At 39.8% G+C, this 144179-nt stretch overlaps 6 protein-coding genes across 6 annotated transcripts; 3 read left to right on the top strand and 3 right to left on the bottom strand.

Annotated features, from left to right (window-relative positions):
• Positions 1-2285: 2285 nt before the first annotated feature.
• LOC148840970 (phospholipid-transporting ATPase ABCA1-like) lies at positions 2286-57742 on the top strand. Its single transcript, XM_088936504.1, has 50 exons — positions 2286-2420; positions 5905-6010; positions 8768-8861; positions 13979-14120; positions 14764-14882; positions 19101-19222; positions 19849-20037; positions 21896-21985; positions 26288-26522; positions 27100-27239; positions 29228-29344; positions 31453-31647; positions 33117-33322; positions 33446-33622; positions 33981-34203; positions 35199-35420; positions 36252-36456; positions 36762-36875; positions 38003-38174; positions 38581-38712; positions 38936-39075; positions 39629-39766; positions 39880-40100; positions 40856-40928; positions 41126-41328; positions 41436-41484; positions 41915-42031; positions 42347-42495; positions 42720-42844; positions 43394-43492; positions 43827-44016; positions 44263-44357; positions 44632-44664; positions 45075-45180; positions 45289-45363; positions 46368-46537; positions 46765-46942; positions 47105-47220; positions 48039-48183; positions 48570-48693; positions 48966-49095; positions 49456-49576; positions 49773-49835; positions 49949-50055; positions 51417-51558; positions 52076-52210; positions 52855-52958; positions 53633-53725; positions 54298-54541; positions 55556-57742. The coding sequence occupies exons 2-50, from the start codon at positions 5945-5947 to the stop codon at positions 55694-55696; spliced, it is 6786 nt and encodes a 2261-aa protein (XP_088792630.1). The 5' UTR covers positions 2286-2420; positions 5905-5944; the 3' UTR covers positions 55697-57742.
• Positions 57743-58325: 583 nt separating this feature from the next.
• nipsnap3a (nipsnap homolog 3A (C. elegans)) lies at positions 58326-65211 on the bottom strand. Its single transcript, XM_088911389.1, has 6 exons — positions 65015-65211; positions 62372-62579; positions 62119-62277; positions 60467-60616; positions 59834-59920; positions 58326-58795 (listed from the first exon to the last, which is right to left on the bottom strand). The coding sequence occupies exons 1-6, from the start codon at positions 65087-65089 to the stop codon at positions 58719-58721; spliced, it is 756 nt and encodes a 251-aa protein (XP_088767515.1). The 5' UTR covers positions 65090-65211; the 3' UTR covers positions 58326-58718.
• Positions 65212-68224: 3013 nt separating this feature from the next.
• Positions 68225-70558, top strand: LOC148840972 (putative pancreatic secretory proteinase inhibitor). The gene is made up of 4 exons (XM_088922912.1): positions 68225-68359; positions 68650-68681; positions 68772-68884; positions 70426-70558. Exons 1-4 carry the CDS (start codon positions 68311-68313, stop codon positions 70469-70471), a joined length of 240 nt encoding a protein of 79 aa, XP_088779038.1. The 5' UTR covers positions 68225-68310; the 3' UTR covers positions 70472-70558.
• A 4574-nt stretch (positions 70559-75132) lies between these two features.
• Positions 75133-105201, bottom strand: LOC148840973 (uncharacterized). Its single transcript, XM_088920741.1, has 16 exons — positions 104992-105201; positions 101056-101144; positions 99310-99421; positions 96863-96964; positions 95741-95929; positions 94551-94780; positions 94131-94308; positions 93501-93580; positions 91874-91970; positions 90865-90929; positions 89967-90018; positions 87008-87094; positions 86033-86155; positions 85279-85434; positions 82371-82431; positions 75133-75233 (listed from the first exon to the last, which is right to left on the bottom strand). The coding sequence occupies exons 1-16, from the start codon at positions 105199-105201 to the stop codon at positions 75133-75135; spliced, it is 1932 nt and encodes a 643-aa protein (XP_088776867.1).
• exosc3 (exosome component 3) lies at positions 75214-83266 on the top strand. The gene is made up of 4 exons (XM_088921867.1): positions 75214-75473; positions 76580-76729; positions 78739-78890; positions 80831-83266. The coding sequence occupies exons 1-4, from the start codon at positions 75261-75263 to the stop codon at positions 81036-81038; spliced, it is 723 nt and encodes a 240-aa protein (XP_088777993.1). The 5' UTR covers positions 75214-75260; the 3' UTR covers positions 81039-83266.
• Positions 105202-108325: 3124 nt separating the features above from the next.
• On the bottom strand, positions 108326-142930 carry b4galt1l (DP-Gal:betaGlcNAc beta 1,4- galactosyltransferase, polypeptide 1, like). Its single transcript, XM_088908592.1, has 6 exons — positions 142027-142930; positions 138639-138874; positions 127945-128132; positions 116203-116325; positions 113808-113912; positions 108326-110718 (listed from the first exon to the last, which is right to left on the bottom strand). Exons 1-6 carry the CDS (start codon positions 142322-142324, stop codon positions 110583-110585), a joined length of 1086 nt encoding a protein of 361 aa, XP_088764718.1. The 5' UTR covers positions 142325-142930; the 3' UTR covers positions 108326-110582.
• Between the last annotated feature and the right edge of the window lie 1249 nt (positions 142931-144179).

Genomic DNA, 144179 nt, shown 5'->3' on the forward strand with positions numbered 1-144179 from the left:
AAAATGGACAAAGCAATTGTCAGCCAACCTGTCATTTTTGAAAACAAAGATGGAGTTTTGTTTTGTGTTAACAGTGCAGGTCAACAGGTTTTCAAAAAGGAGGTGTCTTGTTTGTTTATTAGACTTCTTCCAAGATCCAGCCACAACAGGGCATAAGAACAGATTTTCTTTTGACAAATCTAACACAACCCCACAACAGGGCAGATCAAGGCTTGGTCAATCGGCAGTACTTCTGAGTTTGAGAAGCAGTCAGTGGAGGATCTTACAGAGTAGTATAGGACAGCCAGACAATTTTTCTTGCTCTATCATAACCAGAACTGGCGCATTTGGCAAATACTTCAGATTTCTGTGTTAAGCTGGACTCTGTGTCCCAGCTGAAGCTCATATAGAGTGACCTGACTTTCCTGGTGAGTATTAATTATAATTTCTTACACTTACATAGAGCTTTTTTGAACACTCCACTAAGCTGATGGAGACTCTCCTCCACCACCATGTGCAGCCCCCACCTGGATGATGCAGCGGTAACCGAAGTGTACCAGTATGCTCACCACATACCAGCTATCAGTGGGGAGGAGAACAGAGTGATGAAGCCAGTTCAGAGATGGGGATTATTAGGAAGCCATGATTGGTAGGTCAGGGGGAAATTTGGTCAGGATGTCAGGGCAACACCCTTACTCTTTTTGAGAATTTTAATTTTAATGACCACCGAGATTCAGGACCTCAGTTTTATTCATCTGTCTCAGGACGGCATCTTTTTACAGTATAGTGTCCTCTTCGCTGTACTGGGGCATTAGGAAGATAAGATAAGATCACTGTTTTAGCCATATACAATTTCTTGCATTAGGAATTTGTCTTTTCGCATATCTCAGCTTGCTCTCCATGAGACATACAGGCACACAGACAGGGAGAGAGAAGCCTGAGGTCAGTGCACAGGGTCAGCCATTTATATGGCGCCCCTGGAGCAGCTGGGGTTAAGGGCCTTGCTCAGGGGCCCGACAGAGTAGGATTCCTCTGCCAGCCGTGGGATTTGAACCGGCAGATCCTTAGGTGCAGATCCTTAGCCATAGTGCCACCACTCCGCCCAACAGACAGGACTCACACAGATTGCTGGGTGAGTGCCCCCTACTGGTCTCACTAACACCTCTTCCAGCAGGACCCTTTCCCAGTAGGTCTCCCATCCAGGCACTGAACAAGCCCACCCCTGCTGTGGTTTAGTGGGCTGCCAGCTGTGAGTTTCTGGGTGATCTAGCTGCTGACCGATCAGTAGATGGAAGGAAACAAATTCTGCTTCCCAGTACAAGATCAATGGCGCCAGTAACAGTAACAATGGCATGACCTAGCGAGAGTGCTGCACGGCCAGAAACCAAGGCGTGACTCAGAGAGAGATGATCAAGCCAGACCGGGAGAACATGACAGGCTGTGGGAAAGCCCAGTGTGACAGAGGTGTGGAGATGAAGGGTAAGAAGTCAGGACGATGCTTGCCCACAGTGACATGAGGAGGTCCAGTGTCAGAGTCAGGACAAGCAAGCCAGCTTCCCCCAAAAGCAGATGACAGAAGGAGACCAGCTAAGAGAAAGGTTCCTTTTTAGTTCAACACGTCCAGGAAAGGCACCTGCTTTTATCAGTCCAGGTGATTACCACATCTGCTGTGTGGGTGTGGAAGATGGACAGCTCTTGTCTGTGCTGGCACAGGTGAAGTGAGCACAGCTGCTGTCCCTCTTGCGAATTTGAGACTTATGGTGCAGGCAGGGGTTGAAAGGCCAGGGACTGTACAGAGTCTACAAATTGTCCCTCATGTAAGCAGACCAAGGACAGAACAGTCAAAATCTAGACTCGAAGCCTGCACTTCCCTCACAGACTTCGTTTTTGCGTGGCCTCTTACCTTAATAAAATCGGTTTTAAATGCTCATAGATCCTCACATATGCTTTGGTAAATTTGTTTCCAACTCTAGGAGTTAGATCTTGTTTTCAACGCTGGTATTCTTCATTTTCATTTGGGACCTCTTTGATTGTAAGGAATAAAACTCACATTTGAGCGTTCACAGCTTAATTTTCTCTTGCGAAACGAATCGTTTTTCTTTATTTGTCGCGTTGGAGGGCGGTAGGACAAAACACAATGGCAGGGTAGCCCTTTTAAGAGCTGTTTTGACTCTACACGTGCTTCGCTTGCAATGACTGAGCCACACAAACACAGCGGAGACTCGGATCTACTCGACCGAGAGTAACCCTGCCTCCTCAGCGCAGTGTACAGAGAGCGCTATAAAAACAGCTAAAGGTTAAAAACGGCAGTTTCACAGACCGAGACCGCACGGTTCACAGCGCAGAGAGAAGATACAACAAAAAGGAATCTTTTGCTTCGTTTACTTTAAAGGATTTAGCATTTATGCATAAAGACACATAAAGACTGCGCGAGATAATAGGTAAGTGTCGATTTTTTTAAAAAAAATCGTTATGTCATTTGTGGCTTTGGCATGTTATGGCATGTACTGTATCAAAAGTTTAGCTCTAACTTTTATTTTTATGACGGCATATTTGTAATCCCACGTTTGTATCGGTGTTTCAGTACAATCCACATTCTTGTCTTTTGAAAATGTGAATGCAAAATTACATTATATTCAGAAGAAACGATGAGCTGTCTTTTCTTTGTTTTAGATACAAAGGTTTTTCTTTTTGCTAATAATTTTATCCATTGGTGATCGTCAATTAACAATCTTTACGTGTTAAATTTCTCTGTCTTTGCGAAAGTAGCCCTGTTTTGTTATATTGCTAAAAGTGGTCGCCTTTGTTAGGAAGTGTTTTTGACGGGACACTTTGTAGTGTTCTTTTTTCATAGCCACGCATCTGCCGCTATCGGAGACTAGCAGCACTGTAGAGAAATGACCGACAGTAACCTCTCTGCTGTGAAACACAGCTGATGCGAGTTCTTAAGCAAGACTTTTTTTTCCGCGATGTTAATTTAGAAACACGAAAAAGTACGATAAATACCGATCTCCACTAGCCTTGTGATGTTTATTTCCTTTTGTTTTTATTGTTTTACCGAAAATGAAGAAAACAAATATACAAGTGCCTGAGGGAAATCTTGTGTGGAAATCTGGTTTTAGGGATTTGAAATTTTAGCACTAGGGATAATAAGTGCAAAATGGTGAGGTAATTTTTTTTTTGGAAAAACGATTGTTTGCACCACGGATACGGTACTGAACGCATGAAAGATTAACTGAATTTTATTGATTTCATGTAAAAGCAAATCGATTTATTATAATTCGATGAAAAGCAATATACGATTAAAAACAAACAAACCACGATTAAGCAAAAACATATATAAAATAACGGAGCCAAAGCTGTCATTCTAATTGAGATAAACAAGAAATACCTCTAAATATGAAAGAGTAAAATAGTTGTTTTTTGCGACGCTAGGGGCGCTATAGACATACTCATTTTCACAAAACGTGGTTGCAGATTATGCAGCGATGTTCCGTGATCGCGTTACCCTCAACAGTACCAACGGACGATAAAATGGATGGATATACAACTGAAATCTCAGAACAGTACACAGTAGTTTTCCGATATGTATCAATATTCTTTTAATTAATACAACAGCGCAAAAAGTATTTTAACAGGTAATTCGATTAACTTCAATTTGGGAGGGGGGGGGGTAAATTAAAATTAAAATTAAAGTTAATTGTATCTTAGTGCTGTTTGAACAAAAATAAAACATGATATTAACTGAAGTTAAGCAAATTCTGTTTCTCTTTTGATCAATTTCATATTATTTCTGGTTCTCATCAATGGGCCATTTTCAATAAAGGAGCACAATTAAGGGATGGCAACAGTGGTGCAGTGATTAGCATTGTGGCCTTACAGTACTGGGGCCCTGGGTTCGATTATGAACTTGGGCAGCTATCTGCACAGAGTTTGTATGTTCCTTCTGGGTACTCCTGTTTCCTCCCACGGTCCAAAGACATACTGGTAGGTTGATTAACTTCTGGGAAACTGGGAAGCGTGTCCGTTTACCCTGCAGTGGATTGGTCTCCTGTCCAGGGGGTACCCTGCCTTGCACCTGTTGCTTGCTGGTGTAGGCTCTGGCTCCGGCTCCTCTGCAGCCCTGAATTGGATGAGGCAGTTAGACAATGGATGGGTCTGTGGAAGAACAATTAATAGTATTTCTTTTTGTATGTATTTCTGTTTATGTAAGAACTTAGGGCTATAGTTAATCAACTGTGCTCAGTGTTTACTGGTTATCCGAGGACTTGCAGAATGTCCATATTTCAAAATGAAGAAAGGTTTTGAGGTTTAACTTCTGTAGCACAATAAGTAGAGATCTTTTGATGGAACAGTAAGTAGGCAACTTTTAGATTAAGAATACTGTAGTGCATCTCTTTCTCTTTGGTAGTGAAGTAAACCTTGAATATACTGTATAAAGTTTGAATATGTGCTTAAATATAAGCTACACGCAAAGTTTCCTAATTTATTGAACATTTCCACTACTTTTCTTCATAAAAACTGTAGCAGATTGCCCTGACTTTTATAAACCCTCTATTTGTACAAGTTAGGTGGTCAGGAATCAGATGTACACTTAATAAAAGACTGAAAATATTTTTTTAATTAAAATCCTGATTGTTCCAGTCTATGTTTGCAATTTTAAATTGTCACTTTCTTAATCAAGTGAAACATTGAGTTAATTTACTGTACAGAATGGCCTTAGAGAGATATTGAGAATAATAGTGTGGCACCAATCCATAAAAGGGTGACAGAACTAAGCAAAGTAGCCTAATTATAGGCCAAAAAGTCTCACCTCTGTTACTGTACACATAATGTAATGGAAACTATAATTAGCAGATGAACAGAGGATTGTTAGTATATCAGTACAGTCCTACTGGAAGTCAATGTGGATTTAGAAAATGAAGGCCTTGCTTAATAAACATGTTAAGAGTTGTTGTAGCGAGCAACAACACTATTTTGTATAGAGTATACAATACTAGTGAATGGTATATTTAGGTTTTCAGAAGGCTTCTGATAAAGTTCCTCACAGAAGACTAATAGTTTAGCAGAGATCGCAAATAAGGGATGAATACTCAAATTGGGGTGCAGTCATTAGTGCAGTACAGCTGGGGTCTGTACAAGGACCTCTGTTATTGTTCATTTATATAAACGATTTAGACTTTTGTATTGTTAGTAAAAAAGCTCAAGTTCATGTCCATCCTTCCAATTTGTGCTTTATCCAATTCAGGATCACTTGGAGACTATCCCAGCAAGCAATGGGTGCAAGGCAGGATCAAGTTCACTTATGAAACCAAAATAGAGGGATTAGCAATAACAGTAGAAGTTGTAAATGAAATTCTTTTTATGAAGACCCCCCTTCACCTTTATTGCAAACTCTCTATAGTAAATATGTCTGAAATGCATAGAGGTACTTAAAGACTTTCGTGTATAGTGTTCGAAATCTATTCCAAAACTCATAATAGCTAAATTCTGATGACATTAAGATATCAAAATGCTGCTCGTGAACAAAGCGAAGAAAACCCTTCTTATTCCATGTTTGTTCTGTGAATTATGTACCTTAGTAAGTTTGCTTATTAAGTTTTAATAGGTTCGCCGACTGTAAGAGAAATCCCCAATTTTTATTCTGAGACACAATTCTTGAATTTGTATATGTATGTTTTACTTACAGTAAGGCTGTGGCTATTCATTTGATAAAGAAGAGATCGCCTCGGTTTCGGAATGCCAAATTCACTTTTAGAACTTTTTCAGCTCCCCTCAATTCCTTCTCTTTTGGTAGCAGGTCCTTCATAATTGGTGCAGTTGCGGCAATATCAGATAACTGAGAGCACTTTGATCAGAACCTTTGAACTATGTGTTGGCCGGATTTCATTCTCTATAGCTTCGTTCCCCTGTGCTTGCTTTCAGTCGAGCGCCGGAGTCTGTGAGCTGGAACTCCTGAGGAAAGATGTCCGTCTTTACTCAGCTGGGTTTGCTCCTGTGGAAGAACTTCACCTACAGAAGAAGGCAAACAGTAAGACTGTCTTATCTGGCCCTGTAATCATTTTCCTTGCTTGTGTGTGCTTGGAACCTACTGCTCATAGCTATTACCGTGTATGATGATGAGATCATGTCATGCCATCACAATTCCTGGTCTTCCTGCAGGAGTGAGTATTCTGTTTTGACACGAGAGAAAAGCAAAGAAGAAGCAGATGGAGAGAAAAGGCGGCACATTTACAAGTGCAGCAGGGTTAAGAAAATTGAAAATCAAGCACACCGAGAGGAATAGCCCACATACTGTAGCATACTGTAGGAGTGAATAAAATATATTTCATGCTACGCTGGCAGGGCACACAATCATCTTTTCTTGCACAGCCTTCTGCAGTCTGTAATGCAAAAAAGGCCCATTTGAACCCAGTTGTGTGCTTTAACTGTAATTAGTGGGCCTATGATTTGCATATTTAGAGTTTTAGATATTTGATCACATTCAGTGTACATTGAAACAACTGTTTTCTGAAGGAAGAATTTTAAGCTTCAGACAATAATAAAAGGCTTGGTTATGAGTTTATTTAACATGGAGGAAGATAAAAACGTATTTTTTATGAAAAACAAGTATCAGTTCTTTTAAATGGAAAACAGACTCAATTGTGTAACTTAGTTTTGAATATTCTTTGAAAAAGAGGACATTCTGAAAGTTGAATGATTACAGTTTTTAAAATTGGGCAACTTTAGGCTGTCTTCCAAATTGTATTGTGAAAGTACTGCTTTTAAAAAAGGGATTCTTAAAATTTGTATTGATCTCGCCAGTGCTGATTTAAAGTTCAGGCATTGGGTTGAAATGCTTGAATTTGAAGTGCCTCTTTGAGACGTTAATTCTGTGGCTTGGGACAATAAGGACTGTGTTTCGCTGTGAGGAGAGCCAGTTTTTCAGCTACTGTCTTCTGGCAGAGATGACACACAAAAGGCAAGATCTTTGCAATGTCTGTTTCTCAAGCTTGAGCAGCAGTGCAATGTAGAAGCTGTAAGAAAATGAGTTCTGCATGAACAAATAGCTGTGAATTGTGTTAGATAACACAGCTACGCGTGCTACAGTATAGCTCAGATGGCACATCCCTGGCTAAATCAAGTACTCACAGTTTACAGTTAGGTTAGCCAGGAAAGGTGAAATGGGATAAAATCTTGTTTCAATAGATCCAAAGTTTTTCTTTGTGTCTGACCATTTGTTTTCACTATGCACTTCAGAGAACATGCAAATGAAAAAAGGCAGCTCGGGGCAAAGGAAGATAGAGAAAACATGGAGTGATATTACCAGTATTTCACCCGCACGGTTCTCTTTCCTGTTTTTAGGAAATGTCTGTTGAAAGCAAACATTATTCTGGGAAGTAGTTTAAATGTTAGAGTCTTCATTTATTCAAGTAGCCCTGATAATTGCAGATAATACTGAAGAAATAAATCAGATAATACTGAAAAAATATTTTTAACATAAAATGTATTGAGCATTGATTTGCCAGCATCTATAACAGTAAAACAAAATTTTCAGTTTCCTAAACTCTCGCATTAGCTGAATTGCAATTTCATTGTGTGATACTGATTACATACCATCGCACAAGTGAACCAGCTCTGACTGGAGCTGAAACGCCCAGTTACAGAGCTGCAGCCATTATAAGCAATTACGGTCTGGACAGCCTTAATCACCTGTAAATATTTAAATTTTTAACCAGATTTTCTATTTTCTGGAGTGAGGTTACGGAACCACTTGTATCATTCCCTCAAGCTACAGAACGTTTTATTTTAATGATGTTTCATTAAAAACTACAGTTTGTTTGCTTTTTAGAATAAGAGCCTCGCACTAGGAAGTACTTTGTACTACACCCAGGAAATTCAAGATGTTATTCTTGATAGTGTCTCAAAATTATATAGAAGTGCAAGAAATGGAAAGCTACTTGACACTATATGAAATAAAGTACCGTACACATATATAATCCTGAAAGTGAATATGATTAAAATGAAGTTTAATTTTAAAACCATAGTTTCTCAGATTTTCTGTATGTAATCAACTCATTTCCGTGCTTTATAATATTGGGCATCTTTTACAAAATAATATGAAAAATTTTCAGGCAACATTTCTTGTTATGATTAAGTAATGAAAGTTCGATTAACATTGTAGAAGCAGTTTGTGGCTAAAAAATCCTTTTGAGAACATCAAATGATTGGCCTTTTCACAAAACCGGTGAAGCTGGCCTTGCTTTCTTTCTGCTTGCTTGTGGTGGACCGATGTTATTGCCTGACAAGGAGATGCAGCTAATGAACAAATTCAAACCATTTTCACATTTCTAAATGCATAAGGGCCTGCGGACTTTCCCATGGTCGTGAAGTGAGGTGATTCACATCAGAGCTCACATCTTTTGAAACCAGCCTCTCACCAGTGATGTGCTAGTAGCTGGCCATATTTGACCAAATTAAACTATTGCTTAATTTGTGTGCTTTAGATTTGTTTTAAGACATGGATCATGATTATTTGTTGTTAAAGACTCTGGCATGCATTGTTAACAAATGCCTCTGATAAAAAAGAGCAAATTGAGTCATTGGTAATTTTCTTCTTAAATGTGTGACATTGGAAAACTGTGCCGTAGCTGACCAATGATTGACATCATCAGCTCTTGAAAGCTTTTTAATTGTTCAAACAAAGCCTACGACTGAAACTCAGACTTTTTTCACTGAGGCTTGTGAAAAAAAGCCAGTATTATGCTCTGCAGCTTTACAGTGTTGATCTCTCTTGTTTTGTTCTCAGCTCCAGCTTCTGATCGAGATAGCCTGGCCGCTCTTCATCTTTTTCATCTTGATATCTGTGAGGCTGTCGTACCCTCCGTATGAGCAACATGAATGTAAGTACAGAAGATCCTTTATGGACAACGCTAGCGACACTAGCAAGGTCATGGCAAACACCATTGGACTGATACTCTCATAACTGCAGTTCCCAAGCCACACTAGTCTCAGCTGCACTTCAGTTTGACCTTTTTTAGATCACCATAACGCCTATGACCGTGCGAGACAAAAATAAATTAAGAAGGGTAAAAAACTTAAGATGTTTCTGTGTTTTTTGGTATGAGAGTAATAACTGTGTTGGACGGGCATGTGCCCTCTTGTTCACTTCACACAACAGAAACCAGGATAAGAGCTGGTCTTGTGAGATGGTGTAGCTCTTAGAGCAGGAGGTTCCCACCTGCCTTAAGTTTAATAAGAAAATACAAGTATTTTGTCTTCACTCCCCGATGGTTGGCTACACTCTATATGATCCCGTAAATAAAAGTTAGCGTATGTATTCTCACTGTAAAATGGTGCATGCATTCATAAAAATGTTCTAGACTCATATGTTTTTTTCTTTTAAAATTTTGTTTAAATGCTGGGAATGATGTATTTCAGATGGCCAGCGTATTTCTTTAGTTTTTTCTGCTGTAGATACTATATGTAGAGCTCTAGTGAACTATTTCACTAGTAATGTCTGGGTCTTAGATTCCAGAGCAAAAATATTACAAATGGGTCTTTTCTGTTTAAAAGTTTTCACTGTGTTATTATCTGCCTGTGGTATGAATAAAATCTTTAAGCAATGCAAGAATACGTTTTTTTTATACTTTATTGAGGAAGGTTCTATTATTTTTCGAAGGCAACAGGCCAAAATCCGGAAAACCTGCCCAGAGGAAAGAGAATGATAGGAACGTTTTCTAAGATTTTAGTCTGGCTCACTGTTTTTTCCATTTATTCTGCCCCCATAATCCAACACATTCCAAATCTTTTGTAAAGTAAAAGAAAAACATGGATTCATGGTCTCTTTTTCGACACCTATGTTATCTCCTGTTAGATTTGCACCTTATGAGCACCTTGTGCAAAATGGTAAAAATCTCGAGCCATTGCCAGAATACACAATCAGCATTTATGTAAAATTTGACTGCGAGCAGGAATCCCCGATTAAGTCTCACTTGCCTTTTCCAGGAGTGTTATTTGTAATGATTTTATGATTTTAATTGCCTTCCTTATCTGTTAGTTCAAGTTGGCTGGAAGTAATTGCAATCTGTGGTGTTGGAGAGGCTGATGCTGTTCATAAACGTCTATCAGGTGGACTTTTGTAACAGGTCAGGATGCCCCAGTTACAGCTGCTGTTATCAAGACACGCATTTGGGATGACATTCTCAGAAAGCACCAACCTTTACCACCCAGAAGCTAAAATCGTGACGACAGACCAGTGTTCCATTTTCTGTATAAAACAAACAATCCTGCTAGGGTTAGAGAAAAGTCCAGTTACCACAGTTTTTTTCTCATTCATTATAATACAAGGCCACAGCACTTACAGCCAAGGGATCACGTAACGGGTCTGCCTGGATGTGTGCCGAAATAAATACAGTAAATGCAGTAGTCTTACCACCACAGGTTCACAGTTTTGGTAACAAGGTTTTAATCACTGATTATACGTAAGCACCCTTAAATTTTAATCACCGGTTATATGTAATTATCCTGTATCCTTGTAATAATCTCTAAGTTGAAAAATATACCTGTCTTCCACAGTGGTTTTCACTGTGACTGGTAATGTGAGCTCCTTCCTTTGGCATTACAGACACAAGAGTTGGGAAAAACAGTCATTCACACAAAGTGGTGAATATTATTCACTTGAAAAGTTTTATGAAGGCTATTTAATTGGAATGTAGAAAATGAATTGACAATGGTAGTAAAACTTTAAAATGTGCTTAGGGGGCAACAAAAGCAACAGTACTTTGTGAGAGTGCAGTCATACTGTGATCAGTTCTGTGTCCTCTTAATGAAATACAAAGTTGTGCAGTAAAATATCAATACTGATATTGATACTGAACATGTTTAGAAGGGATGCGAATAGTCTATTTTATAAAAGGATGGGAGCTAACTAAAAGCATTCAGAAGCAAATTGTTTTATGAAATCATAAAAAATACAAAAAATGTAGGAGATTTAGATCTAAGTTCTGAGACGTTTGTTCAAAGAAAGGTCTTGTAGTAGCAGGTTGTAGCTTACTGTGCGTGTGGAACCGATGCTGGCTTTAGTGCCTGTGGCCCATTGAAGAGAACATATTCTTTGAAATGAAGGATTATCTTCAGTTAAAGACTGAATTTACAAGTCCGACAGGTGAATCATCTTGTCACAAAGCCAGTTTAATACTGACCCTGTGTAGCGGAGCTAGTGTGGTGATGTCAGCGCCCTCACTGCGCGTAGCAGGGACCTCAGCTGCCTGGGCTGAGGGAGGTCTCCTTTAGCTCACGCGGTTGGTGCCCTGTTGCGTTACGCCGGAGACCCGGGTTCTGGCCCTAGGTGTGGGGGACGGAACGGGCGGCGGGGGGGCACGACCCTGCGTGGAACCATGACTATCACACCTGCAGGTAGCATGTGTGTTCTTCCTCTTTGTCCATGTCTGATGTACAATATTTACCTTCCATTATCATGAAGAACATTGGGTGATGAAAGGCATCCCAAATTCAGATTCATTCAAGCCATTCACCATTCCTCATGCAAAGGGAAAGTGATACACAAACTAGTACATTGTTCAGTGGTTCTGCTTAAAATCCTAGTTTAGAAGTAAGACAGGATTTATGTAATCTGTTGTGAAGCTGACATGTGAATATGGACATGTTGCAACTTGTTTGTCTCTCAGACAAACAGGTCTCGTGAGCTGGGATGAGGTTGTTCTTTGTGCAAAATACCTACTCTGTTCTCTTCATGCGTGTATCCTTGAACTGATTTCAGTGTTTTCAAATCTTCTTTATGCCATAAATTGACGCACACAGACCTTTTAATTTTTTTCAATCGTCTGGGACAAAGAAGATGACTTTCTTCACTGCCTGGTGTGTCTTGGATATGTTGATTCTTTGGCTGCATGAAAGAAACATCTGTTTATCATGGTGTGGTTTTTTATGGCTTTTGGCCAAAATATTTGGCATTAGCATGTTAACTGAATGTACGTCCATCTATAATGAGAAAGCTCCTTATTCTTAACCTCATCTTTTTTAGAGCCTTTATATACACATACTGTTTATACACACATGGACAATTTAGACACACCAGTTGACCGAGCAAGCGCTTATTTAGAAGGTGGGAAGAAACAGGAGCATCAGAAGAAAGCACTCAGTTGTGGGGATATCATGCAAGCTTCATATACTGTAGAAGGTGCCTTAGACCAGAGAACGCCCCGACACACGTTTATATTTTATGAAGCTTTAGTAATGAGCTGCAGATTACATGTTTATCTTTCTTAGCCAAAGACAGATATCTTTGTCTTTTATGAGGTAAAATCTGCAAACTCCTGGCTAAATGATTTATCTTATCAGTCTTATTGAGCACAGCATAACTGGCAGTCTAAAGTTAACTGATAATAGTGCTGCTTTTTGACTTGTCATACAAATGATTGCAGGGTTTGAGAAGGAAAGCAGCCTAGTGCAAGGGTCATGTTCTATGCTGAGACAACCATTTTGGAGTGATTTTATTAAAACATATTATTTTGGACGATATTTGTTCTGCCAAGTTATATCCACTTCAGTAGAAATTCAACTTTTTTTTTACGTCAGTCTATTTAGCTGCATACCCATGGATAATCAATGGAATTTGTCAACTTGATAAAGTTGACAAATTTTACAGAGTGTTTTCAAAGAAGAAAAAATCAAAGGACATTTCTGTGATATTAATCTTGAAAAAAACATTCTGATCTTTTATGAATCTGTATGTCCAAAAGCCTTAAGAGAGGTTTATAGCTCCCTTTTCACAGCTTTTTAGTGAAAGCCCAACAATAAAGTGTTATTGACAATTAACTATAGTCTTGAGTAAGATATCTCACAGAAATCTATTAATTTAATCTCTGTCTAAATTAAAAAAAAACAAGCACAACTGAGTGACTAATGGTATATTATGCCTCTATCCTATTTAATTTCAAGCTGTCATGTGACATGAGTTGTTCGGAGTTCACTTCTGCTTTCTGTGCAGAAATTGTATCTTTCTGGTTTGAAACTGACGCTGTAGAAAAGACAGCTGGTTGAGAAAGTTTTTGAAGCCGATTCCCAGACACTGTGTCGGAAAAGCACATCGGAACGTAGCAGCAGGAGAAGTTGTCCTGCGCTTCCTCTCATTCTGCTTCAGGCAGACCTTGCAAACAGCCCTTCAGTTTTGGACTGGCTTTTCAGCTCAGAAAATAACAAGCAGCTTAAGCCGGAAGAGCAATGGGGAATTGAAGACAATGTATAAGATGTAGGATAAGCAATGAGTCAGAGCTGAATAACAGGAGAAGTGCAAAAGATGGAAACGAATCTTTGTAATAAGTGTGATGGTTTGTAACTGCACGTGCATTAGCAAGCTAATTCTTGCTGTGTGAAGATCACATTTTGTTACAATGTATGCAATTTTCAGCATGCTTATTTATTTATTACTCTCTAATTAGGTTATATATTTTCATTCACTTTCTTGAGAGTTTGTAATTAAGGACCACTGCGATTTCTGAATAATTTCTAAATACCTATAGAATATTACCTAAATATCTAATAACTAACTCTATAGAGATTTATACAGATAGAATAATATTCAACCCTAAGGCTTCCTCCCTCTATTGTCCATAAAAAATATTTTGGGACCAACAAAAACCTGCACATTTCTAGCATTATTATCACAAAACGACAAAATATGTGTTTTTCTGACTAGAGCGATAAAATGATGCAGACAGGTCCTGGATCTTTGAAATAAAGAGAATTACAATTGACAAATCTCTTTTTGATTTATAAAGCCTGGAACAGTAACCTAGAGGCCTTGCAGTCATAACACTGATATGTACAGTATTGGTAGTTCCTAATGCTTTTCTTACTTGTAGGTAAAAGAGAAAACCATTGTGGTAAGAAGCTCTGTCAATATTGTACTATGTATAAGTGCAGTCTTGAGTATCGCGGGGTTCTGTATTCATGTAGACAGGTTGTTCAGGTTTGTGCTCTGCTTCGTTTTTTGTAGGTCACTTTCCAAACAAAGCTATGCCCTCTGCTGGGACGCTGCCATGGGTTCAAGGGATCATCTGCAATGCCAACAATCCCTGTTTCCGCTACCCTACGCCAGGAGAATCCCCTGGAGTTGTGGGCAATTTCAACAAGTCCATGTGAGTTCGTCTGCCAACTTTCAACTGTGCTTGGCGAAATTCGGGGGGCCACGTGGCAATTTTTCATTTAAAGCTTGTCAGAGCATGGAAGGAGATCAGGGCAATCCATGTGCATGTCATCAGATTGTCCAAAAAGTGTCCTTTGAAATGGGAAAAGACAAATGTCTGATTAATTTGTTTGTAGAACTTGAAAATATCTATCTGAAAATTGACTTCCAAAGGGAGCTTTTTGGCAGAAATTCAGGAGGAAGGTCAGATCCTGATCTCATCCACTTCTGCTTTCCTGTGTATACATATCTTCCTCCTAAACTTCCCTTTGCGCATTTTTCTGGCATCTCTCTCGTCACCTGATATACACCCTTTCAGCAGCTCCCTCGCTCATTCCCTCAGCCAGGCCAGTTACACCAAACGACCTCCAATACATTCTGTCTCTGGATCACACGTATTCAAATCTGACCAAACTACTGAATGAGTATTTGTGTTCCAGAGGCTTGAGGACATTTAAGAAGTACAGTTACAATGTAGAAGTATTTTTTAAATAGATATTGTTTTTGTAATTACAACGGGGTATCCTGACACCCAGAGTTAAGTTTGCAGTTCATTTACTGTTCTCACTGTGTTGCCTTTTTTGTGTTTTCCATAGTATCTCTCGCCTGTTTTTGGATGCCAAGAAAATCCTCTTGTACAGTCAGAATGACAAAAGCCTGAGTGGATTCAAGGACCTCATTCAAGCCCTGAAGAACATGCAGAAGTCTAACTCAGGTACATGGAGGCTGTTTACCTCAATTAGGAGATACTTTGAGAGAAGAGTGCAAGTACTGATCCGAGTCTGGTATGTTTTAGGAACTAGTTCTGTATGCACTATTCATCTACAACTACATGGGATTGTAAGAAAGGTAACATGTATTTACAGTGTCCAGAGTGCTTCAGCAAAATTGTAGTCTTGGCAGTATGTGTTCATTTTGCTCACCTTAATAGTTGACCGCAGTCAACAGGTTTTTTATAGAGAAGATCACATATCATTTTGAGCGACGTTAAGATTACACTGTAGTTCTTGGAGCCACACATTTAGAAACAAAGCTTTAAGAACACATTGAAATAGAAATAAATGATTTCACATCTGCCAAAATAAACAGTTCAATGTGGAACAATGCTTCTCTGAAGCATTGATTTCTCTGCACTTTGTGTCTGAGCTTAAATGGCATATAGACAGAAGCAGTTCAGTGAGGCTGTGTGCTCATCCTCAGGTGAATTCAGATGACTGGGGAAATTAGGATACACAGTATAAATTGTGGATTTTCATAATCAGCTCTCTAGTAGTCCTGCATCTGCTAGCAGGGCAGCAAGCTGGTCTAGCAGCTCCAGACAGGCTAGGGAGGTGACTAGAATATTTAGTGCAAAGATAAATTACAGGAAGGCATTCCAGCACACCCTTCATAACAGGATACAGATCTTAACTGAACTAAGAGTGCTGCAGAAGTTCTCTTTAGTTTGCATTCTGAAGAGACTAACTCTTTTTTCTCAACTTTCACAATTTTCTGATTGCTGCTTTATAGGTGATACTGTATATAGGTGCTTCATAAGTGCAAAATTTCCACAATTTATTTTGAAATCCTTACATTGAAAGGAGGTTGTGCCTATATTTACTCCTAATTTCGTTGTCTTTCAAAATCCATTTTATGCTGATGAATCTACAGTAACTGGAAATATGGTTATGAGCTATTGTGCTCCAATATATAATATAATCTCACCTGCCTTCTAGTCATGAATACTTGGATTATGGTAATTTACTACAGTATATCATGATTTAAATACTGTATCTATGCAGTATGTTCATTTAATATTTTATGGAGAAAATTACTTTTTAAAAGCTGATAATTCAGTAAAGAATTTTTAGAGTCCTTGATTGTATCAGAATTAAGGTACACAATATTAGTAGGTTCTGAACAGTGCTAACATCCCTATGTTTAAGTAGAAATCTAAAATATTTTTTAAATTAATATATTCTTTTAAGTATTTTTTTCTCTAATAGGGGACAAAATAGGTCTTGTAGATCAGGTTTTTTTAAAACTAAGTGGCTGATTTTGTCATTCCAAATACCCACTGCAAATGTTGTAACTTTTCCTTGAACACAGTGTACAGAGATTGATTATTTGAGCAAATACCTGAGGAGTAAAGGGTAATTTCTCCAAAAGCACAAGTAACGGAGTTACTTAGTAACTAAGGTGCTGTACCAGTTATGAGCCACATGTAGATTTTTTACATGATAGATAGGAAGCTTCTGAATATGTTAGCATTTACTGTGGATTTTGGCCAAGTTATGTAACAAGCTTAATTTACATAATTTTCAAAGTGCAAGTATATATAAATATTTTAATTTGTAGTAAATAAATTGAGGCAATTGGCCATTGTACAGCATTTCCCAGGACAGACTGATTTTTAAAACTTAAAAAAACATTATTATTATTATTACCCAGTTTCGAGTTGTGTATGAGTACTGTATATACAGTATAACATACTGTATACTTTGCTAAGGTAACATATTTATCACACTCTGTAAAGGCACTGTGGAATAATCAGATTAATAATTCTGTGTATCTAATATCTAATAACTAATGTAATTGTAAAATAGGGTAAAAGCACTGGGAAAATAATAGTAGTAACAGTTCTGTGCATCAGCATATATAATATCTATTTAATGGAATATCACATTAGGTAGAGGCACTGAAACAATAACAGTTTCAAGAGTTATGTAAGATGTGCATAGATATATACTGTATATGGCTTTTTGAAAGAAAGCCCTGATTCAGCAGTATCCAGTCCGTCTGTGTTCATGTGTTCATCTGTAGCGCTATCACTGGCTGACTCTTTAAATATTGAATTTACTGCACAGGTTATCGGAGGGCATCAGTGGTGCGATTTGCTTTATCAGTTTGCAGGTCCCTAAGGTTTTGCCTTCTGATTGCCCTTGTACAGGACCCAGCAAAATATCATTCTAACCTTCCAACCGCTAGATGCATTGCCCTCTGTTACAGCAGGAGTTTATTTATTTTTATTTTAGTGGGAAGGTGGTGCATTGTTTATAGCTTTCCAATATTTCTTAGGAGTCTATAGGTTCCTGTGTCAGTTACCAACAAGAGAGCGGTAGAGTTACAGGTATCTGTTAACCTTCAAAGTCAATTACTGATGTGAAGTGCGCAGTAGGAAAACTGTAAATTAGGCTTAGCACACTGAAAGATTTCTTAAATCATACAATTTAGATGCAATTATTCTGGTTATAGACATACTAGGTGTAGTACCTGGCAGTGCCTGGGTGTCTGAATAAATGGTTTGAAAAAAAATAGGTTCTCAACAACGCTACATTTCAGCAGTTGCTGCTGTGGGAATAAGGGAGATGATGCTGTTGATTGTAGAGCAGCTTAAATGAGAATTGTGCTGAAGCAACACACCTCCTTTACAGCAGTTCCTGACAGTGTCATTACCTGTTTCAGACATGTGAAGAGAGTTCCACATTAAAACTTACATTTGTTTCTGTTTAAAAGAAACCTCTTGTAAATATTTCATTTTAACTTCATGAGTGTTAATTTCTAGAGTAAAAACAGGAAACATCCACAAATTCATGTGCACTGTATTCATGAAGTCAGCATGTTTCTTCAGATCAACAAGGACAAGGCGGACAAGGACCACCTTGGTCCTTTTTTAAGAAAGTCTAGTGGATGGAATTTGGGTCAAATTTGGAAGTGGCTTAAGCTCAGTTTGATGAGATGTGCGTGAGGGATTATTAAATGATGAGTAAGACACCAAACCTGAGTGCAATAGTGGAAACTCCACAGAAGCAAAAACACGAGGCATATCTTTATCCATAGAGTTGTGGGAGTATGAAACAGGCTGTCTAGCCATTTTTCGAAGTTGAAACACTAGATTCTTTCAAAAAACTGCCAGTGATCCTTGGATCAAGTAGTTACTAACTACCAAGAGGGCCAGATTTAGAAAGGAAATTTACATCTGTGCTTATGGTATGGTAACTTAAATGTCCAGACAGCCACAGCTTCACATACTGGTGAAAGAATTTAAGTATGGGATTAGCAGCAGTGGTCAGTCTGAAATGCAGCCGTTCTAAGGTAGGCTAAAGAGCAATGACCTGTAGTAACCTTGTAAAAAAATGCAGCCTTCGGTTTAGCCAGGGCTGAGGCTGTTCTGGAATGTTCTGCCAAAGTGAGTACAAAAGCCTTGCAGTGAATCTCGCAGGCAGCTTAGCATTCATATTGCTTGGAGCCTAGTGGAACATATCTCCTTACTGTTCATATGTTGTACCTTTGGTGTCACTGGGAAGTTGCCCAGGAGCCAATAATGTACAACCTTTCACATTTGTAATATGTACATACCCCTTCAGCAACATGGACTTTTATATTTATCATTCTTTACATACCTTGCAAAAATCGGTGGAATGTTTTTTTTTTTTAACGTGACAAAGAATATCTTGCTATTTCATTTTTTCCCCAAATGTAAAAAGTAGTCAATTTTCTTTTCCAGGATTGCAGTGTTTTGCTATTTTGTACCCTGCATGCTGTTGAATTACCTGAAGTTTCTCCCTTCCATCTGCCCATTTTTTTAACCTGATTCTTAAATTAATTGTCTGCTGCCTTTTCATTTTAATGGAACGAGGATACACATTAGTTACTTTATATTCTAAATAAAAGCTGAGGCGAACTACGGAGAGCGGGGTGTGAAGATCCTATTGGAAAGGTTTATGCAGGCACATAAATGGGGTCGTGTTGTTCACAATTTCCTGGGCATTTTGTAGTTCTACCTGACAACATGTGACAATTCATAGTGTCTGCAGTTTTTCACTTGGAACTGCAGTGAATTATTTTTTTCACTATGTCAGCAGGGAGTGTGAATGTGTTTAGGAGATTTCCTTTCTGTGCAAAGATCTTATTTCATTGGGGCTTCACATTCTAACATCATTTTTTGTTGCAGGTTTCAAGCTGAAAGACTTCCTCGTTGATAATGAGACCTTGTCAACATTCCTTGAGAGAAATGCCTCACTCCCTGAATATGCAGTCCGAGAGATAGTGGAAGCTGGCGTGAACTTGGAGCAAGTACGTTTGCAATCTGATATAGAATACAAAGTGGAAAGATTGTAACACATAGGACTGAAGATGAAGGAGTCTGAGAAGATTAGTTTTATTTTGTACTGAAGGAGAGTTTGGGCACAAGTCATGTTTGTGGGGAGCGAGGGGTTAACAGAAGTATTCCAATGTTATCAAGGTTTTTGAAAATGTTAACCCAGTTGACTACAATCACAATCAACAATGAAATCCAGGGGGAGGAGGCAAAAAGAGAAATTAAAATTCTACCTTTTTTTCCAAACTTGACTTTTTGTCTCCAAAGAGACAAACTTCATTCATCCATTGTCAAGATAAGTGAGTGGTGGTTATGACCATTTCTGAAGAATTTGTTTTCTGATTCCAATTCTGTAGCTGCTTGTGCACTTTCCTGTGTTTTAGGCTAAAAGTCCAGTGGTTCCTCGAACAGTAATTAAACAAGTTCAAGTTTTAAAACTTCAAATATTCCATAGTAAAGCCCAGTCCAGCCTCTCAGTGTGGCGAAACTAGTGTCTTTCTTCAGAACCAGAATTTAAGGTTTTTGCTCAAGCTCTTTAAATGGCCGTGTCTTACTGTCTGTTCTTGCATCCTCACTTCATTTTTTTCTGTTGCCTTTTCAGGTGCTGATGAGAGGTTTTGGTGTTCACTTAAGAGACCTTTGCAACTCCACCAAGCTGGGAGACTTCGTCAACATGTCTGATACAGCGTTATCACTCTCTCAACACATCATCTGTACCTCCTCTAAAGAATGGCTCAACCAGGCTGAAGAGCACTTCCTGTCTAACCTGGATTTTCTAAAACCAATACAGGTGAGAGTTCCGGCACTTGACATAAATCTGTCCTGCTCTATGTCTTTGTGTAAATTCCAGTGCTCTGTTCTTTCCTGTTTGTGTTACACTATCAATTACATATCAATGGTCTTGTATGACTTTTTATGACTTCACCCTTATTTTTCCCGACTAAAAGACGCTTCTCTGATGTTTTCATTGATGGTAAAGCATTTACTAAAACATAAATATACTTGGGAACTTGTGTAACCAGGCAAGTTATTTCCTGCTCCATTAGGTTCTAGTTGTTTAATGGTCTGTGAAAGTGTCACTCTAGGCTAAGAATGGAAAATTAAAAAGTTAGGCCAAACTGTGAAATGTAGCGAGTCTGAAGCTAACAAGGAAGTATTAGCAGTCTATGAGGTTCTTAGTAAAGGTGAAGAGTCTTTAATAATGTTTAGTGTGGTTGTCATTTCGAAACAAAAGTGTGTGAAGAAAAGCCTTCAGGCTTGTAACAGAAGTGCTTTCAGTTTTAGATGATGACAGTTGTCCATGATGTAAATTAACCGTGTAAAGACTCTTAATGTAGGAACAACGTACAACTCTGCAAAATGTCAGAAAAATGGGAATTATTAATATAATTAATATAATATATTAATTAATACTATTAATATAAATAGTGGCAAGTTTCTTTTTCATCTCACATATTTAAAAGCCCATCATTGTGCCAGGTGGTTATGTAGTGAACATTGAGTCCTCTCTTTCTGGTGGGTTTCATGGAGGTGTGAACAAGCATGAATGTACCTTGTCACACAAAATGTGGAAAAATGAAACTGGATACAGTATTATCTTAAAAGTACAAAAAGGTTAAAAGTTTGAGTAGAGAAATAGAAAAGGGAAACTATGAATAATAAAGACAAATGTAGTGAAGTACTGTTGGTACAATATGTGGGTAATATAACATAATGAAGAAATTAAAAGTGGCTGTATTATAATTGGGATGTTATGTTAATTGTTTAATCCTCAGCTCTTTTGTTAATTGCAAATCAAATGTCTTGAAAAGAAGAGTGGCTTAAAAAATACAGAAGCCTTAACTATATAGTTTATGGCAATGTGTATTTATCCTTGTCAGACAATTCATACCAAAAACTTCCACAAAGATTTATGGGAAAAAAACCTGAAGTGTACACAATGGAGTGTAATAAACTCTGTGATAAGGTTAGAAATTAGTTCCAGGGAATGCAGAGAATGTCAATGCGTGTATTTAAAGGTCTGTAAAAATCAGAACAGCTGTAAACCAGTTTTTTTCCTGTTATTATTTTCCTTTAGAGACATGCACACACTGTACATTTTGATGTATAAAATCATGAAAACGTTAACAGCACTAGTGATGCATTGATGTTTTACGTCATAGAAGCTAGACTTTTCTTAATGTATGCATACTGATATTTGGTTTGTCACAACAAAATTAAAATACCTACAAACTTAGCAGCGCTTTAAAAGAAACTCGGACCATTAAGAATTTTTATTAAGTGAAGTGTTTAAATGCAACTTAATTACCCTTTAAAGACACAACAGTTGCACTTCGAGAGCTTGTCCATGTCTGTCAGAATTCAGATAGTCCTACAACAGTTGTGTTCTGATGCAGATACAAATACTGTATCTGTATATGCAGCGGAATGAGGGAAGGAAGCAGACCCAGTCTTACAAAAAATTGGAGAAAATGCTCCCCATTTAACTGGGTGCAGCTGGTTTGAATGCAACCTCAATATAATCAAAATACAGCTCTACTGTACTTTGTAAATGCTGTGGTGTGAAAGAAAGTCTGGAACATCAGCCATGAGCTAATCAAGAATCACTCCCTGCTGTTCTGATGTTTTCCTCTTTTCACCTTTTGTAGAAAACGGTGAAGACGGACCCTCAAAATGTTCAGGAGGTTTCAGAGGCTACAGATAACCTCCTTCACAGTCTGGCAGCATTGGCTGCAGAGGTAAGTTAGAAACATTTCCTATGAAGCATATCAGGCAACCCAGTAACACATTTCTACCAGTTTTAATGTCAGAAAGCGTTGTGACAGCTGAGGACATTGGTTTGTTACTATGGACCAGGAGGAGTTTGCTCCCAGTCATCAGCATCATGTCCAGCAACAACCTGATTTTTTCCTAGTTGTCTCCCGTTCGGTACTGTACAATATCCAATCTTGTTTAGCTTCTGAAATCTGATTAGATGGATCTTCAGACTTCAACTTCGTCTTTGCGGTGTTCTCATGACATATTGTCAATATCTGAACTCCCGAGAAAAGTGATTCACTGATGCCAACCAATTATAGTCAGATAGTCTTTAGTGTACTGATGTTAGCTGCAAATGAATGTTGCTTGCCCTTTTAATTTTGATATATGTTTTAGAGAACGTTGCTCTTGTGATTAGTAAATAATTTTGCAACTCAGAATAACTAGTTTTATTATTATCAATTCATTTTAATTAATTACATTTCTATAGTGTTTTTCTTCCTAAAGAATCTTTACATAAAGTTGGACCCATTGCATCTCACCATAAAGTGCAGCACATTATAGCCACACTGCACAGTTGATTGGGAAGAGAAATGGCAAATTAGGGAAGATTGTTCACGAGCAGAATTTAGCCAGGACCCTGGCCTTAACCCCCCTACTTTTTCAAACAGTGCCAGGGAATCTTAAACGACTAGGCAATCAGCATTTTGGTTTAACATTTGATGTGAAGACAGACACTTACTACAGCTCAGTGACCCAAGTTGCCATAGTGGGGCTTTGGTTTGGATTGTCTGGTTCAGTGGTTCTCAAACTGTGGTACGCGTACCGGCAGTGGTACGCGGAGTGCCACCAGGTGGTACGCCAAATGACCCTGGAACTGTCGTGTGCGCTGAAAAATCTGGACGGGTTTTCATATTTTGTATTTTAAACGTGTCGAATACGCAGCCTACGTACTGCGATACAGTGCGTGCTAATGCTTCAGTGGACACAAGAGATACTCTGTAATTCTATACCACTCTATAGGAATGCGTGCTACGGATGCAAGTGACCAATTGTATTTTAAAAAAGCTACTGTATCTCCAGCAAATAGGGAGGAAGGAGAATGTGCGTGATTTTGGAACAATGCCAAGTTGTAAACACAGGAATGCATAGAAATACGTGCTACGAACGCTGGTAATCTTGTGAGCACAGGAAAGCGTGATGGATAACAGAAAAATATTTAAGAACTGTTCTAAGTTAATTTGAGAAAAATACACCGAGCATCTCTGTGTTTCGCTCCCATGCGCATGAAATAAAAACTTTAAATAAATACGGAAATAAAAACGGAAACGCGGAAAAATGCAAGCTTGCGGATTGCTAAAGCAGGTAAGCCACACTATTTTTGAAGAACCGTATTTACCGTTGGCAAAAGAGCTGACACGTATTATGTGTGGAGAAAAAGCTGCTAAACAGCTCGACCTGCTGCCCCCCTCCCCCTGAAAGACACAGTCACTCATAGAATTATTGAAATGAAGGATTAAATCAAAAGTACACTGATAGAGCGCGTTAAGATGAGCAGATGTTTTTCACTGCAATTAGATGAGTCTGTAGTTGATTTGGCCAATTTGCTCGTTTACGTTAGATACGAGTTTGAGGGTACGTCCCATGAGGACTTTCTGTTTTGTAAGCCGCTACCAACAGGAACTACAGGAGAGCACATATTTCAGCTTCTGAATGAATTTATCGAAGAGAATGGCATCAACTGGATAAAATGTGTCGGAGTTTGTACAGACGGTGCTAGAGCAATGACAAGCCGACATAACGGTGTAGTTGCACGAATTAGAGAGGTTGCTCCAGAAATTAATGGACGGATTGCAACATCCACCGCGAGACCTTTGCCATCAAGAAAATGCCTGACGATTTAAAATCTGTTAGACTCTATTGTGAATTGTATCAAGGCTCGAAAAATTAATTCACATCTGCTTTGCTCGACTAAACAGGCTCACCCCTCTCACTGAAATGGTGCTTTTTTATTAGTTGTTGTTACTGTTTTTTTTCTGTAAAACACTTTGAAAAGCCACCTTTAAAGGCGCTATATGAAATAAAGTTTATTATTATAATATTTATTATATGTATGTGTGAGTGTGTGTGCACGCGCGCTCATGTTGGTCATTGAGAATTTCTGGGGTTCCTATGAGATGATGACTTGTAGGTGGTACTTGGATGCTTTGGTTGGATTAGGGGTGGTACTTGGTCCAAAAAGTTTGAGAACCACTGGTCTGGTTCATAACACAGAGCGCCACCTGCTGGTTTGACCTCACCTCTTGCAGAAGCAACCTGGTATCCCATCCCAGCCTTGCGCTGCTTCCGAGCACTAGAACACAGGAAAGTGGATGTGAATTTTGTCATATTTTTGTACAGAATTTCCAAAGTGTGAATGCAAAGTAGGCATCGCCTCTTTTTTTAAAAAAAATGTTGTTTAATTGTGAGAACTTCATTGTGGAGGAAGAAGAAACCTGAGCCTTTGATTTTTTGAAGGATTAGCTTTTAGCTTAAAGCTCTAATAATTTAATAGCTGCAGAGTGAACAAAAGCTCTTTGAAACTGTGAGGCTGAAGTGTGAAAAAATGAGCCTAAAAACCAAAGTGAGGTGCATGTTTAGTCTTTATTGTCTATCTGCTGTCACAGCTTTGGATGGCTGACAAGTGTTAGGAACCCTTTGGCATTTGTTTGTGCCAAAGGTAGACAAAGGCCAGTAAGTTATTTAGCAGGCCTGACCAGAGAAACATTACGGTCTGAACTCAGTCACGAGACTTTGAGTTACCAGGGTTTCTGACTGGGACGTGAATGCACAGCCAAGAAACAGCTGAATAAGCAGAAAAATAAACATGAGGTTAGAAAACAGTCAGTCCTCACTAAAAAAAAACACAGATTGCCAACAATTGATATCTCAAAATGTACTCGTATTGAGAGTACAAAAAAGAGTTTCAACTTTGTCAAGGAATCGTAGAAGAAGCACGTCCGTCTTAAAGAGAGTTCTTTTATTTAAAAACTGCAACTAACACCTCCCCCACTCACTCTTAAGCTGCCTTTGTTCCTCATTTGAAAACTCAGACTTGCAGTGTGGTTCAGTGGTGAACTATAGTAACCTTTTCTGTTACTGTGGAAGGGGAGGCACTTGAGTATATTCTTCTTCTCAGATTACTGCACCAGTCCAGATTCTTCACGGTTTCCATTCTGAAAGTTCTTGTAAGGGGCTTTATGATGCTGTCAAAATAGTGAAGAAAAGTGTGCTTTTCTTTACACAAGGCCTCAATTTTGGGGCTTTTTTTATTTGTCTATGTATGGTTCGCACGAGAAGCAGTGGCTGCTTCCCTTTACCTCACCCTGGCTCGTCTCTCTGTAGTGTAAAAGATAATTGATACCATGTGACAGCCCGTGTGCTGATGTGGCTGACTAATTCCTGTGCTGAAGCAGCTAGCAATTTTGGACAACAGTTTAAGACATATCTCCTGGAGACTCACCAGTTTCTGTACCCTCCCTCTTATTTGTAACATGACCGATAGTAACTTTAGCTCTTGCAGATGTTTTTTTTCGTTGTTCTTCCTACTCAGAACATCTTGAAGTAAAAAATCCCAGCTTGGTTCACTATGGGGCAAGTGCCACACAAAGAGCCTATGTTTTGCAAAATTATGCTCACACAATGCATCTAACAAGATTATACAGCGAGTGTAATACCTTTTATCACCATTCCCATTTCCCAAATTCCACATTCACTGGGTTTCACACATTATGGAGATAAACTTTCCAGCTGGTATATTGAAATGAAGTCCCTTTGCTTACATTCTTTCCCCTTCTGCTATTTATAATGTTGGTGTGTTATTTAATGCTGTATATAAAATCTAAATCTTTATTAAGTAATGACTTTAGTCACATAACAGTGTTTAAGTAAGAAAAAAAACAAAGAGTGAAAACCACACATTTCATCCAGGATAATTCTTTAAAAATTGACCTAACTGGCTTGTCCTAATGAAACATAGTTATGGAATTAATGTAAATTACTACAGTTTTTTATTTTTTCCGTGTATTTTATGTTATTTTAATTTCCAGCTTGTGGTATAAGGATCAAGCACAGTGTAGCATCAAAGCTAAACATTGCTCTTGTCTCACACCTGGGAAAACAGCAAGCGCAGTCACATGAAGCATACCAGAAGGAACCATTCAACTTTAAGAAGCTGGACTTCATAGGAAGAGAAGGAGACCTGTTGTAACACGCGCTTGTCTTTTCTGTTTCACGTTCTGCAGCTTGCCAGCATGAAAAGCTGGAGTGACCTGAGGAATGAAATTTTATTCCTGACCGAGAACGCCACTGGCTCCCCCAGTCACATATACCAGGCGGTGTCCAGGATTGTGTGTGGACACCCTGAGGGTGGAGGCCTCAAGATCAAGTCCCTCAACTGGTACGAAGACAATAACTACAAGGCCCTGTTTGGCCACAACAGCACTGAGGACGACACTGTCGTCTACGACAACTCCTCCAGTAAGTGGGCCTAGACTCTGGACTTGCTTCTAAAGGGAGCACCTGAGTTATAAAAACCTACCACATGCATGTTTTGTCATGATTTCCTTTGTCGTTTTGATTTCTTGGGATTTTTTTTTATCTTGGTTGTACAAATTGCGGAAGGAAGAGAAAGCAGTTGCCTAGAAACAAGAGAGCGGTGATAATTTATGAGTCTGGCACTAGGGGACAGAAGAGATGTTGGGGATGGGGGCTGGGGTGGGCAAAGAAAGTGTAGTCCTGCAGTTGTGTCAGAAATAGTTTTTGTGTATGTTGGTAGAAAATATTAGTGACTAAACTATCCCTTTTGACATCTTTTTGCACCTTATAAATGCATTGCCAGTAACTGAGTGCCTGTTTGTAACAGCTGAAGTAGGCATTAAGCTGTCTGTTGTAATATTCGATGCAGAACCCAGGACAGTCTCCTCAGAGTGCGTGCCAGATGTTTTGGTCTTTTAAAAGAGAACTTTTGTAAAGGTTGTTTAAGTAGCGTGGGAGAGAGGACTTTGAAAATAAGGTCCCATTGCTCTGCACATAATGAACAATGTGTTCTCTCTAGCTCCATACTGCAATGAGCTGATGAAGAATTTGGAGTCCAGCCCCATTTCTAGAATGATCTGGAGAGCACTGAAGCCACTGCTCATGGGCAAGATCCTGTATACTCCAGACACCCCAGCCACACAGAGGATTATTAAAGAGGTAACTGCATCCCGAAGAGGCTTCACAGCTAGATGTGGGAGCTGAAGGGTGTCCACCTCTGAAAACGGGAACAGCCTTTTCTGTTATTCTTGTTGAATTCATCTTGCTTTGCTGTATATAATTTTAATTTAACGAATAGGATCCATTTTAATTGGAGTGATGTGCGGTTAAAGCACAATTTGTACCACTTTAGCCAAGGAAGAGCACCCAGTGGAAATTACAGATCTCATGAACTTGGAATATATTGATTATACAGCAGTATAATATGCAAAAGTCAGGTTTTTCAAATGTTTTATACACACCCCCCAAAAATGTAGACTCGTCATAAAATGTGTGACAGGGCATACATTTTTTAAAGATTTCTTTGTAAAGAATTGGTAAATGCATTTCTAATGTCTAGTTCTGTTACAGATTAAATGAACAATTCACTGTAAAATTTCTAACTGAGGTTTCTATTAGAATGCATAATTGAGAAATGTTATTTATTGCTTTTCTCTATAGGGGATTTTAAAATTTAGGCCTAAATGTACAAATACTTAAAGGAGCCACTAGATTTATACTCCAAGCCACAGTACTACCAGAATTAAATTTCTCAGTTGTTTTCTGTCCACATAATTTGTAGTTTTTTAGGGTTTCTCTAAGCTCTGTAACGTCTCTCATTTAGGCCAGTGTAAATCGGGTAGCAAAAATGAAGGGTTTCCATAAAAAGCAATCTAAAGTCTTGTTGAAATTAGTAGCCTTGTGTTTTAAGATGCAAAATCCGATCAAAAACATGGGAGAAATCTTCATTTAGTCATGGTTTTAGACACATAACAGTGTAAGAAAAAAGTAAAGAGAGCAAATCACACCAGGGTTTCATCCAGGATAATTCTTAAATGAGAATGAGAAAAATGGCTTGCCATTATGAAACACAGGAGAAGTAGCTACATTAGCTTAAAGCAGACCATAAACAGTTGTCAAAGTAAAGGCAGTATTTTTTCTATTCATACAGGACCTCAAAATGACAGTTTTGTGGATGTTAGATAGATACTTTATTGATCCCGTGAGGGAAATTGCAGTGCAACCGCAGCTTAACACAGACAACACAGCCACAGTGTAACGAATGATACGATAATAATAATACAATACATACAATACAATCAGTACAGTGAGAAGTGCACTAAGAAGAGTTACTCACAGTCCAGAACACACAAAGAACAAACCAGAACAGAACAGTACACAAAAAAGTCATATTGCACAATATGAATATAAATATAAATGTATTGCACAGGTCCCTGGCATATATTGCACAAAAACGGTTGTAAACGGGAAAAGAAAAAGAACGGATGTATCAGTTTACTGTTCAGTCCAGAAACAGTTGTTTACTGTTTTGTAAAGAGGAAAGTATGATTTCTGCCTAGCTTTGAAGAAGCCTGAACACGAAACCATGGGCCGGGCAATGCATATAAATGGGAGAACAGGAAAGAGACAGGAACGAAAAAGAAAGGAGCAGATCGAAGAGGCCTGAGGGAGGCTCTTCAGATAGAAAAGAAAGGGCTGCCAGATCGCACTAGATCAGTGCTCGTTAACTATATCCAACTCCATTCAGGTTGGAGGGATAACGTGAGCTCCTTGACCCATTATCTGTGAGACGGTGGGGCTGCATGGGTCTGATAGCAGAATCTTCGGGCCATAGTCTCTAACAAAGAAGCACAGGCCAGTTCATTCAATTGACATTGATGTTAATAGTGTCATCAGGGACTACCGTATGTCAGATAGGCCCCTGGCAGGGTTTGATTCAATATGTTTACCACAAATGTGAAAGCGTCTTTCGTGTGTAACCATAATAGCTGTTTTTTTTTTGTGAAACACACATGAGAGGTTTCTTTCTACCCTGCAATTTCTGGGATGATGATGAGAAGGAAGCTGAAATGAGATGTTTCTATTTGAAGTGAACTCCAGTCATCACGTCTTTGCCACCGGTAACAAAGCCTCTTCGGTTCTTTCAGGTTAACAAGACGTTTCAGGAGCTGGGCATATTTCGAGATTTGGGAGGCATGTGGGATGAACTGAAACCCAAGATCTGGAATTTCATGGAGAACAGTGAGGAAATGGATTTAGTTCGGGTAGGTGAAATGGCTCAGTAAATTACTTATTCCAAAAAAACTTTATTTTGGTTCAATTAAAAAATGTATATTATTGTTACCAAACATCCATAAATATTTATTTGCATTTCCCTTTTACAGTAAATATAATATTGTTCTATTTAATATGGTATCAAGCATATGAGATCAGTAACAGCAATAATTAATCCATTTGGCCTGAGCACTACCAAAAAGTGAAAAGGGTTAATCTTTTTTCGTTCGAACCTTAAACCCTTTTTTCTGTGTTTTTGACCGGGTTTAATACCAATTAGGCATGGTGGTGTAGTGGGCATGACAGCCGCATCACAGCTCTTGGGCCAGTGTTTGATTCTGGAGAGGTCTGGTTTACATGGTCTCCCCAAAGCCATTCTGCATATATTAACTGCTATCTCAAATGCTTGTGTGTGTGTGTGTCCAGTGATGGACTTGCTTCTTGTCCAGTTCCTTGAACCTTGTGAATAAGCGCTAGCCTTACCAGGTATAAGTGGTTTTTTGATAATGTTGGCATTATGAAACTATATTTAGGAAGTGGGGCGAGAGCTGTGGCCAAACTCTAGATTAATGTGGTACATGTTAGTTACTCTTTTAGTATCTAAAAGGTTTTCCTTAAGAGCTAAATATTTGTGGATTCCCAAACCCCAGATTGCATCAATCCTCCAGTACATAAACATGGAGAAAGGCAGTGTGACAGTACTCTGCAAAAGTGTCCATTGTCAGGATCCCGAAAGGAGGCCAAACAGTCAGGGGTCTTGTTAGATAATCCCTCGTGTGGAAGTGAATTTACGATGCTTGAGAGTCCTCATTTTCTGGCTATTGAATTAGTGCTGGGAGGTTGGGTTGTTCCACATAATATTATACCAAGAAAGCCTAACGACAAAGAGTCTGTTGTTAGTCTCTTCCACATTATTGTTGTCCACATAGTGGGTGCTTGCCCTACTGACTTATTTATGTTCCTTAAGTTGTTTTCTTAAAGCTGACTAAAATAGTTCTCTTTTCAAGTACATGTAATCATATTAAAGGCAGCTGAAACATATTGCAAGCTGATTTATTTGTGAAACATTAATTTTTTTTTCCTTTTCTTTAATGCACAAAGTAAAGGAGAGCTGTAACACTTTAACTTCCTGCTCTCTAAATTGTATTATAATTTAATTCTGTTTTGATCAATATTATATAGGCTCTAAAAACTCTTTAAATATTCCAGATGATTAAAACCTGTTAGATTTTCAAAGGACTAAAGTATGGAAAAAATGCATTTTTCATTTATTCTGAGAAATTAGCTTCAAAAACAGTTGATGATTATTAAAAGTGTATTGGATAATGCATCGTCTAGTTCCTTCTTTTAAAGTGCGAAATATGTATTCAAGGTGAACTTTTTGAGTTTCAATATTACATTTCCTGTTTGGTTAGCCACAGAGTGGTACACTGCCACCTTGAGGAATGCTTACGTATAGCTCCCGTATATATTCTACCGTACTTGGCTAGATCACTTGACAAACGATTATCAGGTGATTTGAATGGCTTTGTTTGACGTGAAATATGTATTACCACACGTTAACAGCCCCTGTATGGTTCAATCAAAGCTTACTTCCGGAATAAAATTGTGGCTTATATCTTCTGAATCTGTGCTGTTTAAAACCTTGCTTTTAGACTATTTCCCTTCTGTCATCGGCTACGTTTCTGCTCTTCGGTTTTTCACATTTGTGAAGAATGAATTTCATTTTGTAATAAATAATGTTAAAAAATGTAATCCCTAGGAAATGAATGGCTCTGAATTAATTTTCAAAACACAGCTGCTTGATCTTAATTTGGAATAACTTTCTAAAGCCTGCATAAGAACCACTTTTTCATAGTATGGTACACCTCGGGGCTTAAATTCTTCATTCTCAACTGGGAAATGATTAGCGATTTGTCAGAAATATTACAACTAGAATTGCCAAGGGTCTTTGTTATGGAATTGTGGAAACAAAAGTGAAATGGGGAAAGTTTTTTTTTAATGAAACAGACTTCTTAACCTTCATCTACTCAGCTCTGCGGTTTTCAAATGGAACAAACAGCCTTGTAATGCTGGTGGATTTCTTTGTTCCATGCAGACTCTCCTTCAGAACAACGCGAGCGTCAGCTTCTTTCATGCCCAGTTAAATGGCACAGACTTGAGAGTTGAAGACGTGTCGAGTTTCTTATCCAAACAGTCGGAGGACACTCGTCCTCGGGGAACAGCGTACACATGGAGAGACGTCTTCAATGAGACAGACCAGGCAGTGCAGAGCATCTCTCGATTCATGGAGGTCAGTGTCTCTATTCAGCAATGGATTTAGAAGTCGAATTTTCTAAATTCAGCACCCTTCTCCTTTATTACTCCTCCCTTCAAGGCCTTAATTCTGCTGTGCGTCCCAAATGTGCCCAAAAAGATCAACACTGAGCCTCAAAACCTCTGCGTTAGGACACAATGGCAGTGATTCTGTACAGCATGTAAAGAGAAAATACCTGCATATGGAATTAGAGTTTGGATGTGTCTGTCTTATCTTGTTTTGTGACCATGAAGAAACAGCATCTTGCATGGATCTTGAAAACAGAGAAACGACTCCTTTCAGTAAGACAGCACGTCTTGTGATATGAGGATGTGTGAAGGTCATGTACAGAGAATTTAATCTTGAAAAGTCAAAGATGGGTTTCCACATCAAATAAAGACAGAATTAAATCTGCGTGATTGACATTGCATTTTAAATGACTGGTTATTCTGATATAGTGTATAGCAGTGGCAAAACAATTGCACTTAACGATTCTTACTAGCGTACTGCTGTAATGTCCTCGGGTGGACTGCTTTGAACACATAACTCTCAGCGGGGTTCAGAGAGGTATCTCTGCTTTGCAACAGTGGAAATAATGGCCTTTTCTATTGGCACCTGCGGAAAGTTACATTGATAACACTGCTGCTGCTGACTAATGTTTCTGAACCTTGCATATTTGGGATTAAAGAGTTACAAGCATTTCATATTACTATAAAAACTGTCCATACAAACAGTACAAACAGCTCAGAGACTTTTTATTTTGCCCTTGTTTTTATTTTCTTCTTGGAATTTGTATTAAATTAGACACTTGTTCCTGTAAATCGAATTTGCCACGTCTGAACAAAACCTGAACTGTTAATGCTGGTTTCATAATAAGACAATTTAATTGAACTCTAGCTAGCTGTACAGTAGGTCATAGAACTACAGTACGTACCCTTCCAGACCTGGGATCAGATGTTTTACAGTGCAACAGTTTGGTAGCTAGTTCTAATAAACACACACAAATACGCAATAAGATCTTTTTCACCTTATGTAACCTTTTATTTTATTGAACTGAATTATTTTATTCACCAGCTTACACAGAATTTAACTCTATTGAAGGATTTAAAGACAAACAAACTAAACAGTACTTCATCCTTTATGTTATGCCTAATGGTAAAACTTTACTGTTGCCACTCAAACAATATGATTTACCCTAGAGGTAAGAAAGATACATATTTTTATCATTTATATTTTTGTTTATATTGCTTAGTTTGAATTGATGTTTGATGTCTAGAGTTTTCTTGGTGAATTAAGATCACTACAAATCTCACAAAAGACATTAGAAAATCTGAAAAACAGGAATGTCTGAATGTTGGTAACTATTCTGTTCCATAAATTCCATAAAAATACTCCTGTAAGATGTTGTCTTCTAGTGAGACATCTCTTTGTTGAAAGGGGTGACTTATTTGGATTTTTTTTAAAAGTGTGTCAACTTAGACAAGCTGGAGCCGGTAGCGACTGAGGAACGACTCATTAACAAATCCATGAAGCTACTGGATGACCGGAAGTTCTGGGCTGGAATCGTGTTTCCGGGAATTGAGACCAATAGCTCAGATTTGCCAACAAAAGTTGACTACAAGATCCGCATGGACATTGACAACGTGGAAAGGACCAACAAGATCAAAGACGGGTACGTAGTTTTATTTGTTTCTGGGGTTTTTCCAGAAACAGACACCAAATGAGTAATGAAAACCACTCACAGAGGCCTTACTGCCAGTCCCTTTTTCAACGGTCAGGTTTGTGTTTTGGAAAGGTACTGGGATCCTGGTCCTAGAGCCGACCCGTTTGAAGACTTGCGCTACATCTGGGGCGGATTCTCCTACCTCCAGGACGTAATCGAGCACAGCATCATCCGAGCTGTCACGGGCACCAAGGAGAGGATAGGGGTCTATATCCAGCAGATGCCTTACCCCTGCTACGTGGATGACATGTGAGATAAAGCAAAACTCCTTACACTGACAAATGATAAGAGTGCTTTCCTCTAAGCAGTTTGGCATTCACAGTTCCAGTTTGGCAGTGCCAGAGCCTGTGGCCTACTTGAATGTTCCCTGCCACTGTCTGGATGTAAACGTTTGGTGAAAGCTGGAGTTAAAGCATGATATCAGTGAATTGGTTTTCCCCAAGTATGGATTTTTAATATTAGTTTGCCTTGACGGCATTATGCATTTTCTTGTGGTTCAGAAAACTTTAATTAAAGTACAGGAAAGTTCTTGGGGGTTTGGGTTTTGGGGCTCACAGGGAAATTTCCGGATTGTTGACGCCGCGCACTTTTGTCTCGCCCACTGCAGCTTTTTACGTGTGATGAGCCGCTCACTGCCGCTGTTCATGACGCTGGCCTGGATCTACTCGGTGGCCATCATCATCAAGGGCATCGTGTATGAGAAGGAGGCCCGCCTCAAGGAGACCATGAGGATCATGGGGCTGGACAACGGTATCCTGTGGTTCAGCTGGTTCATCAGCAGCCTCATCCCACTCCTCATGAGCGCCGCGTTGCTCGTACTGATTCTGAAGGTACACCTCCCTTTCCTTGATACAGGGGCCTGGAAACCGTGCCTGTCAGTGAAGGGCAGGCCGAATCACAGGGTGGCTAGGTAGCAGTTACAGCCCTTTGTCCTGAAGTTAAAAGCTTCTACTGACCAAATCATCAAAGAGTTACAGCATTACGACCTAAAATCCAAGAGAAGACAAGACAAAAGAGAAGGATTCTTCTTGTACTGAAATAAAGACGTCCCACTGAATGAAAACAGTAGAAAAAAATGACTTGCATTCACATCAAGTTAAGATGCAAAGGCTGCAGATAAACAGTAACATAAAACAACAATAAACTGCAGAAACCAGTAAGCACAGTATTAATTAAATGCTATGATGCTGCATAAAGCTAAGGAGTTTCAGTGCTGTTTGACAGACAGGATGTAGTAGCATAATCCGAGCCTTGTAATGTTTCATGCAGACACAAGCACACTTAAGCTGAGACTTGACATGCTTTGGACCACGCTTTGAAAAATAAACAGTTTATAACTCCGTGCAAGTGGAGCAAATATTCTTCTGGAACTTTCCCCCATTAGGAGTTATCATCTTTTCAGACACGCCAACACTTTGGCACCACTACAGTTTAGAGACAGCACATTTGAGACCCGGAGTCCCTAGCCCTGGTTCTGGAACGGCTGCGGCCCAGTTATTCTTATAGGTCACCCTGAAATCGCCTCTTTTTTAAAGATTTGAGCAATTAAGCAAATAATATTTCACTGAAGGGAACATCAGGGGTGAAGGATGTTCTGATTTTTGTTCTAAACGATCTCTAAATTGCTTAATTGAACTCTCCACCTGTTTAATTAATCACAGTGAAATTGTTTTGGTCTTTTCTTTGACATTTTTTTTTAAATGCTGATTTAAGGACTGCCTATAAACCCTGCCGGACTGGAGCTTCAGCTGTCTGTGGTGGTGGGTGGTGGGGTGCGAAGCTCTGGCTCTGGTGACACCTGCCGTTTCTCCCCTTGACCCTGCAGAAGGGAAACCTGCTGCCCTACAGTGACCCCGGGGTGGTTTTCCTGTTCCTGGCCTCCTTTGCCGTGGTGACCATCCTGCAGTGTTTCCTCATCAGCACCCTGTTCTCCCGCGCCAACCTGGCTGCCGCCTGCGGGGGCATCATCTACTTCACCCTCTACCTCCCCTACGTCCTGTGCGTCGCCTGGCAGGACTACGTGGGCTTCGGAGTGAAGGTCTTCGCTGTGAGTAAACCCGGGTCACCCGTTTTTGTAGGAGCCTGTAACTCAAGATGCTGGAAACACTGCGTTTTCTTGGAACATTATAAATAACAGTCATTATGTTTAATTTGGTGTCTCCTTCAAAGCAGTCACAGGAGGATTAGTACTGCCATCATAAGATGTCATTAAATGTTCTTTTTGCCTTAGTGTCGGGCTGAGTATTTGGCTGAAGAAAATGCTTGTCAAATTGCTGCCAGTGTACTTAGAAAATCATATGTTTAGTATGTTGAATCCCAGAGAAACATATATTGAAGAAGTAAATAAATACAATTGCTTGACTCGTTAAGGAATATTAGAGAAAGTTCAAACTGTACTGAAATGCTTCATCCCAACTGCACACAAGTGACCAGTAAGAATGTAAGAAAGGTTACAGACGAGAGAGGCCATTCGACCCACTTCAGCTCCTAGTGTTTATTTTTACTGGTCTGAGGGTCTTATCCAGCTGTTTAGTGTGAATTGCTGACACGGCATCTCATTTTAAAAAGGATTGCGAAGCACCTTTGTCATAGTAAATGAACACACCAGTTCTCATGTTCTCGTGTGTTTTGACAACCTCTTTATTTCAAACTTCATTATGCACTGACTAAATCAAGCAGTAGAGGTCTGAAGAATTTAAATAAGACCAAAGAGACACCACATGTGCTGTTGAGAATTGTATGAATCGCCACAGCTCCTTTGAACAAGAGAAACCCAATGGCCTGTATCCTCAGTAATGTGGCCTGTTTCTTCACGTTGGCTTCCTCAGAAATTCCTGACGCTTGTGTGTTCTTGTCCCGTTGTGTTTTTTTGTGATAGAGCTTGCTGTCCCCAGTAGCATTTGGGTTTGGATGTGAGTATTTTGCACTGTTTGAAGAGCAGGGGGTTGGCATTCAGTGGAACAACCTTGTTTCCAGTCCCCTAGAGGAAGACAACTATAATCTCACCACTTCCATCATCATCATGTATTTCGATGCCTTCCTTTATGGAGTGATGACCTGGTACATCGAAACTGTCTTCCCAGGTAGGTGAAGCAGAGGGTTGTTTATAAGGACGGCAGACTTTTCTGAACAGAATGTCTGGGCAGGTTATGTTGCAATTGTTTTGACTTGGTCCTAGTGTTGTTTAGAAATTAAACAGAAACAGTGGCTTTGGAAGTTTGGAAACATGGAAGAAAAAAAAACATTCTTTTTTTTTTCATTTAAAAATAGATACACATGCATCATTGTGTTTTGTTTTTTAGAATATTTGGAGGTAAACCCATTATAAAAAGGCCTTTGTGAATCTCTCCTCTCTCTTTGTGTTCAGTAACACCCTTGTCTTCCACAGGGCAGTACGGCATACCCAGACCCTGGTATTTCCCCTTTACTAAGTCCTACTGGTTTGGTGAAGCTGAGGACAAGAAACATAACACAACATCAAACAAGAAAGGCAATGTGGGAGGTAGGAGCTTTATTTTAACCTGTGTATTTAACAGTCGTTTTAAAGAGACATTTGGCCAGTTCACAGTTTTGGCAGAATAAAGTATGCTAACTTAATATTGATTTTAATGTTTGCATGACCTGACACTCATTTGAATCTGGAAAAAAATATATTGTTGGGCTGTAATATAAGAATGAAACCACAGCCAAACATATTAATTCTTGGTAAATTCAGTGATAGTTATTCTTTGGCAGAGTAAAGAGCTGTAAGTTACTCTGTTACTAATGTGACATTATTATCTGAGCTACTGTAGTCTCCAAAGACAGAGACTTATTCGGCAAAAGCAAATAGCAAACGATGGCCACACAACAAGATGAACACAGAACTTGTAAATCTTTCTTGCTTTCTGACACTGTGGCGTCAGTTGAGTTGTTGTTTGAAAGGCTTTGGTGTGTGGCTGCCATTCATCTCACTTCAATTACGCAGTAGATGTTCCTTCAGTAATTATAGGGAACTGGGATACTAATTGCATTAAGCACCACAACCACAAGAATGTGATTGATCTTCTCAAACATAGCTCTGAGTGTCTTCAATCTGCAGCATTTGCATAAACTCTTGGGTTGCAGGGCTTGGTGTTGTAGTTAAAAAATACACACGTTGTGAACATTGAAATGTGAGCAAGAGGACACAAGTGGAAACTGTACAGAGGGGCATAAAACAGAAAAGGAGGCAATCTTTTACTCAAAGGGTTGTAGGAGTATCAGGCTGCCCATACTTTTTGTTAAAACTGATACCCTGGCTTCTTTCAAACAACAACTAAATGAGCCAAATGACTGCCTGTGGTCTGTGAACACTCTTATATCAGTAAATGAAAGACTGTAGGTCTTCAAAGTCCTTGTGTCACACAGTAACTTCCCATATACTGGAGCAGTTAGGCTGCCCTTGTCCCGACCTGTTTTGGGCTTAAATAAAATTACGTTTTCATTGCTGTTACTTGGTTCAAGATCTGGTGTCTGAGAGAGCTTAAGAGCCTAAGAAAACCAGCAAATGGCTGAAAATCTCTGGCACTTGTAAGCTACAGAGGAGATGAGGATTTGGAAATGTGTCTGTCTTATCCTCCGAGTTTCATTTTGATTTGCTTTTTTCAGTGTGTGTCGAGGAAGAGCCAGCACATCTCAAACCAGGAGTGTACATCCAAAACCTGGTGAAGGTGTACCCTGATGGAAACAAGGTGGCGGTGGACGGGCTGAATCTGGGTTTTTATGAGGGGCAGATCACCTCCTTCCTGGGACACAATGGAGCTGGGAAGACAACCACCATGTAAGAGCTTTGTTGAGTCGGATTTGATTTTTGCTCTGTAATGGGTATGATTGACATGGGTATGAATGACTTATCTCCAGCCTTTGTTCCAAGACTGCTTCATTCGTGACTCAAGCAAGCTAAATTTAGTTCATGGAAAAAAGTTCCAAAAACTTGCTTGAAGGTTTGAAGGTTGGGGAATTTCTGATTGGTAAAATTGAAAATCATTTTGTGTATCTGAATATTTTTTTGTATTATTGTTGAAGGAAGTGTACTCAAAAGTAGGGTTTGTATTGTGGAGTTATTTTTCATAACACACAAGTATTTAAGAAAATTATTTGTATGCATAGTATGTTTGATATTTTAAAAAATGGCAGCTTTTGTGAAATGTATTGACCTGCTTTTTTCATGTCGTATGTGAGTGTAGGTCAATCCTTACTGGGCTGTTTCCTCCCACCTCTGGTACTGCTTACATCCTGGGGAAAGACATCCGTTCTGAACTCAGCAGCATCCGGAAAAACCTCGGAGTGTGTCCACAACACAACGTTCTGTTTGATCAGTATGTTCCCTTCCTGGAAATCTCTCCTTTCTTTTGCTGCATTGCTCTTAATTCTCTCTAGATGTTGCAGGTGTCAATTTAAATAGGAAGCTAACGTGTCCCAATGAGTAGCATGAGTAACAGTCCAAATCTGGCTTATGTTAGTTCCTAGATTTAAATGAAAGCCCTGGTTACTGTTTTTATCCGTATCATTTGGCATTCAATACTGCTTTGTGTTGAAAAGGCTGACAGTGGAAGAGCACATCTGGTTCTACGCCCGTCTGAAAGGCCTGTCGGAGAAGGAAGTGAAAGCAGAAATGGAGCAGATTGTCGGAGACGTTGGCCTACCTCAGAAACGCAAGGCGAAAACAAGTCAGCTGTCCGGTGAGAGACTACTTCTCGGTTGAAGTGCTCAATGTTCTTGACCAAAAACCTCTAATTTCTTTAAAACATTTGCAGCTCTTTTGTTCAACACAACTGAAATGAATACATTGGCATTCCTGGTGGCTCCACCATTTTAGAAGCCCCTTCTATGAGTATCATTATGTCATTCGCTTGATAACCATTTCCCAAGTGGAGCTTGGCTGCCTGTGCTGTTGGATTGGGTGGGTTTACAGTATATTAATTAGGACTAACTAATTAAATCAGCTCACAACACAAAGTTGACCACAGAGATTGGTCTGCTTCTGATGAACTTGCCGTTGAAAGTGGTGACTGACTTGCAAGGAACTATTGGGCTAACAGTGTCAAATGGTGATTTGTGATTTAATTTAAACACAAAAGCAACTGGCAATTCCAAACTTAAAATTATTTTTTTATGCTTTCCGAGGAAAAAACCTGTGACACAAAAACACCGGATACATTTTTTGTGAATTTGTAACTTATACTTTTAAAGGAGGTTCAGCAGCATTATGATACATTGTTTTATCCATTTTAGGAGGTATGCAAAGAAAGCTGTCAGTGGCTTTGGCATTTGTTGGAGGGTCAAAGGTCGTTATTCTGGATGAGCCTACTGCTGGTGTGGACCCTTATGCCCGCAGAGGCATCTGGGATCTTCTGCTGAAGTATCGCCAAGGTAACTGTTGTCTCCTAGTTCTGCTATTTTCTTGGCTTTAGTTCCAAGGAAAGGAAAAAAAGTAAAAGACTAGACTTTGTCCTTATGTCCTCACGTTTTTTTGTTTGCTGTAGGCCGCACCATCATTCTCTCAACGCATCATATGGATGAAGCTGACATTCTTGGGGACAGAATTGCCATCATCTCTCATGGCAAGCTGTGCTGTGTTGGATCATCGCTGTTCTTGAAGAATCAGCTGGGCACGGGCTACTACTTGACCCTGGTGAAGAAAGACCTGGATTCCTCCCTGAGCTCCTGCAGGAACAGCAGCAGCACGGTGTCTTACATCAAAAAGGTGAGCTTGGGTTCAAGCAAAACCCTAGAAAAAGCACAATGACAAAACAAAGTCCAATTTGTATCTTGGCTTTTAATTATCTGCATATCTCCTGTTCTCTTACCTGATTGGAACAGTAAATTATACTTTTCCTTTCATAAAGTAGTCAATTGAATTAAACCGTCAATAGATGCATGAGCAGAACAGTATTTTTTTTTTCGATCTTCTCCGTTCCTCAGCATAGTCACAAAAATCTAAACATTTTGCTGAGCACTGTCCCTCTCCTAACAGACATTGGACACCCTCAAGCACATTATTATTATTTATATAAACAAAACTTTTTAAAATGCACAGTCATTCTGGCAGGAACTGATGACAGGTTAGTCTTTCTTAGTCTCTTTAGTCTCATAGTTTCAGTGTGTGGCCTCTGTCTGTACAACAAACGTACAACATAAGACATAACATATAACAAAACATATATAAGCAATATTTATTTTATTTTTCTCATATGTGGAACACTGTGTGAGAAATACTGACGTTGAGCCACAGCAAGAAAAAAATAAGTAGACTGTTCTTCCTAAAGGAGTGTGGTTGGAATGCTTTTTTAGCATCTTAGATCAACGCTGAAATTATTGCTGAATTCAGATGCAAAAGTGTTCTAGACATGAATTGTAAGCATCACATGATAGTGTGTACATTGTAAGTAAAATAGTGTGGAAAACAAAGAACTGTAAATGGAAGACAGGAAGCAGTAAAGGCCTGTGTTCCTGTTTTAGGAGGACAGTGTTTCCCAGAGCAGCTCCGATGCCGGACTCGGAAGTGACCAGGAAAGTGACACAACCGTTATCGGTAAGTGAGTGGAAACGTGTGGACCGAGGGGACGCAGAGGCCTTTACGCAGCCTTGCCTGAACTCCGTGTTGTGCTCAGTGTTCCCAAATTTGAAGTGCAGCCTATGACGCATACAGAGTTAACAGCTTGTGAAAGACCAGCCGTGGTGCAAAGTGACGGCGACAAGTCATAACTGTTCGCGTCTTTCCCTTCCTAGACGTGGCGCTCATCTCCGGCGTGATTCTGAAGCACGTCCCCAAGGCCCGGCTGGTGGAAGACTTCGGTCACGAGCTGAGCTATGTGCTGCCTTACGAGGCGGCCAAGGACGGGGCCTTTGTGGAGCTGTTCCACGAGATCGACGATCGACTCTCAGACTTGGGCATCTCCAGCTACGGCATATCAGACACCACACTGGAGGAGGTAATGCTGCTGTGGCCTGCGGGAACGGGGGTGGGTGTCTCTGTGACCTGCAGAATTGATCCATTCAGTATGACAGTACCATTTAACACTGTTTCCCTTGTTTTTAGATATTCCTTAAAGTGGCCGAAGACAGCGGAGTCGATGCAGAGGTTTCAGGTAAAATACATGCCTCGTTCATTAGAACTTGGAAAAAAAAATAGTTCTTCACACGAAACTATGTTCTTGTGAACTGATGGAAACAGATGTCTTTGTCAGGTATCAATGTAGAAGCTTGAAGTGTGTTTTCCAAAATTCATTGTGCCTTAATCGGTCTGAATTCAAGAAACCATCCTAAAGACCGTGCAAAACACATTACTAGTTCAAGATGCTAATAAAATCAGAATTTACTTGTTTATTACCCGTTTTCATTTTGTTTCAGAAAAAGAGGGAAAAATGATATTTTTTGTAGACTTACAAAGACAAGTACAAGATTGCTCTTAGGACTTCTACAAAGGTTCTCAAAGTTTGAGGGTGGATACTGTCACAAGCTTTATTAAATCCACTTTTTGAGTGTCCTGTGGCTTTATTAATTAATGCATTCATTCAGATGGGACCATCCCAGCTCGGAGGAACCGCAGACATGCCTTTGGAGACAGACAGAGCTGCTTGAGGCCTTTTACTGAGGATGACGCCTTCGATTGTAATGACTCTGAAGGTGATCCAGGTAATGGAACTGCACAGCCCCAGAACAGACCTTCCTGCCAGCAGTTACATCAACAGTAGTGCTGTTCGATTTGTCTTGTCTGCTTGTCTCTGGCAGTATCCCTCATTTGAAAGGGCTGAAGTGCCGTTTCAAATACCAGGGAATGAGAGCAGCCCACCTTTATCTTCTCTGCCCTGCTCCCACACTACGACACTGCTCTTAGCATTTGCTCTGTTGGCTTTCTGCGATGTGCAGTAATGTTATGCTCAGTGCAAGCACTTTGTCGTGCTGTAAAGCTCAGTGTGCAATGCCCTGTTCTGTGTTTGACTGTTTCAGAATCCAGAGAGACGGACTGGCTCAGTGGAATGGATGGGAAGGGCTCGTATCAGGTGAAAGGCTGGAGCCTTAAGAGACAGCAGTTCGTGGCCTTGCTGTGGAAAAGATTTCTGTATGCACGTCGATCCAGGAAGGGCTTCTTCGCACAGGTAAACTCGTTGTGGTAGTTTCAGAGATATGTGCAAGGAAACACTTAATGATTTGTATTTTATTAGTATAGGGGAATGTGTTTTATTGTTGAAAGCATATATTAAATATAACAAATGGAAGCATTTGACTTTGAGCAAGAAAAAGAAAATCTGTAAAAATGCTGAGAATTTGATCCTGTCTGCTTTGTATCCTGTGCATGCGTTAAATGAGACTTTCATTTCAGATTGTGCTACCGGCTGTGTTTGTGTGCATTGCCCTCGTCTTCAGCCTAATTGTTCCTCCTTTTGGAAAATATCCAAGCCTGGAACTACAGCCCTGGATGTATGATGAGCAGTTCACCTTTATAAGGTAAAGAGTATGTGCACATTTGAACTAAAAACCAATAATAAAAGAATACTACAGAGATGAATTGTCCTGTTTTTTTCCTACTTGTTTTTGTTTACTGTTAATTTGTATACTAAAATTAACTGGCCTGTTGCTGTCAAGTCATGGCTGTAAACTATTTCAAATAAAATAGGTATTGAAAATCCTGTGAGGCTGATTGCTGGTAAATATAAGGGGAGGAAATCAGTATTTCTGTGTTGCACAATGGTGGTTTGCTTGTCAGTTTAGGTTACACTGTGCAATACTGGCATGCCACATGTACTTATCTTTTAATGTGTGAAAACATGAACTCTAAAAAGACTCTAAAAAAAGTATTCTTTAATTTGAATGTTTATAAAGTTATCTTTGTGGTAGTTCCTACAGGGTTCTTTTGGTATTTTTCTGCATCTCCTCTTCCCAACACTAATTTCATGAAGGGAAATTGTACATGGGAATTCCAGGTAGATGAGAAAGACAAAAGATGAGTAATGTAATGCGTTAGCGCTCTGAAGGTTGATTGCTGGTTTGTTACAGCAACGATGCCCCTGAAGATGCCAACACACAGAAGTTACTGGGTTCTCTGACCAGCAGTCCAGGATTCGGCACCAGGTGCATGAAAGGAAATCCTATTCCGTAAGTATTCCTTCCTGAAGAGCAGCCATATCAGACACACATGGGAGCACTGACACATTGCCCTCACTTGTGTACAACTCCAAGTAAGAACATCAAGGAGGAATTAAGGAGCTTATATAAAAGTTAATTTCATGTATATTAAAATCTATCATTAGCACTACCTACAGTAGTTTGATGATGCCGCCTGTTTTTTCAGTTGTATGGCACTGTCAAATTCCAAGAGTGGGTATAAAAAATTCCCTCACAAAGAATGAAAAATGTTAGTGTGTTCATGGTTGTGAAAGTGAAAGTGGTAACTCCAGAAACAGCAGGGCTGATAAATACTCCTTTCCAGAGATACCCCGTGCTTGGTGGGGGACAACGAGTGGGTGACACCAGAAGTGCCGGCCAGCGTGACGGATCTCTTCCTGAAAGCGAACTGGACAATGGAGAAGCCGTCTCCCTGCTGTGAGTGCAGCAGTGAAGGCCGGAAGAAAATGCTCCCTGACTGCCCAGCGGGAGCCGGCGGACTGCCCCCGCCTCAGGTAACAAGGCCCAAACCACCAAAGCTACGCCAGGCTTCAACCTCAGGACCTAACCCGACACTGTTATCAAGGATCCAGGCTAACTCTGAACACTTACTGTAGCTGTTTCAGTATTAAAGGGCTGTAATCGGACCATGAATTTGCTAAGGTTTAGCTCACCAGCTTTTTCATTCTTTCCAAACTCATCATTACCTTTACAAAGTCTGGGGAGATTGGAGTTTTAAGTGTCTATTTTTTTTCTCATAGATGAAATTAAGTACAGGAGACACCCTGCAAAACCTCACTGGCAGAAATATATCTGACTACCTGGTGAAAACATACGCACAGATCATCGGCAAAAGGTGAAGTTCTGCCATCAAACAGCCTGAATTTGAACAACTCAGTAATTAACAAAGTTAATTCAAGTTCCAAGTTTTTTCTTTTGGATTTCATTGAAAACCAGTGGAATTGTATAAACAGGCCAACAGCACATGTAAAAATCCATGATTGAAAATGGTTTAAGCTGATGTTAATATTGAATTACTCATAATTTATGCTTGACACTCCTTGTAAGACTTAATTAACTTAAAATAAGGCATAGTACATTTATTCAAGCAAGACGTTTATTTTTTACAGCCTGAGGAACAAGATTTGGGTCAACGAATTCAGGTATTCAAATTTTTATTTTTTTATTTTTAATAAACTGACAAATGTAGTGCAGTGCAGTTCAATGCTGTCAATACTTTTAAATATATTACAAAATTTCATTGCCTACAAATTGCAATATAGTGACTTTGCTTTTTAATGACAAATGTTTTCTTATGACATGCATGGAAAACAAGTGTGGTACTTTGAACTAGCGGCACCCTATATTACATATCATTGTTGTTAAGTGAAGTTAAGAAGAATGTTATGTTACAGAGTTTTAAGTGATAATAATCCAGGGTAGCATTGGATATTTTGTAATGTTTGAAAAGTTAAAATGCAGATAACATTGTAATGTACAAAAGTACTTTCTAATTTCCCTAAAGAAAGTATAGTTTGCCGTTATGCCCTAAGAGACTGGTAATTGTTTTCAGGTATGGTGGATTCTCTCTGGGGGCAAGAAGTTCTGAGGTCCTCCCACCTGGCGATGAAATTAACGATGCCATATTTCGAATCAGAAGGCTTTTCGACTTAGAAAAGGTAAATTCTCAATCTGTTAAATTACAGTTCAGTTCTCAATCTCTTAGGTTACAGTGTAAAGTCAGAGGACTTGACCTTGTTTCTAACATGTCTGGATTTTTTCATCAGGGAGCAGCAGCTGATCGATTCTTGGGAAGTTTATCTGGATTCATGAAGGGACTGGATGCAAAAGATAATGTGAAGGTTAGTTCTTATTGTCCCGAAAGACCCACAAACCCATTGGTGATGCTGCTCAGTTTTGTATGGGTGTTACCTGTCTCTACACTCACACAGGAAAGTCATTCATCACTGATTCATACACGTTTCCGTTACATCTTTTGAATAACCAAGAACATGATCAAGCACTCTCACAGCCTTCTTTCAGTTTTACAAGGCACCCTGCTTGTTTAAGTGTATTTTAAGAGTATTAAGTATTCTTTCGGCTCTGATGGGCAGGGGAGTGACTCTGGTGACCATACTGGATTTTTTCCATTGCTGACCTTGGCAGTAATCACATTTTTGTTTCCAAGCTTCATAGTAATCTCCTGCTAGGATTCCGTCTGTTTTCTGTGCCAGGGTAGATAGCACAGTGTCAGAAGGAGAATTCCTTACCAGGGACTCATGTCTGATAGTCTGTAAGTCGGCTGGTTTCTCACACAAAATACCTCGCTTTTAAGCATTTTTGGCACATAATGTCCAGTACTAAGGAGGCTTTGTCCTTGGGGGAAAAATGAAAACATAGAAATGGATATTTTGTCTGTATTGACCTTCTTAATGATTCAAAATGATGCAGATTCAATGAGCAAGAGAGAGACACTTTTTGACAACTTCATAGCAAGCAGAATTGCCCTTATGATTAGTTTTTGCACTTTCTGTTGGCCCCAGTTTCTTGTCGGGTGGAGGTTCAGTAGTTAAAAAACTACTGGACTAGTAGGTGGAATTTTCTTTTTACACTTAGTTTCCCATGTCCTCTTAACTGATTTGTATTAAATTGATATTTTATGTCATCCAGCAAGAATGAACAAAAATAATAGGGAGGGTGTGATCTTGACTTCATTGACAGAAGGAAAAGGATTGACTCTTGTATTGAAGAAAGGGGGTCTGACTCCTGTTTCGTTGTTCCCACCTTACTTTGGAACATTTCATTTGAATTTAAATGTTAACATGTTAGCAGAATTCGAGTGAGACCTTCCCCACTTCTCTTTCAGATCTGGTTTAATAATAAAGGCTGGCACAGCATTGGTACATTCCTGAATGTGATGAACAATGGGATCCTTCGCGCCAATCTACCCGAAGGGGAAGATCCCAGTGTGTACGGGATCAGCGCCTTTAACCACCCTCTGAATCTCACAAAGGAGCAGCTCTCACAGGTGGCCCTGTAAGTTCAGACAGAGAACGTCTGAGGAAACCTTTGAAACTAAGACAATAACATAAAACGGCAATTTTATATTCAGGGCACATTTAAACCTGATCTATGAAGTGGAAAAGAACCTTGAGGTCGATTCCGTTGGATTTTTTTCAAAGCTAAATGTAGCAGACAAGTAGCAGAGCTTTCGGAAATCTAATGTGTATAAATAGTATTTGAAATGCCGTGTTTCTCCCTAGGATGACCACCTCAGTGGATGTTCTGGTGTCTATCTGCGTGATCTTCGCCATGTCCTTTGTGCCGGCCAGTTTCGTAGTGTTCTTGATCCAGGAGAGAGTGAGCAAGTCAAAGCACATGCAGTTCATCAGCGGAGTCCAGCCCGGACTCTACTGGTTGGCCAACTTTGTCTGGGATATGGTGAGTCATGTGCCCTTCACTCCTCAAATATTTAATGATGCTGGTTACAACTTACGCAAGACTGTCATAAGCCTGATGATGTAACTGCAGCTGTTTTAGGAATGTGTTTGTGTATGTGTGTGTTCAGTAACTCAGTGGAAGATTTTTTTAAATGTATTCCAGTGCAACTACATTGTGCCTGCGACACTTGTCATCATCATTTTCGTCTGCTTTCAACAAAAGTCCTATGTCTCCTCTGCCAACCTGCCTGTCCTGGCTCTTCTGCTGCTCCTCTATGGGTAGGTTTTACAAACGTGATCTTTAGGAAGGGCTGCAGGGAAGCTTAGTGTACCTCTAGCTGTGGCCTGGTTCATTGCATGCTAGATGGTTTCTCACAATGTATTTTTTCTGGAGCGTTCTAATCAGATTGTTAGGAGGGAAAATAGCTGTTGGTTAATTAAAGCTTAGTTGATAATGAAAAGTTGAAATGCAGATTGTTTCATTTGGTGTAGCGTTCAGCAAAGACATTTTACTGTGTCACAGGTTTAATATTCAAGGCAGGGGTAAGGGCTCGTGTGGCAGGAGCTACAGTACCAGTGAATTGATTTTTGACAAAAGATGACAAAAGAAGCCATGTTTGCGTTTCATTATTTTCCCCAAAGAACGGCAAAAAAACACAGAAATGCGTCAGACGCCCCCGCCACTCCTGCGAGAAGCAGAAAAGTTGCAAAGGAGACATCACAAACCCAACCCCAGCAGCAAGATGTTTTATCTCTGGCAAAGTTGCTTTGACTGAAAAAAAATCCTCTCCTTCATAATGACTCTATACTGATGTGTGCGGAACTGTTGCCTTGGTAACATACTGTAGCTACATAATAAAGCACTCCTCAGTGAAATAGAAAAAAAGGAATATGAGAAGAGTATAGGGTACAATTGCTCAAGGAAGCACATTGTAGCTTACTGAATCCTCAAAAGCCACACTGATGAACAGTGATTAGTATCTGTGACAAGTGTACTATCCTTTGTTATCTTTTGTGAGACCTACCGGTTAATCAGTATTCCCTACTGTAAAAACCACCATTATCTCACTTTTCTAATGTCTGTGTTTTCGTTTAAGGTGGTCAATCACCCCCTTGATGTATCCTGCCTCCTTCTTCTTCAAAATCCCCAGCACGGCATACGTGGTTCTCACCAGTGTTAATCTGTTCATTGGGATCAACGGGAGTGTTTCCACTTTTGTACTTGAACTGTTTACCAACCATGTAAGTCGTGTTCCTTTTGTGTAAGTCTCTGTAGTGAAAATGGGTTTTTATAGGGCAGGGATCCCCAATGGGACAGGTTTTCTGTCCAGCTGGGTCAGCCCCTTAATTGATTCATGGGACCAGTTTAACAGCTCTTCACCCAGCTCTTCGTGTTCTGCTGCTTCAGAAAGATTTAGAAAAGCTGCAAACTCCCTACATTCGTAAAAAAACAAATGTTTGGAAAACTTCTAGAAAGTTTGTAGCTTGCTGAATAAGATATCTTGAAAATGAAGGACACACGTTACTTTAGAAAAGACGTGAGGATTAAGCACAGTGTGAATCTCTGACAACCCGGGGCTTTTGTCACGAGCACAATCTCATCTTTTCGCCGTCTGTCTTATCACCAGAGCCTTGGTGGAGTGAATGAGATTCTGAAGCGAGTTTTCCTCATCTTCCCGCACTTCTGTCTGGGACGAGGTTTGATCGACATGGTGAAAAATCAGGCTATGGCCGACGCCCTGGAGAGATTTGGTAAGGGTCTTGACCAAAACCGTTTGTTTTAATCATTTAGGACAAGTTAAAACGGGACATGATTTCAGTAATCATACCTACCACAACAAGGATAATGGGTCTAATACGGAATCATTATTATTATTCTGAGGAGGTTTTGCTATACTGTTTTTAGGTGAGTCAGTGCTAAGGCTTTGTCATAAATAAATAGGAATGTAAGCAGGATTTAAAAGTTTCCGTCTGACTTGGGCCTGTGTCCGGGCCTTTCTCTGAGCAGAGTGCTGTCTTTGCAGGGGAGAATCGCTTCAGGTCGCCCCTGTCCTGGGACATGGTTGGCAGGAACCTCTTCGCGATGGCAGTGGAGGGCGTGGTGTTCTTCTGCATTACAGTGCTCATCCAGTACAGATTCTGCATCAAGCCAAGGTACTGCCAAAAGCTGCACCTCTGCACATCAGACATCAGATTTCTTGTACTTCGCCATCATTCACTGGTTGTTAATAAAGTGAAATCCAGCAGAAATGCCTCATTTAGTCCAGTTTTATCATTTTATAACACATGGACATCGTTAATTTTGCCAGATGTCAGCAGCACAACTAGATGGCATTCCTGAGAACCCTTTTATGTGTCGGAAACTTTTATGTGTTTATTAGTGGAAGTTTTGCCTTTTGTACTAATTACTTCAGCCGTAGCAAAGCTAGATATTGAATTGAACACGGTCCTGCCCCATCTGCTCCAAATGAGCTCGGAGCTGCATTTTGAAAACATTTTGTTGCTGCTCTTTAGGGCAGTGTCTCCCAAACTTCAGCCTATCAGTGATGAAGATGAAGATGTGGCACGCGAGAGGCAGAGGATTATGAGTGGTGGCGGCCAGACTGACATTCTGGAGCTCAGGGAGTTGACGAAGGTGAGAGGGCACTGCCAGTGAATAACATGTCTCTAAGCTGACCTTCTGCAGAGCAGAAGCTGCCATTTTTTTACTCGATTTAACTTTGGTGCTGTGTCTCATGTGTAAACGTTTTGTAAAACGCTTGTGGCTGGTGCTGACCAGGACAGGGAAGTCTTCAAATAAGACCTTGATATATTGTATTTTTGTAATGCAGGTGTACAGAATGAAACGGAAGCCCGCTGTGGATCGTCTTTGTGTGGGAATCCCACCAGGGGAGGTATTGCCAAATGTTTCATGAGACTTTGTTGGAATTACAGTAAGATTTTCGTGCAATTTAAGGAAGATGCATACACACAGTATCTAAAGCAGTGCTCTCGTGTGCTTCGTCAGTGTTTTGGCCTGCTGGGTGTAAACGGTGCTGGAAAGACGACCACCTTCAAGATGCTGTCGGGTGATACAGACGTAACTCGTGGGGAGGCCTTCCTAAGTGGAAAGAGGTGAGAGTGGACCTTAGACAACCTGCTCTGGAGTTGATATTCGTCATTCTGCAAAGCACTAGCAGTTCTTTCAGTTCTTTCCGAATCCTCCTTTTCTTTAGACTCCAGTTTTTGGACTAGCCACTTACTAATGCATAGCAGAACTATTCCAAACAAGCATCATGCACAACAGGGTTATTATGACAACATTTCAGAAAATAAAGGGAATTCAGAAATATGTTGAAAGGCATTAAAAAAGCAACAAATATTATTGGTTCTAATACTCATTTGTGTGGTTCTGATTTCTCTCGGGTACAAAACAAGCAACCAGGTGAAGTGACCATACTGACCATGAAACAAGTGATCCTTGAATATGAGTTACAGTCCTCAAATTGATTTATTGGATTGTGTCACTTCTCTATATACAGTACTCATCCTGTTTTGCAACACTTGCATTTTAGTGACTCACAAGTTTCGCCCGTTAGATGTTTGTTTCTGCTGGCTGAGCATATTTACTTTGCCCAGTGGACTGGATGATCGCTGGTAATTCTTTGTCATCCGTTGGATGTCTAAACAAGAGCAAACTGGCTACGGCTGGCTGTAGGAAGGATGTGGTTCCAAGTAGCGTGACCAAGAAGGACAGTCAGTGCGTGATAACATAAGATTGTTCTCCAATGAGTGGAAGCCATTGAAAAGGAAGGAGGCAGTTCTGCTTGTGCAGCTCATTTGGTTTTCAGTAGCTTATTGATCCCATGCTCTCATTCTGCCAGCTTGTGCAAGAACAGGGGTATTGGCTTCTGCAACATGGCTAGCTAGACTCCTGCCACTGTGTGGTGAAAGAAGCACCTCCTCTTCTCAGATTTTAATACACTTCCCCAGAGTTTTAACTTGTGTCCGGTGGTTTGTGTTTCAGTGTTGATTCTCTAGTCCACTGACTTTATCAAGGATTCCAGGATCAGGTCGCCTTGTAGCTGTGGCTTAATACAGCACATAGAAACCTTTTACCAGGACAAGATCAAGTAACGTGTGAGCTGCTAGAATATATTTCTGAAAGGGGAACTACAGTATATAAAGTACAATACATGACACCAGGGCACCTTTAGTTTTTGGAAAATGCTGAGGAACTTCAGTATCCATTAGTTATTGAAAAAACTCTAATCAAATCCTTCAAATATCAAGCTTTAAATGTCCAAAGTTAACCCAAAGTTACAGCATTAGATCTTTTATCTTGACTTTTTTCCATCTTTTGAATGCAGTATACCCCTGCTTCACTTTCTAAAGTGCACAATGAATCTGTGAACGGGGGTCCATCGAGTGCTGTTCCACAGAGGAGTTAACGTTTTCCAGCTGCTGTGTAATCCTAGGGTTTCTTGTCTTGCCAGTGTCCTGAGAGAGATCCACGAGGTGCACCAGAACATGGGCTACTGCCCTCAGTTCGATGCCATCAATGACCTGTTGACTGGAAGAGAGCACCTGGAGTTCTATGCTATTTTGCGTGGAGTACCAGAGAAGGAGGTCTGCAAGGTAGGAACACTGTGGACAGTTCTCCTACATTCAGAAGGCCTCAGGGTTCAAATCTGAAAAAAATGCATTTTAAACAAGATTCTAAGAAAAAAACCTGACCTTTTTAATAACCATGAATGGCATTTTGACATTGTTAATGTTTTGTAACTCAACCTTTAAATGTGCAATTTCCTTAAATTTGTGTTTTATTATTTAATTTATGACCTCGCAATTTTTTATCTCCTTTATAATCTGGGGTGTTTGACTTGGAGGCAGAGTAGATGACAACTTTGCTCTGGAATATTTCAGTGGCTCTAAACAGATGGTGTTGTGCTGATTCTTCTTCACAAGTGTGAAAGAAGACTGAAAGAAGTTAGACGCCCTCTCCTGTATGATAGCTCTTATAATGACGTCACTAGCTCTCATGTTTTGAGAAATACCTGAAATTGGCATTACATAGAAGCTTCTGAAACCTCAAGCATTCTGTTGGAGCCCTGGCTGTGTGTGTGGTTCCTGATGATTTCAATCGCTCCCGCAGGTAGCGGAGTGGGGGATCCGGAAACTGGGCCTTGTGAAGTATGTGGACAAAGGCGCTGGGAGTTACAGCGGAGGCAACATGCGCAAACTCTCCACTGCGATGGCTTTGATTGGAGGACCTCCTGTGGTGTTCCTGGTGAGCGTGCAGTGATCAGTAGCTGTTCACAGCAGGGGATACCTAGAACCTACCATTCAGGGTTCGAGAATTCAAATGTAACTCAGAGCCGATTCATTGGGAAGAAAACATGAGCAATATTGCACCCACTCTATCGGGAGAGAGCAGGCTGTAGCTGCTCCTGACCTTCCCAGCAGGGTGGCACATAGTTGTGTTGGATTAACTGGTGTCTTAGCCGGCACTTGTTTCGCTACATGGTTTTTCAGTTCTCACATTTCTTTTAGCCAACCATGCTTAACTAGGGGTTTCTTATCAAGTATAATCTTACCCGAGGCCCATGTGAATTCTGTCTTGTTAACAGTATTCAACCGAAGAATGTCTCCTTTACTTCTACAGTATGTAGAAGGTTTAGGAGCAAACCACATTCAAAGAGGAATATAACAAACATTATTGATGATTATATGGTGTGTCCGGGCTTTAAGGCTCATAAATAAATGAACAAGCATTCCAGCATTGGCTTAATGTCTCATAGAAGTCCAGTAGCTTAAATGTGCCTTTTTTAGATGATCCGTGAAGGCAGACACACTTGTATTATTTTGTCCATAGGGAATATCAGAGTATTTTTCTACATGATGTACTTAATAATGCTGTAATGCTTCTGACAGGATGAGCCCACCACTGGAATGGACCCTAAAGCTCGGAGAGCCCTCTGGAACTGTATCCTCGGCATTATCAAAGAAGGACGCTCCGTAGTGCTCACCTCACACAGGTACACCACTCAGACATTTATTGCTGCTATTACAAATTACTCTTGATTAGTGCAGATGTTTTAATATCTTTTATTATTATCTTGTGTGTGTGTGTTTTCTATTGTGAAGTGTTTTGAGATGTGTTTTGTAAAAGGATCCATATAAAATAAAGGTGACTGCTGTGATTTTTTAAAAAGTCTTAATATTGTTAAGATTGCTGTTGATTAAAAATAAAATGGCCACTTTTGCTTTTTAAGCACCACATTTGAGTACAAACAATATGATCACTATCCTGGAACTATACAAGGAGGAACTGGGTGGAAGTGCATTTGAAACTGAGACCAAGAGTTTTTTACTCAAAGTGCTGTGGGAGTGTGGAACAAGCTACCCAGCCTTGTTGTTAAATGAGATTTCCTTGTTTTTTTCATGAAACAGCTGGATGAGTTCTTTGAATAAATTAGCTAAACTGACAAACAAGCTAGATAGGCCCAAAGGCCTCCTCCTGTTTGTAATCACTGTTATATTCTTACTGTAAAAGCTCATAAAATGTCTCATACTGTATTTTTCCATAATTTAAAGTATTTGACTTTATTTAAATCAAGTTCAGAGAGCTGATGTACCATTACAAGAGTCCTGGATGATACACAAGCCTACATGGATGAATGTGTGACCGTTCATTTTTATGTTTCCACAGCATGGAGGAGTGTGAAGCCCTCTGTACACGAATGGCGATAATGGTTAATGGCAGGTTCCGGTGCCTAGGCAGTGTTCAGCATTTAAAGAACAGGTAATAATGAAGACTTCTTTTTCTGCCTGAAACCCCCTTGCCTACAGTCTGTACTGTGCGCAGCTGCTGCTCAGGCAGTGGGAATTCTACCGAGAGAAAAAAGAGGTACAGAGAATTTAGGACCCAGTAATCACAACTGTGTCATTTACTGGGCTACAAATTTTATGATGTCAGGAGATACATGAATCCATATTCAAATTGTGTTTTTTAACAGGATGTGACCCAATTTAATTTTCAGTTTATAATTGACGTTTATTATAAATTTACTTTGCTGACACTTTTATCTAAGTAAACTTTAAAAAGGTCAGAGCTACGTATTTTATTATTATATATCAGTTTATATACAGTAATTGGGTTTCCTGAGTCAGAATACTGGATTTGAACCCGTAACATTCTGATCAGGCGGGCTAGAGTCCAGACCCTTACCGCTGTTCCACACTGCGTTTTTTTACTGAGTTAATATTCCAAAAGAAGGTCTTGCCAAGGTAAAGGGGAGTTGGCTCTGCCGACAGAAACCTCACTGTGGTTTGTCTGTTGTTTCTTTGTCTCACTTTGTTGGTTCTTTTTGTCAGGTTTGGAGATGGGTACACGATTATCCTGCGGGTGGCAGGCACCAATCCAGAGCTGGAGCCCGTGATGAAGTTCATCGAGAACGAGCTGCCGGGCAGCGTGCTGAAGGAGAAGCACAGGAACATGCTGCAGTATCAGCTGCCTTCCTCCCTTACCTCCCTCGCCAGGATATTCAGTATCCTGTCCAAGAACAAGCAGCAGCTCAGGATAGAGGACTATTCGGTGTCGCAGACTACTCTTGACCAAGTAAGCCTTTTGCATTCTTTTTAACTTCAGAATTACAATTGATTTTTGTTAGATTTGACACCCGATTTGAATTAGCCATCTTGGCTGTCGGCTACAAACCCTGTGGCTGCTCACGGGGGAGGAGAAAGAGTAGGCCAACTGCCCCGCCCTGCCCAACTTGAAGACACCTGTTTTTTAACACATTATAGGCAACATAGTCCCTTACTGGAGGAGCGGTGCCGATTTGTGGAGAGGCATGGAGATAGGTTTGGAGGGGTTGCAAGCACCTATGAGGCTGCAGAGGACTGCTTCTGAGAGCAGAGAGAGCCCTGGCCGATCTCCCCCTTGGCAGTACTCGGCCAGTTATGCTCTGAATGCTGGTCAGCTAATTCAGCGACTCTCTGAGGCCCTGCACTCATAGAGCTCTAGGGCACTTCAGCTGAGGCGCTAGGAAGGCCCCACTTTGGTGCTGTTCTGCAGTCTTGTGTAGTAGTAACCAACTATTTTAAATGTTCAGATTGTCCAATGTGAATCTGCCTGTGTAGAAGTCTTTGTAGATTATTGTCAAGCAAACATATTACTTCTTATTGTTCAAGAACTGTGTCAGAAAGAATTACTCAGGTTCAACGTTCAAGAGGTAATGACAATGGCCTAGTGGTCATGTTATCCCAAAATAATAGTGGGAAGAGATACAAAAAGGGTATGAAAGTGCTTTACTACAAGACCATAGTGCCCCCTGGCGTTCATTCCACCAAAGCTTTGTGTTAATTAATTGGTCATTCATTGAGCAAATTAAAACCATTTCTCCTAAAAAGTTAAGTAAACCGTACCCAACTGAGCAAATAATGATGCTGGAAAGAGTATCGCTGGGATCCAAGTCTAAACAATTTTAACTCCGGCCTTAAGACTTTTCAGTAGGTGCTGACACGCTCTGTAATAAAAGACAGGATATAACAGCAGGAAAAGAGATGCAGTTTTGAAAGGCTATGGTGTGTAACAGTCCGAACTGATAACTCCATCTGTCTTCTTTTCCAGGTGTTTGTGAATTTTGCAAAGGACCAAAGTGACGAGGACCATTCAAAAGACATTTCTTTGAACAGAAAAGAAGCTGTGTTGGATATGGCGCAGCTGACTTCCTTTCTGAAAGACCAAAAGATGAGAGAAAGCTACGTGTGATTTCTTTTTTTTTTTGTCATTTCAAACTGGAACTGCCGAGGCAACTCTTGAGAAGCAGTTTTGTTTTCATTTCAGTAGGAGCTGTGAAAGAAGACCAAGTGCAAGAACTGAAACTGAACACGCTACTGAAATTACGCAATGCAAGTCAATGCAAGTCAATGCAAAAATTCCACTTCTGTTCACAAGGCAGTGCCTTGTGCTCTTCATTAGTTTCAAGCATAGCAAGTGCAAAAACTTGAATATAGTTAGGTTTGTTTTTACAGCTATAGCATTGAGGATGCTGAAGTTCTGTTTTTGTTTTTTCCTAGGATGTGCGACATTTTTATAAAATCCATGTAATTCCAATCCCTCGCTGTCAATAGTAACAGGGGAATCAGGGTCTGCTCACTTTGAAACCACAGTTTTTCTTACAGTATCCGAATGTCTATGGCTTCTCAGAAGAATTTAGATTTTCTAAGTATATTTACAAATGTTGTACTATAGTAGTTGTTTCTAATGTGGCATTATTTATATATCTTTCTCAGCACAGTGCCTGCTAAAGTATAGTCTCACTTTAAAATACTCCCTCCAGGATCTATAAATACAAAATACAAAACTGAACTAAGAAATGTACTGTACTGACAAAGCATTTATCTGTGTGACGGTTCGTCCCTCGTTTTTCTTAAAGCAACCAATCATGTTGTTGTATTTCAATCACAGAGCTTGAAAATACCTCAGGAGATTAAAAGCCCACTTAAAAAAAATCATCCTAGGTGACAAAAAAATCATAAACTCTGTGATGGAAGGGTTTTATGAATAGACTTCTATCTAATGAGTGCTACATTGATTCTACACTGAAGTTTGTTACCAGCTTTTTCAGATGTCTGAAGATATGGCATATGGTCCTGGCTACCAGCATCAGGTTAATGAGCAGGACTTGAGGAGTTCTAGCAGTATTCCAGCTAAATTGCAAGGGGTTTGTTGATGTGATTATAGTTCAAGAATGTTCATCTGTTATTACTCTGTGGAGGTTTTGTATAGTTTCCTAAATTTTATGTGTAGTCCAGTGGAATCATTTTGATAGATCTCTTTATACACCTGAACCCAAAAACATCATCTTCAAAAGCAAAAAAAAGAGCATTTAAATGTTTCATGACACCAGCATTTGTGAGTGATGATCACGATACCAAAAGGTGTCATTGAGGATCAGCTTCACAAACCCTGCATCAGGATTACCTCCCTTTAAATCATAGAATATTGCTGCTGACATTTGTTACATTACAGTGGCCTTGCAGCTACATAACATGATAAATATAATCCACTTGGAAGAATCATTTATATACAGAAATGACTCTAGTGTTTGGAATTAAGTGAACATAAACTCTCTAGAAATTTTCATTCACCATCGATGTTATCATTGCTCAAGTGCCATATCCTGCGATTACATTAGCATCCTTGTACCAAAATGTGCCAATAGTGTCTACTGAACTATATTAAGCAGTATAACCATTTGCAAGAGAAAGGTGGTAATCATTATCATTACTCAATTATATCCGTTTCTTGTTGGTTCATAAATTGTTGGTTCTCAATCTTTTGTACGAAGCATTTTCAGACACATATACAGTAGTTCATGTTAGGAAGTTGATAAAGACTAAATTCATAACAGCACTTTCATTTCTAAATTGCCACTGCTGTGACGAGAGGAAGCAGATATTTTTTATTTTGACCAGATATGATCAGATAAGAAGATGCTCACAATAAGGAATCCTGTTGGGGAAAATACACAGTTAATTGTTTTGATTCGACACAGGAGGGCAGTATTGTTGGTCCTTCATTCCAAGCACTTTATACTGTTTTGTTGTTGGGTTTTATTGCACTGGACTATCCACAGACTTTATAAAAACAAGACTTTTGTGATGAAAACATTTGTTCTAAGATGGTCAATTTGTTCCTGTTTAATATCAATATCTGTTTACATCAAAAGTATTAAGAAAGGCTGTATGGGAATATCTATGTTACTTGTCATTCACATTACTTATTTACAAAATAAAACTTGACAAATTTTCACTTGTTGCAATGATCTAATTGTTCTAATGAACATTAAGGTAACATTTCACAAACTGTTGTTTTCATAAGTCAGTCTTGTCCTGGTTTTATTTTTCTGATTAATGTAATCATAAATTGAATATACGATATGCAGAGTTTTTTGCAAGTTTTCTTGCAATTCCTGAAATTCAACGAAAAATGACTGGAGTTTTTAGATGAATAATGTACTAATCCTGACAATAGTGGATAGAATTAATGAGCACGTCAGCAGGGCAGATAAAGCAGTGCTGGCATGAAAAGATTGTTTCTATTCCAAATTAATTTAATTCAATCAAACTTGGCACACTCCTTAAGAAAATTACATATTGTACAAATACTGTACATCAAATACACTTACAGTCCTATTCAGTGGTCTTAATTTACCTTTATACACTACCAACGGGAATGACAGAACAGCAACGTCACTGTTGAATAAGATTACCATCTACAGCAGAGTGCTCTTCTTAAAGTGTAAAACACAAAGTCAGACGTGTTGCAACAATATATTTAATTTGAAATATATACTTCAACCCTATCCAGGAAAAGCATATTGCAACTAAAGAGATGGAGGGATATATTATCTTTATTTTAAATTGAAAAACAATATTATATTTCAGAACTGAAGTTCAAGAAAAATACATGAACTGACAAAAGTACAACAGAGTTTTTGTAACGGCATTATCACAAAAAGTATATAAAAACAAGCATTTGTGTTGCAAAAAGCAGAAATATTTAGACTGATGAACCTTATAATTATACATGATTGACGTTATTCAATACTTTCCAGGTCTTCAAATCAGTCTTCAGGCAAGATGAATGTCTATCAAATTAAAATTTTAAATCTCTTAAGTAGCACAAAATCTCATAAATGAACCTGTTGATAACGAAGGGCACAAACCGGTTAACTGCAGGCACGTCTGTTTTACATTACACCTTGGCACTCTTGAGTCTTTTAAAGTCATTTCAGTGGAGAAAAAGGCATAGGAATTAATAGTTTGTTCCTCTGGGATTCCAGGTATGACACACTCTCTCTCACTGTAGGAACAAGAGCAATCTTTAAAACATGTTTACATTTCCTTTTATTTGTGTTTCACCAACAGTATTCATAATAGTAAAGCAGCATAGAGCAGCACTGTTAAAGCTTCTAAGAAATGAAAAATAGACACAATGTGACCACAAAAAAAACAATAATAAACAATATGTGATGCTTACTACACCACTCAGTGACCAAGAAAATACTTTGTTTAATCTTTTCAGAAAACAAGGACACCTCAAGAGTTTTAAGTCCTTATAATAAACATACCTTTAAGAAACTTCTATCTCACTTATTTGAATCTCTAATATTTGTATTATGTATTATGTCCATTCATCTTTAAGAATTTAATGCTGTGTGTCTTTTGTGGTATTTGACAGATTTAAATTAGCCTAATGAAGAGAAAAAAGTATTGTTGGCCAGCACATTATATATTTATGTGCCCATATGTTTATGGGTACAATGTCTGCAGACTCTGGAAAACCACTTTGGAAATTAAATAATAACCAGCATTCTATTAAAACTGCCTTTGCACCCATTTCCCTTCATGGCTCTAAAAATATAGCAACATCATAAGAAATGTAAAGACAGTTGCAAACGAGGAGGCCATTTGCTCCATCAAGCTCGCTTGTTGCTAGAAGCTAATTAATCGGGAGAAAATCGGCTATCCGCTTCGACAACAAGGCTGGGTAGCTTCTTCCATACTCCCACAATCCTCTGGGTAAAGAAGTGCCTCCTGTTCTCGTTTTCAATGCAGTTATGCATAGTTTCCACTTGTGTGCTAAGGTTCATATGTCACCTTTCATTTAAAAACGTCTCCCTTACGTCTCATCAAACCCAGTTTAATTAACCCATTTCTAGATTTAACAAAAATTAGACCAACTAGAGGTTCTTTGTACTTACAATTGGTACTATATGTTTTAGTAGTTGCTGGATTTGCCCTGTTAGTTTCAGCCCTGCTAGCACAATGGATGAATGAATACCAGAACGAGCCCAGAGTGAGGTCAGCGTGGTACAAAACCCAGGAGCTGTCACTTTACCTGCTGCCACCACCCTGGCATCCTGGTGGGCTACGCGTCTCGTCGCTGCCCGGCGGTCTGGGTCCTCGTACCACCACAAAGCGTGCACTGCAACAGCAACCAGTAAGGGAATCAGTCTCGCTCACACAGATTCACTGACGGTCGCATTTACCGGACACCTGGACAAGCTTACTGAAACACAACCTGGAGGAAGAATTGGTACAGACTATACTGTTTTATATGATAATGCATCATTTCTTGAAAGAAAGGATCTGTCTTGCAGTCTTTCAAATACCATCCTAAGCAAAATGTTTCATAGTTCAGGTGGGTAGCTGCATCAGCATGCGTAGGCTGCAAAGGAACAAGTAATAGGTTTATTCCATGCTGAAAAAAAGAAGAAAGAAAAGAATGTTTCATATGCAGCTTGAAATCCACTACTTTTAAGTCAACAGCAGCCAAATGTATTTAACAACTATCCAGAAGCTCCACTTAGATTTCTATTAAACTGTACAATATAAAATAAACTATTATATGATACTGTACAAAAAGTCCTTCACTGCAAGAGGTAATAAGTTGAGAAAAGGTATAATTGAAGCTAATCTTTTTCAAATGCCCTGTTACAGTTCATTTATTCCATTCTGGGGAGGCCCATACCTCGGTTTAAAAGCCCAAACTCGCTGTGGAAGACTCCGACGAGGTGGGCGTAGCCGGCCTTGGAGTGGGTGCTGACTGCTGCTCGGAAAGCTTTGCCCCACACAGCCGGGCCCCCCGGCTTCATCTGGAACGTCACCAGCTCGTAGACACCTGCGTCCACCCAGGAAGATGTGACCATAGCGCTTGAGACCACACCGTTACCAGAAACGAAGAAACTGACAAAGCTTACATGCTGACACAAGTTGGATTCTCACTTCTGGTTTTTTCTTCCTTCACTTACATTTGCCAATTGTTGCTCTACCCACCTGATTTGGAACACCCATGCTGTGTTTTTTTTAATTACAGCTCCCAGCTACGAACTCTGCAACCGCACACGGGAAAACTGTGCTCAAAATGGCACAGGCAACATTGCCCTGTACCAGAGGTTCAGAGTCGACTGCAGGAGAGGTGTGTCCCCCACTGACAGCACAGCGTTGTGTATAAAAAGAGATGCAGGATTTCTAAAAATAATTTATGAACCAAGGGAATGATGTGTTACTGGAAGCACATTAGGCTGACTCTGTCATTCACAAACTCCTCTCAGCAGCCAGTGGAACCAGCGGAAACATCAATTGAACAAGCTGCTGTACTAATATAACAACTGTTAAAAACCCTGGAATTAAGAACAGAAGACACTCCAAGCCCTTAAGTGCCCAGGAGGAAGCAGGGGTCCTGGAGTCACCACAAGGGATACCTGGGAGATCAACTCCTTGGTGCTCAGCCAATTGTGACCTAATTCACCAAACAGCATTGCACAACTGGATAGCGTCATAACCCAGGCTCCCAGCCATGATCACAGAGCTCAACCCGCAGTCGAACGAGTACCATTGCTGCTTGAACCACTCAGAGGGCCCCAGAAATTCTCTGTTCAAGACGTGTGAATACCCTAACTGACTGCTCTTTCCACACAGTATTTTAGTATGAGTAGACTCTAACATGCTGAACACAAGTTTTTAGCAGCATCTTTAGTAGAGTGATGCAAAATAAAAATCTTCAAAGATGTATTTTCATTCATTCAGAAAATGTATTTTGTATTTGGAATAGTGTCTGGCCTACAAGACAAAATTTAACCTAAAAGCAAAGAGGGAAAACTTGATTTCTTAATAGCAAGAGGAAAATAGCCGAAAGATATTTATGAGATTGCTCCACAGATCCAATGTACATGGGCCAAGAATTGCATCAACATCGAGTTTTGTTTCCTGCTGTGAATTTCGGTTTGCCTTTGGCACCGTGACGCACTGCATGAATCACACGAGTTCAGCTTTGGTTTCTTTAAAAACATCTGCATTAAAAAATGCAATAAGATCATTTTTTTCCCCACACCAAAGGATAATACTTTGCCCCTGCGCTCTCTGTACACACTTATCCGGCAATGAACATTTCTGGAAACTTGGACATCCAAACCCAAGTAAAGATCGGATGCAAATTCATTTTTATATCAGCAAGGAGGTCAGGAACTTCATGGGGCGAACTTGTTGACCAATCAGTTTGCAGGTCAATTCCTAAGTAAGCTGTGTTTGGGCACAGTAAGTGATCAGAGGTGCCCCTTTTCCGTTCTGTTTAGGCAGAGGCACCAGTGTGTTCCAGAGAAGGAAGGAGGGAAGGAAGCTCACCTTCCTTGGACGGCTTGTCGATCTCACACCATGGCACCAGGTACGTGACTTCGCTGTCCTGAGCGCGGAGCATAGGCAAGGCCTTTGAGATGTACTGGTTCTGCCACTCTGGGTCCTGGGCCAGAGCAGCCCGCACTGCGGCCCTCTGGGCATAGCTCTCTGGTAGGGGGAAGTGAACAAATTCTGTTACACTTCGCATCCTTCAGTTGTGTGAACCTGAATAATACTCACTCTATGTTTTTCAACATCTCACCATATTTCCAGATATGAAAGACTTCATTGAGGCCACCATACTCCACGCTCCAGTAGCCCAGGAGCTCGGAATGGGCTGTGCGCAGCTGGATGTTTTCATTTGTAAGCTTCAGGAAGGCGCTGTTGTGTTCAGGTTTGATGCAGTAAGTACGCAGCTCATAGAAAGTTCCTTTTTGTTGTTGAGGCCCAGTTGAGAGTGATGCGTGGAGCTGCAGTAATAAGACACAACACACACAAAAAAAACAGCAGGCACTTAAAAAATGCTGAAGAAATGTTGCTGGGCCTCATTTAATGGGAAATCAAGTATCACAATTACTTACAAAAACTATGACTTAAGCTTTATTTTGTGACAAAGTATTATAACTATGACACAAGGTTTATTAAGGAGGATGTTCTCTCTTTATCTTAAAGGTCATTGGACAAGAGAGGGTTGTTGGGTGTAGTAGGATAAACTATTACACCCAAGTACTGTAAACAGACCATTCTCCGCTCAGGAAATGACTGACTCCATTTTAACGTTTTTTTCTGTTAACTCTGTCCACAAATTCCCATTCATTTTCATAGGCTACACCTAATTTAGATTTCACAATTATTAATCAGCTCAGCCTCCCACTCAGCAAAGAGAAGAAATGAGAAAGAGCCCTGTGTACACAACACTCCTTCCTCCTTCCTCAAGCCCTTGCCCCTGGCTGTGACAGTGGGGAATTACAAAGATAGTTATCCAGACTTACTCTACATACCGTTTCATTCTAAGGCACTGTCCTTTCAAAACTTCACCTTTACCTACAGAAGGATCAGAAAATAGGAATGTGCCTTCATCCCATGTGTGTGACAGCTCAAGACTGAACCAAGGACTATATACAATTCCACATTACATTCTCCTTGCAGTACAGATTCTACACAAGCTCTGTATCACACAAGCAAATATTTTATGTGGAAAAAAAAAGACCTACATGCTTTTTTTCTCAACAAAATAATGACACTTTAGCAAGCTATTAAACTGTACAGTAAAACATTTATCGCTTTTAAAATACCAACACTGAATTTAATCTTAACTGTTAATGGCTGCTTTCCACTATGAATACTGATCTACGGGCTTATCCCACAGTCCGGAAACGTGACTCCTCCTCTACCATAGGACCCTCACTTATGCTAGAGAGTTAGAGTATAGAGTTAAAGTTAAACTTATTCAGAAAGAAAACAAAATTCCAGTACCTTGGGAAAAGTTAATGTTTCAACCAACTCATGAGTTCTAGAAAAAAATAGAAACTGCGAACCAACAAATGCACTAATGGTCATGAGTAGAGATATTAATGATTCTTAAATTGTCTTGAGGATTAAGAGTTTAAATGTTGAAGCCATTCACAACCGGCCGCCTTAGGCCGTTTAGGAACATGTTAGTGAGGTAGTATGAAGTCTGTAAAATTAGAACTCAATTCTAGTATAGAAGAAAACCCCTTTATATTTGTGTGTACTCAAATCTACATCATGAGTGATGCACCCCCCAGCCTCACTATCAGCTCTGAAGGTTTTTTTTTTTCTGTATATCTTTGATACAATCAGGATACTCATACAAGTACATGGGTTGCTGGGAAGGCACACTTCACAACAAAAAAAGAATGATTAATAGCTTGCTCTCCTTTAAATAACTGCAGAGCAACACCTGCCACATAGCAGCTCTGGTTGCCTTTATTATTGAACATACTTTACTTTTACTGTTACCTTGTCTCCCTATAAATACACCCTGTCACAAACCTCTTCACACACCAACAAAGGATAAAAACCTGGAGTTTTCATCATAGTGCCCAAAACATACTTGCTTGTTCTGTTAGGCTATCCAAACCGTAGATTTATGCATATTGAAAAGGGGGCGTTTTTATCTTTCCATTACCTTTACAGTATATCAGTTGTACTCCTTGAATCATTTTTATGACTTTTTATCTAAAAGCCTGTCATCGATTACAAGTTGACACTTGACTGCAAAGCTACAGTATGTCAACTACTGTACCCGCTAGGCAATTTCAACAGAATGCATCTCACTGCAAATACAATAAACTACTATACTACATTATGTCTCAGATCGGTGAAAGGACAACTTCAAACACGCATTTATCCCATTGATGGAAGATAAAAATTCAAAACGATATGAAGCATAATGACAAACCTTTTCTTTGGTCCTTATTAATTCAGTTCGAAAAACTCCACAAACCGCAACGCACGTTTGACCTACGCAAACTCAAGGAAGTTAGAGGATTTAAATATTTGATGAATATATCATCCCCGAGCAGAATGGCTTCGGACTGAGACATCAATGATTGTAAACGATTTAAACATTGAGATGTTGGCTTGTTCAATTCAACATGAAGTTTTTAAAAAACTGAGTTAAACACTAACTACAATCATTTGCACAGATGCCAAGTGTAATTTGTAGACGTGCAACTGAGCAGGGAGCTGTGTAGCGTTCTAAACAGTGCAATGTCTAATATATTGTGGTTTCTGCATTGTAATTTTTTCTTGCATATTAAAAGTATGGTATTTAGCTATTATTGTGGCTGATTTTAAGAAGACGAAAGGGCTTGTTTCTTACTAGTGACTTTATAAATACTCACGTATAAATAAAGGCGAGTAAAATAAATGTACTCACCTTAGGCGTAATATTTAACTTGATCTTGTCTGGGAGGCTAAAAGCTTTTCGAATCGCATTTCTAACTGAAAACATTGCCCGTTAAACTTGTTTTACAAGCTATTGCTAAAAACACAAAAGAAGACGCTTTTTCACAATCCACGATTTCTGCGCTTGCTCTGCTTTTCTTATTTGCGATCGTTAAGTACGGAAGCCGAGAAGCCAGTCGCGGCCCTTTGTAACTTTAACCCTCGGGGTAGAGTCCTTTCCAAATACAAGCTGCACTGTCGATCACATAATCATGATGTCTGGGAGAAATTCGGATTCGTGTTTTTTATTTAAATCTAGTCTTAATAGGGACATCTGAGGTAGGTCCTCTGCTGTAACTTGTATAAAATACAACTGCTGCTGACAAATGGAGCAAACAACAGCTTTGGTACCCAAAATGCAAACCATGGAAGTCTTCTAGATAATGAAGGCAGGGACAGAACAAAAAACATTAACTTGTCAGACTTTGATTTTTACTTGCAAAGACTGACAATTGCTTACATGAAAATAAATGAGCTAGAGATAACAATAAACCACTTAATTAAACCCATAAAGCTAGGAGTCAGGAGGTGGAAGAGTCTCTTCATTACACTGTGTTGTGTGATATCTAGGTGCAACCTTTAACCCGTTATAATTCTACACTAAGTCCAATGTGAGTTTTATAAGAATATGTATTTTCATTTTGTTTTTGTGTGGCACTGAATAACAAGAAAAAATAATTGCGTTTACATAGCTCTTTACATCCATAAAACTTTACATACAGGAGGGAACAGACTTTATGCACTCATAGTGCTGTGCCCACTATTGACAGACAGCTCCAATACAGATGGGGTGGGGAAGTAAGACATTGTTTAACCAATTAAATTTAGGCAGAATTATAGGCAGGACAGACTGCAAACAATTCATGCTGAATCCAGGTAACTGGGGTTAACTGCCTACTCTTATGAATAGTGATATACTGTAAGACGTTTTTTGAGTACATAGTAATGCCTTCAGTGTAATGCCACTACCTTGGTTTTCTGGAAATGTGAGTTGACCAACACCACTTGCGATAGCAAACCTGGTTTTCCTTGAAGATCTCCTATCCCCCTGTTCACCAGGCCCCGCCTTGCTTAGCATCTGAGCCCAGATAAGATCAGGGGGGAGTTTTACTTCTCCCTATTGCACTTTTTCTTGTACAAATAACAAAAAATCTCATTTTACTGTACTTGCTATTGCTTATTACCTTATCTGTTGTTTTCTTTTGTACCTGCAATAATGAACAACATTGTAAAACACTGTAAATCACCCAGTATCAGGGCTGCTAAGTATAATTATCCGCTAAGCAAATAATAAGAATAAGGATAAGCTGTGTTTTCTGTGCTTGCAGCCTATTCTCTACTTTTTTTCAGCCTTACTTCCAGTCTACCATTAGCAGAACTCTGCATCATGCTGTACGTGTGTTTACTGTCTGCTCAGATTTGGTTGCTGGTATTTTCGTCACAAGAGCTCAATAAAGAAGTTAAACAATGACCTGTCTCTGCTGCACAGCTGCTGTTGCTCATTACAAAACAGTCACAACTAGGCACAGACTTCACAAGGTCGTAATCATCAGTCAGTTGGGCATCTGCTTCAGAAGAGAATAACATGACATCTCCACAATGCACCACCTGACCCGTGTCAAGGGCTGGCAAAACAGCAATAATGAAATTAATATTTTTGTGTGTCTTGTCTGTAACGTGATGTTGTGAATAAATGGAGGCCGCAAAGTGAGCTACAGAGTACTGTACGTCCGCTTTCATCACACAATAGAAGAACAATTGCATTTTCATATCAATTGAGATTCAAGCAACAAAATGAGCTGAATGACTTCCTCTCTTTTGTAACTGTTCATAGCTTATATTTCTAGGTATCTTTTGGAAGACCTAGTGCCCTGTACAGTAGACGGGGTACTTTTTATAGTATGTTTGAGCTCATGTAACAATGCCAGGAGCCTTTTTGTCCCTCGGACACCACCTGTGTGGTGACTGTCCATGGGGGAGTGTGTCTTTATCTATCCTCCATTTTCTAACCACTTCATCCAATACAGGGGTGTGTCCTTATGTCATATTTTAACTTAGTCATTGAATGACAAACTCTGTTTAAATACTAGGCGCTCAGACTGAGTTATTAAAAAGAATGAAATGATGTAGCTACTTGTGGTTGAAACTGGCATTTTCTAGAGCCAAAGCTGAACCAAAATCGAATCATAGAAAGTGAATCATTGCTGTGAAAGAAAGTGACAGTGATTTAATTCACTAAGTGGAGATTCATTTGTTTAGCTTTTAGTTTGTATATTTTGTGTTTGCTATTAAAAGTTAAAGGGTCCAAATTGCTAACAGTTGGTTTTATTCCAGCTCTGTATCTCTGATCCCCTGTTGGCTTAATGTCCTGTCGCACTCCTTGCTAATGTGATGACGAAGCTCCTACTGTATATTGTCATGCCAGGCCAGTGAGTATCAGACAGCAGCGCAGGCAGCAACACGACCAGCAGTGGAAACCAATCTTTTTATAGCCTGAAGTGGCCATGGCCATACCCAGCAGGCATTGCAAATGAGGATAAAGGCTTTTGAAGTGACCACTACCCCAAGAGCTCTGAATTAAAGGCACAGAGGTCTAACTTTGCAACTAATTTAGAAATTCCTAGTACTTTATTAATTACATAACTTTATTAATTCTGCCCTTTGCTGAAAGATCATGTTATATGCTCTATGAGTACCAAAACTTCATATGGAAGTTATTTTAGGTTAACTGCTTTGGAAAAGTAATGAAAAGTAGAATGAAAACATAACACCAAATAATGAAAATCAAACAAGAAACTTTAAGGATCTGAAACTTTTACCATAGCTATTGCTCATTTACCTATTTGAACAGTTGTCTGTTTTAGACAGAGATCAAGGAGTGGGCAGCCTTTGTTTTTCCCTAGAGACACACACTATATTTAGATAAGACTGAATTCTGAAATGTGCAGGAACTGCAGAGGGTTAAACAGTCTAATGCAGGTAGTCATACAGATCTTGAAAATACACTACAAACACTGTAATAAATTAGAGGCCAGGAGCATAAAAAACACAGCATATCAAAGGTCAGTTGAGGAGCGATAAGAGAGATTGCTGTAGTTTTCAACAATGATCATCAGCAGCTGCATATAGATACAATCTTCAGTCAGGTGAGAGAATTCCCAGAGAGCTGAGCAAAACAGGTCTGGCAAGTTCTATTTGTACCATATTTGCTTCTATTTGTGAAACAACATGGCTTCAAAAATACTTCTGCTGTTTCTGGTCGTTCTCCTCTCCACGGGTGAGCTAGTCATTTTTCAGTCATTTCTCATTATTCACCACGGCCTCTGTAGCTCGGTTCAGTTTGTATTACAAAATGTTTTTTAAAAGTGGAGGGCAAAACCAAACTGTGGTGATCTGTATTTAAAGGTTACAGGTTAAAGACGTCATTCAAGAGTGGCATGTTTTAAGTCAGTATTGATTTTGTGCATAATTCAGAAGAATATATACTTCAAAACCTTTTATGGGAATCAGTGGTAAGAAATAATACATTTTTAGACAAATTTCACCAGTTTTGGCCATTTGTTTCAGATTTCACGGAGCAATCTGGGCAGCACAGAAAGGTAAGCTATGAGTAATTTCTTATCAAAAGTACTGCAATTCTAAATGTACTTAAACCCAACCACCAAAACACTTTTTGCTTGTTTTAACAGCCTGCCTGTAAGGGCTTCGTTGCTGACAATGCTTGTCCTCTGAATTATTTCCCAGTCTGTGGGACAGATGGATTCACCTATCCAAATGAGTGCGCGCTCTGTGCCAAGAGACTGTAAGCAGATTGTTTCATCTTTCTCCGTTTCCCGAGAGCAAACTGATTTTTGGAATGCTTTCCTTTCTGTTTTTCTAAAAGAGAATCTAAATGCACAGAGTTTCCACACATTGCTAGCTCTGCATGCAGACACACACAATAAGCTTTGAGAGAGCAGAAAGACAGGAGAAACAGAGCCCGCAATATGATTCAGTGTAAGTGTGCACATTAATGCGAAGAGACAACAGCTACAGTGAGGAGATTTTCCCTGCTTCACGGTTCTCAGATTCATTATCCAGTCAGAGCATAGAGCACATAACTCTTTTCTGCATCATGCTTAAGACTTGAATGTCTGGCATGTCTTATCATGTTGTCTCAATAATACACAAATAACTAATCAGATCATACCGTTTGTGTATGTCCACCTCCAAGCTGCTATTAAATCTAATTTTACTGATATTGACTTCCATAACAATGAGAAGGCTAATACGATTACTATGACATATTATAATGGTCACACTTGCTATTTGGCAAAGGCTTTTGTCACCTAAAAACCCTTTTGTTTATGAATAGAATAGAATTTTTATAGCCACATGACCGAGGCCGGTGGAAATTGTTGGTACAGCTTTGCTACAGACATTTGACGTGTGACAATAACATACAGAATATAAATACTGGACAGCCTAACAGCAGTTGGGAAGAAGCTGTTCTTGAAACGGATGTTTTGGATGTCAGTGATCTGAAACATCTACCACAGGGGAGCAGCTGAGACGGATCCGCAATAATCCTGTTAGCGCGTATGGTGGTACGTTGGGTGTACAAGGATTCATCTGAGGAGAGAGCAGTTCCAGTGATCTTAGAGGCCTTCGTAACAATGCATTGAAGTCTTCTGCTTGTTAGGATGTCCATGCTTCCATACCACAAAGAGACAGAGGATGTCAGAATGCTGTCTATAATGGCTGTGTAGAATCAGACAAGAAGGTGTCGACTGACTCCAAACTTTCCCTTAATTGTCTGAGGAAGTACAATCTCTGATGTGCTTTCATGATGAGATGGTCTGTGTTGATGTGCCATTTTAGAGAGCTACTGTATAGATATAGGTGCCCTGTTCAAACGAACCAGTAATGGCTATTTGTTGACCATTGGTAGAGATGGGGGATTTGAGATTCTGTGAGTGCCTGAAGTCCACAATGACCTCAAAGCTTTTGGATGTGTTATAATCAGGTTATATGCTTGAAGACATAAGATTAATAGTGCATATAAAATAAAAACAACATTTTTTCATATTTGTTCATTACTAAGTCAAGTCTTCTAGGTCAATTTATAAAAACTATGTATGGGCATGTCAACCTTGCTCTTTGGTCATTTGTAACCACCGCAACAATGATGCCTGGATCCAATGTGTGATAAATGTTTAATGGATATAGGCCACACTGCCTTTCTAAGCATGCATGGTATGTGTAACACTTTTAAAGAATGTGTAAAATAAAGACTAGGTGTGAAATCAGCTGATACACTGCGTTAGCCATATTTATATATGATTCTTGTTCTTGTATCTGCAGGCTGACCAAGGCGGACATCTTAATCGCCAAGGATGGGACATGCTGAGGAATGGTCAGTGACCTTTCACCTCGAGGAGAAAACCCCTTGTCTGTGTCTTGATATTAATACTAATAAAACCCGATTTCTGCATCCTTCATTTGTGTTTGTGGTGAACTTGGAGGGGTGGGAAGGTTTTGGTTATGAATTGATTTTAAACAATTCAGACTTAAAAATGATCAGCCTCAGAGAATCTACTTGATCCTCTAGTATCTTTTGAACCACATGTGAAAAATTTGATTAAGACATCTTTCTTTCACCTTAGAAACATTTCCCGCATTAGGCAATTTTTATCAATGTCCAATGCTGGGTGCCTGATTCATGCATTTATAACATCAAGGCTTTATTCCTGCAACTCGTTACTATATGGGCTCTCTAACCCGCTTCTTAACAATTTGCAATGCAGTATGTTAAAAACTTGGCAGCTAGGCTACTAACTCACACCAGGCCCAGGCAGCATACTGTATCACTCCTACACTTAAGCCTTTACATTGGTTGCCTATAAAGTTGTGTATTCAATACAAGATCTTGTTGTTGATTTTCTAGGCTCTAAACAATCTGGCTCCATCGTACCTCTCTGAACTCCTCCATGTTTACATTCCCCCCCGTAGACTCCATTCAGTTGAGACCTGACCTTTACTCACTGTCACCAGGACTAAATCACAGACTTTTGGTGACCGTGCCCTATCTGCAGCTACTGCAATGTTGTGTAATGGCCTTCCTCAGACTTTACGAGAGACAACGTCTTTTAACTCTCTTCAAATCTAAACTTATAACTTACCTTTTTACAAAGGTCTTGTCACGGATGTCGGAAAGGACGAACCGTGGAATGGCAGGAGAGCGAGAAGACCCTATGCGTAGCGGTGAGATGGGGGTTAGCCCGGGCTCAGCTGTTCAGGAAATGTCATATAGAAACCTATGCCCTCAGGTAGCGGACGTGGGGCGACCTGGTGCTAGGCGGGTTTCAGGACATCCGAACATCAATGCTGAGCGAAGGCAGACTGAAAGACCCGGAAATATATAGCCCCAGAGAGAGAGAAACACCGGAAGCAGAGCAGAGAACCGGTAATGAGAGACAGGACAGAGAAGGAGCGCCCTTAAGCTGCAGAGGGCGTGACAGGTCTATGTCTGATTGCCTACAGTCAGTTTGTAAAACCTGTGTGCTTTTGTTTTTTTTTCATTTACTTTTATTGTACTTTTCTTGTCTTTTTCTTTATTCATGATGTGCAGCATCCTTGGGATTGGAAAGGCACTTTATAAATAAAAGTTATTATTGTCAGTCAAGGGTAAAAAAAAACAGGTCTAAATGCACACGAAAAAGGTGATTAATCGATGACTCAAAACTGAAAACCTTTTGGAGTTATAATTGTTGTCTCCAAACCATTAAGCGGAAACGTAAATAAGCATAGAAATCCATTACAATGTGATTTCGTAGCGGCCACAAAATGTATAGTACCAGTCACTGTGCTACAGAAGAGCTCAGTCAAAACATCTAATGGCAAGACATCATGAATGTAAATAGGAGATGCTAGGATACAGTAGCTTTAGAAAAGACTGTCTAATCTGGTAGATATGAGCTTTCTAAAATGAAGTGTTTTAGTTTTAAAACAGGCTCAGGGAGAGACAGTATTAAATAATGCAGCTTTGCAGTCACAAAGGAACTAAACTTTGACCTTGCCCTGAACTCGTATTTACTTAATACTAAACCTTTTTTAAAATGTATGTATAACCTAATGTAAATTTGCAATCACACTTTTCTCTGTTTACTCTTAAATTGCCCAACTCCAATATTACTTCATCGCTGTAACCACTCTTATAAGCAGAAAGGAATGAAGCCTCAGGTTTCTGCAGATAAGGGAGTTATTACATTTACTGCCCTGAATTATCTAGCCAAACCTTTCCTCACTTTGTTGCTCTCAAACTCCTCTCTTTACTTCCCTGGAACCTGGATCTGTCACGCCCTCTGCAGCCAGAGGGCGCTCCTACTCTGTTCTGTCCCTAGTTTCCCGCCTGCTGTCCTTCTGGTCCCTCTCTTTCCCTTGGGCTATATATTTCTGGGTCTTGCACTCTGCCCTCGCTCAGCATTGACGTTCGGATGTCCTGAAACCCGCCTAACCACCCAGGTCGCCCCACGTCCGCTGCCTGAGGGCATAGGTTTCTACCTGACTCCTGAACTGCTGAGTCCGGGCCTTTTTCCCGTTCTGCCGCCACGCATATGGGTCTTTTTCCCCTCCCCTGCTCTCCACAGTTAGTCCCTTTGGACGTCCGTGACAGGATCGCTCTGTGATTCAGCTTCAAAGAGGAAAACCTAGCACTGCTATGCTCCAAGACTTTTCTCATTTTCTAAGAAAGTTTCCATTCTACCTAAAAATCTGTTTGCATTCAATGACCTTTACTGTTGTTTGGCTGGATTTTCTCAACAGCTGGAACCCGTTCATTGAGGAAAGCTTAAATGTAGCTACTGTAGGTGTCAAATTCTTTGTGGTCATAGGCCTGTCAGCATCAAGAGATCTCATAAAACCATAAGAATAATTACAGATTAGTGAAGGCCATTCAGCCTCTTTAGTAAGGATGGAGTCTTGTGTTGCCCAGGAATCAAACCCAGGCCAATCGACAATCCAGCTTGTCTACACCCAGTTATGAACTGAGGACCTTTTCTGTGTTAGGTGAACATATCCACTACACTATACTCAGTTAAATTATCTAATTCCTTTATTGTCCCATCTGACATGTATGCACTGCGGGCAGGTACAAGACATAACACAGAACATAGCTTTTTACTGAAGGCCCATGGAGGGCACACCAAGTACTGAACCTTGATCTGTATTGTGGTTTAAGAATGAATGTGGAACATTTTAAATCAGCTTTAGATTTAGAAGTGTAGTGTGTGTGTGTGAATTTGATCTTATAGCATAAGGTTTGAGATTAGACACATTTAATTTATATACAAATATGGAGAGAATTGTATTAAGAAGTATCTTAAAAGCACAAGCAGAATCCCAAATGTCATTCAATACCTATTAGTTGACTTTCAGTTTTAAGCAGTGGATTCAATTGTGTGCTATACTCCTTCTTGTTTAAGGATAAGTCTGAGTCTTCTCATGGTTATAATGATTGTGTTCACATTAGGTACAAATTGTATCTAAACCAAAAGTCGAAACGCACGCGTGCACCGCCTGCAACGTTGAACACTGTCATGAACTCTACACCCAAAGTTTTAACTGCGCTTCTGCGCAATGTATTAGGTTGTTCATACATTCAAATTATTTTTGGCATATAGTACTTACGAGAAAAATTATCGTGTTATGACGAGAAGGTACATTATTAGTACATAGTAAATTATCTCGTAATTACGAGACAACACATGGGATATATTTTTTCCTTTCTTACTGCAGTTCAGTCTTTTGTTTGAACTGAGTCTACAGCGTTGCTGTAGGTCAGGTTAGAATAATCTCAGATTTCTGCAGTTCTGCACGGACCTACCCAGCTCAGCTTTACTCTCTCCTGTGGCTGTATGACGTCAGGCAGCCTGTCCTGGCCGCACCCAACGAAAAACTGCGGTTGGGAACCAACAGAAAGAGACCCTGAGGGTATGAGAGATCTAGCTGTCAGATTCCAAGTGTGCTAAGCAAATTTTTGGTGCTAACAGCAATAACCACTTGACCCCAGCAGAAAAAAAGACATAAATAGTTCTTCTATGGAATGTTGTCATTTATTCCCTAACGCGAACCCGTGTATTCCCATGGAATTCTCACAGGCTTTATTACCATCAGCTATATCACCCTGCAATTTACAACTCACAACTGGCAACCCACTGAAGCTCAGCAGGTGTGAGCCTGGCCAGTAGCTGGATGGGAGACCTCCTGGGAAAGATAAGGTTACTGCTAGAAGAGCTGTTAGCGAGACTAGTAGAAGGTGCTTACCCTGCATGAGGTCTTTTAAGGTCCTAACGCCCCCATATAGTGACGGGGGCGCCATACTGTCAGAAATGTGCCGTCCTTCGGATGAGGCGTAAAACCGAGGTCCTGGCTCTCCGTTCTCATTAAAAATCCCAGGGCGTTTCTAGAATATAGTACAGGTGTTATTTTAACCTGGCTAAATCCTTCCTGCCCCCCGCTTTACCAATCTTTTCTTCCTAATACTCCCCACTTATGAAATGGCGGATGTGTGGTTAGCGTACTGGTGCACTTCTCCTGCCGTCGCATAATCCAGGTGGGGCTACACATTGGTGATGGAGGGGAGTCCCTGTTATCTACCTGTACAGCACTTTAAGTGCAGCATCTAGTAAAGTACCAAATTAGTGTAATGAATTATTATTATTATTATTATTATTATAAAATCAGTTAGTGAGATTCAAGGAGTTAGGCAAGTCAGCGTGTGACAACACCAGATTGCGAACAATAGCTATTTTCCCCCGTTTTTTAGTTCAAAATTAAAAATGAGTTTACCAACGCATCCGTGGTGTAAAACAGAAATGCTTTACCAGAATGAAAATGAGGAAGAAACCAGAAGACTCCAAATAAACAAGTAGTAAGGCCCTGGTATGAATTGTATTCTTTCATACTTTTAGACACTAAAAAACTATTAGTTTCATGTGTTCCCTTTTCTCTGACTCGTAGGGAATTTTTCTAATTCCGCAGCACAGCAGCTAACGGATGCGTGACGTCACTTCACCAGAGCCGCAGGCGCTGGGCGAGGAGATCGCAACCGCTTCTTCCGGCAGGGCGCTCTGCGTGCAACACTGTTTCCCTTCCGCCGGAAACGCGTGTTACTGTTGAGAGGTCAAAACACAGAAGCAATGCTGGACAGCTTTAAAGAAAGAGTCGGCGAGGTTTTACTACCTGGCGATGTTTTTTCATTTGAATCACCAGGTTCCGAAAGTAATATACGAGATAAAGTTATTTGTGGACCCGGGCTGCGCCGTAATGGAGATGAAATCCTTGTTTGCAAAAGTGGCATTTTGCGTCACAAGGAGCCGAATCTGTACTGGATAGATTCCCAGCAAAAACGGGTAAAGAGTGGATATCCATCACAGCAGTTTTTCTGAGCGTAAAATATAATGTTTGGTATAACGTATGAACAACAGACGTTCACTTGTTTCATTATTTTTAAGTTATATAAAGAAGTTAATCTATATGAAAATTCTTCCAATCGCCCACGTGGTTGATGTCATTCATGTAGACATTTACACAAGAACAAGAACACATCTCGATTCTGAGACCAGTATTCACCTGCATGTATTGTCAACCGGTTTCTGTCTGCAGTGCGCTTCTTCTGCATAGTTACGAACTACTAATAGCAAAGTTTGATTTACTATTCTTTAAGACACGTAGTACATCAGACGGGTCTCTCTTGGGTCTTTTAGATTTGTTAAATCATGCTGATATAATTTAATATTTTACCGTATAAGAATGTTATTTGTATATGTTGTTTTAACTAAAGATTATTGCTCTCACAGTACTACTGTTGGCTTTAACGAGAATGTTTACAGCTGACATCTGGTTAAAGATTAAAGATAACCAAATGTGCTAGATGGGGCAAATGGTATTTTTAACCTTTCATATTTTGAAATCTTTCTTCTTGCGTTCAAGACTAGATGGGGTTTGGTTCTTCAGTATCTAGCAGTATCTGCTAGATACTCCAGGCGGCCTCCTGTCAGCTGATTCTGGTTTGCCGTGTTTCCGCTCCTATTCCACAATGGCGAATATGGGGCCCTCTGTTGCTGCACCCCAATACCCCGTAACACCGTCTCAAAATAATCAGGGACTCAGCCACACTGGGTGCTTTTAAATCAATCCTGATTTTCTTCAGTTTTTTGGTTGTGATTGTTTTTTTTTCTGATTCTGCCATGTAATGCTCATTAATTTTACTGTGACACATGCTTTTTATATTTTACAAGTGCCTTGAGAATATTGCTCTTAAAGGTACTATTTAAAAGAAAAATGGCAACTGTTCCCCTGATTTACGAGGGATACAGCTGCATTCAACAGGAGACCAGACATCCTTGAGACATCTTCGGACTGATTTGCCCATAAACTACAGGCTTTGCCCAGGCAAACCAAGTCTGGCGTATTTTACAGATCTGGCATTGTGAGAATGACCTTTTTTATCTTTCAGTACGTCCCGGCGAAGGGGGAGTGTGTCATTGGTATTGTGACAGCAAAGTCCGGCGACGTTTTCAAGGTTGACGTTGGCGGAAGTGAACAAGCTTCTCTGTCCTACCTGGCTTTTGAAGGGGCAACAAAACGAAACAGGCCGAACGTTCAGGTACGTGCTCTGTAGTATAAGTACAGGAGGCTGTGTGGTAGACTGGACATTTCTGGGGAGGGGGCAGACTGTGAGGTTACCATATGTAGATGCACTTAATGATCAAATTGTTCAGTCCGCTGGAGTGCGGGAGTACTACCACTACCAAGTTAGCTACTGTGTTAAAATGGTTAAAAAGCTACAGTGCACAGGCTTTAAAATCAAAGAAAAAAGACCCAGAGTCATTTGGTTTTAAACTTACATTCATTTTTACATTTTACACTAAAAATGTTCCTACAAAAAAAAATCATACTGACAGGCTTCTCATGGCAACTAATCTTTATCTGTGTATTACAAAGAAACTGTTTTATGTAGACCATAAAAGCCATGCAGCGTCATATAATTAAATGTGATGCTTGGTTCCGCCATTTAACTGGCAGCGTTTGTCTCCCGAAGTACAATGACGAGACATAACTGCAGAATTTTGTCAGTGCTACTTAAGCAAAGTTGTAGCTCGTTTCTGTGATTAGGCTATAACTCTTCAAATGGATATCAGGAAGTCTTTATTCATTAGTTTTTCTAAAATATAATAGGTTGTCTAGTAATAGGAAAGGAAAGTACAACGTTTGAAGCCATTAGAACAAAAACGTGTTCTGGGTGTTCCGAGTCCCAGATGGGAATCTGAGTAGGGGCTGCAGTGTGGGTGCAGTGGGTGCAGGCTCAGAAAGCAGCCGTCACACCATACTGGTGCCAGCCTTTTGGGAGCAGCTGGACTACTCCCTACACCACCGATTCTTATATCGGGACCAGCTCTTGGGCCATATAATTCCAGGTTCTTGTCTACTATAGAAGAAGGAAGAAGGTCCATGTCTCTCTGTGTCTTATTTCAACCCTAAAGGCAATTTAAAACACAAAATCTGTTTCTGTGGATATGTCATTGTATATTAACATCACAAGCTACGATTATCTTAGGTCACACCTTCTGTAGTAGGGGTTCCCAACTTGTCAACTTTGTTTTCATTTCAGCTTTGCTCTATTACATAATTAGACCCCTGACTTCAATCTTTTGGTTTCAATTCCTAAGCATGTTGGAGGTTGCCTTTCAACCGCTGTGTTTCGCAAGTAACATTAGATTTCCAGCTTCTGAGTCGAAAAAGAGAACTTTCTGTAAAGCACTTTTAAAGGCGCTATGTAAAATAAAGTTGATTTATTCAATTGTTAGCAATCTAATTAAGTGTCTTCCTAGCTGAAGTGAAGATGTCAGTTTTAGTGTAATTCAGCCCGTGCGTGGGACCCCAGATGTTTTCGTTCCGAGTTGTAAAGCTATTCTGGAAATGGAGTAAATTTTCTTGAATTAAGAAATGTCAATTGATTATATTCTGTTCATATTAAAGATTTGAGTTGTGGTGCATACAAAAACATAGCTTGAAGAGCAAAACGTTATAATGCTATTTGAAAGCAGGCATCAACTTGGGGAGAGTTAGATCAAGTGTTCAGGAACAGATGTTTAACTTAGACAATTGAAATGTTTGAGGTATTAATAGAATCTTCCTCAAAATAGGTTTGGTAATACATTTTTTCCATTTGAGCTAAATGTTCAGTATAAAATAGCTGGTTAAGACTATTAGCTTAATTGCCTTAATTTTACATTTACAGTTCTTACATTATAGAAAAGGATGTTTGCTTTTGGATGCTTTGTGAATCACATTATCTAAATCTGTGTTTGCAATTTTGGATATAGCCCTTAACAGTTAAACACCACAGGATATGAGTGGAAACCGAAGGGAAGTGCATGTGAAAACCAGAACAGGATGTGCTTTTTTACAGAGGGGGTGGTGGGAGTTTGGGACAAGGTACCCCGCCATGTTGTTGAACCTGATACCCTGACGTCTTTCAAGAAATGGCCAGATGAGGTTACTGGATCATTTAGCTAAACTAGCTGCAAACATCAAATAGCCTTGTCTTCTTTGCAAATGTTATGCTTAAAAAAGACATCTAGTAACTATTGTCATGTTGCAATATCCTGATAGGTTGGAGACCTGGTGTATTCGCAGTTTATAATTGCGAATAAAGACATGGAGCCGGAGCTGGTGTGTATTGACAGCTCTGGACGTGCCAATGGAATGGGAGTGTTTGGGACTGGGGGACTTCTCTTCAAGGTGTCTCTGGGACTTGTGCGGAAGTAAGTTGACGTAACGTCAGAAGAAAAGGCTTGTGTCTCTAGCGCCCGAGGTCAGTTCCTCCCTTTGGCTGGAACAAACGAGCACCATCTGATGTTAGAAAGTGAAAGACCTAATTCTACCTCATACTGCTGTGAACGCAGCCCGCAACTGAACATAGAGATTACAGAACATTGTCTATCACCAAGGTCTTGAGGTTTTGGCTTAAAAATAGCAAAGGCCCTTCATAAACAGAAATATCACTGCTTTGGGTGATCTAGCTCATAAAGCTACACATTGCGATCAATATCAGGCTTGTGTTGATAAAAAAGACAGTGCCACTTCAAGATCAATCGCGATTTAGAGTTGTCCACCACAGTTGTTTGGAGTCCTACAAAAGTCTAGGTTGTTGGTACAACCAAAATAATTTATTGATTTTCATTACATATAAAACACATGTGCCCTAGATCTTAACATATAACAATTCTACTAATGTGCAGAAGATATGAGTTTTGTAAAAACGGTGTGATGCAGTTCAATCTACCACCTTCATGAATCAACAGTTAAAATCATAATATTCCTCTCTCATTCCTATGGTGTTGGTTATACAGCATTGTGGGACCCTCCAAATCTCTGTATAGTTCTTTAGCACATCCTGGTCCTGGAGGCTCTCACGCCTGCTGGATTTCATTCTGGCTGAGCTTAATTACCTAATTGAACTTGCAGGCTGATTGGAAGTCTTATTTTGCTTACAAGTATGGAATTTTATTTTACTTAGGAAATGTACTAGTTAAAATGCAGCCTTTAACATATTTAAGAGCTGCAAACGGTCAAAATGTTTAAACTGATCCTATCATTAAGCGAGTAGAGGGTTCAGCTGTGGATTGAAACCCAGCAGGTGAGCAGTCCACCAGGGCCAGGATAGGGAGACCATGTGTGAGTAAACTTTATTCAAGTGAATGTCAGTCTTGAGTGTTTCAGATTCTTCTTATTTTCATTTCACCCAAGCTCTTAATGAATAAAATCAGATTACTTAAATTGTGAAAATTACCGTTTTTATCCCAATCTTTAACCACTCAAGATCTCAGGCTAAGCTTGTGTGCAAGTATTACGTTTTGGTTCTTGCATGTAATTTTTACAGCTTGTGTGCATGGACAGTCACAGCATGCTGGTCTTTAATCACCACCATAGCTTTTTTCCCCACAGTCATCGACAGCACATTGCAAATAAAACTGGGAAAAAAATGAATGGTACATAAGTAGAGCTCGTTTTTGTAGGCCTTGAAGAATCTGAAAAGCATTTTTTGTCTTTCAAAGGGTGTCAAAGTACACATACATCATCCTGTATTAAATAAAGGATTTAGATTCCTTCAATCACTAAATTTTAGAGTCCTAAATTTGCATGTAATTTCTTCTAAAAGTATTTTAAAGGATTTACTTATTGGTGACATACATTTGATTACAGGTTTTCTAGCCTTGATTCTGAATGTTCCATGTACATTTTGATGAAAAACTACTGTGTAGGTGAAGCACAATATTACTAATCGCAAGGCTTGCCGTAAACTGACCAGTAGTGAAAATATGACTTTTCCAGGGCTCTTTTAGCATTGCCGGACCATTAATTATTATTAATTTTCTGTCTTGACTTGAAGCATGATGCCCTGCATAAATGATATGTGTGTTTGTCAACTCTATTTAAACGCTTAGCATTTTATACTTCTCCGTGCTTCAAGGTTGTTGATTTTAGCATGGCAGGTCTCTTGTGTGTATTCAAGGTTACATAACATTATTTTTTAGTAAGGATACTGTTATTTGCGTTTATTGCATTTTCCTATCGTGAGGTGAAACCTCAGATGAGTTCCAGGGAAACAGGTCTGAATGCTAGTGTTCGATGTGTTCCCTATTTTTCTTTTTTAACGTTAAAGTCACCTGTGACCGAAAAACCTTTTTCCCCTGCCATGCAGGCTCCTGGTACCGCAGAGTGAAATAGTAAAGGACCTGGAGAAGATTTTCCCCTTCGAAATGGTCGTTGGAATGAACGGGCGGATTTGGGTGAAAGCCCGGAGCACTCAGCAGACTTTAATTGTTGCCAACATCCTGGAGAGCTGCGAAAACATGACAGCACAGCAGAGGAGGACACTCTTTAAGAAGGTGGCACAAAATGCTTTGTAAATCAAGAATCCTGTTACAGCGCACCCAAGCTGGTCTTTGTTGGCAGTGCCAGGAAGCTTTTCCACAGTTGCCACCTCCACAGACCTCCCTACAAGAGACTGGTCATTGAGGCAGAACAGCTGGAAGGAGTCTCCTAAACAAACTCCAGCTTTTTGGCTTATTTAACAGCACGGTCTTCACTTTTGTAATTCGAACTTAATGCCGCTTTGTGATCTGGCTTAGTTCCTGGAAGGAGTTTTTTTTAGCAGGATGGCAGTTGAGTATTAATCAGTGATTTCTTTTAATTGCATAATTCCGGATTTTGGGAAGGTTACAGGTTTGGTCGTATTTGTCCAGAACCATTCATCATTGTAAGGTTTTTTGTTGTTTTTTTTTGTGGGGGTTTACAAAAAACTTTTAAAATGTAACTTAAGAAGGTGTATTCTTGGACTTTCAATTTGAATTTTGATGTTGTTAATTTTGATATTTACTTTTTAATAAAAGACAGTAATAGGGCTGATGGCCTAAATGGCTCTCCCAACTGGGACAGTTCTTACAATATATGTGAAAGACAGAATAAATCACATTGCTGTAAAAAATGCATAGCCGGTACACTGACATGCTAAGAACACGTTTCACAATAATATCTAGCTCCTGATGCACCACCTATTAAACAGTTTGAAACACACCTTAAGCGATATCCTAATTTCAGCCTTTTACTTCACCTTAACCGAAGTGGAATAATCCTGATCCTGAAAGGAAAATGCAATTAAAACAGACAATGATTAGTGAGCAGTCCAATCTACAACAATATGTAGATACAAAAACAATAACACCTTTGTCCTTGAGTACAAAAATAAGACTTATCATTTAAGTGCAGTTATCTAAAATGAGCTGTTTCTGTGATAGCAATGACCTTGGAGTGTTTTTTAACTCAGTTGTTACTGACTTTGCATACCCTAATAATCTGTATGCAAAAATGCAGAAACAATCCAAATGCACAGTAACTCTGAAGTTTTTAAATTTAAAAAAACGTTTCTCTTAGAATTCAGACAATACAGTCATGCAGCACCTTTATTTAATCTCACATTTGAATTAATCCTCGTATGTATGTTACTGCTGTCAGTCTTGACATCAGACCTCATTTCATTTATGTTCCCAATCAGTTCTTTTACAGTTTCTTCCTGCTGGTAATGATAATTCTCTTAAATTTACCTTTAAAATGCCACATAAATGTTTTTATGAAAAGGATAGATCTTAAAACTGTGACTTGTGCGATATGCCAGTTCTCACTTGTACTGTATATACGTGTTTGCTGCATGTCATGGTTGAATGTTTTCATATGGCGGTTACCTTGTAGAAGGTCCTCATGCTTTTTCTGCAGTAATGTTGTCTGAAGGGACAGGGCTGTTAACTGAGTGAAGACAATACATAAAACACGTTAGCCAGACAGTCCGATAAAAAGTGAACCTGAATTAGTAGTTTGCTCAACGCTTGATTAGCTCTGTTCACGTTCAAGAGGGAGGAAAGATACCAGCTGTGTGGAATATTTACAGAAAGAGTATGTGACAATTTCTGAACAACTGGAAATTGGAAACTACATTCTGTGATAGGGCTAAAAATATTTTCATACCATGTATGTCCATTCTGCATTACTCTAGATGCCTGTGTCCTTAAGGCAACATTTATGGTAATGCATCAAGTTGTTCTGGTGTGTTCTCTCTTTCAGAGCAGAATGCAATAAGGTACTGTACATTTGCATTTCTGCTGTGCTATCTGCATGTGTAATATACTTTTTTTCCAAACTTCACTGAACTGTGCTGTGGCTCAGCATCCTGACAAATGTGTTCTGAACACTTAGGAGACAGAATGAGGCCTGTGTAAGGCCTTGCTGGCTCATGACCAACCTCTTAAACCAGTCGTCACCTTGTGACTTCGGGTTCAAATACAGGCCAGTTCGCATGTGAACTCAGTTTCGGTTTTCATTTTTAGCTACTTCCCTAGCAGATATTTGTACACATCACTAAAAAGGGAACTCCGCAAAGATTGAGTGTTTCTTCTGAGACATATTTTGGAGTCTAACAGATGAGATGACAGACTAAGACACATGGGCAATCAACCTCTGACTTACGTTTTCATCTAACTGATGTCCATAGACACCTGGGTTCCAAGAGGAAATGCCAGCGGATGCTCAGTAAAATTCAGAATTATGTCTCATGTATTCCTGTTATTAAATGCTCTCAATCACAGCTTTTAAGGCAATCTTACTCTTTTAAATGTACAGGGCAAAATCAGGGCTTTCATGCAAAAAAATGCACTGTGGGAGTTAACCACATGGGGGAGTCCCTGAAAGGCTCCTGGTCCTGCACCAACAACTTCAAATGTCCAGTGTTACAGCCAACAGCATTCGACCTCTGATATTTCCCGTCTTTTGCACTTGAAGAATTACTTCAACTTCAGAATTACTTACTTGTACTTCCTGAACAACACTCATGTAACCTGGGTCAGAAATCCCTTCGCATCAGCTATTGATGCTGATCATGACTTGCAGCCACAAAAGGAGCTGATTAAAATGTCCATACAAAAATTTGCAAATCAAATTTGCATTGGTTTCCCTATCAGAGCTCTGAATTTGCATAGGACGTACCTATGAGTGAGCGCTTCCATTTTGAAAGCCCTAAAAAGCAGATAAATGTGGAGAATGATCTGATTAGCACTAACAAGAAAGACCACATACTGTTGAGTTCAGCAGGATACACCAACCACACCCCCCTCAGAGTGGAGATTGTGATTTTTATTAAGAGTTTTATTAGACTTCAATCCATTTTTTTATTGTCCATCATTAACCTGATCTGCAATTTATAGCCTATGCTTGAAATGTCACATCACAGAAGTGTGTTAACATAACACAGCATAATAAGTTGTAAATATAAAAGTGTGACTTTTTTCATTGAGTTGGGTTTGCTTAGTCAGAGTGAAATCATTTTAGGGTTCTGGGGATTAAAATGTTTAGGAGCCCCTGACATAAGTAGCACCCATCAGACATTCCTATTTGGGGTATTGAAAGATATAAATCAAAGCAGAGTTTAATAATAAAACAAATATCTTCGCCCATCCTTCAGCATGTACAGTTTTGAGGTCTACAATTTGAGGTCCGTTGCAGATTCTTTCTTTGCGAAATCAGGCCTTTAAGACCATCAGCAATCCTGGGAATTCAGATGGCCAGAACTGCAATCTTCCTATTTTACAGAAATTCCTCTGTAGAAGATTTAGGGTTATTACCCTTCTGGAATGCAAAGGTCTGTCCAGTGACCTCAAGGTCACATGTGGAAGTGCACACCTTCTTGATGTTTTGCAGCCTTCAGTGGTCCTTCTGTAAGGTAAAGCTGCCCATGTCCCGTCTCAGAACTTCGGCTATGAACAACACTGTGTCGGGATCTTGTAATATAAGATAAACCTGAAAAGGCTTTACTATTTTTAGAAATATTTAAGGCTCCGATACTGAGACACACAGACTTGCTTTTGCAAAATTCCCAGATATTTAACACAATGTAAGCTCCCCAGCACAGCCTGACAGAAGACTTGGCATTGTGGATACAGCAACTCTCTAAGTGATGTCACCACAAACCAGCAGGCACCCAGCATGCCTCAGGAGTTGCCATGGCACCAATGGCCTTGGCTGACGCATCCTAACCCTGCTCTAGTGGCACTTAGCTAATTGCTCTATCTCAGGGAATCCTACACACAGTCAGCTAGAGAGATGACCCAGGTTTGAACTAGCAACATCTAGGCAACAGAGCATCTTTACTCCTTAGACCAAGAAGCAAGGTTAGTCTTCTTGAATTTACCTAATGTCTACTGGATTTCCCTAGTCAAACCTGGCCCATAACACCATACTTTGTATAGGAGATTTGTACAGGCTACATGCACCTTGTGTGGCTACCAGAATTCTAGTTTCTAAACAATTCATTTGAAAACAATATTTTTGGAATATCTGCTGTATGATGTAACAGTAAACAGATTTACAGTATTAATTTCCTTTTAGAAAGAGCCATATTCACGTAACATCAGATTTTTATTTGCTTAGAAGAAAACAACAATAAAGTCATATCAAACGAGGACCATTTTAACATTTCCTGTAGGAATTTTAATCCTTATATTTTGTTCTATAAAATGGAATGGCTCATGGAGTCTTTATAATTTTGTATCAAAGCTATGAATACAGACATAGTGACCAATCTTAAAAATGAAGTCCACCTACCGACTTGTTCTTTGAGTGAATGGCCTCTTTAAGAGTTGCAACCTCCTCTCTCAGTGCAACAAGTTGTTCTCGGAGGGCACTTTCCTGGATCTTCCTGTTCTCCCCTCTCAGGGAGGCCAGATGTGTTTCGTTGGTCTTAATAATATCTATGCAGTTCTGAAATTAAGTCGATTGATAACACATGCTAAACAACTGCAACCTCCTTCCCTGCATTGATCTTCCATCTGTTCAGTTTCCTCCTTCCTTTTTGCATTCTTTCTCCCCACCTGCAAATCATGCATTTCAACCTGGCGTTCAAATAGCCTGACCTGTCTGTCCGAATGGTTAATGGTGTTACTATGGAACCTGTCTGTGACTTCATGTGTTTTATACATGCGAACACCAAGGTGTTGAAAGAGTAAAGCTACCAAATTTACAGCAGCAGTAAGTTTAACAAATTCTGTTATTAAAGTTTTTTTTTACACAGTTAACAGTTTCACACAAAAGTGGCCTAAGCAATAATATGCAAAATAGCCATCACTAGAATAGTTTCATGTTAAAATATCGCTGATGTATTCAAACAAAGGGAGTGAGCATGCCTACTAAAACCCATAAAAATCCACAAGCATTTTTACATTGCTAAATATATGCACACATGCTGCCATATAGTGTCTGTTTTAATTTTTCATATTAAACTCTCCAGATGAATATATTCTGTTTACGTTGAGTGGTAATGAAGAGCAGAAGTGTGAATGCTCCACCAGATAAATCTAACCTTCAGAAGTCTTGTTCGGTTCACCCATTTTACAGCATCCATGTCTTCTGGCTTGTCTGAGTCTTCGGAGAGTACCTGACAGGCCTTCCTGAGGTGTTGCAGTTCAATTACTAGGGCAGTAACCTATTCAGAAAAATATAAAACACATACCGTCTTTTAAGATGTACTAGACACATTAATAGCAATATCAATATAGGAAATTAAATTATTTTTCTAGCAGTGTCAAAAACCAATGGAGCAATACACTATAACTCTGTATACCCTCCTAAGGGCTAGTTTCAGATCCAAGCCTGATTGAGGCTGGACAGAATAAGGCAGGGAAACAATGTGCTTCCCTGAAGCGAGTTTGTTGGAATTCTATGCAAGCTTATTAGCGCCACAGAGAAAAAAAAATTGTGTGTTTTAACGAGAGTCTTGTGTTTAAATGAGAAAGTTATTGTGTTTATACATGAAGAATAGCATGTTTGGAAAGCTGTGTCATTTCTACTTTGCACAGAACTGGCAAAAACGACACGGGTTTAATCCAGGAATGCTCACTGACATGATGTTGTACTTCATGTATACAAAAGACACATGCTCCTGTAGATTATTTTTATTTCTATAAAGAGGAGTGTGATGATAGCCTTCTGTTGTTTAATTCAATGCTACTTTGCATGGGACAATTTTACAGAATATGTAATGCAAGATATTAATATAGTAAGCAATACTGGTCACAAATTAACTATTGCTTTTAAACACAATGCTATCTAGTATAAATGCAATAATTTTCTTGTTTAAACACAATAGTATCTTGTATAAATGCAATACATTTCTTGTTTAAATGCAACAAAAAATTCCCTGTGGCGCTAATAAGCTTCTGTACCTTTCTTGTGTTATGTTTTTACAAATAGTAAAAATCTGGCTTGTTTTATTAATTCCTCTGTCCTTTTTATATATAATTTTATGATCTGGCAGGTGCGCCTCTCCTGCAATTACCTGTTTGATACTCAGTTGTTCATCTTCTGTCTGGAAGCAGTGGTCATCCAGAAAAATATTAGTTTCATTCGCCCATTTTTCACAATCCTGAAAACAACCAAAAACATGCCATAGTGAAATCAAAGTATAAGCCAAGAAAGGAAAAAAAATATTTGATTTATTCTGTAGTTTCTACACATACAGGTAATTGTCATACACCTTTGAATCACCAAAGTAAACAAAATGAAAAATAAAACATTTAATTTGGTTTATTTTGATACCAGTTGCACAGGCAGTTGAATTCAAGCCAAGTGAGATTTTGCTAATAGCATTTTTAACACTCTCTGAACAGAGAAAGGCATGAAATATCAAGGATCTGGAGGTTATTGAAGTGACTGCAGCTCTTAAAACTAAAATTTCTACACAGATTTCTATGCAATTTCTATGCGATGGGAAATGTGTCTGTTTTCCTGCAGTGGGTCCATGGAACGCTGTCCAATTGCTGTATTTGCTGATTTTTTGGGATTATAGAGAGTCTTGCTTGGGGACACCATTCATTTGCTGCCTTGAGTCCTAATATACAGTACAATGTGTTCTAGGCCTGTTTACTGTGCAGTGGTTGGCATTGCTGCTTCACAGCGCTGGAGCCCTGGGTTCAGGTCTGGACCTGGGGTGCTATCTGCATGGAGTTCTCCCCATATTTGCGTGGGTTTCCTCTGGGTGCTCCGGTTTCCTCCCACACTCCAAAGACATGCTGGTAGGTACGTCTGGGAAAACTAGCCCTGGTGTGAGTATGTGCATGTCTGTGTGTTCCCTCCGATTGACTGGTGTCCCGACCAGGGTGTACCCTGCCTTGTGCCCACTGCTTGCCAGGATAGGCTCTGGCTCCCCTGCAACCCAGGATGAAGTGATTAGAAAATGGAGGGATGGGTGAGGGATGTATTGTGTTAAGGACTACACAGTGGCGGTTTCAGCTGCATGGAGTTTGCTTTCTTCTCTGTGTGGGTTTCGATGCAGTGCTCCGGTTCCCTCCCACATTTAAAAACATGCACAGGGCTCACTGACAACGCTAAACAGCCCTCCATGTGCGGGTGTGAGTGAATACATGTGTGTCCCATCCAAAGTGTATCCTGCAGGCTCTGTGCCTGCTCAGTCTAGCTATGAAAAAGCAGTCCGTGGAAATGGAAGCTATAACAAAAGCTATAACAAGGGAGGGATGACAACAGGCAAGTTCAATAAACCTCAGCAGTCGGTTATTTGTAATCAATGAGGAAATCCTAATTTCTTCTCTTAAACATCATACATACTATACATTACCCCCTTCTTTCCCTGGCGTATGTCTTGTACATCCCTCCTCCACCCCTGCAGCTGCGCCTAGGCTACTCCTCACTCTGCATGGGGGTCCCAGCCTCCCCGTCCTGTGGCCAAGAGGTTAGGCCTCAGCCAGGCGGGTAAAACCACACTATTTTTACTTAACATACTCAATAAACCTTTTAATATACCTAATTCTTAACTGTTGTCACTCCTAGAGAAATGTGAATTTGATTTAAACTGTGAAAGACTGGATTCGTTAGCACAGGTTTCATTAACATGGTCACAGACTTGGCCAGTAGTTCAGGAAAATGTCAACAGAAAGGAAACCGAGCTACAGGGGAGGCCTGGCGGGACCAAGAGAGGCCGGGGTGTCATGCAGAGGGGAGAACAGCACAATAGCAAGAAAGACTGAGGCAACATGCCGATGTGGAACCAAACTGACCCTCTTTACGAGACGGGGGATAAAAACTGGCTAAATTCCCCCTGCGCGAAAGTGACCAGTGCTCCGTGGCTCAGCTCAATGGACTGGAGCAGAGAAGAGAAATGAACTATGAAGTGATCAGGGAGTTAGATGGGGTAGATTTCTGCAAATTTGGAAAAGAAGCACTTTTACAGGTAGCAATATTCTAGTTAAAGAGCTGTCATCTCCAGTACTCCAGTCCTTAAAACACAGCTCAGTCACTTTCCCAGTTAAATTCGATATCGAGTCACCAATTTAACATTTTCTCCCAGGTTTTCTGACCAGCAGAGGATGGTCCTGAAAAAGTGCCGGGGTAGAGCCCATCAGGACTAGAGCAGCCCTGTCCTGTTTTAGTGACTCCATTTTAGAAAAATAAATGATTATGATTATTGATAGGAGTGAAGCAGAAAAGATTTTAAAAAGATTTCACTTTTGACTGAAGCAACTTTGAATCTTTCAAACTCATAACGTTTTCTGGACATAAAGTAATTTTTATACTTTTTTTCAGAATTTGGAAGAATATTAGCACCAGTATATCAATTCAAATATGCAATCTGTAGGCTAAGCACCCAAGGCACAGCGATGCCCGTCTCAAAGCAGGATGCACACGGTCATGAGACAATCTTGTGCAAAACTCTGTTTCTCTTGCAGCACAAGAAACAAACTTGCAAGCTCATGGGATATGTGTCTTGCTCTACTATCACTAAACAAATCTGTTTTTGTCTTATTGGTTAATGTGGTGAGACGCTTTTTTCCCTTCGCTACAGATCAAAAATGAAACAAAATGTTAAAATGCAGGAGTTGGAACGTCCACCGTGTTAATTCTGCACGGCCCCCCCTCTCTGCACTGACAGATGTCTCTCCCCTTGTGCTCAGTCCAAGGTGCTGACTGAGTGAAGGACAAACATTGGATCCAGGACATGGAAATAAATGTCTGTACTGTGTTTGCTGTGAAGCCAGAGGAGAGAAGACCACTTTCTGGCCAGTTACCAGATGTGTGATTAAAGAGATGTTCTAAACAATTAAAATGATGGTATTCTGTAGAAAGACATTATACAATTTTAAATTATATTGGATTTTTATGTAATATTTCAGATTGCATGTTCTGGGGTTGTGTAAGCAGAGACTACACTGTGTATAAATTGAGCAGGTTTTAAGGTGTTGGGGTTGCCCAGCAAACATGGATTAATTATATCAAACCCGCACCTGGCTGAGACTTTGTGCATCTTCCTCTTGGAATTCAAGATGAACCGGCGGCCTGAAAGAGATTTACTGACATGATAACCACACAGTCAAGGGGTCAAGCTCAGTTCGTACTTGTGCATTTTTTTTCATGGTGAACACCATCTCAAAGGGCTTTATCAAGTCATGTTAGAGCATGCCAGGGCAATGCAAAGTGCAGCCCTGCAAAATATAAAGTGCAAAATATAAATAGGACAACCTCACAATCCACAGGCATGGGCAACAATCTAACATGCAGTAAACCACACGTCTTCCTTTATCAGAACATACACCAAACTGGTTATAATAAAGGCCACTGGTAAACAAAAAGCCAGATTAACTGCATCAAACACAATGAGTTATAATTACCAAAGGATCTGGATTTTTTCAAAGAAATGGGAGTTTGCAAAATTAAGCAATTGCAATGTGACGTTCAGAGGAACTCTTAGGTGTTTCTCAGTTCACAAGTGCAGCATACCATAAAAGAAAGTTTTTTTTTTTAAGTGCGCCAGGGTTATAGTAGGATAACACTAAAGGTGAGAAACAGTACAAACAAAATCAACATGTTAAACTTTCACACGAGCTCAAGAACTTTTCATAAGAACTTTTAATGACGAGAGGAGGCCATTTAGTCCATCAAGGTCTTCTGGAAATCAATAATTAATTGAACCAATGCTCTCATCCAGCTGTTTCTTGAAAACAACATGGCTGGGTAGTCTGTTCCACCCTTGATGTACAGTAGATACAAAACGATAACTGTGATAAGCAGTCCTGGATGTCAGTAAAATGAGTACCTATGGTAACTATTTTGCAATAAAGGGAGTTTTTTTCCTCTCTGCATGAACTGCACATCTTTTACAATAATGATATTTAAAATACTTACCCAGGATGGCTTTCTGATTTCACTGCATCTAAGACCATCTGTTTCAGTCTGAACTGTGAGGATGCCTGAAACAGCAGCAGAAATTTCCGTTACTGTTTTACATTATCCAGCGGAACCTCAGTACCTTTTCCATACTGTACCAGCAGGGAAAAAAACCTGAATGCTTACATCACATAGGCAGGGTTGTATGAAGAACTGAGGATTGTGACAATCTAGCTGGTAGTGTTACTTTTTTCAATAGATTTTTTCTTTTCACCAGAAACCTTTGGCCAATTGTAGAGTCAGGGCCAGTGAATTTAATCCTTCATAATAAGGAAATGTGACATCATTTTCTTGGCAGAAAATTTCAGTCCTGAGGCAGAAATATTAAAAGTGCAGATTCAGCCAGACTTAAATTGCACAGGAAAATGGGCAGGAGAAGGTAAAAAAACATGAAGTCACACTGATTTCAACTGGTTCTTCCAAAACAGGATATACTGAGAAAAAACTGGAGAAGGGCTTTTAAGCAGAGGGCTTCAATCAGTAAAAAAGACAAACAAGAAAGAGATTCTCTTACACAATTTAGACAAGACAATGTATCTCTGCTTTTAAACAAATATTGTCCAGTTGGTACTTTTCCTACCGTTTCATCCATTTAGAATGAAAAAAGTAGCATTATGAAATATCACATGGGAAACATTTTTGACAATTTGGCAAATTAAAGCAGTCACTGTAAGGAAATAAAATGGTAAAAAGTAAGGTTCATAGGGATAGATTGCGGCTGTCTGAATTGGCCGTATCCACAGAAATGTCAAATTAAGAAACACTGAACAGCTACAGCATGCAGGCTTTTGGCCACATCATTTTGAATTATTATTTCCCCTAACTGGCTTCCAAACAAATACATCTGTGGTTTTGAGGTAATTCATGTTGCCTAGCCTTGAATGCATTGTACATATCATTACATATTGTCAGTTGATACGATTTTTTCACCCACTGCCAGGTCTAGTGAAACTGCAACACCTCTTACCAATTGGGAAAGAAACTCTCTGTGGTTTTTTAGTATTCCAATCATTTCTCCCCAGTCAGCACTTTCGATAATTCTCCTTTCATGCTTCTCAAGAAACCTCAGGAATAAAGACAGAGCATAGTACTTGGTTAAATGATTACCCAAAGAAACATTCTCTTCTGGAAAATGAAATCAGTTCAGCAATTGAAAAAATAAGAGAGAAAAAGCATGGTTCCAGGTAAGCATTAGAATTAGAAACAAAACAATGGCGACAAGAGTTAAATATATGTCCTGTATGTGTTTGAGTTTAAAATTGTGTCCCTTCTGGGCAGCACAATGGTGCAGTGGTAAGCATTGCTGCCCTGCAGCACTGGGGCCCTGTGCTGCATCAATTCCTGAGGTGCTGTCTGCATGGAGTTTGTATGTTCTCCCTGTGTTCACGTGAGTCTCCTCTGGGTGCTCTGATTTGCTCCCACAGTCCAAAAAACATACTGGTAGGCCTATTGGCTTTTGTGAAAATTGCCCCTGGTGTGAGTGTGTGCGAGTCTGTGCCCCGCGATGGACTGGCCCCCCATCCAGGGTGTACCCTGCCTTGTGCCCACTGCTTGCCAGGATAGGCTCTGGCTCCCCTGCAACCCAGGATGAAGTGATTAGAAAATGGAGGGATGGGTGAGGGATGTATTGTGTTAAGCACTACACAGTGGTGGTTTCAGCTGCATGGAGTTTGCTTTCTTCTCTGTGTGGGTTTCGATGCAGTGCTCCGGTTCCCTCCCACATTTAAAAACATGCACAGGGCTCACTGACAACGCCAAACAGTCCCCCATGTGCGGGTGTGAGTGAATACATGTGTGTCCCATCTATGTTTTATAGAGGGCTATGGGATGCCTAGGCCGAAATGGTGCTAAATACAAAAAATTGTATTGTTGTACTGTTGTACAGAAATCTTGTAATCTTAATACTTACATATATTTCCCCTGTCATTTGTACATACTGATATACAGTAACTTGCTTATAAGGTCTTTAGTCTTTTAACTTGCTTGTATAATCTCTGCATCTTTTTGCTGTACATCAGCTGAATGTCCTAAACGTCTAATGAAAAGGCCTTTCAAAACCTGCAATAATTAGATACTGTGCATATCAAATTAATATTTCAGCTGATGGTTTTTCCGCGCCCTTTGCGATTGCTGTTAACAGATGACATCAGTGCCTATGACAAATAAGAGTTTCTTCCTGCTTCTCAGATTCAGGTTGCCAAACCAGCAGATCTGAGTAAAAGTTAGAGCCGATTCAAGGAAGTACCAGGAGAACAAAATCAACAAGGAATCATTGACCTTAAAATACTTAAGCTTCCGTAAGAAAAAAAGACGCCGTTGACCTTTTCTGAGGATCAGGTCAGTACTGGCTTCAAAATTAAGCTTGGAGTCCAGGACAGTCCCCAAGTACTTGTATTGTTCTACTCGCTCCACTGAATCTCCCCCAATGTAGGTTAGGGTGGGAGTAGGGGTGATTTTCCTGAAGTCAATTATCATGTCTTTGGTCTAGGAAACATTGCCACATGGTGGCAAACTCATCAACGATTGGTCCATGGCTTCACTCGTTTGCTTGTAGCTGGCAAGCTACAGAGTCGTCAGCAAATGAAGGGACTTACAGCTCTAGTTTCAGCTTCAGACTTGTCAGCTGCTCTGTAATCTTCCTCAAATCTTCAAATGCCTCTAGGAGTTTACTGGTCTTTAAACAAAAACAAAAATGAAACATCTTGCATTACCGTTGTAGGCAGAAATAGTCGATGAAGTATTTTTTAAAGATGAAACTTCTTCTTTATGGATTTCCAAGGCTGTAAGTACAGTAAACGTTTCTGTCTGGGGCTTATGCTCAAAGTGCAACTCAGCAGTGAAAAAGGAATAAATACCTTTTGTCACTGCTGATCCCAGAGGAATGCAAGACCATCAACACAAAACTCATGTGTCACTAGGGCCCCTTATTAAAACGTCTGGAAAAACAGAAGAGCCTGTGGCTTTATCATTGCAGTGAATGATTTACAGTCTTGCCTCATACAGGGTATCAAATAACAGTGCCAGGGAACTAACATGGAAGTCCACCTTTAAAAGAAGCCATAGCCATAGCGCTTTCCGTAATCTTTCATTCTACAAAATTAAATGCTTAACCTCATGATCAAAATGCTTCCATTTCAAAGTCTGTTCAGTTGCGGAATTTCATTATTGCTTTTGGGTTTTCTTTAAGACACGCAGAAATTGCGTCAGGCTGTCACCATAAGCACCTCCTTTTCCCGCCGCAGCTCAGCGGGCAGCGGAGGTGTAGCAGCGGTAACAGTGCCCGCAGGTCTCTCCGTCCTGTGCTCTTCCTCCAGGAGCCCTAATTGAGCTCTCACGTGTCTCAGCTCTCTCTGCACCCGCTCACAATCGCAGCATGCTTTTGTCTCCCGCTCCCCGGCTCCGCTAAATGATTCACAGATGTGGGGGAAAAAAAAACGTTGAAACAATCCTCTGGCCACTGCCAGAAGTAAGATTCTATAACGGCTTTCTCATGATTGGTTTTGACTCTAAACATTTTAATGAAACAGGAAGCAAGGAAGAGTTAAACCCATCCAAAGTAGGAAAGGTCTGCTGTAAGTGAATGAAAAAAAGAGAACTTTTTCAGGAAAATAAAATGTTCCACATGAAAAAAAACAGTAAGATACCTGTTTATTTCATGTTTGGAGTCCCAATTCCCACTTTGGGGAGATTTATTCATCCTCAGCTGCTCCAGAAGCTGAACTTTCTGACGGATCAGCTGTTCTCTCTCCGACTCCAGTGCCTTGATCCTGACAGCGGAGATGTTCCGCTCGCTTTCTAGTTGAGCAATCTGCTTCTCAGATGACATCATCTTTTGTCGCAGCAACGTTAAGTTGTGTAACATGTTTTCATTGACCTAGATGAAATAATGTTAGAAACTCTTAAAAGTTTTACCAGAAATGGGCCTTTTTTTGTCATTCCAAAAACCTAAGAAGTAACAAAAACACAAAATTAAAAGCAACAGAGATTTCTGGAACTCTGGTGACATTCGTTGGTCTGGTTATGTTGTTTAGGACGTAATTCTGCTTTTGTTTTTGTCTTACCATTTCTCTTCTGAGCCTAAGACCATCTCCTCAGCAGTGAGAAGGGAGAAAAGCAGGCAGAGGGGTGTGGGTCTGTCTCTTCTGATATGGAAAAGACAGACCTACCTTAGGTTGGGGCCTGTGCAACAAATATGCCCCTGAGTATACCAGGGATCTCAGCCACCCAGGCTGATGGAGGTCTCCTTTAGCTCAGCCGGCCGGAGACCCGGGTTCACGCCCAGGCAGTGAAGGACGAACTGGCAGGGCAGGAGCAGCAAGGGCGGAAACCCCAAGAATCCTTACACCTGCTATAAGGCAAATGTCCCATCTTTACATCTGTGCATTGAATCCAGCACAGGAGAACCTGTATCTCTCACCCGTAACACTACAGGTGCTTGTACAGTAGGGTGTGGATGTACTGGCATTATCGTGCACCAAGATGGCAGAGGAGACGGCCCTTTCTGATCAGACCTGTGAACACCTGCAAGCACTCTGGCTTTACTCAAAACTTCTACAGACCAGGTTTTGCATAGAGCACAGGCAAATGTCTGGAATGATGTCAGGTCAGTGTTAATGCAGTTTAGCCAGGGTTTCAACATAGCAGATGTTCCTTTTGTTGACTTGAATTGCAGGTGTAAGGAAATTTGGGGTACAATCTGTTTTGTGTGCAGGGGCATACTGGGGCAGAATTAATGTCACTAAACTACTGGTGTCTGTTTACTGAAAATAAAGGAAAATAAAGCTATATGTGGGCTTTGTACTGAGAAAAAAGATTAGAAGAAGGAAAGAATTACCTGTCTACTGCCTCTGAGTTCTGTATCTGTCTGGAGCTTTTCCTTCTCCAGTGCATGCTGCTGACATCGTGCCTGGAAGAGATCTGACTGAAGATTTGACACCTCGGACTCCAGTGTCTCTCTGCTTTTCTCTGTCATCTTTAGGTGTGCTGAAAGATCCTGGACAGACTGTTCAAGATTGCATTTTTCCTAGAGAGTAAAACTGACATACAGTACCTAGGAAAAGTATTCACACCCTTGCATATTTTCACAATTCTTTGTAGGGTCCCTCAGATATTGTAGGTAGGAAATTGCACCAAGTGGGTGTTCAAAGCTAGCAAAGACTTGCAACTGTACTTGGTGAAAGCACTCTGCAGGAGTTACAACTGTCTTTGTGAATAGGTTTGCACATTTGCACACTAGGATAGTGCAAGTTTTGCCTTTCTCTATTGGAAAATAAAGATAAAATAAATAAAAGCTACATTTATTAATGAAAGAAAGTACAATTTTTTATTCTGTTTGGATTTTCTTTGCATTAATATCATGAATATGATTTTCAAGTCTATACAAACTCTTAAAAACATCATCTTCACCACTATTGTGCAACAAGTATTTTTTTTTACTGTTTCCACAGCACTTAATGTCTCAATAAAGGTAGGTCCCAACTTTTGCTTCTCTTCTAAGATGACTTCACATACTTTCCCTTCTTAGCCATCGGTCCACACTTCGCCACATTATTCCTTATACTCCCCCGATTCTTCACAATAGTGTTCGGGATATTCAGCCATTTCGCTAATTTAACCCACGTTCACACATGAGAATCCACCTCACATAATATAGATACTTTTTCTTTGAGGGAAATGGTCTTCCTTTCAATCTTCCACTCCATGTTAGGCTTTAAAACACATATTCGATTAAAAAAACTGCACAACGCACGCAAAGACAAACGTACAGCACAAACACTGAAACAGTAATGGCGGACGGCCGGCAGCTGAGGAGGCGTTGTTTTGGTTAGGACTGGAAGAAAAATGACGTACATAATGGGAAAACGTAAATACCAGTAAAGTAAATATGGGGTTTGACTGTATACCTATTAGGAATTGTGGTAATATTGTAATCTACATAATAAGCAAATCACATTACCTTCAACAGCTGACTGTTTTCCAAAGATAACACTATCATCTCTGATGTCCTCTTAAGGTTCTCCCCAAGTGAGTCTTGATCGGTGGTGACTTGCGTTTTCTCCTAACAAACAATGCCAAAAAGGCATTGAGGTAATGGGAGGAACTGCTTACTGATTTATTATGTTTTTAATTCTCCGGAAGAAAGTGTTTAGCTCTGTGTCTCAGGCCCTGATCTTTGTTAACTTTGGCATTGAAGACATCTCTCAAGTGTAGAAAGACTGATCATGTTGAAAACTCAGACCCAGGGCCTCAATAGCTGAATATTTAAAATAATATGAGCCAGGGCCTCATTGCCTCTTAAGTCAAGAAAGGGGGCAACAGGTTGGAAATTTCCTGTCATGTCAGACCCTCCTAGTTACACGAACCCAAAGCATTTACCTATCAAGATCATGTTCCTTTTATATGTAGACAAGAGCGTCACATTAAAACTCTCATATAGGCTTCTACTACATGAAATACACAAGGATACCCACTGGACTTTAGCCACGTTTGTTGTGATGGTAACTATGAAGTCATCTGGCAGCCACTATGCGACTGTGGAATCCTATTCAGAATTTCCTATGCTCGCCCTAAACAGGGAAAAGAACAAAGAGGATGTTCTCACCCTAGGCAGTTTAGGTCTCTCTCAATACCCAGCCAGCTCTAGGCCACTAACAAAATCCATCTTAAGTAACTCAGGGTGACCCTGGAGGTTGTCAAACTGTTTCTCTACTTTGGTAGCCATCTGTCCCAAACTGTAGGCATTGATGTAGAGATCTAGTGCTCCAATGCTGCCTTTGCAAAACTGATCCAATGTTCGTTATCTATAAGGGCACAAAAAGTCAGGTCATTATATCCACAATCCTCTACTGACATGACAATTGTGTAATCTACGGGCGGGGCATTAAGTCATTTCAGCATTGCTGCCAAAAGGCCCTTCGGTATGAAATTTTAAGAATCTCTCTGATCCAAAGTCAGTGTGCTTGCAGAAGCAAAAGTGTGCAACACTGAGTCATTAGTCATACAGTACGTTAATTGTATTTGTAATAATTGTATTGCATTATTCAGTGCAGTTCGTTCTAAATGATGCCAAACTGATGACAAGACCTCATTGTCTACTGGTAAAGTGCAGTGTGGTTGACATGCAGGTTGCTATTGTAAAGGAAGTGTTTATACCCTTTGCAACTCCTATTTACAGTATGTCCTCTCTGTATAGCACTAAATTCTACCTTGCTGTTTGTTTCTGTTTTGTGAGTGCCTAGATGACTACTTGCCAGGAGAATCTGACAGTTTGACAAAATGCAGGTCTGAAAAAAGACCTCTCTACCCTGAGAGGAGGAGAGCAGTGTTGTATTAAGATCTCAGACCTACCATAAAAAGCATTAGAGTTCCCACCCCTGGGTAATTTCCTGTTTTTTAACTAAGAGAAGTCGGCTCGGGATAGACTCTTTCTCCTGTACTAGAGTAGGACCACAAATACTAGCAGAAATTAACTTACATAAGAACCAAGAAAACATATATACAATATTTTATAAAAATAAAAGAGGTGTTTTAGGAAATATATTGACATGGACAATAAAGTACAAGAAAGAGAATCACATTGCAATATAATTTAATCTTTTATTAGATTTGCCAATTAGATTAAATAAAGAATTAGATTTAACACTTTTTTTTAAATGGTCTATAGGAATAATCCTCTCCATGTGGACAGTGGCAGGTTTTAAATATCTCGAATAATTAAAACTGTTCTTTTGGGGGATGATGATTCCTAAACATGAATGATACCTAATTATGCAGTGGCAAAGTAAAAAGAACTTGGCTGGATGGATATACAGTATGTGGTATATCAGCTGAAAGAAACTATGAACACAGTTATAATCTGATTCTTTGGAATTATCTCTGTGGTAGAGGAATATAGAGGTAGGTAGATTTATTATAAGAATATTTTTTAAGTGTTTTCTAATTACTGTATTTTGTAAATCTAATGATCCCATTTTACATTTAAATCTAATTGGAAATTATGGATGGATGGAAATTTGTATAGTTGCCTTAACTCTAAAGCCTTCTGTAATGCCTTAAATCATCACAGAAGAAAGTATGTAAATCATGTAATTGACATCTTGTTGTCATTGATTACTTGAGTGTTTTAAATTTAAAAAGGCTATATTGTAGACAATAATGATGATGAAACCTGTATGTCTGAGAAATTTGTGTCTTCTTCCATTTCAATTTGTGACATTGAAAAATGTATAGAAAGTAAACTTTGAGAAGAAATTATTTCACACAAAGCCCGAGTGATCTGTTTTTATTAACTGGTTGTAAATTCTGGAAGTGTACATACTGAAGCATTTGAATGAAGACTGAGCATGATGTTCAACATTATAGAACTGAAGGCACATAAAATAATTTTAAGCCAATGGCACTCACCTTTTCTGGTTTGGTGGAAAATATGACTGGAGTACTACAGATGAGTCTTGACTGGATGACTTCATCTAGCTTGCTCTTGACGATGTAAAGCTCTGATTGCAGTTGTAGAACTCTGTTGAAATTCTAATTTTGGTTACCATTTGGTTAAAACAAGCCAACAACTAAAAATATTCTGATTTTAGATATAGGTGCCACTTTTGCCCATGTAGGTAACATTAAATGTTGGTGAGAACTGGTGATTGGATGATAAATCCATCCATGCGTTTTCTAACCACTTCATTCAAATTCATTCAGGGTCACCTGTCAGGGAGCCGGATCCTGTCCCAGCAAGGAACGTGTACAAGGCAGTAAAAAGCCTGAACAGGACACCAGACACAAACCTCTCGCACCAGGGACAATTTTCCCAGAAGCCAATTAACATACCAGTATGTCTTTGGACTGTGGGAGGAAATCAGAGTACCTGAAGGAAACCCACATGAACACGGGGAGAACATACAAACTCCACACAGAGAGCACCCCAGGTCCAGAATTGAACTCAGGCCCCAGTGAACTCAGTGTTGAGAATTGAACTCAGCGCTGTGAGGCAGCAAACGTTTCAGTTAATTGTAATGAAACTACTGGACAGATCATTCTGATGTGAATGATAGTCCTAAAATTGCAAGAGATGATTTCTTCATTCAACTAGAATATTCTGAGGATATAACTAAACCATCCATTTTTCTATAAAATCATCAAATCCCAGTCTGTTCTTTACATCTTTCCGTCTCCCTGCTTATGGAGTTACCAGACATACTTATTTCATCAAAGTGCAATAACTGCTCTCTTTTTGGTGACATCATGAAAGGCAGGCTGGAGGCAGCTGACAGGTTCACTGACTGTTTTACTGGACTAGATACCTTCAAGGTTCCTGGTACAGCAATCTCCTCCACCTTGAAAAGGGAGACCAATTTACACTCTACCGTACACCAGATAGTGAAGAAAGCCCATCAGAGACTCTTTCCTTAGGCAGCTCTGAAAGTTCGGTTTGTGTCAGGAAGGCATGGTCCGTTTTTACAGGACAGCAATTGAGAGTGTATTAACTGACTTAAATTAAACCAAGCCACTCAGGAGAGGAAACAGCTGGGGACAGTGGTCCACACTGCTTCTAAGATAATTGGCTATGACTTACCATTTGTCCACATATGCAACCTAAGACCTCTGAAAATTATCAGTGACCACTCCCACCCAGAGTTTCCCCTGTTTCCATGTAATTTAAAAATGGTTTTTCATTTTAAAGTTTAACAGTGTCTTGAATTGCACTGAGACTATGGTAAGTTATCAGGAGTCCCAGGCCAGCACAATATCCTCCTGGCCACAATGCCTGATATTACAGCCAAATCTTCATCCCCGTGAGAATAAGCCAGAGTTAAACCTCACTGATTCAGGCTGCATTCTCACCCTGATATTCTGTTGTCAGAGGAAGGCTCTTTGCTCAGCCTAGTTCTCACCATAGGATGATGTACAGTAAGATGAAGTGGAACATTTTTATAGGAAAGATGATCATGTTGGGACATAAGCAGTGGAATTGCTTTACAATATATTATTGTTCTAAAAACTTTAATGTTAGAACCCTTTCTTTATCTCTCAGTTACTGCCAACAATATTCTGTGATCACATATGAGGAAATTATAGCATTTAAAGGTACATTAGAAAAACTTTCTGGCCTGTCATAAATAAAACATTATGTGTGGATAGAGTTCATCTTACCTTTTGTGCAGGTCACTGTGATTCAACATATTAAACAGACCCAGTGAACAACTGTTAGTTTTAATTGCCCTAATCTGGTCTGCCAAGATCTGCAAGAAAGGAAAATAATGTTTTAATAACTAAAAAGAAGCATGGGGACAGAATTTCTTCTTAATGTGGAACTGGTCAATTATAGTTCCTCTGAACCGAGTGTCTCTTGGTGCAGTCAGTTCTTTGCACACTGTCTGCCATAATGGAAACACATGCAGAAGACAGATGAGCACCCTCTGTTGGTCAGAGCTGCTGTTAAAAGGCAGGTAGATCATCTAACTTCAGACTATTGTAAGCTGGGCCATTGCGGGGCTTTGATCCTGTCCATTATTATCTTATCTGAGCCTTTGATATTAACCCAACTTTGTCTAATTCCTAGCTGACAGGAAAGCCGAGAACTGCATGATACTCTTTATGGAAGTTCATTATCATTCTTGGTTTCTAGCACAAAGCCAATAGGTTTCAAAGGGCTGAGGTTTCTTGTACTGTTCTGTGACTAACTGTGTTATATGTTAAGTGTGTCATATGGGCAGTTATAAAAATTGCTGTGTTGTGGGGATACCTTGGAGTAATAGGTTGACAGACTGTAATAGAATGCGATATTTTGTGGGACAACTGTCCTGTCTGGTCTGTGGATGCACTGATGGTTCTGTTGTGGGGGAAAAGAGACCTAGCACCCTTACAACTATCAGGTGGCATGGTCGGCTTCAAACTTAAACTTTAGGAGTCACCATCTGTGACAGAAGGTTTAAGGAAGTCATGTAAAGGGAAAGGTGGGTAGCTGTGTCAGCATGCGTAGGCTGCAAAGGAACAAGTAATAGGTTTATTCCATGCTGAAAAAAAGAAGAAAGAGAACACAACGTTTCGGCCGTGGAGCCTTCTTCAGGTGTGAGAGAGACAGGGCAGTAGGCAAAGGTAAAGTAGCGGGAGAACAAAGGTTGGGAGGGAGGAGGAGTGAGAGGCGGGAGCAGGGGACAGAAAGAGAGGCCAATCAAGAGGTGTGAAGTCAGAATGGGTGCAGAGAGGTGTGAAATGAAACTTCCAATGAATGGAGAAAATTTAAAAGAACAGTAGTCTGTCGTTAAGGGAAGGGAGAAGGTGTGATCCTAGCTGCAGAATAATTTTAGTTTCGGTGGTCTTTCTGATGTATGAGTTTGGAAAACCGTCTTTGAGAACACAGACGGAGAGATTAGAGTGGTCGTGGCCGTCAGAGGTGAAATGAGAAACAATGGGCTTGGAGAGATCTTTAATCTTTACAACCCTGACGTGTTCTCTGAAACGGTCTCCGAGTCTCCTTCCTGTTTCTCCAATGTAGATGGCTGGGCATTTACTGCAAGAGATACAGTAAATAAGGTTGCTGGAGGTACAAGATGCTGTCTGGGTGATCCGGAATTGTCCTGAGGGGCCTTGAATGAGTGTGGTGGTGGCTGTGTATTTGCAGGTGATACAGCGAGCTCTGTTGCAAGGGAAAGTGCCTGGTGTGGATGGTTGTTGAGGGCGGTCAAGGGAGCTGTGAACAAGGAGGTTACGCAGATTAGGTGGTCGGCGATATGAGATGATAGGGCGATCAGAAAAGATCTGCCTACCTCCCTCTCCAACAGGACCCTACCACTGACTACCAAAAGGAAGTGGTATCCACCATTTCTCTTCTTATCAGCAGTAATGAGCTCCCCCAGGAGGCAAACCGGCTCATCATGGAACATCCACAGGTATCTCAATTTTACCTCCTCCCCAAAATCCACAAACCGGACACCCCTGGACGCCCCATCGTATCAGCATGTAACTGTCCAACTACTTACATCTTAGCCTTTCTCGACAGCCTCATGAGACCGCTGGTTGAAGATCTTCCCTCATACATCAAAGACACCAACCACGTGCTCCAACTTTTTAATGATTTCCAATTTCAGGGTACCGAATGCTACATTTTTACCATGGACATCACATCTCTGTACACCGTCATTCCCCATAATGGGTCATTTTTCATCAACAGAGGATACCCCAGCAGTGTGATTGACAGGGCCCTTGCCCGAGCCAAAAACACCCCCCGGACCATCAACCCGATCAGGAACTCCCGCCGTAACAACCGCATTCCTCTGGTGCTTCCTTACCACCCTAACACACTTCCTATCCCCAGGACCATTAACCACAACTTTTCCATCCTACAGGATGATCCCTCCATTGGGGCCCTCTTTTCTGATCGCCCTATCATCTCATATCGCCGACAACCTAATCTGCGTAACCTCCTTGTTCACAGCTCCCTTGACCGCCCTCAACAACCATCCACACCAGGCACTTTCCCTTGCAACAGAGCTCGCTGTATCACCTGCAAATACACAGCCACCACCACACTCATTCAAGGCCCCTCAGGACAATTCCGGATCACCCAGACAGCATCTTGTACCTCCAGCAACCTTATTTACTGTATCTCTTGCAGTAAATGCCCAGCCATCTACATTGGAGAAACAGGAAGGAGACTCGGAGACCGTTTCAGAGAACACGTCAGGGTTGTAAAGATTAAAGATCTCTCCAAGCCCATTGTTTCTCATTTCACCTCTGACGGCCACGACCACTCTAATCTCTCCGTCTGTGTTCTCAAAGACGGTTTTCCAAACTCATACATCAGAAAGACCACCGAAACTAAAATTATTCTGCAGCTAGGATCACACCTTCTCCCTTCCCTTAACGACAGACTACTGTTCTTTTAAATTTTCTCCATTCATTGGAAGTTTCATTTCACACCTCTCTGCACCCATTCTGACTTCACACCTCTTGATTGGCCTCTCTTTCTGTCCCCTGCTCCCGCCTCTCACTCCTCCTCCCTCCCAACCTTTGTTCTCCCGCTACTTTACCTTTGCCTACTGCCCTGTCTCTCTCACACCTGAAGAAGGCTCCACGGCCGAAACGTTGTGTTCTCTTTCTTCTTTTTTTCAGCATGGAATAAACCTATTACTTGTTCCCATGTAAAGGGAAAGCTTGGGTTAGGTGTAATGTACATTACCAAAAACACTAAAGACATTGATGCAAGTTCATATGAGAATGACTTGCAAAAGCTGTCATTGCCTTGTGATCAGGAGACGGAGCAGTGAGTGATTCAAAACCTGGTATATAAAATACAGACACCGTTTGTGCCTCACAATGTTCAGTCCACAAAACTTTATCGTGATCCTTCTGCCTTAGTAAGCCCCTTATTTGCATAGTTAAGTCAACATTTCCAGTACATCAGGTTTATCGTTCTGTTGTTAGGTGGGATTAGCCTTATAAACAAACCCAGTCTGACCAGTTTGTAACACTGTGGCTCATCAAACTTTTGTGGTTTTAGGTACAGTGTGCATAACTCTCTCCAGGGTGGGATTCCAGTTCTCCTCAGTTTTTGATACCTGATAATTTAACAATCCAGTTTTTCCTCACATTTAATGTATTGTATGTTGAAGAGGTATGCCAGAGTTTAGTAAATTGCTCCTGTTCTACATACAGTAAAAATTTGTTTGCCCATTGTATTTCTATCCCAGTGGGGTTTTTTCTCTTAAGATTTGCTAATTCTTTGCCTAGTTTAGAGGACCTTTTAAATAATGAATATTTATTTTGGGATTGGACCAGAAGCTCGGAGCTATCTGCTTTAAAGGGGCTTCACCAAACCAGACCAGAGTCCAGCTGAAAATGCTGCCCTGTTTCCAGGCAGTTCAAGAAAAGTGGCTCTGAGGTCAACAACAGCCAATGCATCTGCCGACATACTTTGTTAACTTTGTTCTTAATTAAACTTTAATCTTTGGTCTGTGCAGCATTTGGAGCCTGTTACACACAACCAACTATATCTGATAAAAATCTCTTCAGGAAGACCTTTTTGGTGATAATTTCTCTGTACTGTACAGCAAATACTGCCATTTGTTGACCAGGAAAGAATCCCACCTTCCACTGGGCTATCCTTCCCTCAGAGGTTGGCTCAAAGACTGACGCTGGTCTGTATAGTTTGTTAGCAACATGCTGCAAGGCATTCTGGGCATTTGCCAGGCTTTCCTCCAGGGCCTGCTCCCTGCTCTGGGAGTCTCGCAAGCTGACCCTCAGACTGCAGGCCGTCTGGCAGAAGAGCGGACTCAGGGGTGTGAGGTCTGGAAGCATGATGACGAAGTAGGTTTTTCTATTAGACAGCAGAAGCCCACCTTGCCGTAGTGCTGAACAAGCAGAAAGACAGCAAAAGGGGTTTAAAGAAGCCATAGAAAAGGAAACCTTGTATTAGCTTTAAAGTACATAACCAAAATCACTGAAAGGCATTGATGTGAGTTCATATGTTTGTGCACGACTTGTAAAAGCCACTATTGTCTTGATCAGAAGCTGGTACCATGAGTGACTGAAAACATTTTACATAAAATACAGACAATGTTTGCACCTCATGATGTTCAGTCAACCTTTAATCACAGTCCTTGTCCCTTAGTAAGTTGACATTCAAGAAGGAAAAAAAAATCTTGAGTTCACCTCTGTGTTACCATCAACAATTCTGGTAATCTTCCAGGTGCTTCGGGCCTTAGCAATAATTCAAATGTTTAATTATGGTTCTGCATCGTATGTGTGCTGCTGACATGACTTGCAAGTCCCCTAACCCCTTCAGTGCTCTGCAGTTGGGAGAATAGTCTACTGCTGCTCATTAGCTTCTTTCTCTTTGATTCTCTTTCTCTTATCAAAGAGATAGAAGGAAATTGCAGAAGGAAAACAGCCTTTTTCTAGACTGTCATTCATCTAAGTGCTTCGTCCAAGCCAGGATTGCGGGGGAAGGGGAGGAGGGGGACTGTTGCTTGAAGCCTATCCTGGCAAGCAACGGGCACCAGGCAGGATATACCCTGTCCCGCCAGCCCGTTGCAGGGCAGACACAGAAACAAACACTCTCACACCTACAGTATAGCCTTCTAGACATTTGGGTCCTGAATGAGTCCAGTGTTCTCTGTGGCTCCCAAAAAGTCAGTGTTTCTAAATACTTCTATACCCTTTTGGTTGAATGCCAGTGTATTTTAACTTCAACACTGCATGATTCTTTCCCTACCAATTTATTATCATTCAACCAGCCTCCCGTGAGACTCAACTGACGGCTTATAACCATGAAGGTTAGGAGCAAAATGCAGACCTCACCTGAGACCAGGACTAACTTGAGATTAATTGATTTTTAAAAAGGTAAAGTTTATACTTGAACCGAAGGGCTTAATTGGCCAGATATTATTTTAAGTACAATGGGTGTGCCCTTACTGCTTTATTTAAGCAGGTAAGCCAATTGTGAGCACAATTCACAGTTGCAGTGATAACCCAGATGGGAAGTTCACACTACTGTGACACAGGAAGCAAAGCATTAAGTTAAAGGAAAAAGCCATTTTTAAAGTGAAAATAACAGAATTAACAATTCAGAGTATCAACCAGTAGTGATCTAACCTTATTGTCCTGATATGAAGTAGAGAGAATAATGTTGGTGTATACACAGCATGTATATAGAAGCAAATAAGTTCCACCAGCAAGTCAAACAACAGAGCATTTTGCCATACCCATTTATATTCGAATAGATGAGCTGATACAATTCCTCCTAAAGTCCTAGGCTAGTATTCACATTCTGTATATATACGGAACGTAGGTCTAGGTCACAAAACTATGTGCAAAACAGTCCTAAAGTTCTATGATCTTTAAGCATTACCAATTCTTAACACTGGTGTCCAATTGCAATTAAATGTGATTCGCTCACCTTGTCCAAACCCAGAGTCTGAAATAGCTTGTTGTTTAACTCTTCTCTTTAATTACCAAACATACGTAATGACTTCAACAATGAGATTTCCAAAAGGAAAAGATAGCTTACAGTCACTTGTGCTCTGCTGGGGTAGTGTTTGGTTAGCCTACCTTTGTCCTAGCAGGTTACCTATGGATACGATCCTCCTACTGCACAGGGCCTACAGTAGATAGGTGAAGGCAGCCTTTCAGGGCTGAGCTGTGGCTGAACATTAACTACTGTGTGGTCTCCTTTGAGGGTCAGAATGTTGATGGTGAAGGCCAGAGCTCTGTGAAAAATAAAAAATGGGGTGTGTGGTATCTTTTATGTAGCTGTTCCAGATGAGCCACATGTATAGCCCCTATAGAAAGGGGAGTAAATTCAAAACTTTCCCTAGAAGTTTCTACTTGGTTCCAAATTTGTTGTAGATTGTGTGAAACCAAATCATGCCCCGAAGGCAAAGATAAATACATGAACGATATCATTCAGAATCTGCCATTGTCATAAGACTTGGACTGGCTTCAAAGCACAAGATGCCCAGTACCGTGTGCGTGAAATAAAAGCCACTGTGGATGGCAGTGCCCTGTATAAAATGGGGATGTTCTTTGTTTCAGCTTTGGAAGTTGTTTGAGAGAAGATGCCCACTTGTGGAAAGGATTGAGCTTCCTGTCCTCTACTTTACTTTCCCACCACCTGCAAACGAGGCACTGCCCAGAGGAGCTGTGGCAGTGCGTTTTCTAGTCATGCAGGAATAACCTGCTGATGTATTTTAACTCATACTATGGGGAAATAAAATGCAGTATAATACACATGGAAAATGATATTTCTCTTATGCATTGTAGATGAAATCCATTCATCACAAGTTCATCTAGTGCTGCATAAGAAATGTTTTCTTGTGGTGCTGATACATTCCAGGAAGATTGCAATTAGCTCTTATGAGCTTGTACTATCGAGCTATTTTCATTGTGCATGAAGCAGCTTCTTTTCTAGCTTGTGCTGCTGACATTACAGTATGGCAACAGTACAGTAATTGGAAGTGTAGATATGGCATGCCAAGTTCACATACCGTGATGACCACATTAACCAAATTATTCCTCTGATGTGTCATTAAAACATGATAAAGAAATATGATTAAATCTGCAAGGTATACACATTCTGCTCCATGTCAATACTTTTTTATTATTTATATGCACATTTTAGATGTAGTTGGTCTTGCACTGCAAAATGTGCATATCCTTATCACAAACCCAGTGAATCATTGCAGGTTAAATTAGTCAAGTAGTAGATTAATGACTTGAAAAATCAACTTTTACCAACTAATCCAATTGAATGCTAAGTGATTTTTAAACGTACGTATTGTAATGGAAACATTCAATACAAACTCTCATGACAGAATAAAATGTAGTGTATAGAAGATGGTAACAACACAACAAAGCAAAATCTAATTTTATTGACTCTTGTGTACGGTATACGTATATATGTCATTAAGAAACATTCAAGTCAAACTCCAAAGAATTTTAATGTGAACCAAACAAAAGTGTTTTTTTTTTCATTAAAGCACACCAAAAAAAGACCAAAATTCCCCAAAACTCAACAAGGAAATGCAAAAATAATAACTCTGATTTCCAACAGAATGCAACCTTGATGTTACAAAATATAACAATAGAATTGAGACAACAAGAATTTAAAACATCTGCATTTTCAATGGCTTTTTCTCCTCTGAAAAGCTGCATTTTTGCACTGCAGAAATGCACTGCATAACATATAAATACATCAAATAGTGTTCATGGCCTTTTTAACTTTTCACAGAAATTTACCAATTTAATTCGAGATGATTTGCAACAGCAGCATAAAAAACACACAGCAAGATAAAAATAGCAACAGTCTGAGACAGTAACAGTCAATAGTAATAATAGACAGTAAAAGTAACAGTCTCTGGACATACAGCTTGATGGATTCAAGTTTGCTTTTACTTTCCATATATTGTTGTTCCACAAAACACAAAGATAAAAAGCAATAGCAAGTTTATCTCTGGAAAAACCAAACACAGTAAATTCTAAACTAAAACAAAATGCTTCAAACCTCGGTATAACACACCTTGCTTATAAAGGCCCAATATTATAATGAACATGCTGCATCCATAGGAATGCATTCTCTTTTGACCCCTTTTATTGTGATCAAAACCCTGATTGCAGAGACTGTCTTAATACAAGACTGTGCTGTTGAAATAAGCGTCTTAGAGAAAAACTTGCCTGTATCCACAGACAGAGCTTTTAAAGGTAGTTATTTACCAAGCATTTTGGAATGGCATTTAAACAAGGCAACATATCCACTGAGCATGAAAACACCAGCTGTGAACTTTTTATATGCTCTTTGTAGTTTAATCGAGGTCTTTGTTTGCTGGAATCTTCTGATTTTGTCTGATAAGCTTGGTTTGATTATATCAGGTCTTGCTCTTTATAGACAAAGCTACATTTGTATAGAGTGAATTCATCAGTGTTCAGCGTTGTGTTCAAGGTTTATAGAAAAAAAGGTACTGGACCCAACATGCAAAATGCGGATCATGTTACTTTAATGTAATTTGTGTCCTTCAAAACTCTGTTGTATCCAGTTTCCTTAGAGACTAATGGCTCTCACTGACTGCTACAGGTAAATAAAAAAATATTGGCTGCGTTGCAGCTTTTGTTCTTGGGATTCCAGTCATTGTATCTGTGAATTTTTCATATATATTTGGTCTCACACACATACAACAGTAAAGCAGCTTCAATCATCCATTCAGAAATAAGACATACAAAAAGCTCCACCACCTGAAAACTGCTTCACCCTGAAGAAGGTGACATGTAACAGTCTGATATAGATATAGATTTCAATATTGCAAGAACTCCAGGCTAGAGTTCAACATTAGCACATGCCAGGCACCACTTTATCATTAAACAGTTCTTGTTCTTTGCATTTGTTTTCAGATTTCCTCTAAAACGTTTTAGGCTGACAGATATTGCTTTAAAAGAAACCTGTTAATTGCACAATTAAATACCTTGCCCCTTCCGTTTATTTTATTTCAGTATTCCATTTCTCATCTGAAAATGAATCTCAATCTGATCTAAGGCAGCTTTGACATACCTTTGACTAATTCCTTTGTAAGGTCTGGAGTATGTCAGATGGGCACCAATGTTGACAACTTGTATATTATATCAAATATAATTTCACACAGAAAACAAACAGCAATATTGTTAAGAGGTTTCAGTAAGTGAAAAGGAATCAATTAAGGACCTGCCCTTTCTCTCGGGGAATCTTCTGTGGAAATAGCTCATTTAAGGGGCAATCTGGGTTGAGTTTTGAAACAAAAAAGCCTGAATCAGTTTGAAACTGCTAAGGGGAGATTTATGTGTCCGTGCAAGCAAAAACTTCAAAACGTTGTTAAAAAAAGTCACATACTAGACAACCAAAAGGTTTTTTGGAATTTTGTAAAATAAACATCTCTATCTCCCATATTAAAAAAGAAAAAATGCAGATACAATTCAATGGAGGCTGTGCAAAACAGGAATGCATCTGGGGAAAAGGCACATAGATGTGTCAAGAGTATTCACTCAGAACAACTTTTGAGTCTTCGCTACTGAATTTAAAAACACCTGGTCTGAAGCCTGTTTATGTACAGCGCATGCTAAGGCACATTTGGTGACTGCATACATTGTATTGCATGTGCATTTCTACATATACAAATATACACGTTTCTGAACCATTCCTTTCATCGCTCTAGAGGTTACCTAGTTGGCATTCCGACATCCACAGTTATGTTTGTATATAATTTATTCTTTTCTACTTTAACCACTTTGTAAGTCAGCGAATTGATGCCATCCGTGTTCATGGTTTCTCTGGTGTGCACAATCCTGTCGAACCTGTGAACAGAAACAACAAACTGTGAGACGGACGTCTGAAAACGGGCGCAATTGTACGGGCGGTAGAGAGTTCTTATTCGCTGGCTGTCACGCATTGCAGAGGAACTCAAAGCTGTGCCCGTGAAACGTGTTCTCATGTCCACAGCTGAGCCACTGTTGTGTGCACTCCATGTGGCACTTCTTCTCACAGTGCCTCGCACATCTAAATGACACAAAACTAATTATGTCTGTTAGGGTGTGTTGTACAGGGGTACCCTGGCAAACAGATTTATTGCATGACACTAGGAGGGCACAGTGGAGCGGTGGTTAGTACTGCTGCCTCCCAGTGTGGGGCCCTGTGTCCAATTCCAGACCTGGGGTGTCACCTGCATAGAGTTTGCATGTCCCCCCTGTGTTTGTCTGGCTTTCTTCTGGATGCTCTGGTTTCCTCCCATAGACAAGACACACAATGCTAGGGTAGCTGCTAGGGTCACAGGCATCATGAATAACGCCTCTCATCCGCTTCATGGGACTGTTACTGGGCAGCGGAGCACTTTTAGCAACAGACTGCTCCAGCTACGGTGTTCAAGGGAACGTTTCCGCAGGTCTTTCCTCCCGGCGGCTGTCAAGGTGTATAACGCTGCCCTAGGCTAGGACTGTTAGCCCTTCATTTGCTCCTCTATGGACAGCATGTTTACTCCATTGTACTTTTTGGACAATCAGTCTGTATAAACCTATGCACATTTTGCACATATTTTATTGTTTTTACAGTGACTATGATCATCATATTTTGCACACACCTATGTATTATTTTTATTTATTTTATATTTATTTTGTATAAGTTTTCATCTATTCTGATGTCAGTTTTTGCTTGTCTTGGTCTGGTCTGCTGTAACACATCAATTTCCCTACTACGGGATCAATAAAGTCTTATCTATCTATCTAACTGCCTCCTGGGGCAAATGTGTGTGTGTGTGTGTGTGTGTGTGTGTCTGTGTGTGCCCTTTAATGGACTGGTGTCCTGTCCTGGATGTACCCTGCCTTGCGCCCATTAAAAAAAAAAATGTACAACTAGTCTTGTCCGACAGATACCTGGATACGTTAGGATACCATCATGGCATCAGGGACCAGTATTCTTTCTTGCTATTGTATCACTATTGTATTATCTGTGCCCCCTGGACCAAATTAAGTATAATATAAAAAGGCCTTCTCATGTTCTATCTAACTGTTGTGCACTTTGGAAACACTTTTACATTTGTTTTGAATTTTTGAAAAAGATGAGGAAGGACCAATTGTCAGGCCTTAATCGAACCAGCCCTTCTCAAGTACATTTTCCATTGTCCTGCGTTCGGATGTTTTATGGAATTTCTACTTTCACTGTAGAAAAAGAAATTCACTCTTCCCAGTCCAATAACGTTCCTGAAGAGCAAAGGAAAGATTCTTCCATCTTCCTTCATCAATCTACGCGTTTTCTAAAGACGCATTTTGAAGTGCCAATTACTTTTTGTCCTATTCCCAGCCATTTTGGAATGACTATGTTTTAGGATTCGGCTCTCCAGTAATGGCTCCAGCACCAGCCTGGGAAGGAATGAACCATGTAGTCCTACTCCGGTGTGCCCACGACACGGTCAGCCTTTCGGCACTGGCCCATCAGAAGCACCATGGGAAGGGCAGTTTGTAATAAAACAACTATGGTTGCTATATGCGTTACACAATAACTGTGACCCTACGTGTACTCTGAAGTCATTTTTGTACTAGGACCTTAGAAAAGGTCAGGGGTCATGGGAAAAGCTATTTATTTACCACATCATTAAGGTTTTTTTTCTGTGTGTTCCACTGTAACTGTGACTGTAGCTGCTCTCAATACAGGTTCTAAGATAATTTTCCAGAATAGAAAAGGTAAGGTTGACAAATCTTGGGGTCAATCAGCTTTCTTCAGTGAAAATTACAATTCCCATAGGCTACTGTTCCCCGGGGATTGTTAACAAGCTTTCAACATTTTATTATAAACAGATGTACACAAGAGTTCACAAAAATGTTCTCAAAGTTGCCATGCACATTCAGAGAAAAAGTTAAACTAAAGTTTTTTTTATCAATACAATTTGGCAGACAGAACACAGTATGTGACCTTACGACCTTCCCTGAACAAATCTTAATCTGGTCACAGGATAACAATGGGCACCAAAGAACTTTATGTTTATAGAGTGATATGCCCTCTACTGTGAATATATGCTAATCCAGTGTGGGAAAGGCCTCTGTGCCTTAGGTATGATAGTTTTAGGAACACTTTCTCCCTAACAGCTTGAACTTGAATTAAACTGAAACTGAAACAGGTTCTGATCTCTACTTACTGTATCTCTACAAAGAAGACTTTTCAACTCTTCAATCCTCGCACATGGGTGACACATAATATGCCTAATGTGACTAATCAGCTCCATTTGTACATTTGCTGTAGATCCACAAGAGCACTTGGACTACTGGAAGAGTCATGCTATACCACCGAGATGTAATGCAACACATGACGTTTACCAAGAACTTTCATTTGGTTGGCTTGCAACACACATTTTTAAGATAGCATCTTGCCATGATAAATCTTGTCCTACAGCACAACCGACTTTAAATATACCATGCTTCTCTTAATTCAGTCTAACAGTTATTTTACAGATGTCTTTTTAATGTTTTCCCACCAAATCCAAATCCAAGATGGCAGTCAACCTATGTGAGCACTCAACTTGTGGTGAACGAACAATTTATCATGGACATTGCATAAGACTGTCCACCAGCTTTCCAACCTCTATAGTGTTAGATTTTGGAGAAAAACAGTTTTCAGAATTCCTCAGGCTTTGTGAAATGTGACAGGAAACTCACATGACCTGAGGATATTATGTTTGCTCTCACGGAAGGCCTTTTCATTTCAAGATTAGGATTGCATAGAGATTGTGCAGTCAAAGATAAAATGATTTGAAAAATCACAATAGGGCATCCAGACACATTGTGGTTTAGTCCCCTCATATTCAATTTCTTGTTTCTTCACTTATAAAAAAAAACTGGATAACATAACTGGACATTAAAAAAAATGTCACTTGAGGTACAATAAAACCAGTTCATACCTCTGTGGGTTTGGGTCATTCTTGCGGTCTCTGTCGTGTCGGATCATTCGACATTTTCCAATCACTGCATCAGGGCGTGAGATAGACATCCCTCTGGAAGATATTCTACAGAACAAAGTACAGGTGTTAACAAAGGCTGGAACAGCATGCCAGGCTGTGATGAGAGTGTCACAGAGTGAGTCACAGGAGAGGTGTTCCCTCAGCCGGTAGATACACACTCCTCCTTCAGCCTCTTGTATACTCTGGTCACTCTGTGGACTGTGCTCTAAACAATGGAAATGAACAGAATCGTAAAGAAGCTGTTGTGAAAGTATAAGATTTGTAAAACCCACACAGAGCAGTCAAGCAAAATGCCTTTTAAATTAAGGCATTGTGACTGTATTTAACCATAGATTTTTTTCAATTGTGATGCCATTATTAAATGTATAGGGTAAGAGACATTTTGGTTCAGAAATGTTCACAGTGCATTACAAAGGAGAATGTCTTAAAGTCTACGTGGGGATAGGTATACACAGTAAGTTATTACTAAAAGCTACTCCCTGGTATAGCCTTTCTGTGAGTTATTTCAGCAAAACTGCTTTATAATGCTGGAGAGGAAAAAGCAAGGCAAGTCCTTCCTTCCTTTTCCAATTTGAGGTCATACTTCTTTTCTCTAAAAAAAGAGACTCTAGCGTTCCTCAGCAGGGAAAAGCTGTGAATTTTTTTTAATTGTGTCTTAACAGGAAGCACATAGTCACAGAATGCAGACTATACTAAAAACTAATGGGGATACAAGTACTTCAACATTGTACAGCTGAAAGGAACACCATTTCCTCAAGGCTGAGTCAGCAGAGACATCTTGGTCTCATGCTTTTGTCTTAGCTGTAAAAGCCTACAGTTGTGAGGATTTTAAAAGCTCTAAATGTCTTTCAAAAATATTTCAAAAGAACGTCAGAGCAAGATCTTAATATTTTGCAACAGCAGCGGAAATTAAAAGGTAACTCTTTCCTAGCTGCAGAAAATGCTTGTCTCCTTTCCTTATATTAGTACGGTTGATTAAATTCACATAACCGCACTCTTAATCTCTTGATTTGTTTATTAAAATAAAAGTGCGATAATATCTCAATAACACTGTTGTTTGTATCAAGAAGGAGGCTACAGTATGTTTAGTGTTCAGATGGTTTTTTCCAAGTGTTATGGAAGCAATTGTTTTTTGGCCATCTAGAGCAAAGCAATAACTGCATAAAAAAACAGAATTTTACATGCTGGGGAATTTATTCAAACAGGCTTAAGACAGAGAAATTAACCCCCAGAGACTGGAATATACAGGTAGACCATGAGCCCATCACCATCTTTCTAGAGCAGCACCGGCTGAAGGTTAACTAAGTAAAGAGTGGAGGTAGAGTAATTGGGACGCTTGCATTTCTATCCTTCCATTTAGAACCTTGTGTTTTCCTCCAGTGGATGTGTGCTGCCAAGATGCCACCTAACCTATTCCAGGTTGGCACTTCACAACCAGCTCTTGCACTGGGGAACTAATACCTCTGTGGTCTCAGACACTTTGCCAGTTAGGCAGCAGTGTGAAGTACTCTAGATTCATAACTGAAAGGCCATGTGTTCAGATCCCAGGTGGGGCACTGCTACTGAAATACTGAAATACATTCAGCAAGGTACTTCACCTAGCTTGCAAAGTGCCCAGATGCATAAATTCACACAACTGTAAGCCACTTAGCATCAATTAAAATGATAAAAGTCAAATAACTTATTCACAGAGATGCGTAAAGCACCCGAAGCAAGGCTGTTGCTGATCTACACATACGAGCACAGACGCACTGCAATTCCGTATGGAAAAGACGTTGAATGAGGCCAGCTTCATGGGCTGGGTGACGTCACTGCCCGAAAAAACAAAGCCTTGTATCTGAGAAGCCAAAGCAGTAAAAATGCTTCATTTGATTACCAAAAATGAAGTACAAACTAAGGAGATTGGGCTGGCTCTCCTGTGCCACTGCAAGAGGGACTGAGAGATCTTACTCCCCTCAGGAAGACTCCCAACTAGTTCTGAAACAAAAGCAGCACGAACGCTGGTTTTAACAGCATATAATCTAATCACCTTTCTGTCTTCTGACATTAAGCCATATGCTTTTAATTTAACTCATATTAAAGAATTTATGCTATTTGTAGGGGGCAACCTTCACAGAGCCGCCACTTTTTGTCACAGTACAATGTTCTCAGAAAGTTCTCAGGTTCAACTCTATATTAGCTATTTCTCAGTCTTATTTTGAGTTTTTTTATTATCTAATGTCTTTTTCCCACTTGGATATCTAGCCTCTTATATAGTTGTGTAAAATGGCCCAATCAGTCTGTATTCCTGAAACTAGCACTCTCAAAGCACTCTAGTAAGCACCGAGCAACATACCTGTTGTAAATGTCATCATCTTCTCCGCCCCAGCCCCAGTAATTGTTAGGAAAGCCGTTGATCTTCAGAAACTGTTCCTTGCTCAAAGATGACACGCCACCAAAATACTGCTGATAAGGCAACCTTGAAAAGAACAGTAAACCACTAAAATTCCAGCCTTAAACAGGTCCTTATCTAGGGTGGTGAACAGCTCTTACAGTCAAAAAGGGTTGAAAACCACTTGATTGCAAAATCAGGTCAAATATTTCACACAAGTTAATGCCATGTCAGATCAACACACAATCCTATCACAATGAGCAATCTCCACAGGTATTTGCAAAATGTAAGTCAAAAGAATCATATCAGAGCAGGCATAGTTAAGGCAGGCATTTCTTTTCTGTAATCTGAAACATTTTTTTTTAATAGAGGAGGGCAAAGAAATGCCAATTGTGTTAAATACTACTTCAAGAAAAGACACTTAAAGTTTAATCAGCAAAAGTTAAAGGGAACGCCAAGAAATTTGTTTCTAGACTAGCTTGCATTTCTTCTTCTACAATTTAAAGGGTAAAATATAAAAGAATGGCTGAAGAAAGGTGCTGTTCCTCAGTGCAAAGAAAATGCATTGTACAAAGTCAAAACTGTCCCTCAAAAATTACCAGGGTTGGACTGAATTAAAAGACACCAATCTTGTTTATCGGAATTAATAAAATATTTCGTTTAGCCTGAAACATGCATGTTGGACTTTGGTCTGTGGGAAAACAATTCGGCTGCTCACCTCAAAAGCACATCTAAAACAAGGTTTACACACTTAGTCGACACAATATCTGTAGACCAATACCTTTCTACAAGAAAAGGACTCGTGAATATAAAATGTGAATAACGAGGAACAGGTTCTATTTTCCAGTCATTAAGATTTAAAATAACATTTCCTGGTCACAGCAATGCGGCAGTCATCACACTTCTGCAAGTGTGAGCAGAGACCAGATTTTCTAGCTGGCTTAGAATCTGATTTTTCTGGCTGGAGTCTGAATCGGAGGGCAATGCTCTGAACTTCGCTCCGGAGCTTGGATCACAGAGTTCTTCAGAGGTCATACATTGGAGAAGGTCTGAAGCGTGCGAGATTGTCACTTTCCCTATTTGCTCCTAAAAATACATGTTCACATAATACTGGCCAAAGCAATAATCCTATCATAATGTAATGGTGAAACACAAAAAAGTAATATTTACAATTAGGAAGAATAGAGACCAACACTTTACATTCAGCTGGATACATTGTAGAGCCACCTTTATCTAACTAGGCGTCCCTGCATTAATTTGTTGGCTGTTTCTCTGATCAAATACCTCAGCTGTCCATATATATATTCTCACTCCCAGCTGCCAGAGAAGGACGAAAACCACAAGTCCCCACATTCATACACCAACTCACGACACCATCAGCATTATATTTAGCATGTAACAAAAGATTTAGAAACACATTTTAAAAATTCAATTGATAATTGTTTTCAATCAGTTTTTCATCAAAATAATAAGTTGTATTTTCCTGGGCCCGCAGATATCCGACACTACCATTAGCTCTTAAGGTTACAAACAAGAGGAGGCCATTTTAACGCATTTAACTTGTGTGGTTGTTGGTAGCGAAATGACCTGTGAAACTCAACCATCTTTCTTGAAAGAAGCCAGGGTGTCAGCTTTGACAACATTCAAATACATAGCTGCGTCAGCATGTATAGGCTGCAGAGGAAAAGGTAAAGTTTTATTTTACGCTGAAAAGAAAAAAGACAATGTTTTGGCGGTGGAGTCTTCTTCAGGTGTGACACCTTACTTCTCTGTTGTCTTTGCTCCTGCAGCAAAACATCTCCTTGTGTGGCTTGCAGAAAGACCAAGCAGAGGACTAATGACGAGGTTGAAAGTCCACCAGGTACCAGACGAGACATGACATGATCGGTCATTGAAGAGAAGTGCATGTTGGAGGACCTGGAAGAGCTTATCAACTGGAACAAGATGACCGTTAAGACCAGTAAATTCAAGAGGAGTGAAGAAAGTGAAAATGGAAAATAGCTGGAGCTGGTTCAAAGCTGGAGGAAAGGAAATACCAACACTCTTAGAAAAGCCACTAAAGAGGCTGGGAAGTGTTTCGATGACACACTGAAAGATACAGTGAGCATGTGGAGGACAGTGAAACAAGCAAAGGAGTGGATGGATAAAGTGGAGAAAAGCCGCCGTCCTGAGAAATACAACACTTGGTGTTGCCAACACGGGGTCCTACGAAGAATACTCTGGCCTCTCTTAGTTTTTGAATGCCCAATATCAACATTTAAGGGAATGGAAAGAAACATTAGTAGTTACCTAAGAAGATGCAAGAGGTACAAAGGAGCTTCAGTGGTTTGAATATGTACAGCACAGGGACCAAATTACAACTATGTTTCAGGGGGCTAGCCAAGGAGTTAGACAGGTCCTGCTTCTGCATGACTGTAGGGATGATAAAGTAAGACCCAACAGAGCAGAAGTTCACACAGACAGGAAACGGTCAGCCACAAGGGCAATCAAAGAAGCAGAATCCAGGCTACACCACAAAGATATTGCGGAGACAGTAGCCACTGGAAAGCTAAGAACTGGCTGCTCCCAAAGCAAGAGCTGAGAAAAAGCTAAACTGGAAGAGAAAAGAGGCCTGGTGCAGTTCCAAATCTGTAACTTGGTGGTAGAGGGTAGGTTTGCACGAGCGGATGGGATGAGACTGCAAGGGAGATGGACACAGAGGGAAGGAGTGAAAGATCACGTGGGCTGATATGTGGTCCATGGAGACCAACAGATCATGATTCCTGCTCCACAGTGTATATGGACATCCTACCAGTGCCCACAGACCTTGTTACCTGGTGCTAAAAGAAGATCCAAGCTGCTGTGGAGGGCACCCAAGATACTGAGCATAAGAGGCCACCACTGAACAAGAATCTGCAAGGCAGTGGGACAAGAGGCAGAGAAGGTGGTGGCCGAAGAGGTAGGAGCAGTGCTCAGGGTCTGACCATCCTGGCTGGCTCACCCTCTAGAAGGTGCCGAAACACCCAGTGAAGAGGGACTCACTAGAGACACCCAAGTCTTTTTCCTAGCAACGTCTTCTAACTCACTGTTTCCCATTTATGTTGTGTTCTTGCTGTCTGAATGTAAAAGTCGGCCCATGTCTACATCAAATATTTCCAGGTGTTTGCCCAGGCTTGAATTTTGTCAAAAGCTTCCCAGTTTGGTTTTGTTCAAATAGAGGTCTTAATAGGTTAATAAGATTGAACCCTCAATTTACCCAATCAGCTGATTTTAGCAAATTATCCGCTATTGGTCTTAATTTAAAGTCCATTTGATTTTTTATTTTAATTTCACATCCCCATCCTACTTTTTTAGAGCTGAAAAAATTGTAAAATATTTAAATGTTCAATAAGCTTAAATAAGACCTAAATTACAATGAAGACCAAAAAAGAGATTGATACTCCAAATCATTGTGAATTTCTCTTGTAACTTGTACAGTGTTTGCTAATTCTTTTACATTGGACTCCACTGCAAATCTTGCTGGAAACCCTGACTAACCCTGACAGTGATTTAAATTACCGATATGAATTAGGAAAAGCAATTCCTGCTCTTGATTCCTGCTACAATAATGCCATCTCTCTTATCTTACTCTACTTAATATGCAGTCACCATTTGCAAACCAAATGCATTCCCTTAATTGCCTACTTCTTTCTATTTGAAAATCAATCTTAAACAGAATATCTGAAACCGTTACCCACTTTTGCCCCAGGAAAACCGCATATTGTCGTCGGTAATTATCACACACTCTCTGCTTCCGACAATGGACACATGTTGACAAGTGACTTGCAGCTCTTGTCTCGGGAGCTTGGTATACAAAAAGGTATGGCCAGTATAGTTCCTGGTCTTTTGTTGCAAAACATCTCTCGATGGTGGAACCTGTTTGTCAGGTGTAGGTTTTGGTCTGTACATCTATGTAGGTTTCAGTCTTAACTTAGCTTTCTTCATGTTAAAGAAAGAGGACAGACCACCTGTCTGTGGAATCCATATTAAGCTGATTAAAAGAGTGTGTGACATTTGTCAACCAGCTGGGAATCACATCATACATTCCGTGTCTGTCTTTTCTTACAGCACATACGTCTTTTCACATTTTGTGTTTATGTGTTATGTCATACACCAACATTAGATATTTACGTGAACGCAGAAACTGCGTTCAAGCCAGCGTCTCATGTAGAAATTGCCCGTAGAAGTACTCGTGTCTAAGAGAGGAGTGGGAGAACATCTGCTGGGATTTTCTATCTCTACTCTCTGAGGGCTTTTGTAAAATAAACGTATTTTATACTGCACCGAAACTGCATTGCGACTTCTTGCATCCCCAGGCTATGATTTCTGGAAATGAAATGCTTTAGAAAAAAGGAAAAAGGGAAAAACATAAAGAGTCCTGGTCAAAATTAAACTACTGGGTAATACTTTATTTAAATGTTGCTGCATAATGGCTTCACAATTCCTTCATAGCTGCTACATAAAACATATCCACACACATAATGCTTTACAGGGACATGCACAATGACTTAACACGTGTAAGAAGTCGTAACATTTGTTTAAACATAATGTATAGCGCTTGGTGAGATGCAATGCTAAAATGTCATAATCTCTTATGCATGTATTATGTTATTTGTTATATGGATAAACCACTTGTTTCTACAGTAGGAATGGTGAAAGCAGTTCAGTCAGGACTTCAAAGAAGTACATACGCTTTGTTTTGCTTATTCACACCATATAAATACAAAACATTCATTTTTTATTCACTTCCTCACTAAAAAAACACATCACTTCTTCACTAAAAGTGCATTATACCAGCCCTGAACTTGAAAAGCAACAAGTATAAGTTAAGTAAACTCAAGCTAGGTCGTTTTTTCAGTACAACTCCCCAGAAGGGGAAACTTAGAAGCTGATAGAAATGGAGTGGTTTCACGGATACTGTAGATACAGCTCTTATCAAGCCGTCTCTTTAGAATTACCAATATTGTGAAACATTCCTATGACAACACAAAAAACTAAATTTGATGCGCTCTGCGATCGGATACTCTTCTGTTTCTTGCCTGTCACAGAGCTCTTTATTAGTTACTTTTTCCTTAAAATGTTTGCCATAGTCATTCATGACTATACAGTGCCTTGCAAAAATATTCAGATCCGTGCAGTTAACACATTTGGTTGCTTTAAAGGTTGCATGACACAAAGAGATAATTATTATGAAGGAAAAATATGAGAAAAGTCATGACTGCATAAATGGTCAAACAAGTTTCTGTGGCAAACCTAAATCCAGGCTAAAAAAATCACCTTAATAATACTGGTTTACGTGACTTCAGTATACACCTGCCTCTGTAAGGTCCTTCTGTCAAATTTCCAGCAAACATTCATCCATCAAGACTAAAGAGCTCTCAAAACAACTCAGGGATAAAAATGTAAAAAGGTGCAGTTTACAACGTAAGGCTGAAAAAAATTCAAAGACTCTTAATATCTCTATCAGCACGGTGAAGGAGGGGTTACTGAAGCTACAGCCTGAGGAAGTGAATTAGTGCAGTTTATCAGTATTGTGCAGGCTCTCAAATGTTTGGCCTATTGACAGTCAGGAAGCTGGTGTGTCCTGATCGTTTTGGAAGTAGTGTTTTTTTTTTACCTAGTGAACAATAGCTACTGTACTAATACTATAGATGTTTTGGTGTCAATGCAAACCAAATTGTGGTGGTTCAAAAAGACATGAGAAATGTGTGACCTGGAGTCAGGGTTAACCCCGTCTTTAAACACACAGGCCGCTGGTGCTGGTGAAAATGGAAAAAGTCATGGTCTTAAAACGTATGTAGAAAGCATAAAATAATACAGAAAATTAAAAAAAAGAGTTGTACTTTGGCAAAAGAGTGCTTGACACCCTTAGCCTCCTGTTCCTGGATGGAGTGGTTTTATAAACAACTGTTCCACTATAAAGAACAAGCCAGGATGTGCGAAGCATGCACTTCCCAATATGACTCAGCTTTCAGAAAGCAGAGGCCAGCAGCCTAATTCATTCCATGTCTGGAAACGACAGTGGAGCTGGCTCCATTAGCTCAGTGCTCCAAGCCCTGACTACCAGCAGTGGTGAGTCGACGAGGAGATCAGAAACAAGCTCACTGACATGAGATCTGTCTGTTGCGGCTTTTGACCACACCCTGCTGTACGTCAGCGCCTGCAGCATGCTTGGGTAGAGCTGAATCACACAACTGGTAGGTGAACTTCCTACACATCTGGTAGGAAATGAGACTGAAGGGGAGGGGGGAGGGGGGTACAAGCAATTTCCACTTAAGTGTCTTTGAAACAGGGAGCTCTTCGATGTCCGTGTTGCGATGTACGAGGTGGTGCCAGGAGAAAACCGAAATTGTAGTTTTGGCTCCAGACAAGAGTACCGTATTCAACACACCCTCTTTGCTTCTCAACGATGTCCAAATAAAGAAAATAATCTCAGCTGTGTTGAACAACAGCTTGCCTTGGCTGCTCTTTGGACAGCACTTACTTTTTGGATCCCTTTCTACCATGTGATGCACATTAATACAGGGCTATGTACTGTATTTGTTTTTTCTAATGGTATAAGAAATGAGCTACGAAAAATAAACGATTTGCTGGAAGTTGGATTGCGATAGACAAAACAAAAAACAAAGCCAACAGACCAAAGAAGATACCTCTTTGCCTTGGAATGAGAAAAAACAAAATTTCAGAACATTTTCAACTCCACAATGTTAATACCAGTACCATAAGTACCATGCATCTATGCTATGGGTTAGGTGAGGAATCACCACTATAGGGTGGCCCTAATATTAACCCTCCATATTACCTCAGCTGCTATATAGAACACAAACCATGCACATGCACGTATGGGATTATTATGATGGTACTTGGTCAATTATGTTTGATCTGTTGGCATTTGATGTTTAATTTCTCCAGGGGTGTTTTTCATACCCCAACAAACCAAAATAAGCAAGCTGTTACCTGGTTTATTTATAAGTAGTAATAACTGTATTTTTATAAAGTGCCTTTCAACACCCTAGGACACTGTACATAATCATAAACAAATACAATAAATAAAACAAGAATGTACAAGACGTAACGGAAGACAAATGGACATAGGCCCCCGTTCAAAGATACTTTTTAAGTTTAGGTTTAAAAAGAGTCAAAGAATCTGCCTCTCGAAGAGACACAGGAAGGGCATTCCATAAAAAGGGAGCAGAGAAAAAGCACGCTCACCAATAGTCCAACATTTAGTCCCAAGTACAGTGAGCAAAAGGACCAGCCTCAACTGAACAGAGCCTATGCGAAGGAGTTTAATAATGTATGATAGAGTCACATTATTCACAGCCTTAAAAGACTAAATATTGAATAATTTATAGGCAACCAATGTAGAGACTTGAGAGCAGGAGTAATATGTTGCCATGGTCTAGCATGAGTATCCAAACATTTTATAAGGATTCATACATTTAGCATATAATTAAGTCCAAATAACAATTCCTTAGACTTGTACAGCGCTTTTCTGGACACTCAACACAAAGCTTCACAGGTAATGGGGATCCACCTCCTGCACCTCCATAGATGTAAAGTCCCCACCTGGATGATGCAATGGAAGCTAAGGTGCATCGGTACTCTCAACACATCGTCAGCTATCAGTGGAGATGAGAACAAAGTGATGAAGCCAATTCCTAGATGGGGATTATTAGGAGGCCAGGATTGGTAAAGGCCAGGGAGGAATTTGGCCAGGATGCTAGGGTAACACCCCTACTCTTTTCGAGAAACGCACATTGATAGATTTTTAATGACCACAGAGTCGGGACCTCAGTTTAACATCTCATTCAAAGGACGGTGCCCTGTTTACAGTATAGTGTCCCCGTCACCATACTGGGGCATTAGGACCCACACAGAGCACAGGAGGGAGCACCCCCTACCGGTCCTGCTACCACCTCTTCTAGGAGCAACCTTAGCTTTTCCCAGGAGGCCTCCCATCCAGGCACTGACCAAGCTGAGCTTCAGTGGGCTGCCAGTTGTGAGTTGCAGTGTGAAAAAGCTGCTGTCAGAAGCAGCTGTGAAGCCCTGTTGCAGTTGGTTTTATCTTGTGTAGTAGCTTTATTGAATAGAAAACTGCCAACTTCTTTCAGTTCTCCTTTTCTGACCCCTCCCCCATTCATGAAGTAAACAGAACAGGGCTTCAGCAGCAAGAGGAAATACTGACCGGTTCATGGGTAAACTTGCCTACAGTTGGGTCCCAGTCAGATCCTGTCTTTAACATCAAAACACTGTACTCCACATACCCACACACTGGCTCCAGATCACGTCCGGACACCGAGCGGACAGACAGAACCTCTGTAACTTGGCAGTATCTAAGTGAGGCACACGTGGACACGCTGCAGTGCTTAAAAACAAGAGCCTGTGTTCACGACGGAGACAAAGGGCCCCTTTAATGAGAAAACAAAGCTCTTCTGGCTCAGAGCGTTCAACCATTGTTCTTGTTCTTCAGTCAAGTCATTATTTAAAATGTTTTAACCATACCCACTCAAAATCAGGTCAGGAGAAATCACAGCTCTAATGGATTTTTACTATCTGTGTTACCTTATTTCATAATCCTAAATCCTGACTCTAGATGAAAATGGGGAGATGATGAACACAAAAGAATGATCATTTTTCATGATACCCTGTGAGGCTTCTGTGTAATGTTCTCCAGTTGCTCTCGTGTGTTAAACATCTAAATAAAAACCTTGCATAATCTATGGAAAAGAATGCTAGATGCCATACATTAGCACTGTCCTACCAGTACAAATTACATTTGCTAATCTCTTTAAAACTACCCTTGATTGTTTCTTAGATGTTGTAGCACTCATAAAACCTCTCACAAGGGCTTACAAGTTTAGCGTTCTATAATTAGCATTTTTCTCTAAGGGTTCCTTAATTCGATCCAGAAGTTCTTACCACTGTTAAACATTTTATTTTCTCTTATAGGGATGGAAAGTATACAGAAAACTCTTTGTAGGTTTCCCAAAGAAGTGAAGAAGTGTTCTATGAAGCCACAAATACAGTGTCTAGATTAACAACGTGAAAACAGAGTATGCATCTACATACTAGAGGATATTTAAACACCAAACACCCCTCTCCTATACAAAAAGTATGTGCACTGTACTGTATGTATTTGTGTATCCAAAGGTCCACGTATGGATTGTGGCATGACCTTCATCATGCTTCAGAATTTACCAAGTACCAAGATGAACAATGTCAGTTTTGCGACTGTGTTACAGATATACAAGACCAGATGAACCTTTACTAAAGTGATGGAAAGGTTAAAGTGTGGAGAAAGAAAGGAACTGAAAATGTTCTGAAGACTATGACCTACTCTGTAAAGTATGTCAGAAGTAATATCAGGGTCTGAGCACGCTTGGCTACCTTTGGAACTGGCTCACTTGTGTTGTCATGTGACTAATAAAGCCTGCTGCTGAATTAATTCTGAAGTTTACAGAAACTTTGTATGTGTAAAAATATGCACCATACTTATAAGGGATTTCTTAAGCATGCAGCATGACCATGATAAAAAACAGCCAATGTAAACAGAGTTCATTGGGATAAAAAAAAACAGAAAATTGTAGACTGGCCAGCTCTCAAAATTTTATATCCTAGTCAGAAAACATTTTACATGCTGAAGAATAATGTAAAGCCAGAACACCCCCAAATAGGCAATAACTCAAAGTGACTGCAGCAAAGCATCTTTAATGATAGCTCAAGAGTTTAGTGAATGTAATGAATCACAGACATCTTGCAGTTATTGCCTCAAAGGGACATGCAACCAAGTACTAACTCTTATACTCATTGGGTTGTACTTAAACTATATTTTCTTTCTAATGTGATTTAATGTATGCATGGAATTACCAAACAAAAATGTAAATGATATTGTACTTATCAATCATATTGATCTTATGATCCTATATAGAAACTGCTTCACTAGAACAGAATTTAGTTTTGACTTTGCTGTCCTAGGTCAATCTCCTTACAACATGGTGTGATGACAACAACCTCACCCTCAACGTCAGCAAAACCAAGGTGCTGATCGTTGATTTCAGGAAACTGCAAACCGGACATGCCCCTATCCACATCAACGGGACTGAAGTGGAAAGGGTCAGTAACTTTAAATTCCTTGGCATCCATATCACCGAGGACCTCACATGGTCTCTCAACGCCACCTGTCTGATCAAGAAAGCGCAACAGCGCCTGTACTTCCTAAGATGGTTGAAGAAGGCTAAGATATGTCCCCAGATCCTCACTAACTTTTACAGATGCACTACAGAAAGCACACTGACAGGCTGCATCACAGTGTGGTATGGCAACTGCAGTACTGCTGACCACAAAGCCTTACAGCGGGTGGTGAAAACTGCCCAGTCCATCACTGGGGTTGCCCTCCCATCTATACAGGACATTTATGACAGACGGTGCTTGAGGAAAGCAATAAGCATCATCAAAGACCCCACACACCCCAGCTACAGACTGTATGATCCGCTACCATCTGGAAAACGGTACCGGAGCATTCGGGCCCGGACTACCAGACTCAGAGACAGTTTTTACCCCCGCACTATCAAACTATTAAACTCCCAGCCTCTCTCAATCTCACCTCACCTCTCACCTATGATCTGAACCTCACAGTGCCTTCTTTCTTACCAAAAACTCAAACACACATTGAAAATCTACGTCTACCATACATGTCAAAAGCTCACTTCCCATAATTTCTATCCCTTTATTTCATTCTGTTGATGCATGTTTTTGCACATAACCTGTTACCTTTTTGTTGTTTTGCACATTGCCTGTTGTCCCTCTTTTTTTTGTTATACAATTGTTTTGTTGTAGTTTTTTTCTTTGTACTACTTATTGTCCGAGAGCTAGCTAAGTAGCATTTCGTTATACCATATACCTGCATATGAGTATAATGACAAAAAACTTGAACTTGAACTCATAATTTCAGAGGGCACAATACATGTATAGTTGCACCTTTCCAAGTGTTCAATAGAATGTCTGCAATATGTATACATTACTTACTATTTAACTTATACTAATAGAAAAGTATGCTAGGTTCCCATTGCAGTTACTACATAGAACAAATCTTTTGAAGTGTTTTGCCCTCTGCTCCAGCTCAGACGTATTGTGAACCTACACGCCCTGTCCTATCAACACATGCCTATTGAGAACAGTGTAAAATCTGCACGGTGACAAGCACTGTGTTGTCTTTTTCAAAACAGCCCACACTTGAATTTGAGGAGGACTGTGGGAGAGGCACCGTTTCTTTGTCACAAAAAGTATTTCTGTGTTCAAAAATACATACTGTATTTCACATTCTGTACAAGAAGTATGTATAACCTTTACAAAACGTTTCCTGTTTATAGCTCTTATCCTGGCTTCTTGAAATATGTGAGATTCTGTGTTTTGGATGGACGATTACTTCAAGATAACACCACCTCTGATATTAATCACCTCTTTATCCAAATTAGTGCTATGCCCCTCGTTCTTTTCAACCTTCTTCATTTTGTTACAAACTAACGTATTAAAAAGTAAGCCCTTTATAAAGCACATAAACAGACAGATCTATCTTCTTGTGAATCACCAAGAATAAAGGTATTTGCTCACAGAAAATGTTGAACATAGAAAGGAAAGATATTTATGTACTTTGTATTACATACTGTAAGGTGTCAAATTACTCACCTGAAGCCAAATTTATCCATTGACACGGCAAGATGTCTTGGCTGGCTGTAGCACTTGTATATATTCCGGTCATCCATAGGTATCAAATCCACGTCACTGAACACAAAGCAGTCATAGTCATACTCTTTCAGAGCTTCTGCATAGCCTATGTTCAGGAGCTTAGCTCGGTTGAATGTCTCATCTCCAAACTGCGTAGAGAAAGGGAGGACAAAGAAGTGAAAATTAAAACAGACTCCTTAAAACAAGACTACAGCTTGTACTCTGGCGCGTGTTGCAAATTTATGACTTGACGATGAAGCCTCGCATAAAACTATAGTGTGTAAAACATCAACGTAAAAGAAATAAACCTTTAACTACCAAGATAGCAGATGTTTACGGATACAGGTTGGAAGGGGGGAAAACTACAGTAAACCAATGAGGATTAGGCTTATGTTTGGAAAATTGAAACATAAAGCATTAAATCTTTTACAACTATTTCCAAAATCAGTGACATTTTCAGATTGCTGCTCCATTTCAGGTTCGTATTAGTATTATTCATGTACTGTAGTAGTGACTTGCAGTTTTGTCTTTTCCACGGTTTCCATTCAGATTGCTCAGTGGCAGGTAAAATATGACAAAATGTTTGGGGCAGCATTTTATCATGTTACAGTTTTCATAAAATAAAATGAAGACGTACAGAATGGCTATGAACTGTAGCAGTCAAGACCACCTTGGGGAGCTATTGTGAAGAAAGCATGGGCATTGCTGTCACATACAAAAGATTATTCTAAGCAAATGAACAGGAAGACACCCTCGTGCACATATCAAAAATAACAAAATGCATTCCTGGCTTCATATTTCAGGAAAATTCCCAAACCAATCTATATACGATAACTTCAGGAAATAAAATGTTACGTGCCTAGCGCGTGCTATCTGATCTTTGCCTAGTAAGAAGTGCTCAGTGCATTTCCGCAATTGTAATGTGGAATTCTCTACAGTGTCTGCTTAGAACAAGATTTTTAGGTGACTAGCTAATCCAGAACAGCTTAAAATGTACAGTGTTAGTTTACAGTATACAGAGAAATTCAAATAGTGGCACATGGAATAGTCCAATGGATAGATTTTGTTTTGCTGGTATAAGAAAAATATCTCAGTTCCTATGTTTCAACTAGACAAACATTTTTAGTCTTTTTTCTTGTGATGGTATAGTTAGAATTACCCAATAAGAAGTGGTATAGTTAGAATTGGCCAATGAAACAAAGAGGATATTGCATGTCCTTGTACGGTAGGTGAGAGCTGAAATAACAGGAGATACAGTACGACTTGAAGAAATTCTGAAAATAAAACCAATTTGGTTGTTGGTCTGGTACAAGACTCCGGTGAATATGAAATATCTTGCACAAACTTTTGAAGCGAATGTTCTCAACTGTCTTGGTTGTCTAAAAACACATTCCTGCAATCTAAAATGAGACAGCAGCGTGGCATATAGGCTAAAACTCTGGACTGGAGGGTTATGCGTGACAATGTTGTGTCAACCAATGTGCTTCACACAAACTGCTCCAGTAAATGCCCTGTTGTGTAAATGCCTCTCCAGGCCATCGGCAATGGAAATTAGTTCCCATTGACTTTCCTTACAGGCATAAATTCAAAAAAGGCATACAAACGGGAATACAAACAGGTTTAACTTGCTTAAGACTATACTTAAAAATAAAACTTTGACAAAACCCGGTAAAAGCATTGCTATGTAAAAGCATTGGAGGACAAACCCTTCAAAAAGGAGGTCATCACTATAGTGAATGATTCATGCTTGAGTGCAGCTTCTAAGTTACTGGCTTTGTTCTTTAACATAAGCATCAGATTTCCTACTGTATAAATAACTGTCTTTAAACCTGGCTTGGTGTACCTGCTTCTTCTACTTCAAAAGGCTTTGTTTCAGGTTTGCCAGCTGTGATAGGAGACGTCCCCCAGGACTGCATGCCTGGGTGTGCTCTATTCTCCCTGCATCTCTCATACGGGCGAGAACTCAAGAATGTAGTCAGCTTTCATTGTTATGCTAATGAAGGCCCAAAGGTATCTTTCTGCAATGCCTATCAAAACCCCGGCACAAAACAGAGGCATGTTGCTACACTTGCCTCTGATATGAGAAGAGTGAACAGCGCCAACGGACCAAACGTGCCAAGTTACAAATCCAGAACACAAGGAAAAGATGCGTAACGCCACAAGGCTAACCGTGCCTGTTCACACATACATTGTATTATTGTATGTATTATTCACACATACATAAATCAAACACTATCGTGTCATTGTATTGCCTGGTGCACAAGGCCTGTGGTCAACAGGCACACAGAGAATGAACAGTTCCCTTTTTCCTTTTACAATGCTGTGTTGACTAACAAAACAAGGCAGGATGTGCAAGAGCAGTAGAATTCATCGTAGTGGAAAATGGTGGAAAAATAAACTGAGCTGTGTACTGTATTGGTTTGCAGGATCTATATATATAAGGATGTTTGGGGTCAACAGAACCTTCCTTCCACTTACAGTACAGTTGCAGCCCAAGTACAGTATTCAATTGTCCATAAGACAGACTGAGAGAAGCTACTGTATATGTGCCCAAAGACATCCTGCTTTTTTTCTACATTTATCAATATGGCTTATCATACATTTCTTTTTCTAAGAGAGGGCAGTCTTCTAAATACAAATCCTTCTATCTTCATGGTCCAGTTTGCACTAAAACTAATTGGATGTTTGTTATACCTCCTGCATATTAGCAGCAAAAGGACTGTAATAATAATCTTGTCAGATAATCTTCTGTCAGCTCTCTGATTGCTACCCGCATATTCAGTGAAACTGAATATGCGGGTAGCAAATTCATGGCTTGTCAGCCACAGCAAATTCATGGCTTGTCAGCCACAAACCCTGTCGCTCACTGCAGTCTTTCTGTGCACCTCCTCTTGAGGTAAACTGGTCAATATCTAGGTTGTGCCACTTCACCATTTCATACATCTTCAGACCGCAACACACTGGTGCTACATTTTTTCCAAAAAATATCTGAATGTTATATTTTTGGCAAAATGGTCAAAAAGTTACATACTCTTTTAAACGCATAAGAGATTCCTAAGGGAAAAAAAATAGATTACCTGCGCCTTGGAAGCAAATTTGTAGCACAGAACTTACACATACAGCAAGATCATGGTCGAAGGAGTAGAGGCCAATTGAGTCCCTCTAGCTTATTTGGGTGATAGTAGCTAATTGATCCAAGAATCTCATTTGTTAAAAGAAGTGAAGGTATTGGCTTCAAAAACGTGGTCGGTTATTTTGCTCCAGACTTCCACAACCCTTTGTGCAAAGAAGCACCTTTTCTACTCCATTTCAAAAGCACTTCCCCTTAGCTTTGATTTGTCTCCTCCAGGTTCATGGTTCATTGTTGATTCTGAAGTGCCTCTGAGGACCACCTTGGCTGTTTAAATCTACACAGACCTTGTGCTTTTAGCCTTGCAAATTGGGACATTTTCCCTTCAGGAATGTACAGTATAAAGTCTTACCTTATCTTATTTCATTCAGCCTGGGAGCACTTAAGAAGTCAAATATTATCACTTCACCATAAACATTTCATTAAATGATTTAACTATGTCAACTGGAAAGTCATTCCTGACACAGGTCTGTAGCCATCCTTTGATATTAGAACTTCTACAGGAAGATAACAATGTTCTTTTTATTTGCTATGGGTATACAAAGTTTGTTCTTGACAAGAAATAATGACTGTCAGTTTGTTTGCATCTCATCCTTAATGTTTTACATTAATCAGAAGATTGCTCATGTTTACCCAACAATGTTTGTGTCCATGGGTTTTGCACATGTTTATTTTTTAAACAGGAAAGCAAACAAAACCAACCTGTGTAAACGTAATCTATCACTCTTTGTTCCAGGAACAAGGAATTACATACTGTATATAGGGACTATTTTGACAGTAGCAGAATCTTGCTCCATGAATGGACATGTTCTTAACTTAGTAAACAAATAATATCAATGAAATATAGCAAATTATTGTTCCTAGCCTTACCCAAGGGGTCAATATTTTAAACTGGAGCTATACACTAACCTTCTGAATTGAAACAAGAAAAAATGAGTTGCCCTTTTTAAAAGCTGGTTTATCCTCCAGTTTTCATGGACCTGTTGTGTCGTTTCTGGTTTTACAAACTCCATTTAGAGTCAGAGAAAATGAACGAGCCAAAACACCTTCGATAAACAGATCTCGCGACAGAGAAAGATTAAACCCACATTACCGGTGTGCCCGAGCAGCTCAGCACTCACAGGACAGGCCCGAGATGACACCGCGGTCGTCTGAGCTCTTCTGAGAGGCAACGCGCTTGGCTACAGACAAGACTGACATGTAAAGGGGAATGGTTTGTACAAGGGAAGAAGGAAAACAGGGTCAATAGGGGAGAACAGGGATTGGAGAAAAAGAGAGAAAGATTGAGCAGAAACACAGTAAAGGCATCAGGGGCCCAAGCATTTCTTCAGGTGCAGATTAAAAGGCACAGTCCCAAAAAAATGTAATTCTGCTGGGGCAAAATGACAAAAACTTGCCTTTTCAAGGAGAAGCTTTATCTTGCCAAAGCCAAGGCAATGACCTTTGAAGACATACTGTATAGTTCTGTATCAGGAATCTGCTTTGGCCCTTTCGATTTTCTAAAAGCATTTTAAACTCAAGGTCAATATATCCTGAAGCATGACAACAGCACAACAGAACAACAGAACATACTCTATCACTGAAGGGGGTAAGACATTTGCTCCTTGAACTGCCTTCCTTTAACCTCTCAACTCCTTAGTTTGTCTTCTTCTGTTCCTGGAGCGGGTAGGGATATGCGCAGCATGGTTACAAAGTACGACAAGCCAACTTGGTCTTTATTTAGATGAACAGGTCAAACAGCATCTCTTTCTTTTTTACATGAAACGCTAGAAATAACAACAGGTTTAAGAAGAATCGGCTTTTTAAGAAAAAAAAGGCTTGAAAACGTATCCTTGCTGCACAGTAGGGTCTATTAATCTAATAACTTTAGGTTCCTGACACATTTTGTTACACAACAAGAGGGCTTGAAAAAAGAAAACACCTTAAGCTCTCCAGAGATATCAATGAAAACGACCTTAAATACAGGATGTGAATACTGTGCAGTTTCAAAAGACTTCAACACTTCACTGTATACAGTATGCAAATTATTATGATTGTGATCTTATCAACAGATATATTTAATACAGAGAAGACAAGCCATCATGTAATGATTCAACAAACATGTACAGCATGCAGGCACAGGCACTGCTGGGAGACTGATGACTCATCATCAACAAACGTGTTTGACACACACTTACTTTTTATCATACTGTACCAGCCAAGCCCCCTGCAAATAATGTGCTCAAGAAATGTATGATCAAAATAAAAAGAAAAGTATGGAAGTCCCTTGCTTCATTAGTCTAATACACAATAAAATGTTAGAGGACAACCTCAGCATGACACACACAACCTTGTGGATTTTCTTTTCATATCTCAATGTCAGCAACTGATAGCAGGATACTGCTTGTCATCATTGTGAATTAAAGTACTTTGCTCAAGTATTCAGACCCTTTTTAAGTTTTCAAATTTTACTGTATTACCAATGATACGTACACATCATTTTCCAGCATATTTTACTTTTTGAATTTTTTTTTTAAGAAACCTGATTTTATCAGTAATGTGTTTCTGTTTGAGCATCTGAATCTACTGATTGGAAAAAGATGTGTAAGTATCATTTTAATTCATTAAGATTTGAAAACTTTTAAAGGATCTGAATACTTTTACAAAGCACTGCATGTGCAAAAGCCTAGCAAACTGTGCAGGAAGAAAGCACCAATCTGAGACATTTGGAATTATATAAAAAAACATGAGGGCTCTGGAATTTAGGTGCCATTATCTATGTTGAATGTAGTTCTCAAGATCCAGGTCACATATCACAAGGCATCCTGGACTGTGAAGAACTATTTTTGATAATATATACCACTATTTCTGAGGACTTGCGTGCTTGCCTGCTTCCTAATATTTTGTGTGCTTTGAGTTGTGCATTCAGCACACCTGGGCTATTTCGAACTCCAGTGCCTTGTTAAACTACAAGACAATTAATATAAAATACTCAGACTCCCTTGTGAAAAGTATCTGTAAAACTCTGTGTTTAACTGGATTTCCTGTTGCAGTGCAATTTAGCCGTTATGACACCCACCCCCAGAGGAGTTTTCGTCCAAGAATGCAGCTGCAGGTCTTTGCCTGTGCAAACCTTCAAAACATTCAATGCCCGAGTCTCCCATAACAATTACAAGCAAAGAGGGAGCCACACAGTCACTCTAGCTAGCCCTTCCACATTCCTGGAAGAATAAAATCCAACTGGGAAAAAAAAGATGGGACTCGATTATTATGCTGCAGTACAAGGGGGACGGGTGATTAAAAATATCACAACCAAAACAACTTGCTAAATATATCTGCTGGCACTGAAAACAGAGAACGAAAGATTTATATGTTATGAAGTGCGCACATCTGTCTCTCCACCCCTGTATCTTGCTTGAAGGCCATTCACCCAACATGGTGTGTTTCTTGGCCTTTGCTGCTGTGTTCGAGAGGAACTGGGGGGATTTCTAGGCTAGCGTTAGAAGCTGTGCCTTCCGGGCAAGCACGACAAACACAAGCAATTTAAACTATCAAGTTGTGTGTTTAGTTCCATTGGTGGCTAATGCAAAATAGTACAAGTCTTTCACAAGGGCCCTGAACCCTGCTGGATAACTGTGCTGTCCAACACAACCAGCAGTTACCCTAGTATCTTTATGCCATGTATACTCATTCCAAGCTTTAAACTGGCAATAAGGCTGTAAAGGTGGAAAGGATAAGTGTGAGTCAAAAAAAACTGTAACAAAAGAAGGAGAAAGAATTTTTTTTTTTAAATCAAGCTCTATCATGGGGCCTATCCACAAAACTAAGCAACAAACCCAATTAACAGTTCAACAACTGTCAACATAAGGTTTCCTTCACTGCCTAAATATTGAAAAAGGTTAAGACAGAAGGCACAGCAGCACCCGAAAACTTACTGAAGTCACTTGAACTAATGAAAATAAGAAAAACACTAAAAATTCTACCGCTGCAGAAAAAATGAAACTTTCGTAAAACCATACTTTTTTCAAAACCTGCCGCAGAAAATATCACCACAAGTGAATCACCAAAGCCTGTGAACCAAAGAGGTGTGGCAGTAATGTAAAAACTTTTATTGTTGTTTATTAACATTGTGGTTTCATTCAAGGCTGAAATGAAATTGAAATATAATGAAATATAAACAATTAGCATGATTTAATTTTTTCCACTTATCTTTGTATATAACACCCATCCCCTTAAGAGTAGCCAAATTGAAGGTGTGGCTTTCTGGCAGTGACTCCTGTAACCACACCACAGAGAAAGTAATGACCCACAGGAACACTCTGCTCACCTGTCAGAGCCATTCACCTTTTGGTACAGTAAAAAATTCGTTGGGAAGAAAGAAGTGGAAATGGACAACAGGAGTGGAACTGACCGTCACCCTGGCCAATTGCATGCTGCTGCCTGGGCAGCCCAGTCACCCTCAGTGACATGACCAAGGCTTGGAAAAGCCATAGTGCTCAACATACACTCTGAGCAAACAACCCTGCTGGTTAAACCACTAGTGCTCCCCCATTTTAATTCCTTCATCGTTCGGCATCACACTATTTTCTATTTTCTGCCCCTTTCTCTGCATCTTTCATTGGATTTCACCTCCAAAGTAAAACCCTGCCACCCTCTCTCTTTCCTGCTCTGGGCTTCACTCAGTAAGCCACAATGTGTGACACTCCCCTAATTCGCTACCTTTGTAAATCTCTTGCTGTGAGAAGGTGCTGGAAAGCTCTGTTTGCTGAAGGAGTTAAGTGTCCTAATGAAACAAAAAAAAACTGTTCTGGACATTTGAGAAGACTGAGAAATAACTAACTACTACAAAATCTAAAAAATCTAAAAATCTACAAAATCTAAAAAAATAAATGAATAACTATTACATGCAAGGGATATAAATGCAGTAACGGTGCCCTGTCACATTTGGGAAAGGAATGAAGAAGCATGTGGGAGATTTCGCCAAAGAATGCAAAGCTAAGACGAGCTCAGGTGTGTGTGTGGCTTCAGCTACAGGGAAGACAGGAATATGTTATAGCTCAAACTGAGAATGTGCGCCAGATGAGCACGAGAAACCGATGTGGTCATAGTTTATAAAATCTTCAAGAATTCTTTGAAGCACGTAAATGGCAAAAAGAACATGAATGGCTTTAGATGTAAACAAAGAAATTAGGGCACCCTGTGACTGTAACCTCAGGGTGAGTTTCTTTTGTGTTGCTGTTTTTACAGTTTAGAAAGAACTCAATTCACAATAAAGACATGTAACGACCCCAACATTCTCTTTTGTAGTCCAAGATCAGAGAGAATTGGTGTGTATGAAACTATTGGATAAAGATTCAGTCATTTTTTTGTGAAAAAAGAGCACATGTAAAGAAAAAGGTGGCTTAGTAGTGTTACAATGTGGCTGTGAAGCTACACAGAATGATGAATCACAGAACAATGTGACAATACAAATATCACTTTCTATGTTCGACTGAGCCCTTGAAGTTAGACAGGTTTGTTTGGCATGGAATCCTGGAATGGCTGTTTTAATACAGTTAAGGCAGGCTTAGGGCAGCTAAACCCACTCAGACAAACTGCTGAAAAAGGCATGCATGTAAAATGATAAACGCCAAAATCAAGCATTCAAAAAAGTATTCTTCCTCAGACTGTGTAGCAGAAATGTCCCACCTCCATAGACAGAAAGAGTAAAATTACAGAATGAATACTTGGGAAGGATTTAAAAAGAGGCTGGCAGACTTGTTTACTTGTTACAGATCCTAAAAGGTTTCTTTTCTCACTTGTTAAATATTCAGACCTTATGCATATTTATTCTGCAAATATTTACCTTCTGCAAATAGCATAATGTCATTGGACAAGATTATTACGGTTCAGCAATTTATAAATAGACTAAATTCTTTTAAAAAATGTGAAAATATTATAGAAAGTGTTTGGACCAAAATTTAAAAATTATGCAATTATAATTTACTAAGCAGCTACGCAGACCTAAAACTGATTGATTGTCAGTAATATTTAATGGCATCTACCACCAATTATCAAGAAACTTATCATCTTATTTATCGAACAGACGTATGTAGATTCACTATGACGATTAACATCATGAGTTTATTGACAAGGGGGTCTACTGTGAAAGTCACAAGCTAATGTCTGTGACCGCTGTTGGAAACAAAACAAACTGTACACCTCTTGATTTATGCTTCACACCAAGTTGCAGATGATGTCTTGTGAGATTCATAAAGCCTGAACAGTTTCCCAGTTTCTGGACCCTACGTGCCACGTGTTACCTCAGCTCACTTCACAAATGTTCAACGAGGCTAAAGACTAGGTAGAGCTGTCACACTCTCCACTCCCAAGAAAGCCACATTTGAGAAAGAAGCACGAGGATGTACACTGTTGACATACCACTGTCGTCTCTAGAATGTTGTCATGTCAGGATCAGGCCCAGAAAAAGCAGTGAGTGAGATCCCAGGACTTGACCAATGTTGCACCACGCAATCCTTTACAGATCTTACACTTGCTCCGTCCTCTTGATTTTGGAGAGGTTAGAAACTGTGAATACCCCAGACAGTGAATGTCCGGTCTACAACATACTGCTGGCAGAAAGGTGTTGTTCTGTTGATAAGAGTGACCTTTGGGTTCTTATCCATTTTGCATCCTTTTTTTCCCCACTTGATTTAACTCAAAATTATAAATCACCTCATCTCTCTCACTAATGAAGCAATTTTGTGCTCATGCAATTGTTACCCGACTGCTCCAGTCTAATTAGTGAGTAATCAAGTAATCAAAATGATACTACAAACATGTAATTCATATACAAAATATGAAAATATTAATTTTAGTAAAAAATCTCTGCGTGTGAATAGGGAGATATGTTTTTTTAATGCCCATTAGTGTCACATGGTTTCCTCTTAGCTTGACAAAACAGGTTTTTTAAACCATGCTTTTGGTTTTCTGTTTCGAACACCATCCTTTGTTAACAGTTCTGGATAAGGCATTTCGCAAGCACGGGCGCTGTGACACCAGTGACAAACTTTGGACTATGGATGTCTGGCTGTATCAGCAACTATAACCAAGTCAAATCTTAAGAAATAACTGACAACAGTAAGTAAGACGACCCTTGTAAATGTATATTGAGTATTGGCAGGTCGGCAAAAACTCTACAGTGCAGAAGTTGTCTACATATACCTGTTTGAAAAAAAGAGTCATGCTTAAGTGCACAGAGCTGAACACTAAATTAATTTTGCAACTGTTATTCATTCTAAAAGTAACAAACCATTTCCTTTCTACTACTGTATATCAGGCAGAACTAACTGTTTCGGACTTTTACCCCTCAAAGCCCAACAGCTGGGAGAAAAAGGCCACACACCTTCAAAGGATAGTTCTTGTGCATTCCGGAAACAAAAAATACACAGGAGGCTCTGCACTTTTTTTTTTAACAACACAAAACGAGGAATGCAAAAAAAGCAACGACATACAAGAGCTTTCACCTGCCTTTCAATGACACCATTCTTTCGATGTGGATTCTTACCTGGTTTATCACATACACCCCATAGTCGAGCTGCTGTCTCTGGAGAATGGGATGCAGGTAGTACAACCAGAACTTCAGGTGCTCATCACGCTTGCGGAATGGAATAATAAAGGCCACTTTCTGCCGGGCTACGCAGTCCTTTGGCATGTATCGGCCACCATCTCTGAGCTCGGGGTTTTCTATCTCGACCTGTTTCAAGCCCACGGGCTGAGAAAACTCTATTCTCAAGGGACCCACTGCAGAGAACAACAACAACAAAAAAAAACATTGTGTGTCAATTCAGGCACCTATATGTCTTTGAATTGCATACATATTGATACATCCCACCCAGGGCCAGTTTTCCCACAAGCCAATTAACCCAACAGTATGTCTTTGGACTGTGGAAGGAAACTGGAGCACCTGGAGGGAACCCACTCAAACATGGGGAGAACACCCAAACCCCACACAGAGAGCACCCCAGGTCCAGAACTGAACTCATTGAACTCAGGGCCCCAGCACTGCGAGGCAGCAATGTTAACAGCTGTGCCACTGTGCCACCAAAACTGGTAACTTAGTCATAGCAATTATATGGAAAAATCTGCATTTTTCTAGAGTTATAGAACTTTCTAGAGCAAATAACTTCTAATGCTTCCCATGATATGAAACTGCCTTGGAAACATATTCACCATTTCCAATGATTTACATTGATTGAGTGTACATTTCACTCATCCTTAGAGATCTGTTCACAATACGACCACCTAACCTACTGCACCAAAACACTGCAAACCAAAGAGCCAAAACAGCTAAAAATTATATCAGAGGATCTATGCGTCACTTAAAGGATAGTTCACCTAGCTTTAAAAACTAGAATCGTTGAACTAAACTGTTAATGTTCTTTGAGAAGACACCGTAAGTACTGGACACATACATAGCACATGCTATGGGATATTTGGATTTTCATATGGCTTTTAATAAAATTTCTCATAAAACAGTAATTCATAAATTATGGGTGGTAAGTATGTTTGGAAAAGTAACAAAATACAAATAAGATGTAAATGATCAAACTGAGGCAATGTGCTTAAATGTGTACCACAGAAATCAGTCTTAGAAGCACTGCTCTTTTCTTTAACATGATATCAATGATCTAGAGTCTGGTACTGTATAAGCAGTAAACTACAGTAGCTCAGTTTAGGACTACCACTGTGAAAACAGCTATTGAAATTCAAAAGCATTTGATTAGATAAGAGAAATTACATAAGAGAAAGATAAGATAAAATTCAAGATTGGGCCAACACCTGGAATGAAGTTTAATGCAGTCAAGTGCAGGGTTTTACATACAGGAAATAAAAACATAAACTATGAATACAAAATCGGAAATGCTGAACTAGAAGGCGTTACTTGGGACTGTATGTTCACACGAAATTTACGCTTCTAAACAGTGTGGAAAAGCAATCAAAAAAGCACAATGAAAGGCATGTCACATAAACGATGTCACGCAAGGATTAATAGTGTAGAATTTTAAAACAAGGGATGTTGTCTTAAAATTGTACAACACACTAGTAAAACCTCATTTGGAATATTATGTACAATTTTGGTTACCACATTGTAGAAATGATATTGCTGCTCTGAAATAAGTCAAGAGTCATGCATTTATGAGAATATAGGACTGGAAAAACCTATCTAATGACGTTTAATGTAAGGCAGTCCATAGTTTTACATGTAGGTAGAAAACAGAAACTAAATACAAAATGGGAACAATAAGAGGCTCCTTATGAATAAGACTCAGGTATTTGATGTCGACATATCATTTACAACACCTACACAATGTAGGGAAAGAGAAATGTTAGGGGTTTGTTAAAGGCATAGAATTTAAAATACAGGGATGTTATGGCAAAACTGGACAATGCACTATTACAGTCTCATTTAGAGTTTTTACTCATTTAATGAGTACAGTTTTGGCCACCACGTTAGAAACAGAGATACTGCTGCTCTGGTGAGTACTGGCACAGGTTAATATAAAGAAAGTGCATTATTGTTCATCTGATCTAATTAATTGTCCCCAAGGTTTCTAGAGCTTAATTTATTTGATTAACCACTTAATCACTGACACTACCATTGACCTGAACAAAAGTTCTGATTAAATTGATTGCTTTTTAAGGATATTTTGAGCCTCAGGCTCAAATGCAAGATAACTGATCCCATACATACAGTATGGCAACATGTTTTATCTTTGTGTGTTGATTTTGTGTGCGAGTCTCTAGGCTAGAGACTAGGCAAGATAAAAAAAAACTATTGCCTTCTTACTTTCAAATGAAACATTTCAAGTAATGTTTTAAGTACCTGAACAGCCTTTTATATGGAGTCCATGAGCAAACCACAATTTTCTCCAACCCGAGAAACAGGTTTTGTCCCAGGAAAAACTTATTAATTATGTGGATTGCCTTTATCACCAAATACAAGACCCTAAACTGCATAGTATTTTATGGAGAACAGAACATAAAACAGAATTAAAGATTTAGCTTCCATACTAACTGTATCATTTGAAAATAATCATTGGCTTATTTTGTTATTCTTACTTATTTTGCTGGTATTATAATTATAGTTATCACACAGTATACTTGATATGACAAAAGATAAATCAGATTCATACAGCACATTTCATCCCCAAGGATCCCAAAGCAATTTAGAAACAAGAGGGAACAGATTCATTCCCCACTGAAATGCGGCTCCCATCTGTGTGACCTGCCAAAGCTATTATACAAGCAGCCCCACTACACAGCAGATCAGACTGAGAAGAGAGAAATTACATCTCCATCTGGATTCAAGAAGAGCTTTCAGTAGACCAGATAGTCAAAGTTCAAAGGAACGTTTAGCCAGGACACCAGGCTCTCACTCTGCAGTTCCAGACAGCACCATATGGAAATGTGCTTTAGTCACCTAGAGGACAGGATTTTTCCACTTTTCAACATCTCATCTGAGAGCAGGTAGCTCCTACAGCACAAGGTGCCCACTCCCTATATTGGGGCATTTCTCTCTCAGAGATTCTGACCCTGGGGGGGAAGACTGAGACCTGAGACCTAGGCGTAATGATGCTGGTGTAATTGATTCTAGTTCTGATAAGAAAGGGCTTTCTGAATACCTTTTGAATATTTTGAAGCACTATCAGGAAAATATATGCTATGCTATGTATATTTAAGTAAACTGAGAATTCTTAGCCAATCCCTTAATTATGAAATGCCTCGGCTTCAAAGTGAACTGCCACACAACAGTAATTTCAAAGTGTTTCAACAGACCTGATTAGCACAGATGGAGTTCTTCACCCCAGACACCAAAAATAAAGCTCTAGTACCTAGACGCAGTCTAATGACAGTCAACATAAATAAGATTTGCGCCAAAGTATTGTACTTACCTAAAAGAGGTGACGTTTCGGGACATTGTTCAAGGTCTTTGGCTTTCACTGTTGGCGACCTTGCTCCAGGAGGTTGTCGCTCAGAAAGGTTTGACGTTAAGGTCGCTTCAGAACGGCTTAGAGCTGAGGTGTCATAGGTGTTCTGCTGCTGGTTTTGGGCAAACGAGTTACGAAAGACGTCTAAAGTATTTAAATAATAGAGAAGGGTGACCGAGAGATGGACAGCGCAAAGGAACACCACAAGTGTGCAAGTTTTTTGGAGAGCTCTTCCGGGTAAAGTGGGATTTGGATCAGGCATTCTAATTAGATTGACGAAAAGTTTTAAGCGATATTAAAAAGTAACCATTTAAAAAATACGTACAGCTAGTACTGTTATAATTTTTGGATGCGTTTTCCCCGCTGACTTGCTTTACTTATCTTGTCGGATCTAAGAAGAAAGATCGTCGTTTTCGGCAAGCAGTTTCCCCCAGCAACAACTCTTGAAAACCTGACAGCCACTACACAAATGTAAAAAAAAAAAAGTATCAGGAAAAAAACGAAATGAACTGAAGACGCTGGGATTGTCGTGACTCCAGGTTTTAAATCGTGATGGTAATATCTTTTTAGTCGCTGTAATTATCAAGGTTCAATCAAATTCACCGCTGGATCAACTTGTATAATTGTTACTCTTTTCTTTCCAGAAGACCACCACGTCCTGCCTTACCTAGATCTTTAACTTCATCAGTCTCCGTGATCTCATCTAACGGGTCATTTTCCTGAAGAGATACATCCTCGCGAACTTCTGATTTGGAGGCCACGATCAAGACCGTTTGTCAGTTTATTAGAAGTACACAAATGCCCAGGCTACACTGTACCCCATGTTTCTCTCAGGCTGTGACTGGCTTCTTCCGGGCGGAGGGCGCATAGGGGACTCGCAGAAGCCTGATACTTACAGTCTGACGTGCATGGTTTAGGCGTGGTAACTAGAAGCAACCGGAAAGATAATGGTAATGCGCGCTACAGTATTAGGGTTTGGAAATTAGGTAAATTAGGTAAATTAGGGATTTGGTTAGGTTCAGGGTCTGTGGTGGGTGTACCGCGTCTCGATTTCTAATCCGCGCCGACATAGTTGTAGTTACAGACTTGGGGCACCTGGAAATCAGTGAGTCCCGGACGACAGATATAAAATGTGCTATGCACAACACAAGCGCATCTGGAACTGAAGTTTAACATGTCTTAGTTGTTTTCCGAGTGCTCTTCTAAGATACAGTACATCGCGCTAGCACTGCAGCTTGATGAGAAACGTATTTGCATACTTTTCCTACAAACCAGAGACCAGTTTTCTATGTTTTCTGGGGTTGCTACCTGAGCCTATAATCTCTTGAGACATTTTGCGAGGATTTTAAAATTGTCAAGAAAACGAAAATAAGTTAACTTGTAAATTGAGCGCTTAACCTTTTCTTAATATTTCTGCTTAATTAACATGTAGAGACTAACTACATAAAAGTCTTATATGTATGTTTATAAATTTATAATATTTAATCATTTTTAATGAATCTGCTAATAATTCATAACTCCGTTTACAATGTCTTCATACTACATTTTACAGCCTGCAATTACTCAGTAATCAGATGTGAACTGTTTGTTTTACAGATTAACATTAGATTAGTAATCAGTTCCAATTACGATTGTACGTTTCAATAAAAATAACTTTTTTTAAAAAATATATGGAAAACTGCAAATTATTAAGTTAAAATAGATGTTTTCACATTCATGGGATACTCTTATATTACCAGGCCTCACATAACAATTAAGCAGTAATATCAATTTAGTAAACATTTATCATTCACTTTACAGGTTAATTTAGTTCTGTTTCAGCAACTTCAAGATAAGATCAACTTTATCGTACCCTAGCAGAATTTGTTATATGGATACATAGCGCTTCTGTCCATCTGAATACATCACTAAACACTACACATCCCGTCTCTTGTGCATGATAGCTTAATCAGTTTATACTGTGACAATTGCATTTATCCTTGGCACTTTGTGTGTGTGTGTTAATTGCTTGAATAGATCGTATGAATATTTGTTTGTATTTGATCAACATTTGGGAACCCTTAAACATTTGTTAGAGGGAACAAGTTGATTTTCAGAATTAACAATATGAAAAGATT

Source organism: Atractosteus spatula, chromosome 1, assembly GCF_055471065.1.
Source record: "Atractosteus spatula isolate fAtrSpa1 chromosome 1, fAtrSpa1.hap1, whole genome shotgun sequence".
NCBI classification, from domain to species: Eukaryota; Metazoa; Chordata; class Actinopteri; order Semionotiformes; family Lepisosteidae; genus Atractosteus; species Atractosteus spatula.

Coding starts and splice junctions, on each gene's coding strand:
- LOC148840970 (XM_088936504.1), top strand. CDS start 5,945: ATGTCCGTCTTTACTCAGCTGGGTTTGCTCCTGTGGAAGAACTTCACC. Junction 42,032..42,346: donor TGACTCTGAAGGTGATCCAG/GTAATGGAACTG, acceptor TGACTGTTTCAG/AATCCAGAGAGACGGACTGG. Junction 43,493..43,826: donor ATGAAAGGAAATCCTATTCC/GTAAGTATTCCT, acceptor ACTCCTTTCCAG/AGATACCCCGTGCTTGGTGG.
- nipsnap3a (XM_088911389.1), bottom strand. CDS start 65,089: ATGTTTTCAGTTAGAAATGCGATTCGAAAAGCTTTTAGCCTCCCAGAC. Junction 62,580..65,014: donor AGTTAAATATTACGCCTAAG/GTGAGTACATTT, acceptor TTATTACTGCAG/CTCCACGCATCACTCTCAAC. Junction 62,278..62,371: donor CTTTCATATCTGGAAATATG/GTGAGATGTTGA, acceptor TCCCCCTACCAG/AGAGCTATGCCCAGAGGGCC.
- LOC148840972 (XM_088922912.1), top strand. CDS start 68,311: ATGGCTTCAAAAATACTTCTGCTGTTTCTGGTCGTTCTCCTCTCCACG. Junction 68,360..68,649: donor GGTCGTTCTCCTCTCCACGG/GTGAGCTAGTCA, acceptor CATTTGTTTCAG/ATTTCACGGAGCAATCTGGG. Junction 68,885..70,425: donor GCGCTCTGTGCCAAGAGACT/GTAAGCAGATTG, acceptor TTGTATCTGCAG/GCTGACCAAGGCGGACATCT.
- exosc3 (XM_088921867.1), top strand. CDS start 75,261: ATGCTGGACAGCTTTAAAGAAAGAGTCGGCGAGGTTTTACTACCTGGC. Junction 76,730..78,738: donor GAAACAGGCCGAACGTTCAG/GTACGTGCTCTG, acceptor ATATCCTGATAG/GTTGGAGACCTGGTGTATTC. Junction 78,891..80,830: donor TCTCTGGGACTTGTGCGGAA/GTAAGTTGACGT, acceptor CCTGCCATGCAG/GCTCCTGGTACCGCAGAGTG.
- LOC148840973 (XM_088920741.1), bottom strand. CDS start 105,201: ATGCTTCCAGACCTCACACCCCTGAGTCCGCTCTTCTGCCAGACGGCC. Junction 90,019..90,864: donor AAATCAGAAAGCCATCCTGG/GTAAGTATTTTA, acceptor AATCTCTTTCAG/GCCGCCGGTTCATCTTGAAT. Junction 75,234..82,370: donor GCATGAGGACCTTCTACAAG/GTAACCGCCATA, acceptor ACCTCTCAACAG/TAACACGCGTTTCCGGCGGA.
- b4galt1l (XM_088908592.1), bottom strand. CDS start 142,324: ATGCCTGATCCAAATCCCACTTTACCCGGAAGAGCTCTCCAAAAAACT. Junction 128,133..138,638: donor GGGTGTATGTGATAAACCAG/GTAAGAATCCAC, acceptor TTCTCTACGCAG/TTTGGAGATGAGACATTCAA. Junction 116,326..127,944: donor ATGGATAAATTTGGCTTCAG/GTGAGTAATTTG, acceptor GTTCTTTTCAAG/GTTGCCTTATCAGCAGTATT.